General features: G+C 46.0%; 2 protein-coding genes and 1 long non-coding RNA gene across 11 annotated transcripts in view; 1 reads left to right on the top strand and 2 right to left on the bottom strand.

Moving 5' to 3' along the window:
* slc12a2 (solute carrier family 12 member 2) overlaps positions 1-39,291 on the bottom strand; it is a 114,864-nt gene extending 75,573 nt beyond the window's left edge. The window contains exons 1-2 of one of the 2 annotated variants that reach the window (XM_049738637.1): positions 38,308-39,291; positions 462-581 (exon numbers count right to left, since the gene is read on the bottom strand). In XM_049738637.1, the coding sequence (XP_049594594.1) occupies positions 462-581; positions 38,308-38,883 (696 nt within the window). In that variant the 5' untranslated portion in view covers positions 38,884-39,291. The remainder of the gene's footprint in view (positions 1-461; positions 582-38,307) is intronic. The other variant, XM_049738636.2, reaches the window with a different exon arrangement.
* An 8,587-nt stretch (positions 39,292-47,878) lies between these two features.
* Positions 47,879-60,663, top strand: LOC125979898 (uncharacterized). 2 transcript variants are annotated; one of them, XR_007485489.2, is made up of 2 exons: positions 47,879-48,022; positions 54,432-60,663. It is a non-coding gene; the product is annotated as an uncharacterized lncRNA (long non-coding RNA). The 2 variants fall into 2 exon arrangements; XR_007485490.2 differs by having other exon boundaries at positions 47,895-48,022; positions 54,436-60,663.
* Positions 57,565-109,554, bottom strand: slc27a6 (solute carrier family 27 member 6). 7 transcript variants are annotated; one of them, XM_049738676.2, is made up of 11 exons: positions 108,798-109,554; positions 100,195-100,404; positions 99,911-100,069; positions 98,605-99,159; positions 84,406-84,530; positions 74,407-74,601; positions 73,169-73,259; positions 72,890-73,088; positions 72,612-72,709; positions 59,009-59,139; positions 57,565-57,809 (listed from the first exon to the last, which is right to left on the bottom strand). In XM_049738676.2, exons 1-11 carry the CDS (start codon positions 109,282-109,284, stop codon positions 57,807-57,809), a joined length of 2,253 nt encoding a protein of 750 aa, XP_049594633.1. In that variant the 5' UTR covers positions 109,285-109,554; the 3' UTR covers positions 57,565-57,806. The 7 variants fall into 7 exon arrangements, 6 of the variants coding, with proteins under 6 accessions (XP_049594633.1, XP_049594632.1, XP_049594631.1 ...); XM_049738675.2 differs by having other exon boundaries at positions 57,565-57,813; positions 72,890-72,956; positions 108,798-109,551; XM_049738674.2 differs by having other exon boundaries at positions 57,565-57,813; positions 108,798-109,550.
* Between the last annotated feature and the right edge of the window lie 34,625 nt (positions 109,555-144,179).

Below are 144,179 nucleotides of genomic sequence, written 5' to 3'. Positions count from 1 at the left end.
GGCATCATATGTACTTTTCAAAAATAAAAAAAACTTTTTTGTTCCTTTAATTTATTTGCATTTTATTAAAGCTACAAATGTGTCAGATCATTTTGGCGGACCCTGTACATACAGCCACAGTTCTACTGTTTGAACTGACAGTTTGAGTGATGACAACATGTATAATGATGTCACAACATCAATTGTAACAACTGTGAATAGTTGGGGTGTTAACTTAAAGGCATATTCTTCACTAAAATGTTTGTCATGCCTCTATAACAGGGCTCCAGATTACCTAATGGTGGCATTGCGTCACTTTTTTCCCCCTAAAATTGATACTGGTGTATTTTTTTTTCTTTGGCTTTTGACTGACTTTGTTCTTATTGTTCCTATTAATCTATACTAATTTGTGGTTTAATTTGTTGATTAAAATCCTCCCACTCCCCCTGCCTGATATGTATAAGATATGTAAGACAACAAACCAAAACTCCTTTAATCCAGCCAAATTTGACAACTCCTTTAGATTCAGCAGCCTCCTTTGCTGCAGATTCCTCAGCTGGGGTCAGCTCATCACCATTGGCAAACCCATCTTCAAAAGGTTCCTGAAGAAGAAAAAAAGAAGAAACTAAGAAAAAGTGTGAGGGAGAGAAATTGAGAAAGAATTGTTCCTTTGAGTGAGTAACGTAAAATTGGGTCCCTGAGACAACTTCTGTGACCTCAAGATGAAACCTTTTTTATGGCCCTCCCCTTTATTCCCTTTATTCCCATTGCAGTCAAAGATCCAAAGGTATTCTTTGCAGCAAGAGATTGTTCACTGTTGCCATGCAGGTTGATGGTTAAGATGGATGGAATAATTATTTTATAAAATAAATTAAACGTGCGCGCGCACACACACAAACACACACACACACATACAGACATCACACACGCACGCACACACTGGGTGTCTGTGTGTGCGTGTGCGTACAGCATACATACAGTACATATTACATTAATACACCTCTGACTTAAGTGGGATGCCAGTTTTGCCAATTTTGGAAATGGGCAGTTTTATGTGGTTGCTGTATTTGGCTCATGATCACAGACATTCCAGAGACGCAACTGACTCTACACGTGCAATTAAAAAGACTATTTTTACTTTCAAAACATTGTCTATACAGTTAATAATTAAGAATAATAAATTTACCAATTTTCTAATATTCTTTTATGATGCTGATTGTTACTCTGGAACAAGTTATTCCAAGTTATAGTAAATTTTGAAATAAAAGTAGGGCAAGTATGTATATTATATCGATTAAGTATATATACAAGGCCGTGTGGCTCAGTGGTAGAGTGATTGTCTCCCAACTTGAAGGTTGTGGGTTCAGTCCTCACCCCTCAAGTTTCCTTGAGCACTAATTTGCTCCCAGTGCCACCTGGCAGTGCCTTGCATGGCAGCCACTCCCTGGTGGGAGCCACACTTCCCACTGGTGGAATGTCTTTATTTTGTTATATACCAGTTGTAAAATGACAATAAAGGCATTCTTCTTCTTCTATTTACAGTATTTCAGGGTCAATTTGATGTAATGGCAGCTGTCTGCTTATTTTAGCCAGCTCAATTTCCTGTTGTCGTCATGGAAAACTGTACGACATCCTTTTTATATACAGTATTTGCAAGCATCTACGTGTCTATCCACTTGCCAGTGCACATGTTTTACTAATTTAGAAGGATTCTTTTATAGCCACACTTTGTAAACCTAATTAACAAAAAAAAAAAACAGGTTGCACCCTAAAGGGTTTTAAATGGAATAGAGAATTGCAATTACAATATGACACTGCATTGAATCAAATAAATGACACCTAATACAATTTAAAGCGGCAGTCAAATATTAATAGAAGAAGGCAATAATCCTTACAAATTATGATTGACCTGTGTTCAGATAGCATTTACTCACTCATTCTGGTGAATTCACATTTTTCACGAGATTTTCTCTTTGAAGTTCTGTCTCATCACCTCTTGCACCATTGACACAGTCACTTTGTAATTCAGGACTGCTCAAGAACAAAAATCTTATTGTCAGAACCCGTACATGTCATTTTGGCCAAGTCAGCAGGTCTCTTATAGAGTTTCAGTGATAGAAACAATAAACAGGGTGGACAGTCACAGGAGATTTCTGCCATACAATGTGGAGATGAGATTGTGGACATTTGATCATTTCTCTTTGTCTCTGTGGGCTTAAGTAGCTTGCAATATGTGAATGTTTACACAATCCGTTTATTTAAAACAGAGGTGTCAAACTCATTTCTTTCGCGGGCCGCATTGTAGTCATAGCTTCTTTCGGAGGGCCATTATAACTGTCAACCCAAATAAATGTATGAGCACCTCATATTATATACAGTAAAAGCTGCAAAACAAACTGACAAATAACTCGTTTTCAAATCAGATGAGTAAAAACTGGTCAAATATTTAAAAAAAAAGATTATTAAAAGTGAAGACAATTTGCAATTCTAGTAATGACACAAGAATTTGATGCACAATTTGTCTTTGCGGGCCACATAGAATGATGTGGCGGGCCGTATCTGGCCCCCGGGCCTTGACTTTGACACCTGTGATTTAAAAGAAGCAAAAAAAAGTACAGATTTTTCTGCTGTTTTTTTGACATTCCATCCTGTTTTATCGGTCCAATTTCTAATCGCTGCACATTCACTCACTTCTTTTGTACACTTGGACATTGAATTACCGTATTTTCCGCATCATAAGGCACACTTAAAAGCCTTTAATTTTCTCAAAAAATGAAGGTGTGCCTTTAATAATGTGCACCTTTTGTGTGGACGGAATTTCAAAGTCTGTAAAGTTGGTTCATGTGGTTTCCGGAATATACAGACGTAATATGTAGACCCGATGAACCAATCAGAAGACATTACGTTTTACGTAGATCGGGTCAAAAAAACAATCAGAGCTGTACGTAATACGTAGAGTACATACCTCCACCGCCATTGATAAATAAATACTATCGTTTGTGCAAATTTGTAAAGTTGTTTTGTGTGGCGAAAGCCACACAGAGATGTAATATACAGGCATAATATGTAGACCCGATGAACCAATCAGAGGACACTACGTTTTACAAAGATCGGGGCAAAAAAAAAAAAAAACAATCAGAGGACTACGGAACAGAGTAGGTACCTCCGCCGCCAGTGATAAATAAATACTATCGTTTGTGCAAAGCAAACAGCCTTAGGACGCTCTAAAATGAAAAACAAAGAGACATGCTTAGAAGGCACAGTCAGAGCTTTCTGGAAAGCCAGGAACATTGCGGAAGAGCAACGTGACAACGACGAGATAATGACAAGAGCAAACTTGGCATAGTTTAATGGCGAACTTTCCCAACTGTTTGATTTGGATACAGAAGATGAGGATTTTGACGGATTCGCGTATTAATATGTGAGGTCAATACAATACATGATTATATAGTAGAATAAACTACAACCGAACTTACTGTCTTTCTCCCGTGACATTTTTTTGTTTACCGTAAATCATGGCATGCATGGGCGGTGTGACCTATGTGTGGATTAAATACAGAAAAATCCCCAGAATTGAGTCTGCGTCTTTTAAACCGCAGCGTCTTATAGTGCGGAAAATACGGGATACAGTGCCCTATTCCTGTCAACGCAAAATAAGAAAATGTTGAAATGGAGTAAGTTTCTTAAATTGTTTTACAGCATCGGGTTTCAGAGCTTCTCTCCTCTTACACAACTAAACACAATCCTCTTCTCAGCAAAGCTGAATTGCTGTAGTGACGCCTGTTTTTCCATCACATGGTGTGCAGCTCAGAAGAAAATGCTTCCAGCTTTACTGACATGAACAGAGGGCTTATGGGATTTCACAACAATATTTTACTGTGTTTATCTTTTTTTTTTTTTTGCCCTAGGCCTGAAATGTGTGTGGGTGTTTGTGCGTGTGTTTGTGCACGCGTGTGTGAGTCCCTCGGCAGCACTGACTGACAGGGTGGGGGGGGAACACTTTGTAAACAAACAAGCACAGGTTTTTCTTTCAAATCAAAAACATACTTTAGTAAATCGCCCTACTAATCTATACACACTAAACTGCAGCTCATATTTCAGGCTCATATTTTCCAAGTTTGGCAGTTTGTTTGTTAGTTTGTTATTCTAGATTAGAAGTGTCAAACTCATTTTATTTGCGAGCCACATCGTAGTCATAGTTTCTTTTGGAGGGCCATTATGTCAACCTAAATAAATGTATGAACGTCATATTAGTATATACAGTAAAGCAAAGGAGGGGTCACCAACACGGTGCCCGCGGGCACCAGGTCGCCCGTGAGGACCGCATGGGTCGCCCGCAGGACTGTTCTAAAATTAGCTCAAATAGCGGCACTTGTCAGTGAGCTGCATCTATTTATTTTACAGTCAAACCTCGGTTTTCGAACGTCCTGGTTCTCGAACAAATCGGAATTCGAACAAAAACTTCGAGATTTTTTTGCTTTGGTTGTCGAACAAAATTCGGAGGTCGAACCTCGCGAGATGAGCCGGGAGGACCCAAGAAAACCCGACCGCGCGGCCCGGATGCCGACTGACTCCGTTGTTATTGTATTTTCTGTTTTTGCAGGAATGTACTATATCTATCATTTCTTTTTCTATTACAGGCTTCAGAAACATAGAATTTGTATTTCTATCTATTATGTAATTTGTCATTATCTATTCTTGATTGTCTAATTTCCTCAGCTAGTTTTGGTCCAATATTTACAAAAAAAGTTATTAAATTATTAGCAACTTCATTCTTATCATTTATAGTTTTAGCATTATATATAAAATACTGTGGGTAATTAATATGTCTAGATTTATTTCTAATTATGCTATTTAGAATATTCCATATACCTTTTATATTGTGCTTGTTATTTTCTAGTAAGTTATTATAATCGTCTTTCTTGCAATTCCTTAAGATATTAGCTTATTCTTATACTTCTCATATTTTTCTTCTAATTCCTTAGTTCTATGCTTTATGAATTCCCTATATAATGTATTTTTCTTTTTACAGGGATTCCGCAGACCCTTTGACATCCACTGATTCTCATTATACTTGTGTGTTTTACAGTATCGTTTAATTGGGCAATGTTTATCATATAATAACTTAAAAATACTTAGGAATTTATCATACGCTTTGTTAGTATCAATTTCCCTATATATCGGATCCCAATTTTGTTGCAAAAGCTCATTTTTTAGCGCATTCATGGAGTCTTCCGTTTCAACCCTTCTGGAGAAATTGCGTGTGAAGGCGAGGACTATGAATGGGTATTTTAAAAAAAGATTGCGCCAAAAATTTTTGAAATTTGGAACAAAATTCCCCTCCGTGAGTCGTAACCTTATCGTGGTGGAGGGGTTTGTGTGCCCCTATGATCCTAGGACCCATGTTGTCGGGGGCTTCATTCCCCTGGTAGGGTCACCCATGGCAAACGGGTCCTAGGTGAGGGGCCAAACAAAGCACGGCTCACAGAAGCCCCTTATGATGAGTGGTATAAATGGACTTAGTTTTCCTTCGCCCGGACGCGGGTCACCTGGGCCTCCCTCTGGAGCCAGGCCTGGAGGCGGGGCTCGAAGGTGAGCATCTGGTGGCCGGGCCTTCGCCCATGGGGCCCGGCCGGGCATAGCCCGAAAAGGAAACGTGGGTCCCCCTTCCCATGGGCTCACCACCTGTGGTAGGGGCCGAAGGGGTCGGGTGCAATGTGAGCTGGGCGGCAGCCAAAGGCAGGGACCTTGGCGGTCTGATCCCCGGCTGCAGAAGCTGGCTCTTGGGACATGGAATGTCACCTCTCTGGCTGGAAAGGAGCCCGAGCTGGTGTGCGAGGCAGAAAGATTCCGACTAGCCTCTCTCCGCCTTCGGGTGGGGGGACGGGTCCTGACTGTTGTTTGTGTCTATGCACCAAACGGCAGCTCAGAGTACCCACCCTTCTTGGGGTCCCTAGAGGAAGTGCTGGAGAGCGCTCCTTCTGGGGACTCCATCGTTCTACTGGGTGACTTCAATGCTCACGTGGGCGATGACAGTGAGACCTGGAAGGGCGTGATTGGGAGGAACGCCCCCCCCCGATCTGAACCCGAGTGGTGTTCTATTGTTGGACTTCTGTGCTCGACACGGATTTTCAATAATGAACACCATGTTCAAGCATAAGGGTGTCCATGTGTGCACTTGGCACCAGGACACCCTAGGCCGCAGTTCGATGATCGACTTTGTAGTCGTGTCATCGGATTTGCGGCCGCATGTTTTGGACACTCGGGTGAAGAGAGGGGCGGAGCTGTCAACTGATCACCACCTGGTGGTGGGTTGGCTCCGATGGTGGGGGAAGATACCGGTCCGACCTGGCAGACCCAAACGCTCTGTGATGGTCTGCTGGGAACGTCTGGCAGAATCTCCTGTCAGGAAGAGCTACAACTCCCACCTCCGGCAGAGCTTTTCCCACGTCCCGGGGGAGGCGGCGGACATTGAGTCTGAGTGGACCATGTTCCGCGCCTCCATTGTTGAGGCGGCCGACCGGAGCTGTGGCCGTAAGGTCGTTGGTGCCTGTCGTGGCGGCAATCCCCGAACCCGCTGGTGGACACCGGCGGTAAGGGATGCCGTCAAGCTGAAGAAGGAGTCCTATCAGGCCGTTTTGGCCTGCGGGACTCCGGAGGTAGCTGACAGGTACCGGATGGCCAAGCGGAACGCGGCTTCGGCGGTTGCTGAGGCACAAACCCGGGCGTGGGAGGAGTTCGGTGAGGCCATGGAGAATGACTTTCGGACGGCTTCGAGGAAATTCTGGTCCACCATCCGGCGTCTCAGGAGGGGGAAGCAGTGCAACGTCAACACTGTTTACAGTGGGGATGGCGTGCTGCTGACCTCGACTCGGGACGTCGTGAGTCGGTGGGGAGAATACTTCGAAGACCTCCTCAATTCCACCTACACGCCTTCCATTGAGGAAGCAGGGCCTTCAGACTCTGAGGCGGATTCTCCAATCTCTGGGGTCGAAGTCACTGAGGTAGTTAAAAAACTCCTCGGTGGCAGGGCCCCGGGGGTGGATGAGATCCGCCCGGAGTTCTTAAAGGCTCTGGATGTTGTAGGGCTGTCATGGCTGACACGCCTCTACAACGTTGCGTGGACATCGGGGACAGTGCCTCTGGATTGGCAGACTGGGGTGGTGGTTCCCCTCTTTAAGAAGGGGGACCGGAGGGTGTGTTCCAATTACAGGGGAATCACACTCCTCAGCCTCGCTGGTAAGGTCTATTCAGGGGTGCTGGAGAGGAGGGTCCGTCGGGAGGTCGAACCTCGGATTCAGGAGGAGCAGTGTGGCTTTCGTCCTGGCCGTGGAACAGTGGACCAGCTTTACACCCTCGGCAGGATCCTCGAGGGTGCATGGGAGTTCGCCCAAACAGTCCACATGTGTTTTGTGGACTTGGAGAAGGCGTTCGACCGTGTCCCTCGGGAGGTTCTGTGGAGGGTGCTTCGGGAGTACGGGGTGCCGAGCCAACTGATAAGGGCGGTTCGGTCCCTGTATCACCGATGCCAGAGTCTGGTCCGCATTTCCGGCAGTAAGTCGGATTCGTTCCCAGTGAGGGTTGGACTCTGCCAAGGCTGCCCTTTGTCACCGATTCTGTTCATAATTTTTATGGACAGAATTTCTAGGCGCAGCCGAGGCGTTGAGGGGGTCCGGTTTGGGGACCTCAGCATCGCGTCTCTGCTTTTTGCAGATGACGTGGTGCTGTTGGCTTCTTCAGGCCGTGATCTCCAGCTCTCGCTGGAACGGTTCGCAGCCGAGTGTGAAGCGGTCGGGATGAGGGTCAGCACCTCCAAATCCGAGTCCATGGTCCTTGATCGGAAAAGGGTGGAATGCCCTCTCCGGATCGGGGATGAGATCCTGCCCCAAGTGGAGGAGTTCAAGTATCTTGGAGTCTTGTTCACGAGTGAGGGGAGGATGGCGCGTGAGATCGACAGGCGGATCGGTGCAGCGTCGGCAGTAATGCGGACCCTGTACCGGTCCGTTGTGGTGAAGAGAGAGCTGAGCCAAAAGGCAAAGCTCTCAATTTACCGGTCGATTTACGCTCCTACCCTCACCTATGGTCACGAGCTATGGGTCGTGACCGAAAGAACGAGATCTCGGATACAAGCGGCCGAAATGAGTTTTCTCCGCAGGATGTCCGGGCTCTCCCTTAGAGATAGGGTGAGAAGCTCGGTCATCCGGGAGAGACTCGGAGTAGAGTCGCTACTCCTCCACGTTGAGAGGAGCCAGATGAGGTGGCTCGGGCATCTTATCAGGATGCCTCCTGGACGCCTCCCTGAGGAGGTGTTCTGGGCATGTCCCACCGGTAGGAGACCCCGGGGACGACCCAGGACGCGCTGGAGAGACTATGTCTCTCAGCTGGCCTGGGAACGCCTTGGGATCCCCCGGGATGAGCTGGATGAAGTGGCTGGGGAGAGGGAAGTCTGGGAGTCCCTCCTAAAGCTGCTGCCCCCGCGACCCGACCCCGGATAAGCGGAAGAAGATGGATGGATGGATGGAACAAAATTAAAACTACAGGTTGAAAAGGTTCACTTTGGAGTTCAAAAGTTGAAACGGGTTGAATCGGACGAAAATTGTAAAAGTTAGAGCAAATGTTATATTTAGGTCACTTCTGGTTTAATTTAGGGCACTTCTTGTTGAAATACGGTCACTTCCGGTTTATTTGGGGCACTTCCGGTTTAATTTAGTGCACTTCCGGTTTAGCTGAGGTCACTTCCGGCTTATTTGGGGTCACTTCCGGTTTAAATAAGTCACTTCCGGTTTATTTGGGTCACTTCTGGTTTGATTTGGGGCACTTCCAGTTTGGTTTGGGACACTTCCGGTTTCGTTTAGGTCACTTCCGGTTTATTTGCTGCACTTCCGGTTTTAAAAGGTCACTTCCGGTTTATTTGGGGCACTTCCTGTTTGTTTGGAGTCACTTCCGGTTTAGTTGAGGTCAATTCCGGTATATTTGGGCATTTCCGGTTTCATTTAGGTCACTTCCGGTTTATTTGCATCACATACGGTTTAATTTAGGTCACTTACGGTTTATTTGGGTCATTTCCGGTTTGATTCGGGGCACTTTCGGTTTAAATTAAAGTCCAAAGTCCCAAAGTCCCAATGATCATCGTCACACACACATCTGGGTGTGGTGAAATTTGTCCTCTGCATTTAACCCATCCCCATGTGATTTTAATCCATCCCCTGGGGGAGAGGGGAGCAGTGAGCAGCAGCGGTGCCGCGCTCGGGAATCATTTGGTGATCTAACCCCCCAATTCCAACCCTTAATGCTGAGTGCCAAGCAGGGAGGCAATGGGTCCCATTTTTATAGTCTTTGGTATGACCCGGCCGGGGTTTGAACCCACAACCTTCCAGTCTCAGGGCGGACACTCTACTATTAGGCCACTGAGCTGGTCTATTTAAATTAGGCCACTTCCAGTTTATTTGGAGCACTTCCGGTTTTATTTGTCACTTCCAGTTTATTTGGGGTCACTTTCGGTTTAAAAAGGTCACTTCCGGTTTATTTGGGGCACTCCCGGTTTAACTTAAGCCACTTCCGGTGTGATTTGGGGCACTTCCGGTTCACTTTGAGGTCATTTGGAGTCACTTCAGGGTCAATCCAAGATGGCCGACACACTGTGGAAGTGGGGGTGAAAGGGTGAATTGGGTAAGCATAGTGGAAGTGGGGGTGAAGGGGGTGAATATGGTAAGCATAAGGTGAACAAAGTAAATAAAGTTGGAATGGGTTGAACCGGTTGAAAAATTTAGAAATTAGAGGGGAAAAACAAAATTTTTGAAAATTTGGTGTGAATTTCAAAATTGAAAATTTTGAATTTTTGGTTAAGTGTGAAGGTGTGGAATGGGTAGGCAAAAGATGAACAGTTGAAAGTTGGAACGAGTTGAATCGGTTGAAAAATGTAGAAATTAGAAGTGAAAAATTAAATTTTGTGAAATTTTGCGAAATTTTAAACGTAAAAACGTGAAATTTTTTAATTTGACAATTTTGGGAATGTCCCCAATGTCATATGAATGTGCTGAATGATGTGAATTTGAAACTGGAAGGATGTAAATGAGTTGGAATGGGTTAAATCGGTTGAAACATGTAGAAATGAGAAGTGAAAAAGGAAATTTTGTGAAATTTTGCGCAAATTTTAAACATGGAAACGTGAAATTTTTTAATTTGGCAATTTTGGGAATGTCGAGAATCTTTCCAAATGTGATTTGAATGTGCTGAATGATGTCAATTTCAAACTGGAACGACGTAAATGTGAAATGTTGAATGTGCCATTAAGAATGAATGGGGAAAAATTTGCTGGAAATTTGTGAATTTTGTGAAAACAGAACATTTTTGGAAAGAAAAAAATGTAGGCAACAGTGTCATGAATATTTGGAATAAGTTAAAAGTAGAACGGAGTGAATCGGTTGAAGTATGTGGAACTAGTTAAGCGTCAAAAAAGTGGGGGGAATAAAATTGTTGAATAACAATAGTGTGAATGGTGAATGGTGAATAAAGTGAATGGTGTAGAATAATATATGGCCATCGCCTTCACACAATAAAGTGAATGGTGTAGAACAGGGGTGTCAAACTCATTTTTTTCGTGGGCCGCACTGTAGTCATAGCTTCTTTTGGAGGGCCATTATGACTGTCAACCCAAATAAATGTATGAGCACCTCGTATTATATACAGTAAAAGCTACAAAACAAACTGACAAATAACTATATATATATATATATATATATATATATATAGTATATACACATACAATGGAGCCTCGGTGTTCGAATGTCCCGGTTCTGGAACAAATCGGTATTCGAACAAAAAAAATCGAGATTTTTTTGCTTCCGATGTCGGACGAAATTCGGTTGTCAAACCTTGCGAGATGAGCCGAGAGGACCTGCATGCCAACTGACTCCGTTTGTTATTACGTTAGCGTTACTCTGATGATTGCATCAACTCAAATCATGCCTCCAAAGGAAGCAAGTGGGAGCAGTAAAGCCATCCTAAAACACAAAGACGCTCCTAAAGCAATGCGTCTGTGAGCGCCCGGCGCGCTGCGTTTGCGCGATCGGACCAAATTAAGCTCCCTGCGCACTGAGGTCCACTTAAATTTGGGAAAGTCCATTAGGACTTTAAAAATATTTTCAAAATTTTAGCGACCGCTCTGTCACAATAATGCGACCAGTGCGGTGCAGTTGCGCGGTCGGCGGCGCGCTACGGTTGCGCGTTCGGCGGTGCGCTGCAGTTGCGCGATCGGACAAAATTAAGCTCCCTGCGCACTGATGTCCACTTAAATTTTGGAAAGTACATCAGGACTTTAAAAATATTTTCTAAATGTCAGCGATGGCTCTGTCACAATAATGCGTTAATAAGTTCGGTGGTGCGTTGCAGTTGCACGACTGGACAAAAATGCGCAAATGAAAAAATGCTTAAAAAAGGCGGTTTTTTTTCGTGTTTGGAACGGATTTTTTATTTTTCCATTATTAGTAATGGGAAAACATGATTAGAAATTCGAACGATTCACTTCTCGAACACCCTTCTGGAACGGATTGTGGTCAAAAACCGAGGCTACACTGTTTATGTGTGTGTGTGTGTGTGTGTGTGTGTGTGTGTGTGTGTGTGTGTGTGTGTGTGTGTGTGTGTGTGTGTGTGTGTGTGTGTGTGTTTGAGGGGGTAGGGCGTCCATTACTCCTGTGTATGTTGACTATGAATTTATAGTTCAGGAGAAAACCTTGACTTGCAGCAATGAGTATACCTTTAAAGACTTAAACAGTAAAGGAGCTACAAGAATGAAAACACAGGGGAGACTCTCTGAAGCAGTTAATAATCAGTAATACCATATCTGACACATCGAGTAGCCTGTGATGAAAGGCTGCCGTCATATTTTCTCAAGGTTATACTGCAGAAATAGAGCCCCTATTGTATCTTTAGTCAGAATTTGTATTAACTCTTAAAAACGTGTAGCGTAGGAGTAGTGTAGGCCTGGTTTTATGTTTTCATCAGCTCAAACTGACCAGTACAGCCAGCAGCAAATATGCCATATTACTGAAAATGGGCAGCCGTTTTGGATCTCAAACATGTTTTGTATTCCCATTGTAGAGGTTATGGCAAGGTCGCTGTTGGTGTTTCTATTACACTGACATATCTTCATGTCTGTGTGACTCAAAATCTGGAATGGAAATTCCACTGTCAGTTGATGACTGCTCACAGTAATCAATAAGTCGCTACTGTTTGAGTGATCAGCGGCTGGGTGGCTACATTTCATTGAAGGAAAATCAAAATGTATTTAATTTAGTGTTAGTGATTGTGAGCCCGCCGCTCATAGTGTAGGGGTACACACGTTTGACTTGTGTGCAGGCAGCGAGGGATTGATTCCCGCTCAGTGGTGGTGTGCATGTGAGTGCGATTGGTTGTTCGTCTCCATATGTGACCTGCGACTGGCTGGCGATGTCAGCTGGGGTATGCTCCAGCACCCCCCGCAACCCTGAGCAGGATGGGTGGTGTTGAAAATGGATGGATGCTGGTGAACTCAACCAGCACGGTTATGAGGGTTTTGGCATATCACTTTGCACATATTTGAGGACAAGCAACAGCATTGTTCTGACTTATAAACAATCCAGAACCAAAATGATAAAGGAATGATTTTTAGGAGCTTCGTGAAGGGCTTCGCATCCCCTAAATAAACAGTCCGTGTTGCACATGGCTTTCCTGCCTCGTTCGTGACAAGCTGGCTGCCGTGCTTCCCGCGCTTGTCCACAGTGACGCACATTGCTCAGAGGCACGCCCCACGCTATCAGCGTGTATTTAAACGCCCTTCTCCCGTCACTTATGAACCTGCGAAGTAGCGCATTCGCGAAAGGTAAAGCCTGAAGTGGCGAGGGATCTGTCTGTGTGTGCGTGTGTGTATGTGTGCGCGCGTGCGTGCTTGCGCATGTGCTCGTGTGTGCGTCCGTCTGTCCGTATTGAATTTTTGTTTTTCAGGACTCAAAGAAAAAAGGCTGAATTTAGGTTATTTTATTTGAAATTAAAATGTTCAACCTTAAATAAGAGGGCAACACAACTATGAGAAGTCAAATGAACTAAAATAAACAACTTAAATAACTTTTTAAACAAAATGTGCTTAGCCGGGCTAGGAGAATTACTACGTACATAGTATTTCATACCAGTCTCTCAATAATTATTGATTTTTTTTGCCTGTTTCAAATTGGAAAACAATTAAATAGAATGAAAATAAAATTAAAACCAATTAAATTGGATAAAGATTTAAATTAAATGAAACAAAGCTATCAAGCTATCAGAAAAAATACCATTCAAAATATCTGGTAGTAAAACATGTTTTTGTGCTCAACATTTCCTCTTGGATGCTTTTAATTCTGACGCGAATGTAACGGCATGCTATAGCCTCTGTCTATAGCATGCAAAATGACACAGTGAGGGTTTTAAATCAATACTAGGAGTGCAACGGTACGTGGCAAAATATTGAACAGTTCGGTTGCTCTGCTCGCGACCATTACCCCTAATGGACTGCGGGATTTCGGTACTTCATTTTACATGGATGCATTTACAGGGCACCATGTACAATATATCCTTTGTTTGAGTATTTTATATGGGAAAAACGCACCCTCTCCCTGCTCGTTGTTTGCTTCTACAAAGGTCACACACAAACAGGAAGTGAAGGACGCCAGGGGATTTGACTTTTGGCTCGAGAGAGTCCTATTGTCAAAGTGTCTGCCATGCCTGATTACCTTACAGCTGTAGTAGCACAGCACAGTTTCATAAAGACTGTCAGAATACTTTTATACCCCCCTGCTATTGAGTGGATGTGGTTCATCTCCAAAATTCCCATGTGCATTTCATGACTGATGTATCAAAAAAAACACCAACACTCCGTGTGCCCCTTTTACCATAGTACATTAACATAGCAAGACTAATTTTTAAAGTCAGAATGAAGCATTTGAAAGTAATATTTAAATATTTACATGCCACATTTGTTAGCCTGATGTCAGCATATCATATTTCCTGCTTGTTAGTTTAGTTTAGAGTTTATGGCAATATAGTTTCACTAACTTGATGGCAGACAAGATGGTTTTCAAGATGGCGGCGCGTGCACACGCAGCGGCCACTCTCTCTCCCGCCAGTGCGGTGATTTGTTCGTTTAATGAGTGTTCGTCCGAGAGTCTTATGTGTTCGTCTCGTCGTGCGGTGTCGTGCTACAAGTACAGCAGGCAGGTTCTGCTCGACATCAGCAGAAGTGGGTTTTGTGGTGTTCTGGACTTTGAAGCGGCGACATTAAAGACGCTCGGACTGCTACGTCCTGAAACGTCGCCGACCTCGCCCGCTATTCCTCCCTCGGTTGGGAAGCGTCGGAAACGGTGTGCGAGGAGGCAGAAGAGGGGCAAGCGCGGAGGCGTCCGGGCCAGGCTGGCGGCCAACCCAGCTCGCCCGGCAGTGCCTTCCATTCTTCTGGCGAATGTTCGATCGCTGGACAACAACATGGATTACGTTCGCCTGCTGAGGTCTACGAACCGGACGGTGCGGAACTGCTGTGTGCTCGTGTTCACTGAGACCTGGTTGACTGTCAACATTCCGGACTCTGTCGTGCATCTGGAGCGGCTAGCGTGCTATCGGGCGGACCGTGCCATTGTACGAGGGGGAAAGTCGCGAGGAGGTGGAATATGCGTCTACATCCGAGAAGAATGGTGCCGGCACTCTGTGGTGGTATGTAAGCACTGCTCGCCAATAGCGGAGTTTGTGATTATCAAGTGCCGTCCTTTTTACCTGCCGAGGGAATTTACTGCGATTCTGCTAGTCGCGGTATACATCCCGCCTTCCAACATCGAAGGCGAGAGGATCGCGGCGCTTGGTGAACTGTACCAGGCTGTCAGTGAACAACAGACAGCGCACCCTGACGGTTTCACCATCTTCGCTGGAGACTTTAATCATGCCAACCTGAAGTCTGTTTTCCCGAGGCTTCACCAGAATGTTACTTTTTCGACACGTGGAGACAGCTTCCTGGACCTGGTCTATTCTGCGCATAAAGGAGCTTTTAAAGCCACCCCCCTCCCCCATCTTGGGCTTTCTGACCATCTCACCGTTTTGCTTTTGCCCGCATACAGACAATTGGTAAGGGGATCCAGGCCGGTTCGGAAGCGGGTTCGGGTGTGGCCTGTGGGTGCCTCCGATGCCCTTCGTGACTGCTTTGGCACTACTGACTGGGACATGTTTAAGCAGGCGGCCACCTACAACGATCGGACGGACATAGAGGAGTATGCTGACTCTGTTTCCTCTTACGTCGCGAAGTGCATCGATGATGTGACTCGCTCGAAATCCGTCGTCACTCGTGCGAACTGGAAGCCGTGGCTGACAGGGGCTGTCCTCAGACTGCTGAGGGCCAGGGACTAAGCTTTCAGAGCGGGGGATGAGGCTGGCTTGAGGACAGCGAGGGCCGACCTGTCCCGGGGCTTCAAAGAAGCGAAACAGGCGTTCTCTTGCAAGGTCTCCACGCACTTCAAGGACAGCAAGGACGCACGGAGCCTTTGGCAGGGCATTCAGACCATCACGGACTACAAGCCCGCGCCGCGAAGCTGCGAGGGCGACGTCCGTCTGCTGAACAATCTTAACCGCTTCTTTGCTCGCTTCGACGCCCAGAACAGCACTTGCCCGCTGAAGACCACTCCCCCCCCCCCACACACACACACACACACATGCGTAGCCCCTGTGCCTCTCTGCCGACGGAGTGAGGAGGGCGCTTGCCGCTATTGACACCCGTAAGGTGGCGGGCCCTGACAACATCCCGGGTCGTGCGCTGAAGGACTGCGCTGGCGAGCTGTCGGGTGTCTTCACGGCCATCTTTAACGTTTCCCTGCAGCAGGCCATCGTCCCTTCGTGTTTCAAGGCTGCCACCATCGTTCCTGTGCCGAAGAAATCTGCACCGTCCTGCTTCAATGACTACCGCCCCGTGGCACTGACGCCCATCATCATGAAGTGCTTTGAGCGGCTTGTCATGGTGCACATGAAATCTGTTCTCCCCCCCCACCATTGACCCTTTCCAGTTTGCGTACCGTGCCAAAGGGTTCTCTGAGGATGCCATCTGCTCTGCCCTCCACTCGGCCCTCACCCACCTGGAGAGAAAGGACTCTTATGTGAGGTTGCTGTTTGTGGACTTCAGCTCTGCCTTCAACACCATTGTGCCGCAGCGACTCATCTGCAAACTCGACGCGCTGGGCCTCAGTACCTCCCTTTGCGACTGGCTACTGGACTTCCTCTGTCAGAGGCCTCAGGTGGTGCGTGTTGGCGACAAAATCTCCGCCAGCATCACGCTGAGCACGGGGGCCCCTCAGGGCTGCGTGCTCAGTCCACTGCTCTTCACCCTGCTGACGCATGACTGCACTGCGACCTACAGCGACAACCGCATAGTGAAGTTTGCTGACGACACGACTCTGGTGGGTCTCATCACGGGGGGGCGACGAGACTCGGTACAAGTCGGAGGTTGACCTTCTGACCACGTGGTGCAGGGACAACAACCTCCTGCTGAACGTCAACAAGACCAAGGAAATCGTTGTTGACTTCCAGAAGGGTCAAGCAAAACACCAGCCGCTGATCATCGACGGTGCTGTGGTGGAGAGGGTGAGCAGCACCAAGTTCTTGGGGGTGCACATCAGTGAGGACCTCTCCTGGTCGGCAAACACCGCATCACTGGCAAAGAAAGCTCAGCGCCGCCTGTACTTCCTGCGGAAACTCAGGCGTGCATGTGCTCCTCAGACAGTCCTGTCTACATTCTACCGTGGCACTATTGAGAGCGTCCTCTCCTGTTTCATCGCTGTCTGGGGTGGTGGCTGCACTGACCAGAACTTGAAGGCCCTGCAGCGCATAGTGAATACGGCTGGTAAGATTATTGGTGCTTCGCTCCCCTCCCTGAAGGACATTTACACCTCCCATCTTACCCGCAAGGCAACCGCGATTGTGAGTGATGTGAGTCACCCGGCTCACTCTTTGTTTGACCTTCTGCCCTCTGGGAAGAGGTACGGGAGCCTGCGCTCCCGCACCACCAGACTCGCCAACAGCTTCATTGTCCAGGCTGTTAGGACCCTGAACTCGCTAGCCGCTTCTGCGTAGCGTGCTGCACTTTTGCGCTATTTTCTGGAATGTCTGCTGTACGCTCACTTGCTCCTTTTTGCTCCTCTTATTTATTTGTTGTGTTATTTATCATTATTTATTCAGCACGCTGTTGTTTACTTGATTGTCTATTGTGTGCCATGTCTTGTCACCGTGGGATAGCGGGGAACGAAATTTCGGTTTCTTTAGCATGTGAAGAAATTGACAATAAAGCTGACTTTGACTTTGACTTTGACAAGAGATAGACAAGCTTGAAAGGGAACGGCAAACTTTTGATATGCATATTCTAGACCCCTTATACTCACGAAGTTCCCGGGCTTTGACATTTCACCACAATTATTGTATGGGTGTGCACAGTGATTAAGAATCACACACTTTTTGGGAATTTGGGAATTAAAAAAAAAAAATCTCCTTTTATTTTTCTTATTTATCAATCATATCTGTCTCATACCTTGACCCATCATATCTCTATAGCTTGTCCTGTATTTCGTACCCATGATAGTATGGACCACATTTTTCAGATACCAAGTTCTGATAGTATCATGATGCATACATTGTTTTATATTAAAGGCCTAGAGACATCCCTTTTTTTTCCCAATTAGAATGGAATTTGATGTATGAAGAGAATACATTTGCCGCATTGGAAATTAAAAATGGACACCGATTACTAAGAATAAAGCTAAAATTAAATGCCAGTTTATCGATCGGGTTCCGCACGCAGCCACACTGGTGGCGCCATTACTGTGACGTCACAAGTTGCACATCCGGATCTCAACAAACCCAAACAACATGGCAGATGATAGCGACAGCTCCGTTTCTAGCGGCAATATTAGCATCATTTTATCCGATTCAGAAACCTCTTTTGACGCAGAATATGATGAATCTAGCAGTTCACTTGGGCTGAGCTGAGCACGTTTTCTGAATTGTGCCCCTCCCGTCACTCTGGTTAGGTTGGCATAGTAAAAAGTGCTCTTGGGGACTTTAGAGTGCCGAGTTGATCTCGGCACATGAAGAAATGACCACCTGCAACGTTTGGTTTAGGTTTTATAAGCATTTTTAATTTTATTGCTTAAATCGCATTTTCTCGACGAGCTGAGCACGTTTTCTGAATTGTGCCTCTCCCGTCACTGTGGTTAGGTTGGCATAGTAAAAAGTTCTCAGGGGGCTTTAGAGTGCCGAGTTGACCAGTGGGCATGAAGAAAGGAACATCTGCAGCGTTTGGTTTAGGTTTTAGGCGCATTTTTAATTTTATTGCTTAAATCGCATTTTTTCGATGAGGTGAGCACGTTTTCTGAATTGTGCCCCTCCCGTCACGCTTCGACATACTTTTCAAAGTCAAAGTCTCAAAGTCAAAGTCTCCTTTATTGTCAATTCCTCCGCATGTCAAGACACACAAAGAGATCGAAATTACGTTTCTCACTATCCCAGGGTGACAAGACAGAGTTCACAACGCACATACAAGTAAACAACACAGGAAAAATAAAAGAAGATGAACAATGAGAGTGATAGCACGCTAGCCGCTCCTGATGCATAGCAGAGTCCGGAAAGATGACAGTCAACCAGGCCACTGTGAGCACGAGCACACAGCAGGCACGCACTGTCCGGTTCGTGGATCCTATCAGGCGAACGCAACCCATCTTGTCGTCCCGCGAACGAACGTACGCCAGGAGAATGGAAGGCACGGCTGGGCGAGCTGGGTTGGCCGTAAGCCTGGCCCGACGTGTCCGCGCTGGCCCCTGTTCTCTTTTTGTTTACATTCACTGAAGCTAAACGCGTACAACTTGAGACGTCATGAGACGTCACTTCCGGCTGGCGGCTTGGTGCAGTCAAACTCGTCTGCGCGGCAAATTTAAATTATATTTTTCAGAGCAACAGCTTCCTTTTCGTTGTTTCGATCGTCAATTTATATTTATAAGCCTATGGGCTTATAAATATAAATTGTTTTAGTTAGCTTATGAGCTAACTAAAACCGATTTATACATATACCGGTGTCTCTGTGCCTTTAAACTAATGATGGATAGATTTGAATAATATAAAGATTCTAACCATAACATTTTCCTGCAAAATAGTGTGACATTTTTTCAATGATCAGCATAAAAAATTATTTACCTACTGTTATGAAGTACCGTATTTTCTGAACTATAAGCCGCTACTTTTTTGCACAAGCTTATAGTCTGGAAAATATGGTATTAAAAAAGACAAAATTCCAAGATGAGGCAAACTATTGTAGGTACTGTGAAGGTACAGGTTTTCCTCATAAATCCGGCTGGTATGCGTAAAAAATTATCATAATCAAATTACCACAATTTCTGGACTATAAGCCACACTTGATTATAAGACGCACCAGCTAAAAGTAAGAGAAAATCTTGTTTTGTTCATATACGTACATATAAGCCGCACAGGACTATAAACCACAGGTGTTTTAATGTTTATCTTTTGTAAGAGAATATAGACAAAGAGGGTTGTCGGGAAAGTGATGGTTCTTTGGGGACGCACACCTTTCATAAACATAATGTTTATTGACAGAGCTCTGCAAACTCAGCGACGATCATGATAAACCTATTGTGCAGGGAACACTAGCAAACACACATAATAATTAAAATGGGATCACTTACAGGGGTAAAATTGGCAGTGATACAAGCTACACGTAAAGTTCTGGAAAAGACCGGGAAAAAAATACTGCAACAAGATGTCATCAACAATAGCCCAGTGCCCTCTAGTGGTTGTAGGAAACCTCTACAGACAGTACATGCAGCTGCAGTTCTATTTTGTTAAGAGCGAAATCGAAATTGGGGTTTGTGTACAAAAGCTTTTTTTCTCCATTAATGTCCGTCTTGATCTTGTTCTGTCTCCTTTGTGTCAATTGTGTGGCACTATTTGCTTGGCGGATGGACATGCGATCAACACACCATTCTTCTCCTCAGTGACCGTGTGTCTGGTCACATCCCTCCGTCAAGCAAAGCGGTGCTGCACAACCGCGGTCCTCAACCTTTTTACTAGCAAGTGTATACGTGTATTAGACATCACTAAAATCACGAAAAATCTATAGATACGCCGCACCGGACTACAAGCCGCAGTTTTCAAAGCTTGTGCAAAACGTAGCAATTTATAGTTCGGAAAATATGGTAAATTGCATAATCTTGACATTGAACAACATTTTTCCAGCACTTACTCTTACAGTCCTACATGAAAGATTGACCGCTGGCTTTAAAGTCGGTGACATTCAGCACATCAAAAATCAATATTTTTACCCCCACATGAATGGAGATGGATATCCACCCCAGCTCACAAACAACTCCAAAAGTGTGGCACAACACACTGTGCTGTGGCTGCTGTGAAAACCAGTGAGGGTATGTATCCCAAGTAGGTCATGTGAAAACGTTGAAGACGTCAAATAAAGCCAAATAAGAATAATTCCAAGTGAGTCCAGGTTTTTTTGTGGCTTTCTTAAAGAGTCTTAAAAGGCATTGAATCCCTGAATCTAAGAAAGGTCTTCATTGGCTTCAAAGTATCTTAAAGGACACGTATCATGGAAAATTATTTTGCTTTTAAAGTCATTTTCTTGTGTATCAGGAGTATCCAGGTGTGTAGAAAAGTTATACCGTATTGGCCCGAATATAAGACGAGTTTTTTTGCATTGAAATAATACTGAAAAAGTGGGGGTCGTCTTATATTCGGGGTCTTGACATTATACCCATTTTCACTTGTGCGCAGCGGTAAGTTAAAGGTTGCTAGTATCGACTGCGTATGTTGCTGTGATCGTGTTGTCCGATCGCGGTTTGCTTCGTGTGCGCGTCGTTTGATTGACAGCTCCGGCGCGCTCATAATCGACTGAGTATGTTGCTGTGATCGTGTGCGTCTTTGACACAAAGTGAGTATATACGTTTCATTGTTACTATTGTCCACTGTTGTGCCGTTTGTCCGAACGCGGTTTTCTTCGTGTGTGCGCCGTTTGATTGACAGCTCCGGGGCGCTCCTTTGAGTTTGCCTCGCATCGTATGAGTGGCCATTACGCAGCGGCACGGCGACTAACGGTCGCCAGCAAATGTATTTTGTTGTCTCGATCGTTGACTTATGTTTGCTGTGTTGCCGAGTGTATTTCATTTATGGTTATTTATTATTATTTTTTTGCCAATAATTCAGTAAAGCAATCAAAACTGAACCACGTCTTCCCTCCTGTGTTCTGACCGACACCCGGGGGCGAAAAGAGCATAACTATCCGAGCCAACCCCCTATACAGTCCTCAGGCTCCCCAACAATAGCAGTAGCAGTTTGCATTATTTTATTACAATGTTTTTCCTTATTCAGATTTGTTTCAAGACTACAGGATCTTCCGGCGCTGTAGGAGACGGCAGCCTTTCCAGTAGCTCTCTTGTTTTTGACTATTTTTTGACTTTTTTCGACCTTTCGGATTATTTATTTTATTATTTATTTATTATTTTTTGTCTATTTTTCTTTGTTCTTTAACTGGTCAGCTCTTGACTTTTAAGTTTTAAGCTCTTGCTTTCTTTATTTATTCACTGCTTTTCGGAGTTAGTGGACACTTCTTTTTTATCATCATGCGACGCGGAGCCGATTTGCTCACATACTTGAAGGAGGAACTGTTATCGCTGAGAATAATGGGGCAAGCCGGACTACGACACGACATCCCGGTGGAGCTGAGGAGGAAGTACCGGGGCTGCAAAGCCGGTGCTAAGCTGAAAGCTAGGCGGTCGGAGAACCGGAGGAGATATAAACCATCGATTCCTTCCGTAATCATGGGGAATGTGAACTCCCTGTCCAACAAGATCGATGAGCTGACGGCACTGAACAACCAGCGGACCTACAGGGAAAGCAGCGTGCTCATCTTTACGGAGACATGGCTAAACCACCTCGTATCGGATGCTAACGTGGACCTGCAGGGATTCACTATGGTGAGAGCCGACAGAGACGCCAAAGCTAGTGGAAAACGGAAAGGTGGGGGTCTGGTCGTGTATGTGAACCATCGCTGGTGTAACCCGGGACATGTTTCTGTAAAGACTGTGTTGTGCTGCCGGGACCTTGAGCTGCTAGCTGTTAGCTTGCGGCCATACTACCTGCCGAGGGAGTTTAGTCACGTGATTACCATCTGTGTTTACATCCCTCCGAGCGCGGACGCAGCCACTGCCTGTGAGACTATACACACTGTCACAGCCAGGCTAACGACTCAGCACCCCAATGCTTTTGTAATAATTGCTGGAGACTTTAATCATGCAACCTTGGACTCTACTCTGCCCGTTTTCCATCAGGCTGTTGACTGCCCCACAAGAAACAACAGGACAATAGACCTCATGTATGTCAATGTGAGGGATGCGTACAAGGCCACATCGCTCCCCCCACTGGGGAAGTCAGACCACAACCTGATCCACCTACAACCAGAGTACACCCCCCTGGTCAAAAAACAGCCCGTTGCAACCCGCACCATCAGGAAGTGGACCCCGGAGATGGAAAGTGTCCTGAGAGACTGTTTTAACACCACAGACTGGGATGTGCTGATCGATCCGCACCGTGAGGACATAGAGAGGTTGACACACTGCCTGACGGACTACCTGAACTTCTGCATGGATGTGGTCTCTCCTGTTAAGACAGTCCGCTACTACCCGAATAACAAGCCTTGGGTAACACGGGAGGTCAAAGCCGTCCTGAACAGGAAGAAAGCTGCCTTCAGGAGCAGAGACAGGGAGGCCATGAAGGCAGCACAGCAGGAGGTGAAACACTGTGTGAGGGAAGCCAAAGACACCTACAGGACAAAGGTGGAGCAGAAGCTGAAGGAAAACAACATGAGGGCCGTCTGGGAAGGTGTGAGGACTATCACGGGCCACAACACCAAGACCAGGGTCGTTGAAGGGACAATGGAGAGGGCGAACGAGCTGAACAACTTCTTCAATAGGTTTGATCGGCCCTCGACCCCCCCACCTCTACTGCAGCCATCTCTCCTTCCCTCCACAACACACCACCCCCGAAACAACACAGCACCCCCACCCTCCTCCTCCTGCCCCCCCACCCCAGATACCACAGCACCACCACTCTCCTCCTCCAGCCCCCCCACGCCAACACAAGCTCTGCCTTACTTCACAGCAGACCAGGTCAGAGGACAGCTGAGGAAGCTTCGACCCAGGAAAGCACCAGGCCCGGACAAGGTGTGTCCCAGACTACTGAAAACCTGCGCTGCTGAACTGGGGGAACCACTTCATGGGGGAACCACTTCAACGGATCTTCAACCTCAGCCTGCAGCTGGGGATAGTGCCTACACTATGGAAGACATCCTGCATCACGCCGGTTCCTAAAAAGACCCGGCCCAGTGAACTGAATGACTTTCGGCCGGTGGCACTCACTTCACACCTGATGAAGACATTGGAGCGGCTCTTCCTCGGTCTCCTCAGACCTCAAGTGCGACATGCTCAGGACTGCCTGCAGTTTGCATACCAGTCAGATGTTGGAGTGGAGGACGCCATCCTCCACCTACTGCACCGAGTTCACTCCCACCTGGATAAGGGAAGCGCCACAGCGAGGATTCTGTTCCTAGACTTCTCCAGTGCGTTCAACACCATCCAGCCCCCCCTGCTCAGAGACAAACTGGGCAGGATGGGAGTGGACCCATACATGGTGACCTGGATCTCCAGCTACCTCACAGACAGGCCACAGTACGTCAGACTAAAAGACACCATCTCTGACACTGTGGTCAGTAGCACTGGAGCCCCACAGGGCACAGTGCTGGCCCCTGTACTCTTCACCTTGTACACCTCAGACTTCTGTTACAACTCTGAGCTGTGTCACATACAGAAGTACGCGGATGACACAGCCATTGTCGGGTGTATCAGGGACAATAGAGAGGAGGAGTATAGGAGCCTGGTGGGGGATTTCGCCACCTGGTGCCGTGCCAACCAACTGGAGCTCAACATCTCCAAGACCAAGGAGCTGGTCATAGACTTTGGGAGGAACAGGCCTAAGCCTAGGCCCGTACTGTTGGAGGGGGCTGAGGTGGAGGCTGTGGACTCCTACAAGTACCTTGGGGTGTGGCTGGATAAAAAACTGGACTGGTCAACTCACACCAACCACCTTCACAGGAAGACACAGAGCAGGATGTACTTCCTGAGGAGACTACGTTCTTTTAACATCTGCAACAAACTCTTGGAGATGTTCTACCAGTCTGTGGTTGCCAGTGTCCTGTTTTACACCGTGGTGTGCTGGGGCAGCAGCACATCCAAGAAGGACACCTCCAGACTGGACAAACTGGTCAGGCGAGCCGGCTCTCTGATCGGCAAGAAGCTGGACTCACTGGAGACGGTGGCAGAGGCAAGGACACTGAAAAAACTGTTGGACATTATAGACAATGTCAGTCACCCTCTGCACACTGTCATCACTAATCAGAGGAGCCGGATCAGTGGGAGACTGCTCCTCCCCAATTGTAGGACAAGCAGACTGAAGAACTCCTTTGTCCCCCAAGCCACCAAGCTATTCAACTCCTCACTGGGGGGGAGGAGGTGACATGGACATGAACAGGGACATGGAGATGCTTGTAATAACTGTACACATTCACACGTCAATATACAATGTGCAATATTATGGCAACTACTGTGTAGTGTTTTTACCTCCCTCAATTTTCTTGCCTAGTTTATCTTTTTTCCTCTTTTACATTTCATTGCTAACTCTTGCACTGTGTGTATTTCTGCATCTTCTGTATATCTTTATCTCTTGTGTTTTTTCTTGTGTATTTTGTATTTTACTGCTACTGGACACAGAATTTCCCTGAAGGAGTAATCCCAAGGGATTAATAAAGTTGAGTCTAAGTCTAAATCTAAGTTACAGACTTCACTTTAATGGTTAATGCAGTTATTGAAATGTTGTTGTTTTATCACACTAAATTGGTTTATTTACATTTTCAAAAACCAGAAGCCATTCATTTACAAATGTGATTGCACTTTAGTTTACATATTTAAATGTTCAGATGTTAAGATGTGATAGACAGTTTTTGCATGATATGAATGGGGAAAAAAATAACATGCTTTATCTCTTGAATATATTGTTATAATCATTTGTTTCAAATGTTATCATTTTCTGTATAAAAATTAAATTTGGTGTTCAAAAAGTCTTTTTCAAACTTGAGTCTTGAAAAAGAGGGGGTCGTCTTATAATCGGGGCTGTCTTATATTCGGGCCAATATGTTATATCCCTCCAGGTGCTGCAGTAGTTGTATCAGATTAATTGCATCGAAGGTGCTGTATTATTCTTGAGTAACACAATGTGTTTAACGCATTTGTTAGCTTCTCGCAAGCATTAGCTTACTTCGTAGCTTGACTGCAGGGCTTGTTTACAAAATGTTCATAAATATTGTGAGTGGATTTATTTTATTACGTGTCATGTATGGTTGTATGGACAATTCTTCTGTAGTTGAAATCTTTCAATAAATAAAAAGTTTGTGGTGCAAGTAAGCTGCCTCGTTGAAAAAAAGGGAAAAAAAAAAAGTAAACACTACCTTGGCTAAAATGTGTCGACCGGAAAGGGAGGCGCACATATTGCGGCCTGGGGGTGTGAAGTATCTCATTTGCATTTAAAGAGACCGCACCAAAACGGCTTGCTCTGAGCCGCACCTCAGAACAAGTAGAAGAGGGACTTGTGATGGTATCAAAACGAGGAATTCAAACAAAAGCATCATTGTTCCACTTTATATAGACCACAACTAAATGACTAAAACGTAAAACAGTAGAATTTATTACCGTGATATTTGGGCTTTAAATCAGTTAAAATCTTTGAAAATTTTTACAACCAAAGGATTTTAGGATTGTAGTCTCAAAATAAACTAACATTCAAATAATTTACCTAATCACGCTTGTGGTAACATTGTGCAATTGTGATATTGGAACCAACAAATCAGTATTTTTGCTGGTACTCTTAAGAGCAGATGTACATCATTCACGTACTGTAGCAACTTTAGACAGCATGTGATATTGGTAACATTGGCAAGTTGGTCTTTCAAGTGTAGAAGTAGTGTAATAGTCATTTCAGATGGATTTAAAAAATCTTGAATTAACTTGTCTGTCACCACGGTAACAGACTCAAATACCCCCAGGAAATACTGACACTGAAATACTATCAGGACACATCAGTGTCGGACTCAAGGCCAGGGGGCCAGATATGGCACGCCAAATCATTTTATGAGGGCCCGTGAAGACTTGTGCAATGACATTGTGTCAATACAAAAACTGCAAAATGTCTTCACTTTTAGAGATGTTGATAGCAATTTTTATTACCATTCATCTTTTTAAAAAAGTTTTTACTTGTCTCTGATTTCAAAAGTAGGTATTCATCAGTTTGTTGTGTAGCCTTTACTGCAGGGGTCACCAACCTTTCTTAAACCGAGAGCTACTTCCTGGGTAATGAGTTTCCTCCGCAGGTGTCCGAGCTCTCGTTTAGGGTTTGATACATGGTTTATTTAGAGTAGCAACGTGTATGTTGTTAGACTTGAGCAGTTTCCGATTGTCTAGCGAGGTCGTGAAGGCAGCGGGGGGAGCGATCCAGGGCGCTTGCTTGGAGCACACACACATATGTTGAGCTCTTGTTTTGTGAAATAACGAGCCGGTTACCAAACCCACGTCTTGCCTGGTACTTTGGTAACGCTACAATCTAGTTAGATACGTAGATCTGTGGAATAATTGGAGCCGCAACTGACGACGAAGCTGACGTCAGCGGCGCACGTAGGTCCGGAGTCAACAGCTGTTTTTTTTGTTTTTTTTTATTGACACAGAGGATGAATATTCCGATGGATTTAATGATTTGGAGTGACACGGATAGTTTGTTAAAATTGTTGTTTATAATACATTTGTTTGATATATCTAGTCCAGGGGTCGCCAACCTTTCTTAAGCCGAGAACTACTTCCTGGGTACTGATTAAGGCAAAGGGCTACCAGTTTGACACACACTTCTGAAATAGCCAATTTGCTCAATTTGGCTTTCACTATGTGTTATTGTCATTTCCAGTTCACATGTAAGTGTAACTTTAACAGAATAGCAAAAATACAGTCAAACCTTGGCTTTTGACCACAATCCGTTCCAGAAGGCGGTTTGAGAAGCGAATCGGTCGAATTCCGAATCTATTTTTCCCATTACAAATAATGGACATTTTTTTAATCTGTTTCAAGACAAAAAAACCCCGCCTTTTTTAAGCATTTTTTCATTTGCGCATATTTGTCCGACTTCGCGACTGCAGCGCACCGCCGAATGCGCAACCGTAGCGCGTCGCCCACCGCGCAACTGCACCGCGCTGGTCGCATTATTGTGACAGAGCCGTCGCTGAAATTTCGAAAATATTTTTAAAGTCCTGATGTACTTTCCAAAATTTAAGTGGACCTAAGTGCGCAGGGAGCTTAATTTTGTCCGATCGCGCAACTGCAGCACACCGCCGAACGCGCAACAGTAGCACGTCGCCGACGGCGCAACTGGACCGCGCTGGTCGCATTATTGTGACAGACCCGTCGCTAAAATTTTGAAAATATTTTTAAAGTCCTGATGTACTTTCCAAAATTTACCGTATTTTCCGGACTATAAGTCGCTCCGAAGTATAAGTCGCACCAGCCATAAAATGCCCCAAAAAGTGAAAAAAAACATATATAAGTCGCTCCGGAGTATAAGTCGCATTTTGGGGGCAATTTATTCGACAAAATCCCACACCAAAAACAGTCATGAACGAGCAACAACAGGCTAAACGATAGCAACAACAGGCTAAACGATAGGTATGCTAACGTGACAAACTCAAACAAAGAGCTGAGAACGGGCCTGACGCAACATATAGAGTGATTAAGGACAACTATTACATGAATAACATGTTTATAAAACCATCGGTGTCACTCCAATTCATTAAATAGCAACAACAGGCTAAACGATAGGTATGCTAACGTGACAAACACAAACAAAGAGCTGAGAACGGGCCTGACGTAACATATAGAGTGATTAAGGACAACTATTACATGAATAACATGTTTATAAAACCATCGGTGTCACTCCAATTCATTAAATCCATCGATCGTTCTTTGTCAACAATGGGTGCGCACGGCTGAGGGCGCTTGCGCTTCAAAATATTCCACAGGCTCATATAACGATAGATAAACTATATTTTAAATAACTATAATACAAGCCAATAATATTATCAAACCATCCGTGCACTTTAATTCCATTAAATCCATCGATCAAATTCCTCGTCCTTTGTCAACATCGCCGCGCGTGCGCCCTGACGTCAGCCTCGTCTTTATTCCACAGATCTACTATATAACTAGATTGTAGCGTTAACAAAGTACAAGGATAGACGTAGGTTTGGTAAACGGCTCTTTATTAAACAAAACAAACTTCCAAGCGTGTGGCGGCGTGGACTTCCAGAAAGACCGGGCGTGCGTAATGGCCATGTCCGAGCCCCGCGCACCGTTCGCGGACAGCCACTCGGCCGAGCGTCGGCCCCCGACTCAGTAGAGACCGGGCGTGCGTAAAAGCCATAATAGTTTTTCAAACCTTCTATGTCACTCCAAATCCTTAATTCCTTCAAACTCTTTGTCCTCCGTGTCACTTAGAAATGATCACCGCTAATGATGCCGGTAGTCCTTGTGTGGGCACGTTTGTATGTAAACAACCGGCGCGCCGCGCTACTGACGTCACTTGAAATAGTAATCTATTGGTACATCACGGTTCTCCAAACTTTCTTTCTGCTGCTCGATTACTGTTTTCAGCTGCATATTTTACAACTTGAAGTTTGTAACCTGCAAAATATGAGTTTCTTTTTAGTGCCATTTTTCTTAAGCCCACCCAGTTGATGAGTCACGGCCAACGGTAAAATTTAGAGCGCCCTCATCCAGTTTCGTCTGAAAATATAATTTTTTTTGGTTGTTTTATCAAAGTCAAAGTCTGCTTTATCGTCGATATATTTTTTTATATACTAAGACACACAAAGAGATTGAAATTACATTTCCACTATCCCTCGGTGAGATAGTACACATATGCATACAAGCAACACAAAAAAAACCAAGAAGGCACTAACAATGAATAAATAAGAGTATTGAATAAATGATAATTAAACAAATAATAATAAATAATAATAATAAACATAAGAGGAGCAAAAATGGAGCAAGTGTACATACAGCAGACAGTGGACTTGGATATGGTGCTTTAAAGTGTTAATTGCTTTATTTGATGTTTTCTCTATTTTTTATGTTTTGAATATGTTCAAGATAAAGAAATAAAAGCATGTGAAGTGATCAACTATACTAAAAATAACATGGGAAGTGGTCAACTATACTTGTAAGTGATGTCTTAATGATCAAGTAAAAATTTGAAAAAAAAAAACATATATAAGTCGCTCCTGAGTATAAGTCGCCCCCCCACCCAAACTATGAAAAAAAACGCGACTTATAGTCCGGAAATTACGGTAAGTGGACCTCAGTGCGCAGGGAGCTTAATTTGGTCCGATCGCACAACCGCGGCGCGCTGGGTGCTCACTGTTGCATTGCTTTAAGAGCGTCTGTGTTTTAGAATGGCTTTACTGCTCCCATTTGCTTTCTTTGGAGGCATGATTAGGGGTTAATACAATCCTCAAAGTAAACAGTCATTCATGGAATCTCCAAACCATTAACACACATCTTCAACTTGTCACTACAAACTGGTCAATTTCCCAACAATATGAAAAGAGCAAAGGTCATTCCACTGTTCAAAACTGGAGACAAACACCCCTTCACTAATTACAGGCCCATCTCTATTCTCCCACAAAAATCTAAGAAAAAGTTTTCATCAGCAGGCTGGATAATTTTATAGAAAAACATGGTTTACTTACAGACAATATGGATTCCGAGGCAACCGATCTACATCACATGCAGTAATTGAATTAATGGAAGAAATAACTAACTCTATGGATAAAAAGAAATATGCAGTGGGGGTGTTTATCGATTTAAAAAAAGCATTTGATATAATAAACCATGATATATTAATACAAACTAGAACAATATGGGATTAAAGGTACTGCACTACATTGGATCATAAGTTATTTAAAAGACAGGAAGCAATTTATAAAAAATAGAAGATGTACAGTCAAGCTGGTTGAACATTGACCTTCACACTATTGTTATTCCTGTCCGTTTTCACAAAATTCACAAATTTCCGGCAATTTTTTCCCCATTCATTCTTAATGGCAGATTCAACATTTCACATTTATGTTGTTCCAGTTTGAAATTCACATCATTCAACACATTCAAATCACATTGGGGACATTCCCAAACCTGCCAAATTCAAAAATTTCACAAAATTTCATTTTTCATTTCTACATACTTCATTCCGATTCAACTCTTTCCAACTTTCAACTATTCATCTTTTGCCTACCTATTCCACACCTTCCCACTTACCAAAAATTCCACATTTTCACGTTTAAAATTTGCGCAAAATTTCACACAATTTCCTTTTTCACTTATTATTTCTACATTTTTCAACCGATTCAACCCATTCCAAAGCATTTACATCCCTCCACTTTGAACTTCACGTCATTCAGCACATTAAAATCACATTGGGGACATTCCCAAAATTGCCAAATTAAAAAATTTCACGTTTCCACGTTTAAAATTTGCACAAGATTTTGCAAAATTTCATTTATCACTTCTAATTTCTACATTTTTCAACCGATTCAACTTGTTCCAACTTTCAACTGTTCATCTTTTGCTTACCTGACGTCATGATGGCGCCGCGGATGGCCGCCACGTCGAGTCGCTCTCTGTTTCTTTGTCTTACTTTGTGTGTTTTCTGTGTCTTCTGCTGTCCATCCCGGATCACTTTTACCAGAGAAGTGCTGTTAAACATCGGACAGTCTTCTGGTATTTTCTCTCCTGTTCTCTCTGATCCAGACTGTTTGACGGAGATTTTAGCCGGAGCGGCGGTGCTATACAAGCTAGCACGATGAAGACGACATGGAAAACGAGACGGAGCCCTCGTAAAGCTGAGGCAGAGAGGGTTCGGTTCTGCCCTACCATCAATTCATCTGGCGAATGTCTGCTCCCTGGCGAACGAGATGGACGAACTGCTGCTCCTCACTTCAAGGAACACGGACTTCAGCAGATCCGCCGCTCTGGGTTTTGTTGAAACGTGGCTTAACGGATGCACCCGCCACCACACTGTAGAGTTAGCTGGGTTTCGGCTAATGCGTGCAGAACCCAGAATCACAGGGAGGTGGTCTCTGTTTCTACATTAATGAACATTGGTGTACTGATGTCATGGTGTTGAAAGAGTCTTGCAGCCCTCTCCTAAAAACACTTCTCATAAACTGCCGGCCGTTCTATTCACCACGGGAGTTCTCCTCGATCGTCATGGCGGCTGTTTACATTCCACCATACGCACGTGCGAGTGAAGCCACGCAGATGCTGGCTGACCAGGTGACAGACATGGAGAAACTTCTACCAAATTCACTAATCATTGTTCTGGGTGATCTTAACAGGGCGAACCTCACACACGAACTTCCCAGATACAGACAGCACATAACGTGTCCCACCAGAGGCGCACAGACACTGGACCACTGCTACACCGTAATTAAGGATGCATACCACTCTGTGGCTCGTGCAACTTTAGGACTCTCGGACTACTGTCTAGTTCATCTGATCCCAGCCTACAGGCAGAAACTAAGAACTTCTAAGCCTGTGGTGAGGAGTGTGAGGAAGTGGACAGTGGAGTCAAGGCAGGACCCCCAAGCCTGCTTTGACTGCACCGATTGGGGAGTTTTTGAAGCTGCAATTTCAGACTTGCGTGAACTCACTAACACTGTCACATCATACATCAGTTTTTGTGAGGATCTGTGTGTGCAGACTAAGACCTTCTGCATGTACAACAACGACAAACCTTGGTTTACACCGAACCTCAGGAGTAGAGATGCACCGATCCGATATCTGGATCGGATATCGGCCCCGATATCAACAAAATAGATGGATCGTGTATCGGAAAGGGCAGCCGATCTGTGAGAAGATCCTTTCCTTAATCTATTGGGACGCGGGCTACGTCATACGTCAGCAGCACGTGTGCCGCATCCCATGAGAGTTTTCTAAACAAACGCAAACATGGAGCGAACGAAAGAGTCAGCTGTGTGGAGGTACTTTAAACTGAACACGCCAACTAGCTCGACGGCAGTTTGTAATGTCTGCAAAGCTAATGTTGCCAGGGGTGGTGGTAGTACTGCCAGTTATAGTACTACCAATTTAATTAAGCATCTCCAGAAACACCACGCAACGGAGCACCAGGAGTTCCAGCAGTTGAGCAGATCTAAGGGACCGGGAGGTGGACCTACACGGCAGTTAACGTTAGCAGATGCACTGCAAAGACGGGAGAAATTCCCAGGCAATAGCGCAAAAGCTATGAGATTTACTGAGAAAGTGCTGGAATTCATGGTTTTGGATGGACAACCGGAGTGTTGTTCAAAACGAGGGCTTCCGACGTTTACTTGAGCACCTGGAGCCACGGTACAATTTGCCATCGCGCAAGTATAGTCATACATACAGAAATGTATGAGAAAGTGTGCGAACACATGTTTACATTGCTTGATTATTGTATTTGACCAAGTCACTTGTTTATTCTCTTGTCCCGATGCTATATTTTATTTTTCCACATGTAGAGCTCTGTATGTAGCTTGTTAAGTCAACCATAATATCGGATCGGTATCGGGTATCGACCGATACGCAAAGCCACGGCATCGGTATCAGTATCGAAACTGAAAAAGCCGGATCGGTGCATCTCTACTCAGGAGGCTGTGCAAAGTCAAGGAGGAGGCCTACAGGAGCAGCGACCGGGATCTGTTCAAGCAGACCAGCAACACACTGAACCGAGAGGTCAGGAAAGCCAGGAGGTGTTACGGGGAGAGCCTGGAGAGACACCTCCCTGCCAATCCTGATCCCTCAACAGTGTGGAAAGGTCTGCAGAGCATCACGGGCTCCAAGAAACGAATCCCCCGTCCTGTGGAGAACCCAAGGCTTGCAAACCAGCTAAACAGGTTCTACAGCAGGTTTGATCGGGACGCAACGGGACCTCCTGCAGCACAATCAACATACTCACCTCCCCCCACAACCGCTCTGTCCACACCTCCATCACCGTTGTCACCTACTCTCTCTCTTGCAGAGGCCGCGCCCGCGAGTGCGCCAGATGTTCCGGAGACAAAAGATCAGGAAGGCACCGGGCCCGGACGGCGTGTCACCTTCCTGCTTGAAAGCCTGTGCTGAACAGCTGGCACCCAGCTTTGAACGGATCTTCAACCGTTCCCTGGAGCTGTATGAGGTGCCCTCGTGCTTCAAGAGCTCCACCATCATTCCAGTGGCCAAGAAGCCCGCCATCACAGGTTTGAATGACTACAGACCTGTCGCTCTGACATCTGTCACTTTAAGGCTTGTATTAACCCCTAATCATGCCTCCAAAGAAAGCAAGTGGGAGCAGTAAAGCCATCCTAAAACACAAAGACACTCTTAAAGCAATGCGACAATGAGCGCCCGGCGCGCTGCGGTTGCGCGATCGGACCAAATTAAGCTCCCTGCGCACTGAGGTCCATTTAAATTTTGGAAAGTACATCAGGACTTTAAAAATATTTTCTAAATTTTAGCGACGGCTCTGTCACAATAATGCGACCAGCGCGGTGCAGTTGCGCGGTGGGCGACGCACTACGGTTGCACGTTCGGCGGTGCACTGCTGTTGCGCGATCAGACAAATATGTGCAAATGATAAAATGCTTAAAAAAGGTGTGGCTTTTTGTCTTGAAATGTATTAAAAAAATTTCCATTATTTGTAATGGGAAAAATAGATTCGGAATTTGACCGATTCGCTTATTGAACCGCCTTCTGGAACGGATTGTGGTCAAAAACCAAGGTGTGACTGTATTTTTGCTATTATTGTTAAAATCACACATGTGAACTGGAAATGACAATAACAACACATAGTGAAAGCCAAATTGAGCAAATTGGCTATTTCAGAAGTGTGTGTCAAACTGGTAGCCCTTTGCCTTAATCGGTACCGAGGAAGTAGCTTTCGGTTTAAGAAAAGTTGGTGACCCCTGCTCTACACCAACGATTTCTCCTCAGGTGATTCTCCTGTGAAGCTCCTCAAGTATGCAGACCACACCACTCTCATCGGACTGATCGGGGACGGTGATGAGACTGCGTACAGACAGGAGGTGGAGCGGCTGGTCCACTGGTGCAGCCAAAACCACCTGGAGCTGAACCCGCTCAAGACCGTGGAGATGACAGTGGACTTCAGGCGAGACCCTTCACCACTTTCACCCTTCACTATCCGCAGTAATACTATTCTTTCCACAGACACCTTCAAGTTCCTGGGAGCCACAATCTCTCGGGACCTGAAATGGACCGGCCACATAGACTCTTCCGGAGAAGAAGGCCCAGCAGAGGCTGTACTTCCTGAGACAGCTCAAGCAGTTCAACCTGCCGCTGTCTTCTACACTGCCATCATCCAGTCTGTCATCTGCACTTCCATCACTGTCGGGTTTGGATCGGCCTCCAAACAAGACAAGCACAGACTGCAACGGACAATCAGGACTGCAGAAAAGATAATTGGGTTCAACCTTCCATCTATCCAAGACTTGTACCTGTCCAGGACCAGGAAACGTGCAAGTAACATCTCTACAGACCCCTCTCACCCAGGTTGCAGTCTGTTTGAACTACTCCCCTCCGGACGGCGTCATTGAGCTCTGTACGCCAAAACCAGCAGACACAGAGACAGCTTCTTTCCCCAGGCTGTTGCTCTGATAAACTCACACCACTCTTAGAGTCTCGCTGTGCAATAACATCCGGCTCCCCACACCCGTTTTGAATTGTCTACACTATTTGTACTATGTGTCCTCTCTGCATCCATTGCAGCCTGGTCATCCTGGAAGAGGGATCCTCCCATCTGTGGTCTCTTCTCAAGGTTTCTCATTTCCCCTAGTTGGAGTTTTGAGTTTTTCCTTGCCCTCCTGGGAGTTTAAGATCAGGGAATGCCTGTGAATATTTGTCATTTTTCACACATCCTGAGTGTTGTTAGTCACCTAAATGTTGAACAGAGGCTGTGATGTACCGAAATCAAATTCCTTGTTTGGCACGCCCAAACATGGCGAATAAAAATTCTTGAATCTTGAACCTATTCCACACCTTCCCGTTTACCAAAAATTCCACATTTTTCACTTATTATTTCTAAATTTTTCAACCGATTCAACCCATTCCAAAGCATTTACATCCTTCCAGTTTGAAATTCACATCATTCAGCACATTCAAATCACATTGGGGACATTCCCAAAATTGCCAAATTAAAAAATGTTACGTTTTCACGTTTAAAATTTGCCCAGAATTTTGCGAAATTTCACAATATTTCATTTTTCACTTCTAATTTCTACATTTTTCAACCGATTCAACTCATTCCAACTTTATTCACTTTGTTCACCTTATGCTTACCATATTCACCCCCTTCAACCCCACTTCCACTATGCTTACACAATTCAACCCTTGACCCCCACTTCCAGTGTGGTGGCCGTCTTGGATTGACCCTGAAGTGCCCCCAATGAACCCAGAATGAACTGGAAGTGCTCCAAATCAAACCGGAAGTGACCCCCAAATAAACCGGAAGTGACCTCATGTAAACCGGAAGTGGGCCCAAATAAACCGGGAGTGACCTCAGCTAAACCTTTAGAAACCGGAAGTGACCCCAAATAAACCAGAAGTGACCAAAGCTAAACCGGGAGTGCCCTAAATTAAACGGAAGTGACCTTATTTCAACATGAGGTGCCCTAAATGAAACCAGAAGTGACCTAAATTTAACATTTGCTCTAACTTTTACAATTTTTGTCCGATTCAACCCATTTAAACTTTTGAACTCCAAAGTAAACCTCTTGAACCCATAGTTTTTGTTTCGTTCCAAATTTCAAACATTTTTGGCGTAATTTTGTTTTTCAAATTCCCATTCATTCTCTATGGGGATTCAACATTTGCTCTAACTTCTACATTTTTTAACCGATTCAACTTTCAACTGTTCAACTTTTTCCTACCTATTCCAAAACTTTCCACTTACTAAAAATTCTAAATTTTCAATTTTGAAATTCACGCCAAATTCTCCAAAATTTCATTTTTCAACTCTAATTTCTACATTTTTCAACCGATTCAACCCATTCCAACTTTCAACTGTTCATAACCTTCCTACCTATTCCACAACGTCCCACTTACCAGAAATTAAAAATTTTCAATTTTGAAATTCACCACAATTCCCCAAAATTTCGTTTTACACTTCCATTTTCTACATTTCTCAAGTAATTCAACTCATTTCAACATCATTCGGCAGCATTCCCCAAGACGTTATTCAAAGTCTTCGCCTTCACACGCAATTTCTCCAGAAATTGCATTTTCTAGTTGTTACTACTGTCCACTTTTGTGCCGTTTGTATGATGCAGTTGTTCCACATTTCTTTTTGTCTCACTGAATGTGGCTTTCATGCATTGCTCTTGTTTGAAGCACGTGTGCTTTCAGCTCCCACTCATCAGTTATGAAATGCGCAGTTAGAGTAACAAATGACTCAGTGGCTACAGACGTCCACACATCACATGTAACGGCGACTCGGTCTGCATTCAACAGCGATTATGTTATTTCTGCTTTAGTCTGCTTGTAGAGTGCCGGGACAGCCATGTCGTTGAATCGGTGAATTGCGAATTGTTCTCAAATCTTCCACGGCCGAATCGCGATTAATCTAAGAATCGGAAATTTCCCCCACCTCTATTATTTAATATAGCAGAACCGTTACGCGCAGTTGATTATGTAATGTGTGCTAGTGTTGTGTGACGTCAGAAGTTGAGCGTTGACTTACGTGCTGTATTTCTGTCTGTTGCAGAACCACACAAACACACACACTCTTAATACAAGCAAGATTAATTAATACATTAATAATTAATTAATTGATTAATTTAGCGGCTCGGTGGCGCACTGGGTAGCACGTCCGCCTCACAGTTAGGAGGGTGCGGGTTCGATTCCACCTCCGGCCCTCCCTGTGCGGAGTTTGCATGTTCTCCCCGAGCCCGCGTGGGTTTTCTCCGGGCACTCCGGTTTCCTCCCACATCCCCAAAACATGCTTGGTAGGCCGATTGATCACTCCAAATTGTCCCTAGGTGTGAGTGCGAGTGCGAATGGTTGTTTGTCTGTGTGCCCTGCGATTGGCTGGCAACCGGTTCAGGGTGTCCCCCGCCTACTGCCCGATGCCAGCTGGGATAGGCTCCAGCACGCCCGCGACCCCCGTGGGGACTAAGCGGTTCAGAAAATGGATGGATAATTGATTAATTGATTAATTAATTAATTAATTAACATACAGTTTTACTTCGTGTTTCGTTTATCGCGGCTTCAGTACATGGCTGATTTTTTTTCCAAATTAAAAAAAACATTTAAAAGTCAAAATAAAACTTCTAAATTGAGGAAACGTGTCTAACCTTTAGGACAATGTAGTATTGCTCCAAATGTTCGTTTACATTCCTTTAGAAGTCCATTTTCGCGTGTTAGCACGATCGTGAATTAGCATCTTTCCGCTAACTCGTTAGCCTGCCCAGTACTTATTGTTGGTGACCGTACTTCATGGATTTCACTTATCGCGGCTGGTTTTTGGAACAAATTATCCACGATAAACGAGGGATTACTGTATATCGTATGGAATTGTATGCTTTTATCTGAATTTCACCATCAGCGCCATCCAAGAGTCAATCATCATTATGTAGGGTAATCACGATTAACTTGCTATGAACACAGCAACATTGCTTATTTTACCACATGAAAACGATGTAATTCTTTCAATTAGATAATAAAAATTTAATTTCATTCTGTCCATATTAAATATCCCAAAATCAACATCATTTTATCGATATTGCTATCAACAACAATACGGTCTGCTTTTCCAATATTGTGCATTATATGTAGGTTATAAGTTGTAACAATTAACTAAGCATACATTGAGCCCACTTCTTTTTCCACTTACATAATAATGTATTAAGATTTCTTGTGGTACGTGTTAAATATCACATTAATGTAGACATTCCTCTATTTTAACATTAAAATGGTCAACTATCACGTCACGCATCCAGAAGTAGAGCATATTGGTTAAAACCCAGAAGGGCGATTCGATTAACAGACGCTGGGCATCGTGTTAATTGTTGCGTTCTGTAATCAGAAAGCCCATGTGCTGTCTTACCTTGTCCAGTTCGTCGTGTAACTCTGACAGGGTGGGTCTGATAAGCTTCTCCCCCAACGGTGCGGCTGTATGGCGGTAGAAATCGATGTTGGGCACGGCATCGATGGTATTATGGCCAAAGGTCCTCAGGTAATAGGTGTTCGTGTGGGTGTCATAGTGATAGTGATGCTGGCCGCCGCCAGTGGATGAATGTAAACTAGTCTCGCTCATCACAGTGTCCCCATTCTGCATCCCGTCGACAGGCGCTGCCTCTGGAGAAACCGGACTCCCAGCCCCGCTTGGGTCTATAAAGTTCACCACCCGAAAGCGTCCTTTAGCTTCCTCGCCGCTTGTCCCTGGGTATTCGGGAGGAGCATCAACAGTGGCCTTGTAGCCGGATGGGACAGTGTTGGAAGCTTCAGAACTCGGCGACTCATCTACGGCTGCGGCAGCAGCCTCAGCCACAAGATCCACCTGGAAACGACTCTGACTAGGCGTCGGACCAGGCGGCTTCTGCCCCGCGTCAGGGGCTAAAAAATCATTCTCCACCGGGGCGTTCTCTCCTGGAGCAGGAGCTGTGGTTGATGGCGCAGACATGGCACACTAAACGCAAACTAACGGAAACCCGTAGATGAGAAAGCACGTTAGGCCCACAAACCAATCGAGAGCAAGTTGGTCCACGACAAGCAGCACTGTGCCGTTCTCTGAACTCTTTAGCGAAACGCGCTTGGAAAGCCGTATGGACCGCGGGAACAACAGACAATTCCACGTTTGTGCGAAACAAGATGGAAACTTTTAAGCCACCTAATGACTTGTTCTTCCGCAACCGTAAATATCAAAAGGCTGTAATTTTCCTTGTCTCCCACCAAACTTCAGTCCGTCGAGCTAGCGTCTTCCTGTAATTCAAGGCAGGATGCTGTTGGCGACCTTGCCGCAACTCCTCCTAGCTTCCTAGCGGCTCCCTCGCCAGTAATATACACACTGCGGACGGTCGGCATCACTGAAGGAAGGGTGGGCTCCTGTGACGCGTGACCTCGCGAGACGTGAACGTTCACGTCTCGTTTTACAGGCCCGCAAGGGTGGGGGTGGGGTACTACGTGAGCGCCACAATGGAAACAGACACGTTTTAATTTATTTCTACTAGTGACGCATTAGTATGACCCATAAAATGCATTCCTCATTTTACTGTTTATTTAGTTTCTGTTTTGTATAGTTAAGTGTTTTATCCTGGAGAAAAATATGATTAGAAAAAAGCGTCAGGACAATTGCAGTGCAATCTTTTACTTTTTTTTTTCTTTATTTGTTTTAATAGATAGGGGGAATTAGAAATGCTGCCAAACAATGAAAGCAGAAACTGACAGAGCACTTTGCAACTCATATGGAAAATTGTCAAGCCTTTATTGAGCGCTTAGCGGAATTTGATTTTGGCTCCTCATTACACTATGTGTATATGTTTGAATTGTTAGAAAAAGGGAATACATTTCTCACACTTTGTCAGGAATGTCCAGTCACATGGTTCTCTTTTGCCTCAAGCAGGCTCTAATTGGCATGTACAACACAAGACAATACAATGCATATAATTATTTATATAAGACTTTCACAACAGCTTTAGCCATAACGAAGCGTTTTGCAAAAACATGTAACATAAAATACAACAGAACACATCACATAAATTTGAAAGGTAAACAATCTGCTGTCGTGTCCATTGACAAATAGAGGGATTAAGAGAGGATGGTTCAGTTCTCTTGTCCCATTTAGATCCACTTCACAGTTCAAGTTACACATCATCGGCTCCAACCAACGAATAATATTCATAGTAGCATCAACTGAGTTGTATTTCAGAAGCTCTTGGTTTCAGCACACAGTACGATCAGGAAGCCGCTTGTGAAATATTGTATGCAGAAATAGGAAATTTCCTTACAAGAGCATGGTACTATATGGCATAAAAAGACCTGCACAACACCCTTAATCAGAAAGAGGATAGGTTTGCAATCTGCACAAATGGAATACATTCCCAGCGCTCATTTAAGCACACGAAATGAACATTAGTAAAGTACAATACAACTTTATATAGCATATTTTACAACAGGTGCATCTGCAACAAAGCGCTTCACATATAGCAATGGGACTACCACAAAAACTGTGAAATTAGTCAATTGAAACACAAATTGATAAACAGTTACTGAACAATGACGCCCGGACGCGGGTCACCGGGGCCCCCCTCTGGAGCCAGGCCTGGAGTGGGGCTCGAAGGAGAGCGTCTGGTGGCCGGGCCTTCGCCCATGGGGCCCGGCCGGGCACAGCCCAAAAAGGAAACGTGGGTCCCCCTTTCCATGGGCTCACCACCTGTGGGAGGGAACAAAGGGGTCGTGTGCATTGTGAGCTGGGCGGCGGCCAAAGGCAGGGACCTTGGCGGTCCGATCCGCGGTTGCAGAAGCTGGCTCTTGGGACATGGAATGTCACCTATCTGGCTGGAAAGGAGCCCGAACTGGTGTGAGAGGCAGAAAAGTTCAGACTAGACATAGTCGGACTTGCCTCCACATACAGTTTGGGTTCCGGTACTAGCCCTCTCGAGAGGACTCTCTTCCACTCTGGAGTTGCCCACGGTGAGAGGCGTCGAGCAGGTGTGGGTATACTTATTGCCCCCCAGCTCGGCGCCTACACATTGGGGTTCACCCCGGTGAACAAGAGGGTAGCCTCCCTCCGCCTTCGGGTGGGGGGACGGGTCCTGACTGTTGTTTGTGTCTATGCACCAAACAGCAGCTCAGAGTACCCACCCTTCTTGGGGTCCCTGGAGGAATTGCTGGAGAGTGCTCCTTCTGGGGACTCCATTGTTCTACTGGGTGACTTCAATGCTCACGTGGGCAATGACAGTGAGACCTGGAAGGGCGTGACTGGGAGGAACGGCCCCCCGATCTGAACCCGAGCGGTGTTCTATTATTGGACTTCTGTGCTCGACACGGATTTTCTATGATGAACACCATGTTCAAACATAAGGGTGTCCATGTGTGCACTTGGCACCAGGACACCCTAGGCCGCAGTTCGATGATCAACTTTGTAGTTGTGTCATCGGATTTGCAGCCGCATGTTTTGGACACTCGGGCGAAGAGAGAGGCGGAGCTGTCAACTGATCACCACCTGGTGGTGGGTTGGCTCCGATAGTAGGGGAAGATGCCGGTCCGACCTGGCAGACCCAAACACTCTGTGAGGGTCTGCTGGGAACGTCTGGCAGAATCCTCTGTCAGGAAGAGCTTCAACTCCCACCTCCGGCAGGGCTTTTCCCACGTCCTGGGGGAGGCGGGGGACATTGAGTCCGAGTGGACCATGTTCCGCGCCTCCATTGTTGAGGCGGCCGACCGGAGCTGTGGCCGTAAGGTCGTTGGTGCCTGTCGTGGCGGCAATCCCCTGAACAGTGACGCCCGGACGCGGGTCACCGGGGCCCCCCTCTGGAGGGTGGACACCGGCGGTAAGGGATGCCGTTAAGCTGAAGAAGGAGTCCTATCGGGCCGTTTTGGCCTGCGGATCTCCGGAGGCAGCTGACAGGTACCGGATGGCCAAGCGGAACACGCCTTCGGCGGTTGCTGAGGCAAAAACCCGAGCGTGGGAGGAGTTTGGCGAGGCCATGGAGAATGACTTCCGGACGGCTTCGAGGAAATTCTGGTCCACCATCCAGCGTCTCAGGAGGGGGAAGCAGTTCAACGTCAATACTGTCTACAGTGGGGATGACGTGCTGCTGACCTCGACTCGGGACGTCGTGAGTCGGTGGGGAGAATACTTCGAAGACCTCCTCAATTCCACCTACACGCCTTCCATTGAGGAAGCAGGGCCTGGAGACTCTGAGGCGGACTCTCCAATCTCTGTGGTCGAAGTCACTGAGGTAGTTAAAAAACTCCTCGGTGGCAAGGCCCCGGGGGTGGATGAGATCCGCCCGGAGTTCTTAAAGGCTCTGGATGTTGTGGGGCTGTCTTGGCTGACACGCCTCTACAACATTGCGTGGACATCAGGGACAGTGTCTCTGGATTGGCATACTGGGGTGGTGGTTCCCCTCTTGAAGACGGGGGACCGGAGGGTGTGTTCCAATTACAGGGGAAACACACTCCTCAGCCTCCCTGGTAAGGTCTATTCAGGGGTGCTGGAGTGGAGGGTCCGTCGGGTGGTCGAACCTCGGATTTGGGAGGAGTAGTGTGGCTTTCGTCCTGGCCGTGGAACAGTGGACCAGCTCTACACCCTCGGCAGGATCCTCGAGGGTGCATGGGAGTTTGCCCAACCAGTCCGTCCACATGTGTTATGTGGACTTGGAGAAGGTGTTCGACCGTGTCCCTCGGGAGGTTCTGTGGAGGGTGCTTCGGGAGTACGGGGTGCCGAGCCAACTGATAAGGGCGGTTCGGTCCCTGTATCACCGATGACGGATTCGTTCCCAGTGAGGGTTGGACTCCGCCAAGGCTGCCCTTTGTCACCGATTCTGTTCATAATTTTTATGGACAGAATTTCTAGGCGCAGCCGAGGCGTTGAGGGGGTCCGGTTTGGGGACCTCAGCATCGCGTCTCTGCTTTTTGCAGACGGCGTGGTGCTGTTGGCTTCTTCGGGCCGTGATCTCCAGCTCTCATTGGAGCGGTTCGCAGCCGAGTGTGAGCGGTCGGGATGAGGGTCAGCACCTCCAAATCCGAGTCCATGGTCCTCGGTCGGAAAAGAGTGGAATGGCCTCTCCGGATCGGGGATGAGATCCTGCCCCAAGTGGAGGAGTTCAAGTATCTTGGGGTCTTGTTCACGAGTGAGGGGAGGATGGAGCGTGAGATCGACAGGCGGATCGGTGCAGCGTCGGCAGTAATGCGGACTCTTTCCCGGTCCGTCGTGGTAAAGAGAGAGCTGAGCCAAAAGGCAAAACTCTCAATTTATCGGTCGATTTACGCTCCTACCCTCACCTATGGTCACGAGCTATGGGTCGTGACCGAAAGAACGAGATCCCGGATACAAGCGGCCGAAATGAGTTTTCTCCGCAGGATGTCCGGGCTCTTCCTTAGAGATAGGGTGAGAAGCTCAGTCATCCAGGAGAGACTCGGAGAGTGCTACTCCTCCACGTTGAGAGGAGCCAGATGAGGTGGCGCGGGCATCTTATCAGGATGCCTCCTGGACGCCTCCCTGGGGAGGTGTTCTGGGCATGTCCCACTGGTAGGAGACCCTGGGGACGACCCAGGACGCGCTGGAGAGACTATGTCTCTCAGCTGGCCTGGGAACGCCGGGATGAGCTGGATGAAGTGGCTGGGGAGAGGGAAGTCTGTGAGTCCCTCCTAAAGCTGCTGCCCCTGCCACCCGACCCCGGATAAGCGGAAGAAGATGGATGGATGGATGGATGGATGGATGGATGGATGGATGGATGGATGGATGGATGGATGGATGGATGGATGGATGGATGGATGGATGGATGGATGGATGGATGGATGGATGGATGGATGGATGGATGAACAGTGACGGTTAAAATCAGTCAAAGAATAAAAATGGGTCTTCAAACATGTTTCTAAAATGAACAATCATTCTTTTATCATCCCATCCACAATCAGGTTTTCACAGACCAAAATTCTCATATATTCAGAACAATGCCCATGACACATAATCAAGAAGGAACAGGTTCAATTGCGAAGAAACTTTGATGAGCTTAATTTACTAGATAATTTTTTTTTTTTTTTGCAATGGCTTTAGTTTTGCGGACTATTACATCATCTATTTAAATCCCATGCACTGCCAGCTAACAGCCAATCAAAGGGATCAGTTGTCACAAATGGCCAACACCATTTAGCATACTACAATGCTCATTCATTTAACTCATATCGAAGAAGAATATAGTCTCTTTATTTTTCACATTTCTAAATGGTGCTTTTTGTTTAGGTTTAATCTTGCTTGTATTAAGAGTGTGTGTGAGTGTATGTGTGCGCGTGTGTGTGTGTGCGTGTGTGTGTGTGCGCATGCGTGTGTGTGTGCGTGCGTGCGTGTGTTTGTGTGTGTGTGTGCGTGCGTGCGTGCGTGCGTGCGTGCGTGTGTGTGTGTGTGTGTGCGCAAGATTACTATATGTATGCGTTTTATTACATGAAAACATGACTGTGGATGGTATGTTACTGTATGTTTAAAAAAAAAAAATATCTAGTTAATTTGTCAGCAATGTATTATTCATTACAAATATTTATCTTTGATCAACTATCTATGCCAGTATTGTGTAGTGACAAACCATTAGATGTCAATCAATTCAGCCATTATCTCTGCCATTTATTCTTATGAGGGTCGTCAGTGTGCTGACTTTGGAGTGGTGTGGTATCTATGAACAAATAATCATTCACACTTACAGACAATTTAGAGTCTCCAATGAATCTACCAAGCATATTTGGGAATACAGGAGAAAATACCAACTTCATACAGCAAGACCGGAGGCCTGATTCAAACCTACGATCTCTGCACTGTGAGGCAGATGTGCTAACCAGTCAACTATCGTGCCATTCATTAGATGGCAGAAGGTACAATAAACCGAGGTACATCTTGACTTATTATGTACGTAGTGACAGTTATTTCTTTCTTTTTCTTGGACAACATGGTAACATTTATCAAATGATAAACAGTTGGCAAAGTACTAGTGTACTTGTTTCCAAAAACAAGTACACATTTACTCGTACCGTATTATTTTACTGTACCCACTCAACTCTGATCAGATCATGTAGCATTTTGTATACAGTAGGCCCTACCCCTTAGATATAAGGCACATCCATCTCTTTAAATAGTGACAAAATGAACTAAACACAGACAGTAGTATAAAGCAAAGCACAAAAATATACAGTATTATATAAGAATTTATTATTACTGCAAAATCACTTGAGCCTCAGAAGTTTGTCCGTGGGTCATGCTATTACCTTGAAGAAAGTCAACTGTGCTCATATGTTGAAAGGCATAGTTAACTTGCACTCAATGAAAGTCACAGTACCCTGTTAACCAAAAGGTCACAGATATGGTCAAAACAAACGAGTGTGGTGATAGTACATAAACTGCATACACCACCATGTGATGTAGCACTTTGCTGCGAAGTTTTTCATAATCCATTATTCTTCTAATGACATCATTTCAAAATATTCAGTTTTGAACAAGCTGTGATTGCCATTGCTCAAATGTGGATGTTTCTATTTCAGTGTCCCAGTTATGTCAGCTGATTTAAGATGAAAAACAGAGTACAGCCTGGACAGATCACCCATAAATCACTGGTCTTCTCGCTCTACACACACGGCAAAAATTCACATTGTATTCACAAGTTATTTTTTTGGACTGGGACTGAAACTGAAAAAAAAAGCACAGAAAGAACAGGCAACCTGAGCTATACAGTTTGGTGAGTCTTTGCTTTGGTTGCTTTTGAGCTGTTTTTATAATAGTCTGATGGTTATTGCTTTTTTTTTCTGTGCGGTTATAAAATTCAACAGAATATCATTGCGGTAAAAACACTATGGTTTATTTGCGATTTAAGTCCACCTATAAATGAAGTTTTACCAACTGGTTCATCAACTACTACTATTGGGGTATCTTGAGTTTGTTGCCGCTCAAATCGATGTTTCAAAAATAAAAATAAAATAAAATAGTCTCTTGTTTATTCAAATTCAATTGAATATCATTGCAGCAAAAACACTATGCTTTATTTACGATTTAAGTCCCCCTATAAACAAACTTTTACTGATTGGTTCATCACCTACTACTATTGGGCCTATCTGGAGTTTGTTGATGCTCAAATCTATGTTTCAAAAATAGAAATCAAATAAACCAGTTCTACCCGTTAAAGGTTTACTTTAAACATACTCAAGAAATTCCCAGTGTATGTGACAAAATAACATCTCAATGCAGACTCAACCAAAGGTCATAGAGCACACTCACAGTTCCTTCTGGGAGCATTTCATGACACTGTGGGGGCTCACTTGAATATTTCAACTTGCTGGCCACAGAAATAACTCATGGAGCATTGGCACACTTCTCATGTTACAGTGAAGTGTCTCTACTTCAATGGCACACTTCGGCAGACATATAGAATCTGTGCCATGAAAAGACAGGAAATAAAACAGCAGGATACAATGGACAGCTTTCTGGTATTGATTAGTGGTATTTGTACTGCTTATTCTATTCCTATCCTAGTTGAAGTGAGGGGTGGGGCATGCTGAACTGGTTTCCAATCAATCACAGAGCACATTAAGCCCTTTAGACTGATTACTTAATGTAGACGAATTGTCTTCAAATATGGGAGGAAAACGGAAGAAACAAAAGAAGAAAACTACAGCACAGGAAACTGTTGCCAATTTCTCACAGAAAGGTCAGAGTCAAGTTTCAAACCCTATACAAAGAGTTAACTTTAACTGTAAGAGATATGGACTGAGCATGTGACCTATGCTCTATCAAAATTTTATGAAAGCCCTTTTACACGTAAGGAATAAGAGATCCGGACGTTTGCCTCGAGAAATCCCTCGCAATTGTTTCCTTATGAATTTCAATGGAGGATTCTTGCTATGTACTGTAAAATCTACAGCGCTCTGACTGAAATACTATACAGGCATTGCAAACCACAGGGAGCACAAAGTGCCACTGCCATATTGTAGTACTTGGGCACTTTAAACAGAGTTTTTGCCACTGACTAACTGAGCAGGCTCATACATATTTTTTCAAAGTCAAAGTCAAAGTCAGCTTTATTGTCAATTTCTCCACATGCCAAAGACACACAAAGAAACCGAAATTTCGTTCCCCCCTATCCCACGGTGACAAGACATGGCTCACAACAGACAAACAAGTAAACAAGTATAACAAAAGTGTGCTGAATAAATAATGAATAAATAACACAACAATAAATAAATAAATAAGAGGAGCAGAAAAAAAAAGGAGCAAGTGCGCATACAGCAGACATTCCCGAAAATAGCGCAACAGTGCCGCACGCTACGCAGAAGTGGGTAGCGAGTTCAGGGCCCTAACAGCCTGGAGAAAGAAGCTGTTGGCGAGTCTGGTGGTGCGGGAGCGCAGGCTCCTGTACCTCTTCCCAGAGGGCAGAAGGTCAAACAAAGAGTGAGCCGGGTGACTCACATCTCTGGCAATCGAGGCTGCCTTGCGGGCGAGATGGGAGGTGTAAATGTCTTTCAGGGAGGGGAGCGAAGCACCAATAATCTTACCAGCCGTATTCACTATGCGCTGCAGGGCCTTCAAGTTCTGTTCAGTGCAGTTACCACCCCAGACAGCGATGCAACTGGTGAGGACGCTCTCAATGGTGCCACGGTAGAATGTAGACAGGACTGCCTGAGGAGCACTGGGAAAAGAAAACAAACAAGAAGGTGAAGGCAAAGCAAGAGGGTTGCCATCACAGACAAAATGCAGGTGAAAACATTTTGTGCATTCACTACAATTGGTCTGTAAGGTCTATATTACACAACAAGTAAAGTGATGCAGCAAGAGAAATGATGAGGACAAACAATGAGATTACGATCCAAGCGTAATGAATCGGACAGTACAGCCAAGTGCGGGGCGACACAGACTTTATTGTGAAGGGGAAAGGGATCGGTGGAGGGCTGGACTCGTCGGGCGTGGATGGCTGTATGGCCAGCCAGGGAAAGGAGTACTTGACAGACTGCAGACAGGAGGACTCTGAGGAGGACAACTGCTGACTGAGAAAAGGTCGGACAAGACAGGCAGATCAGGAACCAAATCGCAAGGAATCGGGGAGTCAAGCTTACTAGGACTGGTGCGTACAAAGACATCACAAGACAAGCTGACAAAGGGTGTTGCGCTGGCTGCGCTAATATAGTGCTCCCAATGAGCCAGTGCCAGGTGATGGTGATTTCAGTGATAGGGGGGCGTGGTCGAGTGGCCGGTGGTGCCTGCGCTTGACACCATGAGGGGATTGTGAGTATGAGTAAGTGTAAGTAAGGATGTGCGTGTGTGTGTGTGTGTGCGCGTGTGTGCGTGTGCATGTGTGTGTGTGTGTGTGTGTGTGCAGATGTAGCAAATTTCCTCAAGGCACAGCACCAACTTTGTGATAAGCAGGTCAAAAGGCTAAGAACACATACAACTGTTGGCAGAGGGGAGCAACTTACACACCCAGAAAACATTGTAACAAACACTGAGGATTAATTAATTTTGTGGAATACAAACCACAAACAAACTCACCAAATTGTCTCAAATGACAAAGTATTAGAAATGTAAGTTTAAGTCTGACAACTGACCCGTTCTCCCTTTTCACAAACAGACAATAGCTGTATTTACACCAAATATTTGTGGTAAAAATAAAAAGGGCTAATGGCAAAATATATCAACTGGTAACATATGGAGTCTGCCTGACAAATACACACATCATTTTTGCTTGAAGCATTTATTTTTTCAATGTGAATTCAATACAATATGGAAACGTTAAAACATATAATGCACACATTTATCATTGAACATTTCACAGAGGAACTTGGACACTTGTGGATTTATGTAGGCTTATAGGCCACAAGTGGTTTCTGACCATTGTATTTGTTTAAGCATACTGTTTTTTCTTTTAGATTATGGATGTTTCTCGGTCTAGATCAGTGGTTCTTAACCTGGGTTTGATCGAACCCTAGGGGTTCGGTGAGTCGGTCTCAGGGGTTCGGCAGAGCCTCCACTGTGGAGGTCCGAACACACCTGATTCATCATGTAAATTTGTTGTGAGTTCATGCATTGTGTTGGTGTTGTTCTTTGAACAAGGTGATGTTCATGCGCAGCTCATTTTGTGCACCGGCAAAAAAAACATCGATGTCTTGAATTTGAAAAAATGACTTTTATCTTTCACTAAAGAGGGGTTCGGTGAATGCGCATATGAAACTGGTGGGGTTCGGTACCTCCAACAAGGTTAAGAACCACTGGTCTAGATTGAAAAGGTTATTGATTATGTTGTATCCTATGTTGTCTGATATAGGGAGGGATTTGTGTCAAACTTATTCACACAAACACATCCGCGGTCTTCACATGTGTTTTTCAGATGCACAAATGTACTTGTAATTTTCACGTGTTTTTCAGATCCATGAATATATGTGTCCATCCATCCATCTTCTTCCGCTTATCCGGGGTCGGGTCGCGGGGGCAGCAGCTTTAGGAGGGACTCCCAGACTTCCCTCTCCCCAGCCACTTCATCCACCTCATCCCGGGGGATCCCAAGGCGTTCCCAGGCTAGCTGAGAGACATAGTCTCTCCAGCGCGTCCTGGGTCGTCCCCGGGGTCTCCTACCGGTGGGACATGCCCGGAACACCTCCCCAGGGAGGCGTCCAGGAGGCATCCTGATAAGATGCCCGAGCCACCTCATCTGGCTCCTCTCAACGTGGAGGAGTAGCGACTCTACTCCGAGTCTCTCCCGGATGACCGAGCTTCTCACCCTATCTCTAAGGGAGAGCCCGGACATCCTGCGGAGAAAACTCATTTCGGCCGCTTGTATCCGAGATCTCGTTTCTTCGGTCACGACCCATAGCTCGTGACCATAGGTGAGGGTAGGAGCGTAAATCGACCGGTAAATTGAGAGCTTTGCCTTTTGGCTCAGCTCTCTCTTCACCACAACGGACCGGTACAGGGTCCGCATTACTGCCAACGCTGCACCGATCCGCCTGTCGATCTCACGCTCCATCCTCCCCTCACTCGTGAACAAGACTCCAAGATACTTGAACTCCTCCACTTGGGGCAGGATCTCATCCCCGATCCGGAGAGGGCATTCCACCCTTTTCCGATCAAGGACCATGGACTCGGATTTGGAGGTGCTGACCCTCATCCCGACCGCTTCAGACTCGGCTGCGAACCGTTCCAGCGAGAGCTGGAGATCACGGCCTGAAGAAGCCAACAGCACCACGTCATCTGCAAAAAGCAGAGACGCGATGCTGAGGTCCCCAAACCGGACCCCCTCAACGCCTCGGCTGCGCCTAGAAATTCTGTCCATAAAAATTATGAACAGAATCGGTGACAAAGGGCAGCCTTGGCGGAGTCCAACCCTCACTGGGAACGAATCCGACTTACTGCCGGAAATGCGGACCAGACTCTGGCATTGGTGATACAGGGACCGAACCGCCCTTATCAGTTGGCTCGGCACCCCGTACTCCCGAAGCACCCTCCACAGAACCTCCCGAGGGACACGGTCGAACGCCTTCTCCAAGTCCACAAAACACATGTGGACTGGTTGGGCGAACTCCCATGCACCCTCGAGGATCCTGCCGAGGGTGTAGAGCTGGTCCACTGTTCCACGGCCAGGACGAAAGCCACACTGCTCCTCCTGAATCCGAGGTTCGACCTCCCGACGGACCCTCCTCTCCAGGCTGAGGAGTGTGATTCCCCTGTAATTGGAACACACCCTCCGGTCCCCCTTCTTAAAGAGGGGAACCACCACCCCAGTCTGCAAATCCAGAGGCACTGTCCCCGATGTCCACGCAACGTTGTGTCAGCGATGACAGCCCTACAACATCCAGAGCCTTTAAGAACGCCTTGCCACCGAGGAGTTTTTTAACTACCTCAGTGACTTCGACCCCAGAGATTGGAGAATCCACCTCAGAGTCTCCAGGCCCTGCTTCCTCAATGGAAGGCGTGTAGGTGGAATTGAGGAGGTCTTCGAAGTATTCTCCCCACCGACTCACGACGTCCCGAGTCGAGGTCAGCAGCACGCCATCCCCACTGTAAACAGTGTTGACGTTGCACTGCTTCCCCCTCCTGAGACGCCGGATGGTGGACCAGAATTTCCTCGAAGCCGTCCGAAAGTCATTCTCCATGGCCTCACCAAACTCCTCCCACGCCCGGGTTTTTGCCTCAGCAACCGCCGAAGCCGCGTTCCGCTTGGCCATCCGGTACCTGTCAGCTGCCTCCGGAGTCCCGCAGGCCAAAACGGCCCGATAGGACTCCTTCTTCAGCTTGACGGCATCCCTTACCGCCGGTGTCCACCAGCGGGTTCGGGGATTGCCGCCACGACAGGCACCAACGACCTTACGGCCACAGCTCCGGTCGGCCGCCTCAACAATGGAGGCGCAGAACATGGTCCACTCAGACTCAATGTCCCCCGCCTCCCCCGGGACGTGGGAAAAGCTCTGCCGGAGGTGGGAGTTGAAGCTCTTCCTGACAGGAGATTCTGCCAGACGTTCCCAGCAGACCCTCACAGAGCGTTTGGGTCTGCCAGGTCGGACCGGCATCTTCCCCCACCATCGGAGCCAACCCACCACCAGGTGGTGATCAGTTTACAGCTCCGCCCCTCTCTTCACCTGAGTGTCCAAAACATGCGGCCGCAAATCCGATGACACGACTACAAAGTCGATCATCGAACTGCGGCCTAGGGTGTCCTGGTGCCAAGTGCACAGATGGACACCCTTATGTTTGAACATGGTGTTCATTATTGAAAATCCGTGTCGAGCACAGAAGTCCAACAATAGAACACCGCTCGGATTCAGATCAGGGGGGCCGTTCCTCCCAATCACGCCCTTCCAGGTCTCACTGTCATTGCCCACGTGAGCATTGAAGTCACCCAGTAGAACGATGGAGTCCCCAGAAGGAGCGCTCTCCAGCACTTCCTCCAGGGACCCCAAGAAGGGTGGGTACTCTGAGCTGCCGTTTGGTGCATAGACACAAACAACAGTCAGGACCCGTCCCCCCACCCGAAGGCGGAGGGAGGCTACCCTCTCGTTCACCGGGGTGAACCCCAATGTGCAGGCGCCCAGCCGGGGGGCAATAAGTATACCCACACCTGCTCGACGCCTCTCACCGTGGGCAACTCCAGAGTGGAGGAGAGTCCAGCCCCTCTCGAGAGGGCTTGTACCGGAACCCAAACTGTGCGTGGAGGCTAGTCCGACTATATCTAGTCGGAATCTTTCTGCCTCGCACACCAGCTCGGGCTCCTTTCCAGCCAGAGAGGTGACATTCCATGTCCCAAGAGCCAGCTTCTGCAGCCGGGGATCACACCGCCAAGGTCCCTGCCTTTGACTGCCGCCCAGCTCACATTGCACCCGACCCCTTCGCCCCCCCCCCCCCCCCCCCCCCACACACAGGTGGTGAGCCCATGGGAAGGGGGACCCACGTTTCCATTTCGGGCTATGCCCGGCCGGGCCCCATGGGCGAAGGCCCGGCCACCAGATGCTCGCCTTCGAGCCCCGCCTCCAGGCCTGGCTCCAGAGGGAGGCCCCGGTGACCCGCGTCCGGGCGAGGGAAAACAAAGTCCATTTATGTTTTTCATCATAAGGGGCTTGGGTGAGCCGTGCTTTGTCTGACCCCTCACCTAGGACCCGTTTGCCATGGGTGACCCTACCAGGGGCATGAAGCCCCCGACAACATGGCTCCTAGGATCATAGGGGCACGCAAACCCCTCCACCACGATAAGGTGACGACTCGCGGAGGGGTGAATATATGTGTGATTTTCACAAATGTTTGTTATTGTTATGTGCGGGAGGAGGGGCGAGGCACACCGGTGGTCAAGAACGCGGATCTCTCACAGGAGGCAGAGCTGGTGAAGCAGAGGGGCAAGGTACCCAGTCAGGATCCGACAAGGACAAGGGAGTGAATCTCTCCCAGGGATCACGCGCTGAGGTGCAGGAGATAGGCTCCAGGAGGCGTAGACTGGATGTGAGGGGCGGCTGGGTTGGGCCGGTCCTGACTGTGGCGTACCTGATACCTTTGTGAGCCTGACATGTACGTACATGCTGAGGTGCCGACTGGAAGGGCAGGATGGATGGGAAGACTTGTGGCTCTCCCTGCGGCCTTGGGAGCCTGAATCACCATCATCCTCCAAGCTGACGTTTAGCGGTGCAGGGCAAATTAGTTATATTGCTATTCCTCCAAAATAAACTAATGGAATAGAAAATAATTGTTTTCATTTCCCTGATCAAAAATCCACTAATTGAGCTTGTTAGTGAAAAATGGATCGTCATGGCCTTTGTCTCTTTTTAATCGCCTTTGAAACATCAAGCATTAAGTGAGGATTTGTGGTCAGGCGAGAGTTGCTATCCAGCCTGTTTTAGATGCATGCCTACTGTTGGATTTTGTCCACAATTTAGGGAGCACGCTATCTGTGCCTCACGGCAAAAGCCATTACCAATCACCTGTTATCCAATTTACTCACTACGTGCTCGTTTGATTTCTTCAGATTTAGGAAAATGCTAAGATACTGAAGCAGAAATTAGACTTACACAGGTTGGTTGAGTTCAATCACAATTCTTGTTCAGAAAGCTCTGTTTTCAGGAACGTACAATACAGCGTTGGGCCTTTCAAGACCAGAAAGTCTCCATTCAGAAAAGGCAATGTTCAAGGTTCCTTGATCAGCTTATATTCAGTTGCACATTGTGGGCTGAGCTTGATGGGTGATGAGTCTTTGGGGTGGGGCAAGTTCGCCATGGGAGTGGGTGCTGGTTATGGGCGATTCGGTGTGTGTGGGGTCTGTTGTCTTCTATCCCGTCTTTTGGCCTTGGCGATCATCTTTGGCCGAGTCCTTGGCTGGTTCCCTCTGGCACCTGCTGGTTTTATCTCCACGTGACCTTCCTGTGAACATTCTTCTCCAATCTTGGACATACACTGTCGTACCTCATTCTTTCAATTTTGTCATTTTGTACGAAATTGTTAGCTTTTGGCTGTGACATCATTAATCTATTGCTGTTCCCTGACTATGTAAAGTTTGTTCTTTTGATACTTCATGTCTTTGCTTACGTCATTATATTCTTAGTTTAATCATGCTTCCAACCGTATCTTTTCTTTGTTAGGCAAAATATTTCCCTCTGTGCAGAGCGTTCAGTAGTAATCAAAAACTGGCGTCTAACATTAGTCAAAACATAAGATACAATCAAGTAGTGAATGGTCAAGACGACTCTGGCCGTGTCCATGATTTAGAGAAAAACATCAGGCATGCATTACACAGTTCCTTAAGGGTCATTAAGCTATTTAGGCAATATATCAAAAGACATTTGTTATTTCAAAGTGCTCAGAAATATATATCAGATCATAAAGTTTATAAAAACCTTTCTCATTACCACTTATCAAAAATGTCTAGTTATGTCTTCTTTATTGATTTGGTGTGTAGGTATAATTATATGCTTAAAATGTTTCTTTTATTGATTTAATATGTGAATATACTTGTCTGCTTATGTACTTTATTCAATGAGGTTTGAGCACATCTGTTTTTGTAGCTAGGCAGGACTTTCACCCCATTCACCCGATGACACCCGATGACTTGAGCATTTGAATAAGGTGAGTAGGGACACACCTCAAACAGGCTGGATAGGGGCAGTTGGTGTGTTTCATCAGGTGATCAAGGAACTCAGCCAATCTTCATTCATCCATCCTGTTCTGGTGGAGGTACCCTTGGCTCCTTGAGTTGCATTTATCATGAAAAAGCTCTAAAACTTTACTCTGGGAGAGACAAACAGGAGAGGCGTAGCATTCCCAACAGCATTCAGTGTCTTACATTGCTCCATGACATTTGTTTCACTAAAACCCACCACTATCATTTCATAAAAAAAACAACCTTTCTTCACAATTCAGGCTAATCTTTAGCTTTTAGCATTGTCACATAATTTTATAAATTCATAATTCAACAATATTTGGGATATAAGTTTTTTCCACATTTTCATTTGTCTCGTTAAGTATTTATCACTTTCAATTAGTTTTTTGTGATAAAATAACAAGTGTTTTATTAAACCAATAGGAATGCGTGCAAACTGGAACGTTACAAAATGTGTGCAATAGAAAGTAAACAATGTATAGCCTCTCCCCAAATGATTCATCAAAACAAATGGCAGTATTCATCTGATTTTAAATTTCTCTTTTTTAAATTTTATATTCATCATATTCTTTGTAAGTAGAGGGAGACTAAGAAGGTATGAATTTCACTGCTCCATGCTACAGTTACACACACAGAAAACATTGTAACAAACACTGAGGATTAATTAATTTTCTGGAATACAAACCACAAACAAACTCACCAAACTGTCTCAAATGACAAAGTATTGGAAATGTAAGTTTAAGTCTGACAACTGACCCGGCCTCCCTTTTCACAAACAGACAATAGCCGTATTTACACTAAATATTTGTGGTAAAAATAAAAAGGGCTAATGGCAAAATATCTATATCAACTGGTAACATATGGAGTCTGCCTGAAAAATACACACATCATTTTTGCTTCAAGCATTTATTTTTTCAATGTGAATTCAATACAATATGGAAATGTTAAAAAATATAATGCACACATTTATCATTGAACATTTCACAGTGGAACTCGGACACTTGTGGATTTATGTAGGCTTATAGGCCACAAGTGGTTTCTGACCATTGTATTTGTTTAAGCATACTGTATTCTCTTTTAGACTATGGATGTTTCTCGGTCTAGATTGAAAAGGTCCATTCTATTGATTATGTTGTATCCTAAATTGTCTGATATAGGGAGGGATTTGTGTCAAACTTATTCACACAAACACATCTGCGGTCTTCACGTGTTTTCCAGATCCACAAATGTACTTGTAATTGTCACGTGTTTTTCAGATCCATGAATATATGTGTGATTTTCACAAATGTTTGTTATTGTTATGTGTGGGAGGAGGGGCGAGGCACACCGGTGGTCAAGAACGCGGATCTCTCACAGGAGGCAGAGCTGGTGAAGCAGAGGGGCAAGGTACACAGTCAGGATCCGACAAGGACGAGGGAGTGAATCTCTCCCAGGGATCACGCGCTGAGGTGCAGGAGACAGGCTCCGGGCGGCGCAGACTGGATGGGAGGGGCGGCTGAGTTGGGCCGGTCCTGACTGTGGCGTGCCTTTGTGTGTCCTGATGCCTTTGTGAGCCTGACATGTACATGTTGAGGCGCCGACTGGAAGGGCAGGATGGATGGGAAGGCTTGTGGCTCTCCCTGCGGCCTTGGGAGCCTGAATCACCATCATCGTCCGAGCTGACGTTTAGCGGTGCAGGGTATATTAGTTATTTTGCTATTCCTCCAAAAATAAACTAATGGGATAGGATTGAATTGTTTTCATTTCCCTGATCAAAAATCCACTAATTGAGCTTGTTAGTGAAAAATGGATCGTCATGGCCTTTGTCTCTTTTTAATCCCCTTTGAAACATCCATTAAAAGTGGGGATTTGTGGTCAGGCCTGCCCAAGTCGAGAGTTGCTATCCAGCCTGTTTTAGATGCATGCCTACAACAACACCCGATGACCTAAGCATTTGAATAAGGTGAGTAGGGACACACCTCAAACAGGCTGGATAGGGGCAGTTGGTGTGTTTCATCAGGGGATCAAGGAACTCAGCCAATCTTCATTCATCCATCCTGTTCTGGTAGAGGTACCCTTGGCTCCTTGAGTTGCATTTATCATGAAAAAGCTCTAAAATTTTACTCTGGGAGAGACAAAAACGAGAGGCGTAGCATTCCCAACAGCATTCAGTGTCTTACATTGCTCCATGACATTTGTTTCACTAAAACCCACCATTACCATTTCATAAAAAAACAACCTTTCTTCACAATTCAGGCTAATCTTAGCTTTTAGCATTGTCACATAATTTTATAAATTCATAGTTCAACAATATTTGGGATATAAGTTTTTTCCACATTTTTATTTGTCTCATTAAGCATTTATCACTTTCAATTTGTTTTTTGCAATAAAATAACAAGCGTTTAATTCATTTTCATTAGATTTTATTAAACCAATAGGAATGCGTGCAAACTGGAACATTACAAAATGTGTGCAATAGGAAGTGAACAATGTATAGCCCCCTCCCCAAATGCTTCATCAAAATAAATCGCAGTATTCATCTGATTTTAAATTTCTCTTTTTTAAATTTTATACTCATCATATTCTGTGTAAGTAGAGGGAGACTAAGAAGGTAAGAATTTCACTGCTCCATGCTACAGTTTTGTTTTTACTGTGCATATGACCGATAAATACCTTGAATTTGTATTTCCTGAAAACAGGGTCTTTTAACACCTGAAATAACCTGCTGAAGATCTCTTACCAGGCTTTACCGAGGATCTTTTACCAGTCTTTACCAGGGTTATTTTCTTTTTATGCTTTAGTGTGCTAGAAGGGGAAGTATTGAGGAAAGGCACGCTGTACTAGAGGCTGATCAGGCAGAGGAGTATGTTCAGCACTAAGCTTCTGTCTGACCATCTTCACAAACTGTCTCAAAAACCTTGTCATGCTCGCCATGGCTTTACAGCCAATATGCACTGTAAAGTGGATATGGTCATGATTACAGTCACCTTGTTAGTCTGACTCACGAGATTGAATGTGTAAGTTTTTAGATGCTATCAGTACTTTAATTAAATACTCTCTCTGTTTTAATATTTTATTTTTTAGTAGAGTTTAGTATTTTACATAAATCTCAGACATTACTCTCACATGTACTATAGCTTGAGTTCCCCACAGAGGATACTCTGGTAGACAATTTTTGTTAAAGGAACATAACTGTTCTGCTGATAATCCAAAACATAAAGAGGATCTGATATTGTTGAGGGATTATATCCATTCTGAACCAGCTGGAACTTCTGATGTTTAAAGGTGCTCGTCATTTCCATCACTACCTGAGGAGACACATAAAACAATAATCAGTGTAATTCCAATGAATAGCACGCAGCGCGGTGTGCAAAATGGTATATGATTCCGAACACGCAGTGAGAGTAGATTTTAGGGCAGGGTAGGCTGATTGAGCACTCCAAATTGCCCCTAGGTGTGAGTGCGAATGTGGATGGTTGTTTGTCTTTGTGTGCCCTGCGATCGGCTGGCAACCGGTTCAGGGTGTCCCATGCCTACTGCCCGATGACTGCTGGGATAGGCTCCAGCACGCCCGCGACCCCCCGTGGGGACAAGCGGTATAGAAAATGGATGGATGGATAGTATAGCGGAACCGTTATGCGCAGTTAGTTATGTAATGTGTGCCGTCTACTAGTGTTGTGTGACGTCGGAAGTTGAGCGGTGACTTACGTGCTGTATTTCTGTCTGTTGCAGAACCACACACACACACACACACACACACACACACACACACACACACACACACACACACACACACACACACACACCCTTCACACGCTTCATACAAGAATCACATTCACACACCCAAAGACTCATACTTCGCGGGCCACATAAAATGATGTGGCGGGCCGTATCTGGCCCCCCGGGCCTTGAGTTTGACACCTGTGCCCTATACAGTCCTCAGGCTCCCCAACAATAGCGGTAGCAGTTTGCATTATTTTATTGCAATGTTTTTCCTCGTTCGGATTTGTTTCAAGACTACAGTTAGTTAGACTTCATTTTGATGGTTAATGCAGTTATTGCAATTTTGTTGTTTTATCACATTTCAAAAACCAGAAGCCATTCATTTACAAATGTGATTGCACTTTAGTTTACATACTTAAATGTTCAGATATTGAGATGTGATAGACAGTTTTTGCATGATTTGAATGAGGAAAAAATAACAGGCTTTTTCTCTCAAATATATTGTTATAATCATTTGTTTCAAATGTTATTTTCTGTATAAAAATTAAATTTGGTGTTCAAAAATCTTTTTTCAAACTTGAGTCTTGAAAAAGAGGGGGTCGTCTTATAATCAGGGTCGTCTTATATTCGGGCCAATATGGTATTTACTAAATGTATATTTATATGTAGCACAGTAAAAACAGTGAAGAAGAAAACAAATAAGTGACAGCATGGAAAACAGCAACTATTTCACAGGGGTACCTTTGATGGTGTTACAATGCAAGTTACTCGGTTCCTTACCTGAAGTCTTAAGAAGACGGGTCGAGCATACGTGGGTAGCTCCATCACCACATGTTTAAAAAGTGTGTTCCCGTCAAACATGAAGCCTGGTTTTACAATCATGGCAGCCATTCCAGCTCTTCCCTCATGCCCTATAAACACAGTATAAATACATTGAAAAATACAAACATTGCACATTTTGAATTTTTAAATAGATGAATAACTTATATGCCGTATTTATTCAAATTATCGCCCATATTCAAATAATCGCCTAGTGTGTGTTAGCGATGACATAAATAAAAAACATTGATACCTCTAGTTATCGCCCATGCTGCTAAAAATTACCCCCAAAACTTACGTTTTCCTCTGCGACCGCATGTCGACGTCATTGCGCAAGTTTAAATATTGTAATGTCCTGTATTCTTTGCTGTTGTTTCAGGACGTGTGAGGCCGAGGCCGGGGCCAGGAGTGAGAAGTGACGTCATGCTGGTGGGTTGTGTGGGCTGCTTAGCTTGGCAATCAGTTGGTGTGTGGAGCGCATGGGCGCGAGTTGTGGCCACCAGCAACTCCTGTTTGAACGTGTTTTTCTGTTGCCTTTTTTGTTATTATAAAAGCGGCGATCAAACCGTCTGAACATCCTTAACGCACTGAGGGGCGTTACAATATGACGGATTTGACAGCACGTCGAATGTCCCTTTTAAATTGTTTTTCTCCAAAAACTATGATACAATTACACTCGTCACTCCGCTACAATATCCTCACACAATTACGTTATCGGGGAGTGCGCTCGAACAACATGATCGCGATAACATGACGTGCGCAACATGTGATGTGCGACGGTAACATGTCGCATCGATGGAGCATCATGTGATGCACCCAGGTGTTGTTAGTTTTTTTGTTTTTGTTTTTTTTGTTTGTTTATTTCGAACATTAAAGAAATACAAGGGAAAAAAGTAAAAAAATACAGATAACTTCATTGTACAATAGAAAATAAAAAAAGAAAAAAATTATATTGCAATATAATTTTCCCTTTCTCGTAAATTCATGTTTGTTCAAAACGGAGTAGAAGGAAGCCTAAGCTTATCTAACTCTATCCCTTGTAGGTGTTTCTCTTTAATTCTGTCCAGATTTGACCATAGTCAAATATATTTAAAGAAAAAAAATAAAGAAAATTGTTAAAATAAATACAAAAGCAACTCAAACAACTTCACAGCATACTACGGTATCTCATCAATATTTTGTCCTTATACATTTTTTTAAACTTAGGTAAGGTACTACAGTTCTTTAATTCTTCACTGCTGGTGTTCCATAATTCCACACCTTTAACTGTGTCACGCCTTAGCCCCAGCTGTTCCACTAAGTGTCGGTTGTCTTGGTTTCTGTCTGTGTGCTTGCCCCTCCCTTCCTGTGTGCCCATGATGAGTTTGATTATTCCCACCTGCCTCTTGTTACCTGTCGTGTATATAAGTCCTGTGTGCCCCTCACTCCCCGTTGGATCATTGTTGTGTGTTCATGTCATAATGTCGTTTTGGTTCCTGTGCCTGTCATTGGTAATGTCACCCTGTCTTTTTGTTTCACGTCTTTTTTGGTCAGTCTCGTTGTTAGGTTTTGTTAAGTCATGTCAGTTGCCGAGTCTGTTAGTTTGCGTTCTTCAATAAACCCTGGTCCAAGCTGCACTTGGTTGTCCTGCTCCATTTCCATCCGATCCGTGACAAACTGTTATACAATGTAACTTTAAGTTTGTTCTCACCAAATCTCTTTTAAACACAAGTGTTCCTCTTAAATAATAGGTACTTTCCCTCCACTCAAACAACCTCTGGATACTGTTTGGCAATCCATCCATCCATCCATTTTCTGAACCGCTTAGTCCCCACGGGGGTCGCGGGCGTGCTGGAGCCTATCATCGGGCAGTAGGCGGGGGACACCCTGAACCGGTTGCCAGCCAATCGCAGGGCACACAGAGACAGACAACCATTCACACTCACACTCACACCTAGGGACAATTTGGAGTCTTCAATCGGCCTACCAAGCATGTTTTTGGAATGTGGGAGGAAACCCACGCGGGCCCGGGGAGAACATGCAAACTCCACACATGGAGGGCCGGAGGTGGAATCGAACCCGCAACCTCCTAACTGTGAGGCGGACGTGCTACCCACTGCGCCACCGAGCCGAGCTGTTTGGCAATTGATTATTTTTTATTTTGTACATGAGTTAGATGGTTTTAAAGTCGACTAGGTCGTTGTATTTCAGTGAGTTCAGTTTAATAAAGAGAGGGTTTGATGGTTCTCTGTAATCAGCATTATTTACAAGTCGTATTGCTTTTTTTTGAAGAATGAAGATTGGATCTGTGTTTGTTTTGTATGTATTGCCCCACGCCTCCACACAGTAAATAATGTATGGGAGTATGAAGGAGCAGTACAAGGAATATAATGACGACTGATTTATAAGGTCTTTTACTTTATATAATGCTGCTAATGATTTTGAAATTTTTGATTTGATATACGGCGGCTCGGTGGCGCACTGGGTAGCACGTCCGCCTCACAGTTAGGAGGGTGCGGGTTCGATTCCACCTCCGGCCCTCCCTGTGTGGAGTTTGCATGTTCTCCCTGGGCCCGCGTGGGTTTTCTCCGGGCACTCCGGTTTCCTCCCACATTCCAAAAACATGCTTGGTAGGCCGATTGAAGACTCCAAATTGTCCCTAGGTGTGAGTGCGAGTGCGATTGGTTGTCTGTCTCTGTGTGCCCTGCGATTGGCTGGCAACCAGTTCAGGGTGTCCCCCGCCTACTGCCCGATGACTGCTGGGATAGGCTCCAGCACGCCCGCGACCCCCGTGGGGACTAAGCGGTTCAGAAAATGGATGGATGGATTTGATATACATTATATGTGGTTTCCATCTTAATTTATTATCTATAAGCACTCCTATATATTATATCCATCCATCCATCCATCCATCTTCTTCCGCTTATCCGGGGTCGGGTCGCGGGGGCAGCAGCTTTAGGAGGGACTCCCAGACTTCCCTCTCCCCAGCCACTTCATCCAGCTCATCCCGGGGGATCCCAAGGCGTTCCCAGGCCAGCTGAGAGACATAGTCTCTCCTGCGCGTCCTGGGTCGTCCCCGGGGTCTCCTACCGGTGGGACATGCCCGGAACACCTCCCCAGGGAGGCGTCCAGGAGGCATCCTGATAAGATGCCCGAGCCACCTCATCTGGCTCCTCTCAACGTGGAGGAGTAGCGACTCTACTCCGAGTCTCTCCCGGATGACCGAGCTTCTCACCCTATCTCTAAGGGAGAGCCCGGACATCCTGCGGAGAAAACTCATTTCGGCCGCTTGTATCCGAGATCTCGTTCTTTCGGTCATGACCCATAGCTCGTGACCATAGGTGAGGGTAGGAGCGTAAATCGACCGGTAAATTGAGAGCTTTGCCTTTTGGCTCAGCTCTCTCTTCACCACAACGGACCGGTACAGGGTCCGCATTACTGCCGACGCTGCACCGATCCGCCTGTCGATCTCACGCTCCATCCTCCCCTCACTCGTGAACAAGACTCCAAGATACTTGAACTCCTCCACTTGGGGCAGGATCTCATCCCCGATCCGGAGAGGGCATTCCACCCTTTTCCGATCGAGGACCATGGACTCGGATTTGGAGGTGCTGACCCTCATCCCGACCGCTTCACACTCGGCTGCGAACCGTTCCAGCGAGAGCTGGAGATCACGGCCTGAAGAAGCCAACAGCACCACGTCATCTGCAAAAAGCAGGGACGCGATGCTGAGGTCCCCAAACCGGACCCCCTCAACGCCTCGGCTGCGCCTAGAAATTCTGTCCATTAAAATTATGAACAGAATCGGTGACAAAGGGCAGCCTTGGCGGAGTCCAACCCTCACTGGGAACGAATCCGACTTACTGCCGGAAATGCGGACCAGACTCTGGCATCGGTGATACAGGGACCGAACCGCCCTTATCAGTTGGCTCGGCACCCCGTACTCCCGAAGCACCCTCCACAGAACCTCCCGAGGGACACGGTCGAACGCCTTCTCCAAGTCCACAAAACACATGTGGACTGGTTGGGCGAACTCCCATGCACCCTCGAGGATCCTGCCGAGGGTGTAGAGCTGGTCTACTGTTCCACGGCCAGGACGAAAGCCACACTGCTCCTCCTGAATCCGAGGTTCGACCTCCCGACGGACCCTCCTCTCCAGCACCCCTGAATAGACCTTACCAGGGAGGCTGAGGAGTGTGATTCCCCTGTAATTGGAACACACCCTCCGGTCCCCCTTCTTAAAGAGGGGAACCACCACCCCAGTCTGCAAATCCAGAGGCACTGTCCCCGATGTCCACGCAACGTTGTGTCAGCGATGACAGCCCTACAACATCCAGAGCCTTTAAGAACGCCTTGCCACCGAGGAGTTTTTTAACTACCTCAGTGACTTCGACCCCAGAGATTGGAGAATCCACCTCAGAGTCTCCAGGCCCTGCTTCCTCAATGGAAGGCGTGTAGGTGGAATTGAGGAGGTCTTCGAAGTATTCTCCCCACCGACTCACGACGTCCCGAGTCGAGGTCAGCAGCACGCCATCCCCACTGTAAACAGTGTTGACGTTGCACTGCTTCCCCCTCCTGAGACGCCGGATGGTGGACCAGAATTTCCTCGAAGCCGTGCGAAAGTCATTCTCCATGGCCTCACCGAACTCCTCCCACGCCCGGGTTTTTGCCTCAGCAACCGCCGAAGCCGCGTTCCGCTTGGCCATCCGGTACCTGTCAGCTGCCTCCGGAGTCCCGCAGGCCAAAACGGCCCGATAGGACTCCTTCTTCAGCTTGACGGCATCCCTTACCGCCGGTGTCCACCAGCGGGTTCGGGGATTGCCGCCACGACAGGCACCAACGACCTTACGGCCACAGCTCCGGTCGGCCGCCTCAACAATGGAGGCGCGGAACATGGTCCACTCAGACTCAATGTCCCCCGCCTCCCCCAGGACGTGGGAAAAGCTCTGCCGGAGGTGGGAGTTGAAACTCTTCCTGACAGGAGATTCTGCCAGACGTTCCCAGCAGACCCTCACAGAGCGTTTGGGTCTGCCAGGTCGGACCGGCATCTTCCCCCACCATCGGAGCCAACCCACCACCAGGTGGTGATCAGTTGACAGCTCCGCCCCTCTCTTCACCCGAGTGTTCAAAACATGCGGCCGCAAATCCGATGACACGACTACAAAGTCGATCATCGAACTGCGGCCTAGGGTGTCCTGGTGCCAAGTGCACACATGGACACCCTTATGCTTGAACATGGTGTTCATTATTGAAAATCCATGTCGAGCACAGAAGTCCAACAATAGAACACCGCTCGGGTTCAGATCGGGGGGGCCGTTCCTCCCAATCACGCCCTTCCAGGTCTCACTGTCATTGCCCACGTGAGCATTGAAGTCACCCAGTAGAACGATGGAGTCCCCAGAAGGAGCGCTCTCCAGCACTTCCTCCAGGGACCCCAAGAAGGGTGGGTACTCTGAGCTGCTGTTTGGTGCATAGACACAAACAACAGTCAGGACCCGTCCCCCCACCCGAAGGCGGAGGGAGGCTACCCTCTCGTTCACCGGGGTGAACCCCAATGTGCAGGCGCCCAGCCGGGGGGCAATAAGTATACCCACACCTGCTCGACGCCTCTCACCGTGGGCAACTCCAGAGTGGAAGAGAGTCCAGCCCCTCTCGAGAGGGCTTGTACCGGAACCCAAACTGTGCGTGGAGGCTAGTCCGACTATATCTAGTCGGAATTTTTCTGCCTCGCACACCAGCTCGGGCTCCTTTCCAGCCAGAGAGGTGACATTCCATGTCCCAAGAGCCAGCTTCTGCAGCCGGGGATCAGACCGCCAAGGTCCCTGCCTTTGGCTGCCGCCCAGCACACATTGCACCCGACCCCTTTGGCCCCTCCCACAGGTGGTGAGCCCATGGGAAGGGGGACCCACGTTTCCTTTTCGGGCTATGCCCGGCCGGGCCCCATGGGCGAAGGCCCGGCCACCAGACGCTCGCCTTCGAGCCCCGCCTCCAGGCCTGGCTCCAGAGGGAGGCCCAGGTGACCCGCGTCCGGGCGAAGGAAAACTAAGTCCATTTATACCACTCATCATAAGGGGCTTCTGTGAGCCGTGCTTTGTCTGGCCCCTCACCTAGGACCCGTTTGCCATGGGTGACCCTACCAGGGGCATGAAGCCCCCGACAACATGGCTCCTAGGATCATATATATATATATACACGGCTGACTAGCTCAATCAGTAAGTCACAATCAGAGACCCGGGTTCGATTCCCGGCAGGGGCACAAGACCCTTAATGATACCGCCTACCTCAGACGTAATGAGAGTACAAGAAACGAAAGACATGCCGGCTAAGACGTCGCCCGGACAAACAAGCTCTGCGTCAGGTGCTGGGGAACCAGAGCACCCTGATGAAAAATGGGCTACTGGAACAAGACACAAATGGGCGAGATGCGAGAATAAGGGTCCGTTGGAATGCTACTACTCCAGCAACCCGAGCGAGAGGGGTTACATGCGGAGAATGCGGGAACAATGGCAACTTCGATACCCACAGTCAACACTATCGGCCAAGCAACTAGTAGCTCAATGTTCCAATATCCATAAACGGCACCTGCTATCACAGCTCGAGATTGATGAGATACAACACAAAAGCCATAGCGAAGGTCAACCAGAGCACCAGGTCAGAGACGAGTTAAATCCATGTACAAGTCCAGAGGTTGGGTACGAAACCCCAATAAGCACAATCAAGCTGAACGAGGCAGCAACTGACCTGAAGAACAAGATCACGGTGAGAATGAATGCTTTGGAACCTAGATACACACTGCAGAGGCTAAGTGAAGTACCCTCAGAAAGTCTCCTAGAAGATGTGAATGCAGCACTGACAACAATTCCTACGGCTACCATCACTGAAACCAATGAGCTGATATACACCTCAGCAGCAGTGATCCTAGAAATGCTTGGCTACAAGAAGAATGACCATATGCGACCACAACAGTGCCCACCATGGAAGAGAAGGCTGGAGGCCAAAATCAAGATAGCACGGAGAGAAGTGAGCCAAATGACTGAGGCCCAGAAAGGTGCAATGAAAAAGCAAGTTCCCAAGAAATACAGCCATATGCCCATACCTGAAGCACTCGAAACTGCCAAACAAAGACTCCAAGCCTTGGCCAGCCGCCTAAAGAGGTACACAAGAGAGAATGAAGCCAGACGAATAAACAGGTTGTTCACAACACAACCAGCGAAAGTGTACGCTCAGTGGCAGGGGAATAATAGCAGAGCAGACCCACCAAGGCTGGAAACTGAACAGTACTGGAAGGATATATGGGAGCGGGAGGCATCACATAAGAAGGATGCACAGTGGCTGGTGGCTCTGAGAAAGGACCACAGCAAGCTCCCTGAACAGAACCCAGTAAACATCACAGTGGCAGACATCCAGAGAAGAGTCTCAGGAATGAAAAACTGGACAGCACCAGGCCCTGACATGATCCACAGCTACTGGCTCAAGAAACTTACAACTCTCCATGAGCGCCTGGCAGCACAAATGAACCAGCTGCTAAGGGATGGGACTCACCCTGAATGGCTCACCCAAGGGCGAACGATCCTGATCCAGAAGGATCCTTCAAAGGGTACAGTCCCATCCAACTACCGGCCAATCACCTGCCTCTCCACAACATGGAAGCTGATGTCGGGCATAATATCAGATAAGATCAGCGGGCACATGGATCAATACATGAGCACTGCTCAGAAAGGGATTGGTAAAAATACCAGAGGAGCAAAACATCAACTCCTGGTGGATAGAACAGTCACCCAAGACTGCAGAACCAGACGTACTAACCTGAGCACTGCCTGGATTGATTACAAGAAAGCATATGACTCAATGCCACATACTTGGATCACTGAATGCTTGAGGCTGTACAACATCAATGGGACTCTGAGAACCTTCATCGCCAACTTGATGAAACAGTGGAAAACCACACTTGAAGCCAATGGCAAGCCGCTTGCACACGTGACCATCAAATGTGGTATATACCAAGGATACGCTCTGTCCCCAATGGTGTTCTGTATAGGACTGAACCCCCTCAGCCAAATAATCAACAAGACGGGCTATGGATACCAACTCAGGAACGGGGCCACCATCAGCCACCTCCTCTACATGGATGACATAAAGCTGTACGCTAAGAACGAGCGGGACATTGACTCCCTGATCCACACTACCAGGATCTACAGCTCTGACATCGGAATGTCATTCGGACTTGAGAAATGTGGCCGCATGGTGACTAAAAGAGGAAAGGTAATCCACACAGAGGGGGTCTCACTCCCAGAAGGAACAATAGCAGACATCGAGGACAGCTACAAATACCTTGGAATTCCACAGGCAAATGGCAACCTTGACAAGGAAACAAGGAAAGCAGCCACAGCCAAATACCTCCATCAAGTAAGGCAAGTCCTAAGAAGTCAGCTCAACGGCAAGAACAAGTCCCTAGCCATTAACAGCGATGCCCTACCAGTAATCAGACACCCTGCAGGAATCATACGGTGGCCAAAGGAAGATATACAGACCACAGATATCAAGACACGGAAGCTCCTAACCATGCATGGAGGGTTCCATCCCAAGTCCAGCACCCTGAGACTGTACACTAGCCGTAAAGAAGGAGGCCGAGGACTAGCGAGCGTGAGAGCCACTATTCAAGATGAAACATCCAAGATCCATAAGTACATCAGGGATAAGGCCCCAACGGATCACGTGCTCAGTGAATGTCTCAGACAATGGGCATCAAAGGAAGATGAGGTGCTGGAGGGACCATCATGGGAGGACAAGCCCCTACATGGGATGTACCACCGAAACATAGCTGAAGTGGCTGATATCCAGAAATCCTACCTACCAATGGCTAGAAAGAGCTGGTCTGAAGGACAGCACAGAGGCACTGATCCTGGCTGCACAAGAACAGGCCTTGAGCACCAGAGCAATAGAGGCCCAAATCTACCACACCAGACAAGACCCCAGGTGTAGATTGTGCAAAGAAGGTCCTGAGACAATCCAGCACATAACTGCAGGGTGTAAGATGCTGGCAGGTAAAGCATACATGGAGCGCCATAACCAAGTAGCTGGAATAGTGTACAGGAACATCTGTGCAGAGTATGGACTGGAAGTCCCAAGATCCAAGTGGGAAACACCTCCAAAGGTGGTAGAGAATGACCAAGCCAAGATCCTCTGGGACTTCCAGATCCAGACAGACAGAATGGTAATGGCGAACCAACCGGACATTGTGGTGGTGGACAAAGAGCAGAGGAAAACCGTTGTGGTTGACATAGCCATCCCAAATGATGGTAACATTAGGAACAAGGAACATGAGAAACTTGAGAAATATCAAGGGCTCAGAGAGAGCTGGAGAAGGCCTGGAGAGTGAAGACTTCAGTGGTACCTGTGGTCATTGGAGCACTAGGGGCAGTAACCCCCAAACTGGAGGAGTGGCTGAAACAGATCCCAGGAAAAACATCTGACATCTCAGTCCAGAAAAGTGCAGCACTAGGAACAGCAAAGATACTGCATAGAACCCTCAAGCTCCCAGGCCTCTGGTAGAGGACCCGAGCTTGAAGGGAAAAAGAGACCACCCACGGGGGTGAGGAAAAGTTTTTATATATATGTATGTATGTATGTATGTATGTATGTATGTATGTGTGTATATATATATATATATATATCCATCCATCCATCCATTTTCTGAACCGCTTAGTCCCCACGGGGGTCGCGGGCGTGCTGGAGCCTATCCCAGCCGTCATCGGGCAGTAGGCGGGGGACACCCTGAACTGGTTGCCAGCCAATCGCAGGGCACACAGAGACAGACAACCACCGCACTCACACTCACACCTAGGGACAATTTGGAGTCTTCAATCGGCCTACCAAGCATGTTTTTGGAATGTGGGAGGGGAAAGCGCCTGGAGAAAACCCACGCGGGCCCGGGGAGAACATGCAAACTCCACACAGGGAGGGCCGGAGGTGGAATCGAACTCGCACCCTCCTAACTGTGAGGCGGACGTGCTACCCAGTGCGCCACCGAGCCGCCTATATATATATATATATATATATATATATATATATATATATATATATATATATATATATATATATATATATATATATACACACACAGTATACATAGTATATATATATATATATATATATATATATAGAGAGAGAGAGAGAGAGAGAGAGAGAGAGAGAGAGAGAGAGAGAGAGAGAGAGAGAGAGAGAGAGAGAGAGAGAGAGCGAGCGAGCGAGCGAGCACTGTTTAATTTAATGGTGGTGTCTCATTCTGAACACTGGGTGGCAGTAAGTAATAAGGTACTGCATATTACGTCGACCAGTGATATAGCATGACAGTAAGTAATACCTCAATAAAGTCCTCCTCACGGGCCCAAATATGAACAACAGTTTGCTCGGGGTATTGCTGGGGTTTAGGAGGGAGCCAGTGGCAGTAACGCAATAATGGCCTGGATGACGACCTCATTGAGTACATGTGTTTGGAAATCGCCCATCAACATCCGTGGCCACATATGGGCTTCGAAGAGCTGCTGCAGAGGGAGAGATGGAGTACGGCAGGCATAGAGGCTGTTTGTTGAGAGGAATTTCTATGTTGACGATGGCCTTCTGTCTGTCCCTTCAGAAGAGGAAGCCATCACTCTTATTCATATCAATGCTGCATATTACTTAGAGATGACATGCCAGCGAGTTGAATATTGGCACTTATACAGTATGTTTAAATGGAACTAAAATTAAGGCCACTAAAAGAATCTTGAATAATGATTTATCCCTTAGCATTGCTGTTTTGTGAGTTTGAGCCCAACATTTTAAGATATGATCATATCTGCAGGCTCGGCGAACACTTGGAAATGGTAAGAGGGTAAGGGCTTTTTTGGTGTGAGATTTACAACACTGAATTCATTAATCCATCGAAATCTTCATCTTCTGTGTAAACAACGCCGCTCCTGACTCCAGAAGTACATGCGGCATTGATGTCAGACTCATCGTCAATTGCGGTTCCAATTATTCCACAGGCCCATATATAAAGTACAAGACTATCTCAGAAAATTAGAATATTGTAATAAAGTTCATTATTTTCTGTAATGCAATTAAAAAAAAAAAAGTCATTCATTCTGGATTCATTACAATTTAATATTGCTGATTATGGCATACAGCTCAAGAAAACTCAATTATCCTATCTCAAAATATTAGAAGATCATGAAAAAATAAACTAGTAGGGCACAGGTGTCAAACTCAAGGCCCGGGGGCCAGATACGGCCCGCTACATCATTTTATGTGGCCCGCGGAGAGACAAATTGTGCATCAAATTTGTGTGTCATTACTACAGTTGCAAATTGTCTTCTCTTGTAATATATATATTTTTAAATATTTGACTAGTTTTTACTCGTCTGATTTGAAAACGAGTTGTTTGTTTTGTAGTTTTTATTGTATATAATATGAGGTGCTCATACATTTATTTGGGTTGACAGTCATAATGGCCCTCCGAAAGAACTACAATGCGGCCCGCAAAAAAAGATGACTTTGACATCTACTAAGTAGGGTATTCAACTAATCACTTGAATTGTCTAATTAACTCGAAACACCTGCAAGGGTTTCCTGAGCCTTGAAAAACACACAGCTTGGTTCAGTAAACTAAATCACAAGTATGGGGAAGACTGCTGATCTGACTGCTGTCCAGAGGACCATCATTGACACCCTCCATCAGGAGGGTAAGACACAAAAAGAAATTTCTCAAAGAGCAAGCTGTTCACAGAGTGCAGTTTCAAAGCACATCCACAAAAGGTCTGTTGGAAGGGGGAAATGTGGCAGGAAATGCTGCACAACCAAGAGAGATGACCGCAGCCTTAACAGCATTGTGAAGAAGAGTCGCTTCCAGAATTTGGGGGAGCTTCAAAGACAGTGGACTGAAGCTGGAGTTCAAGTATCAAAAGTCACTGTTCACAGACGTGTCCAGGAAATGGGCTACAATAGCCATATTCCCATGGTCAAGCCACTTCTGAACTCAAGAAAACGGAAGAAGCGTCTGACTTGGGCTATGGAAAAGAAGCACTGGACAGTTGCAGAGTGGTCCAAAGTCCTCTTTTCAGACGAAAGCAAGTTTTGTATTTCATTTGGAAGTCAAGGGGCCAGAGTCTGAAGAAAAGGCTGGAGAAAAGTAAAATCCAAGTTGCTTGAAATCCAGTGTGAAGTTCCCACAGTCAGCAATGGTTTGGGGAGCCATGTCAGCTGCTGGTGTTGGTCCACTGTGTTTCATCAAGTCCAGAGTAAATGCAGAATTTAGAGCACTACATGCTTCCATCTACTGAAAAGCTCTATAATGATGATTTCATTTTCCAGCATGATCTAGCACCTGCCCACAGTGCCAAAACCACCAGTAAATGGTGTACTGACCATGGCATTACTGTCCTTGATTGGCCTGACCTGAACCCCATAGAGAACTTGTGGGGTATTGTGAAGAAGAAGCTGAAAGGCACCAGACCCAACAATGCAAATGAGCTAAAGGCTACTATTGAAGGATCCTGGGCATCCATAACACCACAATGCCCAAGGCTGATTGCCTCAATGGTATGCCGCATTGAAGCAGTAATCCGTGCAAAAGGATTCCCAACCAAGTACTGAGTGCATCAATGGACATTTTCAAATGTTTGATTTTGTTTTGCTGTTATAAATCTTTTTTCTTTACTTGGTCTGAGGAAATATTGTAATATTTTGAGATAGGATATTTGAGTTTTCTTAAGCTGTAAGCCATAATCAGCAATATTAAAATAATAAAGGTCTTGCAATATTTCAGTTGATTTGTAATGAATCCAGAATGCATGACATTTTTGTTTATTTAATTGCATTACAGAAAATAAAGAACTTTATCACAATATTAAAATTTTCTGAGACAGTTCTGTATATTCCGGAGCGACATTTATTCTGAAAAATACGGTATGCATAAATAGCTCCGGTTCCTTCTCACATTCCAAAGACATGAATGGTAGGCCGATTGAGCACTCCAAATTGTTCATAGGTGTGAGTGTGGATGAGGGTGTACCCTGCCTACTCATCAATGACTGTTGGGATAGGCTCTAGTATGCCTGCCACCCTCATGAGGATAAGAGGTTGGGATTTTGTGTGTGTGTGTGTATGTGCATGTGTATGTTTATGTGTGTGTGTGTGTGTGTGTGTGTGTGTGTGTGTGTGTGTGTGTGTGTGTGTGTGTGTGTGTGTGTGTGTGTGTGTGCGTGCGTGTGTCTCACACACACATTCACACCGTAATATGCGGGAATCGAACTCACAGTGTCAGCACACAAGCCAGGCAAGTGTACCTCTTCACCATCAGCGACTCCCCGGTTGGGAAATTAAAATATATGCATAAACGTACAATTTCCAATGTAAAAGGAAGTTATATTATTTTATTATCAGTGTTTTTCCCAGCAAATATCAGCACCAAGGTATGAAAAAATCTCTGTTGGACTGACCCTTACATCATTCTTTGTAAATTCATTGTAAATACCTTTTTAGGAATGTGGTAGGGGCTGACATTGAGACATTTTAGGTAATTGCTCTATAAAGAAACATACTATACCTGGTATTTCCACACCATACACATTGACTTCTTGGATAAAATCAACTGACCCAAGGCTTTCTGCCACCTCTGTTGTTGCTACATTTTCACCTTTCCACCTGAATCCAGGAAAACAAAATTAGCCAAAGTTAACAACACTGCAATTAAAACAAAATTATTTTAATTCTCACTATTCTATACAAATACCCAATTGTAACTAAGTGGAAAAAACATTTGGAAAAACAGTTGCATACCCTGCCTTTGACTTGATGATTCAATGAAATCATATACAATTGTACCTGTAGGTATCTCCAACTCTGTCTTTGAAAGAGATGAAACCATCACTATCTTCAGCCATCAGGTCACCTGTGTTAAAGTAGGCATCTCCCTTGACAAACACGTTCCTTATCAACTTCTTTTCAGTCAGCTGCTTGCTTCCGGCGTACCCAAAGAAAGGGGTTACGGCACTTACTTTAGATAGCAAAAGCCCTGTCTCACCTGAGAAATGGCAGTAAAGTTCAGATCATTACTAAGGCACTTTAGATGAAAACTACTTCAGTGAGTGGAAAAAATCTTACCTTTTTTTACTCGCTGACAGAAACCATACTGATCTTTCATTGGCTCATCTTTCATCATGTCATACTTTACCAGATCATATTTGAGCAGGAGCTACACAACAAAGTTATATTTCATTAGACAGTAAAATTCAGTAAAAAATCCAGTCTCAATATCTGTGGGTCTGATCATTTGAATCAGGTGTGTTGGAGGAGGGAGACATCTAAAACATGCAGAACAGTAGCCCTCGAGGACTGGGTTTGGATACAATTGCTGAATAACATAATTGCATGAAGGTTTTCAAGGGTTTTCTAATCATGCAATAGCCTTCTAACACAATCATCAAACACAATGGACTATTAGAACACTGGAGGGATGGTTGCTGAAAATGGGCCTTTATACACCTATGTAATAGATATTGCATTTAAAACCAGATGTTTGCAGCTAGAATAGTAATTTACCACATGTATAGAGTGTATTCCTCATTAGTTTAATCTTATTGAAATTGAAAAAAAATAATGATTTTATTTTAAAATAAGGACATTTCTAAGTGACCCCAAACTTTTGAATGGTAGTGTATGTCTAAAAGTAAGAACATTTGGGTTATCGTCTTCCTTTTGACATTTGAAAATATCATTAGCTTGGTCTTTTCAGCACTACTAACAAGGTTGAGTTAACACTATGCTTTCTGTATTTTCAGGCACAAAATAAGTCAAAGTCAAGGTTGCAGCCACAATTGGTTATACCATGTACGTATTACAGTCACATGCTGCCAATGCTCTGAGGGCCATCTTTTATTCTGAAGTTGGTAGTTGCCGGCATGCTACCGTAATGCTAAGTATGAAGAATTGTTGCGGCGATTTACAGGCTTGACTTTCATCTGGGTGAGTGAAATTGCGATGTGAAAACAATGAATATAGATTACAGTCTGTGTTATGTGATTGCCTATGTGACCTTCCTGTTCCCACTGTGTCTTCGTCCTCATTTTGGTCTCTCTTCTCTTGAAACATCCAGGATTGGTAACAAATGATAGGAAGTTGCCAGTACTAATATCTGTCTTTAAAATGAATAGCGGACCAGCAAGACACACTCGCCACTTCCATAATTATATGTGTTTGTAAGGCGCTTTAAGGGAAGAGGTTGTGAAAGGGCAATATACTGCATGTAAAGATGTATTTTATGGTTTTCAGGCGGCACTGTGGAGCACTGGTTAGCATGTCCGCCTCACAAGTCAGAGGGTGTGGGTTCGACTTCAGCTCACCCTGTAGATGAAGTTGGAACGCCCCACTGTGCCAATCTTGCCCATGTAATTCATGAAACACAGATTTCCCTCAGTGGAGCCATACACCTCGCACATTTTTATGTTTCCAAAGCGTCTATGGAACTCCTGCCAGACATCCTGACGCAGCCCATTCCCGACTCCCATCCGCACCGAGTGGACCTTGTCGATCTCTGTCTGAGGGGGATAAAAGTTACATTACAAGAGTGAGAATATAAAAACAAATGCTAATGTTTTAATTTTTACAAGGGGCCACATGAAAAACCTGAGTTGTGTCAGAGGGCCACACCTATGATAACTTAAACCTGCTCAATTTTCTTCCATTGTAAAATGCACTAAATTATTTATTTTAAATAGCTGGTACTGGTAATTAGAAGAATACAATTATTCTGTTTATATTTATATTAAGCTATGTGAAATTGTGGTGTATAGGTCAAATAAAAAAACAGTCATTCATCAGTACAATTTATTCTTAACTTCTTTAACTTTTCCTCAAATGACAAAGCCGCTGCATCTCTGGGTGTGAAGTTTGAACATAAGTCCTTGTTGGGCTTGCAGTTTTGCTAGTAATGCATCAGCCTCTGTTGCGCGCTGTTTATCAGACATGTATTTTTTCTCATGCTTGGTCGTGTAGTGACGACTCAAATTATATTCTTTAAACACAGCGACCTGTGTACCACAAATCAGGCACACGGCTTTACCTTTCATTTCTGTAAAGAAATACTTGGCAGTCCATGTCTTGTTGAAAACACGGCACTCCTTGTCAACTTTTCTTTTCTGAGGGTCAGCACACATTTCGAGGGCAGCATTACTTCGCACTGTTCACCTTCACGCACAGCTCACATACACGTACGCTACACGGAAGTGCGACGCCTTTCAAAATAAAAGCAAAACAGTTGTATTGCACGCACGACACTGTTTTTTTTTTTTTTTTTTTAATTAAGTTGTAATCAAATATAATTTACGATTGGCCTCATGCGGGCCGGACAGGGACGCACAAAGGGCCGATGTGGCCCGCGGGCCGTATTTTGCCCAGGTCTGGCCTAGGCAAATGACGAAGGCCAAAAAACGGATCAACAAAATTTGGTCAATTGTGTGTGCGTGCGTTTTTATAGATAAAAGATATTTTGTCGGCGTCTAACCTTTTTGACGGTCGTTGGTCAATTGTAAGTTCAGTGAAACTTCTACTTACAAACTTCATTTGTTCCGTGATCGGGTTTATAGATCAAAAAGTTCATAAGTAGGAGCGTTTTCTCTCCATAAGAATTAATGTAAAATGTAAAATTAATGTTTAAGTGTTAATAACACCATTGCTGCCAGCTCAGTTTCCTTATGAAACTACTTTGACCAATAAATTCAATTTACAGCCAAAATGGGAGTGCAAGTGTCTTACAAGTGATAGTTAATCATTTTAATCAATATTGTAAATAGCAGAAAAATACTATTAAAAAATACGATTGTTTCACATACCAGTTGCCAATCGATTAGTCAAGGTTTGCATACGCAGTAATAAGCACTCCCTGCGTGAGTATGTCCTTTGATGGGTGTAATTCATGTGTGCAAATGGTTGCTTTTCTAATTACTGATATTCAGATGACTACAAACGAGCACAGTGCCATCGCCAAGCATTCACCCACTCAACAAAATACCAGAAGAATTGTAGACAAAGAGGACTTTCAGTCTTGCATGAACAAGGAGCTCCGCCATGAAATGACGTGTACGTGCATATGTATCTGTGGGAGGAGCAAACAAAGGCAACAAAAGACGTTTTTCTTTGGTTCGCAGAGCATAGTGTGATTCACGACTCAATGATTTTGGACAAGAAAACTGTCATAGACGATATTCCATAACCTCCACAAAATACAAACCGGATTTGATTGAAGTTGGGGAATTGTGTAAAATGTAAATAAAAACAAAATACAATGATTTGAAAATCCTTGTCAACCTATATTCAATTGAATACACAACAAAGACAACATATTTAATGCTCAAACTCATAAACTTTATTTTATATTTCAAATAATAATTAACTTAGAATTTCATGGCTGCAACACGTGCAGCAGAAGTTGGGAAAGGGCATGTTTACCACTTCTTTACATCATCCTTTTAATAACACGCAATAAACGTTTTGGAAGAGAAGAGACTAATTCTCTTCGCTTCTCATGTGGAATTCTTTCCCATTGTTGCTTAATGAACCGCTTCAGTTGTTCAACCGTCGGGGTCTTCCCTGTCGTATGTTACGTTTCATAATGCGCCACACATTTTCAATGGGAGACAGGTCTGGACTGCAAGCGGGCCAGGGGAGAACCTGGACTCTTTTACTTCGAAGCCACGCTGTTGTAACACGTGCAGAATGTGGCTTGGCATTATCTTGCTGAAATAAGCAGCGGCGTCCATGCAAAAGACGTCGCTTGGACGGCAGCAAACGTTGCTCCAAAATCTGTATGTACTTTTCAGCATTTATGTTGCCTTCACAGAAATGTAAGTCACCTATGCCATGGGAACTAATGCACCCCCATACCATCACAGATGTTTGCTTTTGAACTTTGCGTTGATAACAGTCTGCATGGTCCGCTTCCTCTTTGGTCCGGAGGACCCAACGTCCAGTGTTTCCAAAAAACAATTTCAAAATTGGACTCATCAGACCACAAAACACTTTTTCATTGTGCATCAGTCCATTTTACATGAGCTCGGGCCCAGAGAACCCGGCAGTGTTTCTGGATGTTGTTCATAAACGGCTTTGGCTTTGCATGGTAGAGTTTTAATCCGCACTTACTGATGTAGTGATGAACTGTATTTACTGACAGTGGTTTTCTGAAGTTTTCCTGAGCCCATTTTGTGATATCCTTTACACATTCATGTCAGTTTTTAAGGCAGTGCCGTCTGAGGGATCGAAGGTCACGGTCATTCAGTCTTGGTTACGTGGCGCTTACGTGCAGTGATTTCACCAGATTCTCTGACCTTTTGATGATATTATGGACCGTAGATGTTGAAAACTCTAAATTCCTTGCAATTTTGCTTTGAGAAATGCTGTTCTTAAATTGTTCAACTATTTTCTCACGCAGATGTGGACAAAGTGGTGAACCTCGCTCCATCCTTGCTTGTGAATGACTGAGCATGTTTGGGGAGACTCCTTTTATACCCAATCATGGTACCCAATTAGCCTGATCACATGTGGGATGTTCCCAATAGGTGTTTGATGAGCTTTTCTCAGCTTTCTCTGTCTTTTTTGCCTCCTTTCCCAACCTATACTGGAAGTGTTGCAGCCATGAAATTTGAAGGTAATTATTATTTGGCAAAAAACAATTAAGTTTATCAGTTTGAACATTATGTTCTCTTTCTAGTGTATTCAATTGAATAGGGTTTGAGATGAATTTTCAAATCGTTGTATTTTGGATTTATTTACATTTTACACAATTTCCTAACTTCAACTGAATCCGGTTTGTAATTGATGCAAAATTTGACCAAACAATCTCAATCCTTGGAAATAAACCATTCATTGATCATTGAGAAACTAAAAAAGGTGTGCTTTTTGCTTAATAGAGTGCTGACACTGAAAATGGATCGTGACCTATTTGGGTCAGGTACATTTGCTAGTTTTTATTAAATATTCAACCCTAAACCATCGTTCGTCTTGGGGGACACATTCAAGACCCGCCCAGTTGAAGTAAAAATCTCAAATATACGTACGTTGAGACCTTAACAGTATACTGCATGTATGATAGTGTCTGTGTGTGAAATATGTACTTTGTAGAAGTGGGGCGTAGTTGTGTGGCATGTGCCTGGGCGTCAACAGTGGCCGACAGAGGTTCCTGTGTGAGTGTGTCCTTTCAAATTGGTTCAAAACTGAGAAGAGCCATAGTTTCTTGTTTGGACTACAACCATTGTCATCGGAAAGTGTGAGTGCAGTATGCTGCTCTTGACTCACACACATCTACTGTATGTTAGCACCGTATTTTCCGGACTAAAAGTCGCAGTTTTTTCATAGTTTGGCCATGGGTGCGACTCAGGAGCGACTTATATGTGAAATGATTAAAATCATTAACACATTATTACTTGATCATTAACACATTACTTACTTATCACGTCACGTTATCTTCACCCTAAACTGCATGAGGGCGCTCTCGGCCTGTGGAATAATTGGAACTGCAACTGATGATGAGTCTGACATCAGCGCCGCTTACACTTCCGGAGTCAGCTGAGTTGTTTATAAGTGACACGTGTCACGATCCGTCTCTGTTCGTTTCCTTATTTTAATGTTGCCATGGTTTCTGTTCGCGTCGCCCCGCCCCTCCTGTGTCAGCTCACAATCTATGTGATTGCCGTCACCTGCCTCTCGTTACCTGTCTTATGTTTAAGTACTGTCTGCGTGTCACTCCACGTCGGATTGTTCTCGTCTCATGTCTTCTTGTTTCTTTTGGTTCCTGTCTTTTCCAGTTCTGTTCAGTTATTCACGTCCCTAGTCGAGCATCTATAGTTTGTCTTTTGAGTTCTTTCAATAAACCCTGGTCCAAGCTGTACGTATTTGGTCGCTCAGCTCCATTCACTTCATGACAACACAAAGGACGAAGATTTCGATGGATTTAATGATTTGGAATGACACGGATGGTTCGATAAACTTGTTATTTATGCTATAGTTATTTGATATACAGTTTATATATAGTTATATAGGCCTGTGGAATAATTGGAACTGCAACTGATGATGAGTCGGACGTCAACGCAGCATCTACTTCCGGAGTCAGCGGAGTTGTTTACAAGTGACACAGAGGACGAAGATTTCGATGGATTTAATGATTTGGAGTGACACGGATGGTTCGATAAACTTGTTATTTATGTTATAGTTGTTGAATAACTGTTAATATGTTACGTCGATGGGACACTGGTTAGCACGTCCACCTCACAGTTAGGAGGGTGCGGGTTTGATTCCACCTCCGGCCCTCCCTGCGTGGAGTTTGCATGTTCTTCCAGTGCCCGTGTGAGTTTTCTCCGGACACTCCAGTTTCCTCCCACATCGCAAAAACATGCTTGGTAGGCCGATTGAGGACTCCAAATTGCCCCTAGGTGTGAGTGCGAGTGCGGATGGTTGTTCTTCTCTGTGTGCGATTGGCTGGCAACCGGTCCAGGGTGTCCCCCCTCGACTGCCCGATGACTGCTGGGCTTGGCTCCAGCACGCCCGTGACCCCCGTGGGGACAAGCAGTATAGAAAATGGATGGACGGATGGACGGACGGACGGACGGACGGACGGATGGATGGATGGATGGATGGATGGATGGATGGATGGATGGATGGATGGATGGATGGATGGATGGATGGACGTTACGTCAGGCACGTTCTTAGTCCCCTGTTTTTGTTTATGTAATGTTAGCATACCGTATCGTTTAGCCTGTTGTTGCCTATTCATGTCTGTTCTTGGTGTTGGATTTTGTTAAATAAAGTTCTCCCAAAAATGCGACTTGTACTCCGGTGCGACTTATATATGGTTTTTTTTCATCTTTATTATGCATTTTATGGCTGGTGTGACTTGTACTCCGGAGTGACTTATCGTCCGGAAAATACGGTAATCCACTTGAGTCCATTCATGATTTTGAAGACTGACTGAATCGCTAACAAACAAAAAAGCTAATAAACATAAAGTGAGACACGGTACGAGATTCCGGTGGTAAGATATTCGATACTCAACTTCATTACATTGCAAAGACAAGATAATTATTGTTCAAACTAATTAACTTATTTCGTGCAAATATTGTCTCATTTTGGAAAAAAAAGCTGGGACAGGGCAAAAAAAAGAAGGCTTAAGAAAAAAAAAAGCTGATTTTTAACATGAATTGGTATAAAATAAGCAGCCGCAAAAGGCTCAATAGTTCTCAAGAGAGGATGGGTCAAGGACTGCATGAGCAAAATAGTCCAACAGTTTAAAAAAAAAATTCCCAGCAAGGAATTTAGGGTTTTCGTCACAGTCCAGAATATCGATTCCCCAAGCAGCATGAGCAATACACTGTAGTTCGTCGCTACATCTATAAATGCAAAGTAAAACTCTATTATGCAAAAAGAAAGCACACATCAACTACACTCAGAAACGCTGGTCTGGGATGGAAATCATCTGAGGTGGACTGAAGAAATGTGTTTTCAAATTTCCAAATATTATTGGGAAATAATGCGTTTTCCAGGCCAAAGAGGGAATTGGCCACTGCCGTGAATGCAAAGCTCAACAGCTAGCATCTCTGGTAGTATTGGAGTGTGGCGGCGGTACGGGATACCGTCAAGCTGAAGAAGTCCGATTGGGCCTTCTGGGCCTGTGGGAATTCGGACGATACTGACAGATACCAGATGGCCAAGTGGGATGCGGCTTTGGCGATTGCTGAGGCAAAAACACAGGCATGGGATGAGTTCGGTGAGGCCATGGAATATCACTTCCAAATGACTTGGAGGAAATTCTGGTCCACTGTCTGACGTCTCAGGAGAGAGAAGCAGTGCACTATACTGTGTATAGTGGAGACGGGGTGCTGCTGACCTCGACTCGGGACATTGTAAATCGGTGAGAAAATACTCCTCAAAAGACTTTGTCAATTACACCGACACGCCTTCCATTTTGAAAGCAGAGCCTTGGGACTCTGAGGTGGGCTCTATCATCTCTGGGGTTGAAGTCACAGAGGTGGTTAAAAAGCTCCTCGGTGGCAAGGTGGTGGATGAGATCCGCCCGGAGTTCTTAAAGGCTCTGGATGTTGTGGGACTGTCCTTGCTGACACACCTGTACAACATTGTGTGGACATTGGGGACCATGCCTCTGGATTAACAGACCGGGGTGGTGGTTTAAGAAGACCCTTTTTAAGAAAGAGGAGAGCGTGTTCCAACTACAGAAAAATCACACTCCTTGCTCTCAGGTCTATTCAGGGGTGCTGGAGAGGAGGGTCTGTCGGGAATTCGACTCTCGGTTTCAGGCGGAACACTAGTTTTCATCCTGGCTGTGGAAGAGTGATTACCGTATTTTCTGGACTATAGGGCACACCTAAAAACCTAAAATCGTCTCAAAAACGCGATTGTTTACACTTTGCTGAGGCTCATGGGAGTCTGCGAGCTGAGGCTCATGGGAGTTTGCGGGTGGCTAATGCTATAGTGATACGCACTAGGCTATTTTACGTCAAAATAGGCTGCTCTGTTAATGTTTAGAGTAAATTTACGGATCGATATGGAAGGGAAACATAGGTAAGCAGTACCAATGCGTTAGATCGAACTTTAGTCAGTTCCGATCATTTTATAGGAGATCGTTTGAGAAACGCAATTGTTTAGACTTTGCTGAGGCTCATGGTAAGCAGTACCAATGCGTTAGATCGTACTTTAGTCAGTTCTGATCATTTTGTAGGTGATAGTTTGAGAAACGCGATTGTTTACAGAGGGCTCATTGGTTATTGGCTAGTGGATGCATACCGCAACCCTAGTCAACCTCAGTTTGTTGCAGTATAGCTTCTATTTTATGCGCCTTTTACTCCGGTTGGCCCTATATATGAAATAATTTCTAAAATAACAAAATTCAATGAGTGTGCGCCTTTTGGTGCGAAAAATACGGTAGCTATATACCCATGGCAGGATTCTCAAGGGTGCATGAGAGTTCACTCAACTAGTCCACATGTGTTTTGTGGACTAAGAGAAGGCGTTCGACCGTGTCCCTCAGGAAGTTCTGTGGAGGGTGCTTCGGAGGAGAACGGGGTACCGAACCCACTGATAAGACCTGGTCGGTTCCTTTATCACCGATGTCAGAGTTGGTCCACATTTCCCGCAGTAAGTCATATTCATTTCCGGTGAGGGTTGGACTTTGCCAAGGCTACCCTTTGTCACCGATTAAGTTAATAACTTTTACGGACTGAATTTCTAGGTGCAGCCTAGGCGTTAAAGGGGTCTGGGTTTGCAGCCTCAGGATCGCATCTATACTTTTTGCAAATGATGTGGTGCGGTTGGTTTCTTCAAACTGTGATCATCAAGGCTCATTGGAGTGGTTTGCAGCTGAGTGCGAGGTGGTCGGGATGAAAATCAGCACCTCTAAATCTGAGACCATGGTCCTCGGTCAGAAAAGGATGGGATGCTCTCTCCGGGTTGGTGATGAGGTCCTGCCCCAAGTGGAGGACTTCAAGTATCTTGGGGTCTCGCTCATGAGCGAGGGCAGGATGGAACGTGAGATGGACAGGCGGATTGGTGAAGCGTCTGCTGTAATGTGGACTCTGTACTGGTCTGTCGTGATGAAGAAGGAGCTGAGCTGTCAGGCAAAGCTCTTGATTTACCAGTCGATCTACGTTCCAGCCCTCACTTATGGTCACTAGCTATGGGTCATGACAGAAAGAACAAGATCCGGATACAAGCAGCCAAAATGACCTTTGGCCTCTTTGGGGACGCATTTGGTTCACACACCAGACAGACATTGGTCACAATACTGTATGTAATGTACTGGGTGCTTACACACCAAAGAAAATCTAAAAAAAACACAAATTGAGCATTAAAGGGCTAGAGACACCGGTATATGTATAAATCGGTTTTAGTTAGCTTATGGGCTTATAAATATAAATTGACGCTCGAAACAACGAAAAGGAAGCTGTTGCTCTGAAAAATATAATTTAAATTTGCCGCACAGACGAGCTTGACTGCACCGAGCCGCCAGCCGGAAGTGACGTCTCATGACGTCTCAAGTTGTACGCGTTTAGCTTCAGTGAATGTAAACAAAAAGAGAAGAGGGGCCAGCGCGGAGACGTCGGGCCAGGTTTGCGGCCAACCCAGCTCGCCTAGCCGTGCCTTCCGTTATCCTGGCGTACGTTCGTTCGCGGGACGACAAGATGGGTTGAGTTCGCCTGATAGGATCCACGAACCGGACAGTGCGTGCCTGCTGTGTGCTCGTGTTCACAGTGGCCTGGTTGACTGTCATCTTTCCGGACTCTGCTGTGCATCGGGAGCGGCTAGCGTGCTATCACTCTTATTGTTCATCTTCTTGTTTTAATTTTCCTGTGTTGTTTACTTGTATGTGCGTTGTGAACTCTGTCTTGTCACCCTGGGATAGTGAGAAACGTAATTTCGATCTCTTTGTGTCTTGACATGCAGAGGAATTGACAATAAAGGAGACTTTGAGACTTTGACTTTGAAAAGTATGTCGAAGCGTGACGGGAGGGGCACAATTCAGAAAACGTGCTCAGCTCGTTGAAAAAATGCGATTTAAGAAATAAAATTAAAAATGCGCCTAAAACCTAAACCAAACGCTGCAGATGTTCATTTCTCCATGCGCAGTGGTCAACTCGGCACTCTACTCTTTTTACTATGCCAACCTAACCACAGTGACGGGAGAGGCACAATTCAGAAAACGTGCTCAGCTCGTCGAGAAAATGCGATTTAAGCAATCAAATTAAAAATGCTTATAAAACCTAAACCAAAGGTTGCAGGTGGTTATGTCTTCATGTGCCGAGATCAACTCGGCACTCTAAAGCCCCCAAGAGCACTTTTTACTATGCCAACCTAACCAGAGTGACGGGAGGGGCACAATTCAGAAAATGTGCTCAGCTCAGCCCAAGTGAACTGCTAGATTCATCATATTCTGCGTCAAAAGAGGTTTCTGAATCGGATAAAATGATGCTAATATTGCCGCTAGAAACGGAGCTGTCGCTATCATCTGCCATGTTGTTTGGGTTTGTTGACATCCAGATGTACAACTTGTGACGTCACAGTAATGGCGCCGCCAGTTTGGTTTCGTGCGGGACCCGATCGATAAACTGGCGTTTCATTTCAGCTTTATTCTTAGTAATCGGTGTCCATTTTTAATTTCCAATGCGGCAAATGTGTTCACTTTATACATTCTATCAAATTCCGTTCTAATTGGAAAAAAAAAAAAGGGATGTCTCTAGCCCTTTAAGACCTGCAGTGTCAACCTAGTCCAAAAATGCACACGCCCCTAAAATCGACAATACCAATCTACAACACACACAGTTAAATAACACACACACTGGTACCTTTGGCTGGTTGCAGAGGTATCTGCACAGTTCACCAATATACTGGAAAACTGTTGCATTATGCTTTCGACAGTCAGTCCAGAATTGTGAGACTGAGAACTTCTTCTTTAGAATGCATGTTGCACCTGTGAAGAATCAATAAAATTAAATTCAATATGACAAAAACATCAAGTTGTTATACAGTAGGATGCCTCTATATCACAGTTCAAGCAATGTGACCCCAAATACTCGCAGCTTGGAAAACATAAAAAAAACTTCCCCCCTGATATTGCAATGTCAGAAACCAGGGTTGCATTGGGTGTTCAAGGTCACAGATGACCAAGGCCATTTTCCATACTAGAATGAATGGCTCATTCAATCAAATCATATCTGAACAGCTCAATGACAAACGTTTCTTAATTTGTCACAATTCTAAATGTTGCTTCTTACTTTGTTTCCACTTTTATTAAGGCTGTGAGTGCAAGATTGATATATGAGTGCATTTTATTTTATGAAAAAAATGACAGTAGATGGACGTGCGTTTGTTTGCGCATGCGTGTGCGTGTATGTGTGCTTGTGTGTGTGTGTGTGTGTGTGTGTGCGTGCGTGTGTGTTACAAACTAATTCTAAGTTGGGGTGTAAAACAAATAAAAATAAAAGCCAATGTTTACAAAGCCTTTTCAAATCAAATTTAATATAATACATGTCACGCCTTAGCCCCAGCTGTTCCACTAAGTGTCGGTTTCTTGGTTTCTGTCTGTGTCCTCGCCCCTCCCTTCCTGTGTGCCCATGGAGAGTTTGATTATTCCCACCTGTCTCTTGTTACCTGTCGTGTATATAAGTCCTGTCTGCCCCTCACTCCCGGTTGGATCATTGTTGTGTGTTCATGTCATGATGTCTTTTTGGTTCCTGTTCCTGTCATTTGTAATGTCACCCTGTCTTTTTGTTTCACGTCATTTTGGTCAGTCTCGTTGTTAGGTTTTGTTAAGTCATGTCAGTTGCCGAGTCTGTTAGTTTGCCTTTTTTGAGTTCACCAATAAACCCTGATCCAAGCTGCACTTGGTCGTCCTGCTCCATGCTCCACCCGACCGTGACAATACACTTCTAAAGCAAGATTTAATGAAATGTGAAGCTGAAAAGCTTCACTGTTTGCTCATTTTGAATTTGATGGCTGCAACATATTTTAAAAAAGGGTCATTTTTATCACTGTTACCTTGTTACCTTGCCTTTTAACAACTCAAAAAGCATTTGCAAACTAATAAAACAAATGGATGCAGAAAAGCAAACACTTTCTCTGAAATCTTTTTTAAGAAAGGGAAGTCTGAGATGGTAGTGATGCTAACATTGAAGCAACCAGCATTCTCTTTTGCTAATTGCAGCTAGTTTCAGGAGTTTAGTAAACTTGGCTGACTGAAATGAGCAACTGATTACTTGGTACAACTCATTTTGCAATAGTAGTTTTGAATAAGTAGGGTGGTATTGAGTCAAGACAGCTTGTTGACGGTTTCAACTGCTGCACCGTTCTACAAAGTTTTGATCAATCCCATCAAATTCTGACATTGAGTAAGGTGTAGTTTAAACAAACAACTACATCTGTCAACAGTGACAGCACAGAATTTAAGCAATCCAAATATTAAACATACCATACAGTTTCTTTTGCCTGGACTGACTCCGGCTGCTTGTACCCTGTGCCCAAATTTCTTATCGATTAACAATGAGAGGGCAACAACCTGTTCAATGTTTATCAGATCAGTTGGGACATTGACCTCTACCATAAGTACATTGAACCTTTCTTAGAAGAGGGTACTGTTTATGTAGACAAGTAATGGTTTTGAAGAAACATGATGTAAACTTTTCTTGATTAAACTATTGTAACTATTCTTTATTTTTTGGCTTTTGGCTCAACCTAACTTTGTTGTTATGGTTCTATTAGTGTCTCCTTTATGTATGTATAAATAGTATATATACAGTCATATGCAAAGGTTTGGGCACCCCTGATCATTTATTTTCATGATTTTCCTTCATACCGTAAATTTCTAACTATAAGCCGCTACTTTTTTCTCAAATTTTGAACCCTGCGGCTTTTAGTCCGGTGCAGCTTATATAGTTTTTTTCCCGTGATTTTTTTCATGACTAATACACTTATACATTCATAAAAAGGCTGTGGACCGCTGTTGTGCTGTTATGTTAATAGAAGTTGTGCATCCCTAAATAATCATCTCTTTCCAGACAATCATCTTTGCGTATATTGTCTTATAAATGGTAATTAAACAACCTTACACGATCATCCGGCGACTTTACATGCATTTTTTCTAACAGCCATCAAGGGGAGCTCGAGCCGAAAAGGTAAGAGTGAGAGAGGTGGAATATATGCGTCGAGGAAGACAACAGAGGCGCGTTGTGCACGAAGAAAGTTATCGTAAACAGAGCTCAATTATGGAAGACATTGGAAGGCGTGAGTATGACGCAGCTTTCAAGTTAAAAGCCATTGAGCTGGCTGATAAAGAAGGGAACAGAGCAGTTGCACGTAAACTTGTTGTTATCGTCATTGCTGTTTACATTCCACCAGACGCTGACGTAAGCACGGCACTCTCTCTCCTGCTGAGAGCTGTGAGTGAACAACAACGGGCTCACCCTGATGGCTTCCACATTGTAGCGGGGGATTTTAACAAGGCCAACTTAAAGACTGTACTGCCGAATTTCCACCAGCACGTAAAGTGTGCTTCACGGGGTGAGAACACCCTGGACCATGTCTACACCAACATCAAACATGCATACAGAGTTATCCCCCTCCCCCACCTCGGGCAATCAGACCATCTGTCCCTCCTGCTCTTCCCTGCCTACACCCCCCTCAGACGCAAACTCAGACCCACCTTAAGGACCATCACCTCCTGGCCTGAGGATGCACTCCACAAACTCAAAGACTGTTTTCAACGGACAGACTGGGACCTGTTCGACCACCAGGAGCTGGGGACACACACAGACACAGTTCTGGGCTACATCCAGTTCTGCGCCAGCAATGTGACTGTGACCAAAACCATCCGTGTATTCCCTAACCAGAAACCCTGGATGTGCAGCCAGGTCCGCTCTCTCCTCAGAGCCCGCGACACCGCCTTCAGGTCAGGAGACAGAGCTCTGTACAGCGCTGCCAGAGCTGAGCTGAGGAGAGGAGTCAAACGGGCGAAAGCGGACCACAGACAACGCATCGAGTCCCACCTGTCCAGCAACAACGGCCGCAAGGTGTGGCAGGGCATCCAGGAGATCACCAACTTCAGGGGCAGTGCCGCTCAAGTCGAAGACCAAGGCGCACAGCTGGCAGAGGAGCTAAACAGCTTCTTTGCTCGGTTTGGAACATCCCAGCAGCACTCCCCTGTCCCTGCCCTGCCCCCTCCCCCACCCAGCTCTGACATCACTCCACTCACTATTCAGGAGCACAAGGTCAGAAAAGTGCTCCTTACAGTGAATCCCAGAAAGGCCGCAGGCCCGGATGGGCTCCCCGGCAAGGTGCTGAGGGCATGCGCTGAGGAGCTCGCCCCCACCTTCACCACGATCTTCAACCGCTCCCTGGCCCTAGCAACCGTCCCGCCCTGCCTGAAAACCTCAACCATCATCCCAGTGCCGAAGAAGTCGGCCATCTCTAGCCTGAATGATTACCGACCAGTGGCCCTCACTCCGGTGATCATGAAGTGCTTTGAGAGGCTGGTTCTTCAGCACATCAAGGATTATCTTCCCCCACACCTCGACCCCCACCAGTTTGCATACCGGACCAACAGATCCACAGAGGACGCCATCGCCGTAGCCCTCCATTGTGCGGTGAACCACCTGGAGCAGCAGCAGAGCTATGTCCGGATGCTCTTTGTGGATTACAGTTCGGCATTCAACACCATCCTCCCGGACAGACTCACCACAAAGCTGGACACTCTCGGACTCCCCTCTCTCACATGTGCCTGGATTAATGACTTTCTGACCAACCGACTCCAGGCTGTGAGAGTTGGCTCCCGCCTCTCCTCCACCCGTACGCTGAGCATCGGCTCCCCACAGGGCTGTGTGTTGAGCCCCCTCCTCTTCTGCCTCTACACTCATGATTGCAGACCGGCTCACAACCACAACCGGATTGTCAAGTTCGCCGACGATACCACTGTGGTCGGTCTCATCTCCAATGGCGATGAGGTAGCCTACAGAGAGGAGGTCCTGGAGCTGGTCGACTGGTGCTCTGAGAACAATCTCGCTCTGAACACCAAGAAGACCAACGAGCTCATCATAGACTTCAGAAGACACAGCCCTGAGCCAACTCCCCTCTTCATCAACGGCGAGCAGGTGGAGAGGGTCCACAGCACCAAGTACCTGGGCGTCCACATCTCTGACCGGATCTCCTGGTCAGAGAACATCACCACCATCGTCAAGAAGGCTCAGCAGCGGTTACACTTCCTGAGAGTCCTCAGGAGGTACAACCTCAACACCGACCTGTTGCTGACCTTCTACCGATCTTCCATCGAGAGTCTACTGACCTACTGCATCGTAGTATGGTTCGGCAGCTCCACCGCCGCTGACAGGGAGAAGCTGCAGAGAGTGGTGAAGGCAGCCCAGAGGATCATCGGCCGCCCTCTCCCCTCCCTTACGAACATCTACACTACCCGCTGCCTCAGCAGGGCTAAGGCCATCTCAGCGGACAGCTCCCACCCTGGCTCCGCCCTGTTTGACCTGTTGCCCTCTGGAAGACGCTACAGGCAAATGAAGACCAGGACAAACAGACTCAAAAACAGTTTCTTTCCCCAAGCCATAGCCGCCCTCAACTCCAGCCGACACTGATGACACTTTCCTCCTGCACTACTACTGCACTTTGTCCACACTACTGTTTCTGATTATTCATCTACTTTTCTACTAGTCGATTACTTGACTATGTTACTCGTATCTACCTCATGCACTGGATGGAGGTCTCCAATTTCATTGTACTATGTAGAATGACAATAAAGGTTTTCTGATTTCTGATTCTGATTTCTGAACTTGGAATAAATTAATCGAAGTAGCCCTCCGACTTGAATGGGAGGCTTGGATGACCAGCGGCGAGAAATCGTTTACAAAAACTGGACACATACGAAGAGCAACTTTCACACAAGTCTGCCAGTGGATCCTGACAGCGTGGAGCAGTGTGAAAAAATCCACCATCACCAACGGGTTTCGAAAAGCCGGTCTGCTGCGTGACGGAGAGGAGAGCACAAGCTCAGGAGTGAATTTGCCTCAGTACGAGAGTGACGATGAAAGCGACAACGAAAGAGAGAATGAGAGTGTTGCGACGTACATCTGGCGCTCTTCCAATCGGACACTGAGGAGGAAGACTTTGTTAGTATCAGTGGACAGGAGGAAGACAAAGACTCAGTGACTTTGTTGACTGGTATGTTTTTTTACCCGCCGAGTTAGTGCTGTTACTTTCGTTTTTACAACAAAATGTTAATGTTATTAAAACTTTTGCCCAGCTAGTGCTGTTACTTCCGTGTTTATAACGAAATGTTAATGCTATTAAAACTTTAGCCCAGCTAGTGCTATTACTTCCGTGTTTACAACGGAATGTTAATGTGATTAAAACTTTAAAAAAGCTTTCTGTGTACTGTCGTTCTTTGTAAATAACTCGTGCGCACGTGCAGCTTATAGTCCGGTGCGGCTTATATAAGTATAAAACAAAAACAAAAAAAATCATGAATTTTAGCTGGTGCGGGTTATAGTCCAGTGAAGCTTATAGCCCGAAATTTACGCTAAATCATTGGTTGTTCGGATCAGTAATTTCAGTTAAATATATGACATAGCAGACAAACACAGTGATATTTGAGAAGTGAAATGAAGTTTATAGGATTTACAGAAAGAGTGCTTGAACAGGTAGGCAGGTGCATAAATTTAGGCAGCCCAACAGAAAAATGACATCAATATTTAGTAGATCCTCTAAACCAGGGGTGGGCAATTAATTTTTACAAGGGGCCACATGAAAAACCTGAGTTGAGTCAGAGGGCCACACCTACGGTAACTTAAACCTGCTCAATTTTCTTCCATTGTAAAATGCACTAAATTATTTATTTTAAATAGCTGGTACTGGTAATTTGAAGAATACAATTATTCTGTTTATATTTATATTAAGCTATGTGAAATTGTGGTGTATAGGTCAAATAAAAAAATAATTAATCTACAATTTATTCTTAACTTCTTTAACTTCACATGTGCTCCTCAGGCAGTCCTGTCTACATTCTACCGTGGCACCATTGAGAGCGTCCTCACGAGTTGCATCGGTGTCTGGGGTGTTAACTGCACTGAACAGAACTTGAAGGCCCTGCAGCGCATAGTGAATACAGCTGGTAAGATTATTGGTGCTTCGCTCCCCTCCCTGAAGGACATTTACACCTCCCATCTCGCCCGCAAGGCAACCTCGATTGCGAGTGATGTGAGTCACCCGGCTCACTCTTTGTTTGACCTTCTGCCCTCTGGGAAGAGGTACAGGAGCCTGCGCTCCCGCACCACCAGACTCGCCAACAGCTTCTTTCTCCAGGCTGTTGGGACCCTGAACTCACTACACCCTTCTGCGTAGCGTGCGGCACTGTTGCGCTATTTTCTGGACTGTCTGCTGTACGCTCACTTGCTCCTTTTTGCTCCTCTTATTTATTTATTGTTGTGTTATTTATTCATTATTTATTCAGCACGTTGTTGTTTACTTGATTGTCTATTGTGGCCATGTCTTGTCACCGTGGGATAGGGGGGAACGTAATTTCGGTTTCTTTGTGTGTCTTTGGCATGTGGAGAAATTGACAATAAAGCTGACTTTGACTTTGACTTTACTTTTCCTCAAATGACAAACCATGTCTCGTTGAAAACACGGCACTCCTTGTCAACTTTTCTTTTCTGAGGGTCTGCACACATTTTGAGGCCAGCATTACTTCACACTGTTCAGCTTCATGCACAGCTCACATACATGTACGTTACACGGAAGTGCGACGCCTTTCAAAATAAAAGCAGAACAGTTGTATTGCCCGCACGACACAGATTTATTTTTTAAATTAAGTTGTAATCAAATATAATTTACGATTGGCCTCATGCAGGCCGGACAGAGATGCACAAAGGGGCGGATGTGGCCCGCAGGACGTATTTTGCCCAGGCCTGCTCTTAACGCTTCCTATAAAGTTAAAGCTAAAGTCTCAATGATCGTCGTCACACACACACACACATCTGGGTGTGGTGAAACTTGTCCTCTGCATTTAACCCATCACCGTGTGATTTCGATCCATCCCCTGGGGGAGAGGGGAGCAGTGAGCAGCAGCGGTGCCGCGCTCTGGAATCATTTGGTGATCCAACCCCCCCAATTCCAACCCTTAATGCTGAGTGCCAAGCAGGGAGGCAATGGGTCCGATTTTTAGAGTCTTTGGTATGACCCGGCCGAGGTTTGAACCCACAACCTTCCAGTCTCAGGGCGGACACTCTCCCACTAGGCCACAGAGCTTCCAATGGCCGTCTGGATCCTGGTTGAAGGTATTTCTTTACAAACATCTCCAGCTACAGGTATTTAAGGTGCCCAGTTGCAAGTTGTTCTCCTCTTTATATTTTCTCTGAAGAGTGGCAACATGGGAGCCTCAAAACAACTGACAAATGACCTGAAAACAAAGATTGTTCAACATCATAGTTTAGGGGAATGATAAAAAAAGCTAGCTCAGAGATTTCAGCTGTCAGTTTGCACTGTGAGGAACATAGTGAGGAAATGGAAGACCACAGGCACAGTTCTAGTTAAGCCCGGAGTGGCAGGCCAAGAAAAATCTCAGATAAGCAGAGGCGAAGGATGGTGAGAACAGTCAAAGTCAACCCACAGAGCAGCTCCAAAGACCTACAACATGATCTTCATTCAAATGGTGACACTGTATCGTTGAACTATTCAGTGCATTTTGTACAAGGAGATGTTGTATGGGAGAACAATACGGCAGAAGCCTTTTCTGCGCACATGCCACAAACAGAGTCGCTTGAGGTATCCTAAAGCACATTTGGACAAGCCAGCTTCATTTTGGAATAAGGTGATGTGGACTGATGAAACAAAAATTTAGTTATTTTGACATAACAAGGGGCGGTATCATCATCATCGGTTTAAAGTCCGTTTTCCAGGCACCGCTGGGTTGGACTGGGTTCTTGATATGGCTTTCTTCCACCGGGAACGGTCCATGGCCATCTCGTGGTTGATGACGAGTGCCTTCATGTCGGCTGACACGGTCGTCTGCCAGGTCTTTTTAGGTCGGCCACTGGGTCTTGTTCCCTCTACGTTATACGAAATAACTTTCTTCACCCAGTCGTTCTCGTCCTTCCTCACTACATGTCCGTACCATCGCAGTCTGCCTCTCCTCACCACATCCACTATGGCCTCCACTCCCATCTTCTTTCTCAGCTCTGCACTGTTTTTTTTCTCCCTCATTGACACACCACACATCCATCTGATCATCCTCATTTCTGCTCTGTTTAGTTTTTCTTCGTGTTCTGTTTTCAGGGCCCATGCCTCACTTCCGTATATCATACTACTTCTGACGCAGGCTGAGTACACTTGGCCTCTCATCCTCAGGGATGGGGCCTCAGATGTTAAGAAGGGCAAGAGTTCCCTGAATTTCTTCCACCCGCTTCTCACCCTTGTGGTCACTGCTTGGTCCACCATCAGCGTTAAGCATGTCTCCAAGGTAGCAGAAGCTGTCCACCACCTCGTACATCTCCCCATCTACTATGAGCCCCTCTTGCTCAGCTGGGTCTGCTTGGGCGACTTCTCCCCTGCACCGCTTGCATTTGAAGGTCTCACTTGCCGCTAGTAGGCTGCCTTTTACTCCGCTGCATCTCCGGTGTACCCATCTCTGACAACCCTTGCACCTAGAGTTGGCTTGCACCCCCTTCCCGCAAACTCCACATGGCCATGCTCCTGACTGTGGTACCACTCCCAGGACAGCACCACCGACCAAGACCTTTGATTTTGCCGCATTCACCTTCATTCCTTTCACTTCCAGACAGGTCTTCCAGGCTGCTAGCTTCCTACCTAGGTCTTCTCGACTGTGAGCCATCAATACCTGGTCATCCGCGTAGAGCAGCTCCCATGGTAGTCCACCCCTCACTTCCCTCGATACCACATCCATCACGAAGGCAAACAATAATGGGCTGAGCACCGATCCCTGGTGCACCCCTACCCTTACTTCAAACCCATTACTGTCGCCAACTCCTGTTCTAACAGCTGTGCATGCTCTGCAGTAGAGAGTCATCACAGCCTTAACCAGTCCCTCTTTCACGCCCGACTTCCTTAGGGCCCATCTCACCACCTCCCTTGGCACCCTGTCGAATGCTTTTTCCAGGTCAACAAAAGCGAAGTACAACCTCTTCCTCTTCTCCTGGTGTTTCTCCTGCATCTGTCGGATGACAAAAATTGCGTCTGTTGTACCTTTACCAGGCATGAAGCCATACTGCATCTTGTCCACCTCTACCCGTGACCTCACCCTCCTTTCCAACACCCTCTCTAACAACTTCATTCCATGCTCCAGCAGCTTTATGGCCCTGTATGACCCGCATGCAAGTGGGTCCCCCTTCCGTTTGAATAGCGGCACCAGGACGCTTCTTGTCCAGTCCTCCGGAATGTGTCCCTCAGCGATGACACTGTTACACAGGTCAGTCATCCACTGCACACCGACATCTCCCGCTGCCTTTAGCATCTCTGCCACCACTCCAGATGGTCCAGCTGCCTTTCCATCCTTCATGGCCTTCATGGCTTTCCCCACTTCTGTTCGCGTGATCAGGCCACATTCACCCTCCACTTCATCGCATCCCACCTCTCCATCCCAGTCATTCTCCACATTTAGCAGCTTCTCCATGTACCTTCGCCATACTTCCTTCACTCCTCTGTTGTCTGTCACGATGTTGCCATCCTCATCCTTTACTCAGTTTGCACCGGTCACATCACGCCTCTCCTTAACCATTTGCTTTGCTATCTTGAAGAAGCTCTTTCGTCCTCTCTCACTCTCCAATTCACTTGCAAACTCTTTCCTCTTGGTCTCTTGGTGTGGAGGTGATCATTCAGATCACCTCCACACTGCTGTCCGTGACGCCCTCCTTGCCTCTAGATACCGCGCTCGGTCTGCCTCCCTTTTAGATTTCTTCCATACTTTATGGCACCTCCTCTTCTCATTCACCACTCTTTCGACGCTGTCATTCCACCACCATGTCTCTCTTTGTCTTGCTTTACCCTTTGACCATCCGCACACCTCCTCTGTAGCTTCAAGCAGAGCCTTCTTCATTGCCTGCCACTTGCCATCCACACCACCCGACTCCATCATCTCCTCCACTTCTTCTGCTATATGCTCAATCTTCTCCCTAAACTCGTTTTTACTCCCTGCATTATGTAGCTTCCACACCTTCAACTTGGGAGGATGCTTCTTAGCCCCCACCTTCTTGATTCGCAGAGTTAGGTCTCCGATGACTAAGCGATGCTGAGACACACACTCTTCTCCGGGGATTGCCTTGGCATCCCTGACCAGGACGCGGTCCTCCTTTCTGACCATGATGTAATCTATTGTGCTCTTGTAGCCACCCGAACTGTATGTTACTAATTTGGCTTCGTCCTTGAAAAGCGTGTTGCACAGCACCAGCTCCAGTGCGTCGCCGAACTCTAGGATCCTCTCTCCTTCTGCGTTCCGCATGCCGTACCCCTGTCCCCCATGTACCCGCTCAAAGCCATCTGACTCCCTCCCCACGTGTCCATTCAGATCACCTCCCAGAATTATGACCTCATTCTGGGGGATCCCTGACAGCATCATGATGGCCTTGTCCCAGAACGCATCCTTCTCGTCCTGACTTCTGCCAACTTGAGGGGCATAGATTGAAATTATGTTTGTCAGGCGATTCCCAACGATCAACTTCACAAAGATGATCCGCTCATTTACCCTGCTAATGCTTAGCACTTGATCTATCCACTTTTCAGCGATAAGTACTCCAACACCACCAGTCCCTTCATTGCAGCCTTGCCAGAAGAACTTGTACCTTCTGCCGATTGCACCCAGCATCCTTGCACTTCCACACTTCCATCTCGACTCCTGGACACAGCAGACATCCACCCTTCTCCGGTATGTATGCAGGAAGAAGAACACAGCATTCCATGACACTTGCTACCCACTGTCAAATTTGGTGGTGGTTCCATCATGCTGTGGGGCTGTGTGGCCAGTGCAGGTACTAGCAATCTTGTTAAAGTTGAAGGTCGCATGGATTCAGCAAATACTTGCAAACAATGTTCATGAATCGGTGACAAAGTTGAAGTTCCGCAGGGGCTGGATACCTCAACAGGACAACGACTGCTCAAATTCTACTAAGGAATTCATCCAGAAGAACAAGTACAATGTTCTGGAACGGCCATCTCAGTCCCCAGACCTAAATATTATTGAAAATCTGTGGTGTGCTTTAAAGCGGTCTGTCCATGCTCGGAAACCATCAAACCTGACTGAACTGGCGATATTTTGTCAAGAAGAATGGTCAAAAATACCTTCAACCAGAATCCAGACTCTCATTGGAAGCTATAGAAAGTGTTTAGAGCAGGGATCACCAACACGGTGCCCGCGGCCACCAGGTCGCCCGTGAGGACCGCATGAGTCGCCCGCAGGGCGGTTCTAAAATTTGCTGAAATAGTGGCACTTGTCAGTGAGCTGCATCTATTTATTTGACAGTCAAACCTCAGTTTTCGAAAGCCCCAGTCCTCGAACAAATCGGAATTCGACCAAAAAAAATCTAGATTTTTTTTGCTTCGGTTGTCGAACAAAATTTGGAGGTCGAACCTCGCGAGATGAGCCAGGTGGACCCGAGAAAACCCGACCGCGCGGCCCGGATGCCGACTGACTCCGTTGTTATTGTATTTTCGTTACTTTGAGGATTGTATTAACCCCTAATCATGCCTCCAAAGAAAGCAAGTGGGAGCAGTAAAGCCATGCTAAAACAAAAAGACGCTCTTAAAGCAATAATGAGCGCCCGGTTTGCTGCGGTTGCGCGATCGGACCAAATTAAGCTCCCTGCACACTGAGGTCCACTTAAATTAGAAAAAAGTACATCAGGACTTTAAAAATATGTTCTAAATCTTAGCAACGGCTCTGTCACAATAATGCGACCAGCGCGGTGCCGTTGCGTGGTCGGCGACGTCCTACGGTTGCGCGTTCGGCGGTGTGCTGCGGTTGCGCGATCGGACAAAATTAAGCTCCCTGCGCACTGAGGTCCACTTAAATTTTGGAAAGTACATTAGGACTTTAAAAATATTTTCTAAATTTCAGCGATGGCTCTGTCACAATAATGCGACCAGCGCGGTGCAGTTGTGCGGTGGGCGACGCGCTACGGTTGCGTGTTTGGCGGTGCGCTGCAGTTGCGCAATCGAACAAATATGCGCTAATGAAAAAATGCTTAAAAAAGGCATCTTTTTTGTCTTGAAACGGATTTTTAAAAAATTCCATTATTTGTAACGGGAAAAATAGATTCGGAATTTGACCGATTTGCTTTTCGAACCGCCTTCTGGAACAGATTGTGGTCAAAAACCAAGGTTTGACTGTAGTTTTGCTATTCTTGTTAAAATCACACTTATATGTGAACTGGAAATGACAATAATAACACATAGTGAAAGCCAAATTGAGCAAATTGGCTATTTTAGAAGTGTGTGTCAAACTGGTAGCCCTTTGCCTTAATCAGTACCCAGGAAGTAGCTCTCGGTTTAAGAAAGGTTGGTGACCCCTGGTTTAGAGGCTGTTATTTCTGCAAATGCAGGATCTACTAAATATTTATGTCATTTATGTCATTCATTTATGGCAACTTCGATACCCACAGTCAACACTATCGGCCAAGCAACTAGTAGCTCAATGTTCCAATATCCATAAACGGCACCTGCTATCACAGCTCGAGATTGATGAGATACAACACAAATGCCATAGCGAAGGTCAACCAGAGCACCAGGTCAGAGACGAGTTAAATCCATGTACAAGTCCAGAGGTTGGGTACGAAACCCCAATAAGCACAATTAAGCTGAACGAGGCAGCAACTGACCTGAAGAAGGAAAAGTTTTTTATTATATATATACATATATAGAGTAATCCCTCGCTACATCGCGGTTCGTTTATCGCGGTTTCACTACATCGCAGATTTTTTTTCCAAATTAAAAAAAACATTTTAAAGTCACAAAACTTGCCCACACGCCAGCAGAAGGCAAGGAGTGCTCACACAATTGCAGTGTGTACACTTGTACCTTTTTATAAAAACATTGTTATAATAATAAGAGTTCTAAAACCATTTACAGTGTTTTACCTTGTTATAGAAAAACTGTTATAATAATAAAAGAGTTCTAAATGTCACGTTCAGGGGTGGAGTATGGAGCAGGCCGACCAAGTGCAGCTTGGACCAGGGTTTATTGAGGGAAAAGGGAAGTGGAACGAGGCATCGAGGGAAACAGACGAGAACTGGCAAACTAATAACATGACAGACTGACCGACAGGGATGGCAAACAGAAACAGATTAGAAACAGACAGGAACCACAAGGACAGCAAACGTGACGACATCGACGATCCGACAGGGAGTGAGGGGCAGACAGGACTTATATACATGACAGGTAACGAGAGGCAGGTGGGAATAATCACACTGATCATGGGCACACAGGAGGGGAGGGGCGAGCACACAGACACACGAACAAAACTATGACACGATCGGGGACGAGTCGTGACAGAACCCCCCCACAAGGGACGGCTCCCGACGTCCCCAAAAAAAAAACTAGGGGAACTGAACCGCACTCGGGCGGCGACTTGGGGGACAGAACCGCACTCGGGCGGCGACTTGGGGGACAGAACCGCACTCGGGCGGCGACTTGGGAGACAGAACCGCACTCGGGCGGCGACTTGGGGAACCGAACCGCACTCGGACGGTGACTTGGGGAACCGAACCGCACTCGGGCGGCGACTTGGGGAACCAAACCGCACTCGGGCGGCGACTTGGGGAACCGAACCGCACTCGGGCGGCGACTTGGGGAACCGAACCGCACTCGGGGGGCGACTTGGGGGACAGAACCGCACTCGGGCGGCAACTTGGGGGACAGAACCGCACTCGGGCGGCGACTTGGGAGACAGAACCGCACTCGGACGGCGACTTGGGGAACCGAACCGCACTCGGGCGGCGACTTGGGGAACCAAACCGCACTCAGACGGCGACTTGGGGAGTCCGTACCGTAACTGGCGGCAACTCTGGAAGTCTGTACCGCAATCGGCGGCAACTCTGGAAGGCGTGGCTGTGCGCAGCAGCAAGAGCCATCACGTGCCGCAGCAGTGGGAGTGGAGCCAGGGACGATCACTGGTTTGGCGCAGCTAGCTTGATGTCTGCTGACGTCCGCGGGTCCTGCGAAGCTGGGGTGGAGCCCTATGGCAGCCGTGAGTCTGATGACGCCAGGAGGCACTCCGATGGCGGCAGCGGGTCCAGCATCGCGGCAGCGGAGTCCCATCGCGGCCGCAAAGCCGCTGGCGCCAAAAGCACTCTGATGGCGGCCGCGGGTCCGGCGTCGCCGGAACAAAGTCCGATGGTGGCCACGGGTCCGGCGTTGCGGCAGCAGAGTCCCAAAGCTGCCGCAAAGCCCATGGCGCTGGAACATGCACGGACTGGCGGTTGTGGATTGGGCATCGCAGCAGGATCTGATGGAGGAGGGGGGTCCAAGCGCTGGTCGTTGTAGTGGTCGGATCGATCTGTCACGTTCAGGGGTGGAGTATGGAGCAGGACGACCAAGTGCAGCTTGGACCAGGGTTTATTGAGGGAAAAGGAAAGTGGAACGAGGCATCGAGGGAAACAGACGAGAACTGGCAAACTAATAACATGACAGACTGACCGACAGGGATGGCAAACAGAAACAGACTCGAAACAGACAGGAACCACAAGGACAGCAAACGTGACGACATCGACGATCCGACAGGGAGTGAGGGGCAGACAGGACTTATATACATGACAGGTAACGAGAGGCAGGTGGGAATAATCACACTGATCATGGGCACACAGGAGGGGAGGGGCGAGCACACAGACACACGAACAAAACTATGACACGATCGGGGATGAGTCGTGACACTAAAAACATATTTACAGGATGTACACTTCTATCATGTTATAAAAAAATATTATAATAACCGCACCCGCCATCATACCTAGGGGCAATTTGGAGTGCTCAATTGGCCTGCCAAGCATGTTTTCAGGATGTGGGAGGAAATTGGAGTACCCAGAGAAAACTCACGCGGGCACAGGGAGAACATGCAAACTCCACACAGGGAGGTGGACTCAAACCCGCATCCTCCTAACGGTGAGGCAGACGTGCACCACTGTGCCGCCCTCTATCTATGAATATGCATATGTTTTAATTTACTATATTATATGTAAAGTGCTTAGTTACAGCTGCAGCTGTTGTGAAATGCACTTGGTTGCTATCAAATCCATGACATATGAATTAATCTTTCCATTGTCAAATCAAGAGTATTTTTGTGACAGGTCTACTCACCAAGAGCAATGGTTCCTCCTATACCGAGCAGTGAAGCTGCACTGTGGTAAAGCGGCAGAGGTATATATATCACATCATTTTCAGTCACACCAAATGCCCAGAATCCTCCAGCTGCCTTCAAGCTTTGGAGGTGAGTGATTACTGCTGCCTTAGGAAGCCCTGGAATGAATGAATGAATGAATGAATGAATGAATGAATGAATGAATGAATGAATGAATGAATGAATGAATGAATGAATGACCTTCCCCTCTGTTCTATGATCTCACATTTCAGTAGATACTCACCAGTAGTTCCAGAGGTGAAGATGTAGAGGGTAGGGGATTTAAGAGAGGTTGTGGCACGTAAACTTGCTGGTACAGGTTTGTCAGTGGCAGCTTCTATGTGATCCATCACCGACTCCACATTTGTGTCCCCACAATGGCTCTTCATTGTCCACACCTGAATGTTGTCCTCCAGTAGATCGCTTATGATACCATGAACACACTCTACTAAATCTGAGAGAAGGAAACAACCATGTCACAATTTATTAAACCATTAGTACAGTTGAACCTTGGTTCACAAATTAATTTGATTTGTGAACTGAAGTAATTTTCTTGTTAAAATTAATTGAAATGAAATTACTCTATGCCAGCCCAAGAACTAAATCAATTGTATACAGGATGGTAGGGGCGCAAAGCCAACGATCCCGGACATAGGTGAATTTTTTAGAGTCATATTTAGGGCTAATTAACAGCTACATTAAACTCGCAAAAAACAGGATGCTCACAGTATGTGATAGAAAGCACCACTGAGTGTTCTGTATGGACTCTGTGACGGATCATGGACTCACGTAGTATGCTTACCAGTAATAAAGAAAATTTTGTTTGTAAACTAATTTTTCGATGAATAGAGGCACTCAAAAACCAAGGTTTTGCTGTAGACTATTTTATGTTTGCCTTTCTATACTTAGAATTAATTTCAATTTTAACCCATCCATTGCCTTCCATAAACTTCCTGTTCCTTCACTGAAGTTAACAGCTACAGCATCAGTGACTCTTACAATAAAATGTGTGTGAGCATAAAGATAAATTGGGTTTATTTGAAAGGTGTAAAAATTAATCGATTAATCGACTACAAATCAATTATCAAATTAATCACCTTGTATTTTAATAGAGTCAGTGTTTAGAGAATCTTTTCAATTAAAGATTGTCCAAATCTCCTGATTTTAGGCTCTTAAAAGTAAACATTTTCTGCTCTTTCAAGTCCTTCAGGAAGCCAGACAGATTTATCTCTTGTGTTTAATCAAAATAAGACATTTGCAAACATCTGCTTTCAATTTGGAAAACAATGACCATCAATCTGTTTTGTGGGACATTGCTTAACTTTTATTTAGGTGTTTTTAATCACTGAAAAATATCAAATAAACAAAAATAAATGGTTAATAAACAGTAATTGTCCAAAAATGATTTTTAATTCACTTTCATGCAAATACAATTGTATCTGATTTTTTGATTACTAATAGATGGAATAATCCTTAGAATAATTTATTCTAAAACTATTCAAGTGACAGCACAGTGTATGTTTTACATAAATATTAGTATGATTACTTACTTTTACTTATACATATTACCACGTAATATACTTTCAATGGTTTAGCCTGGAGCAGTTTTGAATTAGCATTATAGTTTACAATTATGCTAATCATTAATCAGTATTAGTATCATCAGTATTTATGGCTCCTCTGAGAGTAAAAAGCTTTGCACCTGGAATCTGTTTGAGCATGTGGTAAGTTAGTAGCGCAACAACATAAGCAATAGTATCAACACCAAAGAGAACAATGCCAGGTGTTATTGAAAAAATTATTTGAAGATCATGAGGGTGATACAATTAACAGTGTCAGTATCGGATGGAACTGGAGCAGGACGACCAAGTGCAGCTTGCTCCCCTCTCCCCCAGGGGATGGATCAAAATCACACAGGGATGGGTTAAATGCAGAAACAAATTTCACCACACCCAGATGTGTGTGTGACAATCATTGGGACTTTAACTTTTAGCTTGGACCAGGGTTTATTGAAGAACGCAAACTAACAGACTCGGCAACTGACATGACTTAACAAAACCTAACAACGTGACTGACCAAAAAGACGTGAAACAAAAAGACAGGGTGACATTACCAATGACAGGAACAGGAACCAAAAAGACATCATGACATGAACACACAACAATGATCCAACAGGGGAGTGACACGCAGACAGGACTTAAATACGAGACAGGTAATGAGAGGCAGGTGAGAATGATCACACTGATCATGGGCACACAGGAGGGGAGGGGCGAGCACGCAGACAAAACTATGACAATATGGACATGATCGGGGACGAGTCGTGACAGAACCCCCCCACAAGGGACGGCTCCCGACGTCCCAAAAATCAAACCCCCACGGAGCGCGGGGGGGGGGGGGAAGCGCACCAGTCCAGATGACCCCCACTTGTCTGTTACAAAGTTTGAACCGCGCTCGGCGGCGACTGGGGAAACAACCGCACTCGGCGGCACACACTGGGGACCTAAACCGCACTCGGGCGGCACACACTGGGGACCAAACCGCACTCGGGCGGCCACTTGGGGAACCGAACCGCACTCGGGCGGCCACTTAAGGAACCGAACCGCACTCGGGCGGTCACTTGGGGAACCTAACCGCACTCGGGCGGCAACTTCGGGAACCTGAACCGCACTCGGGCGGGTACTTGGGGAACCTGAACCGCACTCTGGCGGGTACTTGGGGAACCTGAACCACACTCTGGCGGGTACTTGGGGTACCTGAACCGCACTCAGGCGGCAACATGAACCGCGCTCGGGCGGCAATCCGGACATGAACCGCACTCGGGCAGCAACCCGAACATGAAGGGCACTCGGGCGGCAACCCGAACATGAACCGCACTCGGGCGGCAACCCTAACATGAACCGCACTCGGGCGGCAACCCTAACATGAACCGCACTCGGGCGGCTACCCTAACATGAACCGCACTCGGGCGGCAACCCTAACATGAACCGCACTCGGGCGGCAACCCTAACATGAACCGCACTCGGGCGGCAACCCTAACATGAACCGCACTAGGGCGGCAACCCTAACATGAACCGCACTCGGGCGGCAACCCTAACATGAACCGCACTCGGGCGGCAACCCTAACATGAACCGCACTCGGGCGGCAACCCTAACATGAACCGCACTCGGGCGGCAACCCTAACATGAACCGCACTCGGGCGGCAACTCTAACATAAACGCAATCTGTGGCAACTCTAACATGAACCGCAATCTGCGGCAACTCTGGAAGTCTGTACCGCAATCGGCGGCAACTCTGGAAGTCTGTACCGCAATCGGCGTCAAACTCCGGAAGTCTGTACCGCAATCGGCGGCAACTCTGGAAGTTCGTACCGCAACCGGCGGCATTTGGCAGGCGGGGGCTGTGCGCAGCGGCGAGAGCCATCACGCGCCGCAGCAGTGGGAGCGGAGCCAGGGACGATCGCGGGTCCGGCGCAGCTGGCTTGGATGTCTGCTGACGTCCGCGGGTCCTGCAACGCTGGGGTGGAGCCCGAGGGCGGCCGTGAGTCTGATGACGCCGGGAGGCACTCCAATGGCGGCCGCGGGTCCGGCGTCGCGGCAGCAGCGTCCGATCGCGGCCGCAAAGCCGCTGGCGCCAGAAGCACTCCGATGGCGGCCGAGGGTCCGGTGTCGCCGGAACAAAGTCCGATGGCGGCCACAGGTCCGGCGTTGCGGCAGCAGAGTCCCAACGCTGCCGCGAAGCCCATGGCGCTGGAACATGCACGGATTGGCGGTCGTGGATTGGGCATCGCAGCAGGATCTGATGGAGGAGGGGGGTCCAAGCGCTGGTTGTTGTAGTGGTCGGATCATTCTGTCAGGATCGGATGGAAATGGAGCAGGACGACCAAGTGCAGCTTGGACCAGGGTTTATTGAAGAACGCAAACTAACAGACTCGGCAACTGACATTAACAAAACCTAACAACGTGACTGACCAAAAAGACGTGAAACAAAAAGACAGGGTGACATTACCAATGACAGGAACAGGAACCAAAAATACATCATGACATGAACACACAACAATGATCCGACAGGGGAGTGACACGCAGACAGGACTTAAATACGAGACAGGTAATGAGAGGCAGGTGAGATTGATCACACTGATCATGGGCACACAGGAGGGGAGGGGCGAGCACACAGACAAAACTATGACAATATGGACATGATCGGGGACGAGTCGTGACAAACAGTGGCATAAGCAGTTATCTGCTTGTATATATTTTCCCCATGTCAATGTCTAAGATCATCAGACAAATCCAAACATTACAGTAAGTTAATTTAATGATGATTTATTTTACCAAAAAGAGTTTTTTAAAAAACAAAGCTGCCTGGCCATGTGTGAAAAAGCATTTTTTTCCCAAAACCACCCTCAGCGACAACAACTGAAATTAAGTGTTTTTTATAAGTGGCAATGGTTTGTTCACACCTCTGTGGAGATATTTTGGTGCAATGTTAACTTCCAATCGATATGTAGACATATAGTGACAAAATTGGAAACTTTTTTTATAACAAGGTAGAAGTGTACATACTGTAAATATGTTTTTAGAACTCTTTTATTATTATAACAATTGTTCTATAACAAGGTACAACACTGTAAATATGTTTTTAGAACTCTTTACAGTGTTATAAATTATTATAACTTTTTTTTATAAAAAGGTACAAGTGTACGCACTGCAATTGTGTGGGCACTCCTTGCCTTCTGCTGGTGTGTGGGCAAGTTTTATTTTGACTTTAATTTTTTTTTTTATTTGGAAAAGAAATCCGCCATGTAGTGAAACCGTGATAAACAAACCGCGATGTAGCGAGGGATTACTGTATTACATAACCCCAGTCGGGATCTCACACATTTAAGGACAGCGGTTATTTTTAAGAGAGATGGCGTCCCACTGGCTTGTAGCATATTGACAGCGTACACTGTTATCCCAACTCTGGAAATGCTTAATGTGTTGCGATACACAAGGTCTATGTATTAATTCCGCAAAACTGGTGAGTTTTCAAGCTGATATTTTTTTTTCAGAACTCAACTTCATAGTAGTGTACTATTTTGGATTGTTGTCCAGCTGTAGAACCGAAGTACACTTCAGTTTGAGTTCAGCAAGCTGTTCTCAACATCACACCCCAAAAACCTGATCCAGGTTGTACTTTGCAGCCTACGGCCAACGAGAGATAATCCTGTGTGCAGTGACGCCTTCCCCTTGCCTTTCCATAACACTGCACGGAAATGCAGCAAACCAAACAAACATGCTGGTAAGTGGAGCCTTTAACCTTGGTTCCACTGACGTTATCTACCCTGCTCCACTCTACTCCGCTCTACTCTACTCGGCTCAGCACGCAAAAACAGTGCATCTCCACAGCCGCTGCCACTACCCGGGAGCCCCTCCTCACCTCGTTAGTGATGTCATGTTACAGTAAAATTGAGTATTTGAACTTTCAATCATTGCTAGAGAGTTCAGGTTTGACAGTTCAGTAGAGAAAAAATCTATCTTTTAAACTACTTTATATTCGGCATCAGTCTTTGCATTTGAAAAACTGAAACAACATTCCAATGGAGAAGTCTTCACATGGCCCGGTCAACTGCATGATCCCTGCTATTCAAATGCCCTGCCTTTGGAAAGGGGTTGAGGAGAGAGACTTCTTAACCAGCATCATGCTTGTTTAGTTGAGCAATGATCTTTTCCTGTCACATGGTTTCACCATGGTAATTCTATTAACTGAAGAACCTAGAATTCATCCAGTGAAATTAGGACAGAAGAATATTATTTTAATATAATTATTTAGCTACAAACCGGGTTCGGTTGAAGTTGGGAAATTGTGTAAAATGTAAATAAAAACAAAATACAATGATTTGAAAATCGTTTTCAACCTATATTCATTTAAATACACAACAAAAACACATTTAATGCTCAAACTCAAAAACTTTATTTAATTTTTCAAATAATAATAAACTTAGAATTTCATGGCTGCAACACGTGCAGTAGAAATTGGGAAAGGGCATGTTTACCACTTCGTTACATCACCTTTCCTTTTAATAACACTCAATAAACGTTTTGGAAGAGAGGAGACTAATTCTCTTAGCTTCTCATGTGGAATTCTTTCCCATTCTTGCTTGATGAACCGCTTCAGTTGTTCAACAGTCCGGGGTCTTCCCTGTCGTATTTTACGCGACATAATGCGCCACAAATTTCCAATGGGAGACAGGTCTGAACTGCAAGTGGGCCAGGGGAGAACCTGGACTCTTTTACTTCGAAGCCACGCTGTTGTAAAGCGTGCAGAATGTGGCTTGGCATTATCTTGCTGAAATAAGCAGCGGCGTCCATGAAAAAGACATCGCTTGGATGGCAGCATATGTTGCTCCAAAATCTGTATGTACTTTCCAGCATTTATGTTGCCTTCACAGAAATGTAAGTCATCTATACCATGGGAACTAATGCACCCCCATACCATGACAGATGCTGGCTTTAGAACTTTGCGTTGATAACAGTCCGGATGGTCCGCTTCCTCTTTGGTCCGGAGGACACGACGTCCAGTGTTTCCAAAAACAATTTGACAAGTGGATTCATCAGACCACAAAACACTTGGCGGCGTTTCTGGATGTTGTTCATAAACGGCTTTTGCTTTGCATGGTAGAGTTTTAACCCGGACTTACTGATGTAGTGATGAACTGTATTTACTGACAGTGGTTTTCTCAAGTTTTCCTGAGCCCATTTGGTGATATCCTTTACACACTCATGTCGGTTTTTAAGGCAGTGCCGTCTGAGGGATCGAAGGTCACGGTCATTCAGTCTTGGTTTCCGGCCGTGGCGCTTACGAGCAGTGATTTCACCAGATTCTCTGTACCTTTTGATATTATGGACCGTAGATGTTGAAATCCCTAAATTCCTTGCAATTTTGCTTTGAGAAATGTTCTTAAACTGTTCAACTATTTTCTCACGCTGTTGTAGACAAAGTGGTGAACCTCGCCCCATCCTTGCTTGTGAATGACTGAGCATGTTTAGGGAGGCTCTTTTTATACCCAATCATGGTACCCACATGTTCCCAATTAGCCTGATCACGTGGGATGTTCCAAATAGGTGTTTGATGAGCTGTTCTCAGCTTTCTTAGTATTTTTTGCCACCTTTCCCATTTTCTACTGCACGTGTTGCAGCCATGAAATTCTAAGTTAATTATTATTTGAAAAATTAAATAAAGTTGATCAATTTGAACATTAAATATGTTGTCTTTGTAGTGTATTCAATTGAATATGGGTTGAGAAGGATTTTCAAATCATTGTATTTGGTTTTTATTTACATTTTACACAATTTCCCAACTTAAACCGAATCCGGTTTGTATAAACAAAACATGTAAAAAAAAAAATATTTGTGTGTGTGTGTGTTAGATAAATTGTATATATATGTTATCATGCGTTCCCTAATGAGTACTTATTAATAAAGTTATTGCACAGAATGCTTGTTGTTTCGCCTTGCAGACGTCCACCAGTCTACAACAAGTCAAACGATGCTGTCTGGAGCTTCCTGACCTTCTACACCTCTGGAATCCAAGAAAGTTGTTGATAGCTCAATCTATTTTGTTGATGTCTGCACATGTCATTTTGTCTTTGCACTCTTTTCACATGACTTCTTTGTTTCACATAGCATTTTGTCCTTGCACTCTTTTCATTTCTCATGGCATCCTGTCTGCGACTTCTAGTTTTTTCACATAGAATCTCGTTTCTTCTCTCATGAGAAAAAGCCCACGCTTTCCCCCCCACCTATCAGGGCTAGTCTCACATTGTAGGTAGGGCATTCTAAATAAAAAGAGTGAGGAGTGTAAACAGACCTTTAGTGTATTCGGATTGCTGTAAGTCTGGATGCACTCCTCGCGAGAAAAGACTCAATATTCTGCCTCACTGGTTTTGTCTGCTGATCCTTTTGCTGATTTTGAACCTAACAGTGTGTGTGTATTTTCAGCATTAGAGCGGACTTGACTGTTACAAAAATGTCTTTGTCTTTGTCTGTTATTTATCCTTTTTGAAATTTTGGCACTTGTTTTCTTGCACTCGTATGCGCTGCTGTGACAAGCAAATTTCCTCACTGTGGGATGAATAAAGTTCTATCATCATCATCAATTCATTTGTAGAACAAACCTACACACTCAGCGTCTACAATGGCCTAATCAACGCCTGGCTGATGCCAAATCTCACTTTTTCTTGATTTTCAAAACGTTCCTAACCAAACTTTACCCACAATTTGTTACATGATATAGACCTGCTCGCTTAACCTGACCAACTGGGCTAGGTAATAAATTAAATGATCATAGATAGTTTGGATACATGTCATCTTATAAGAGCTGCTGTCGGAATGTTGACAGAAATTTTTCACGTTCCTTAAATGCCTCTAATCAGCACGTGTTTAAAAATCCAAGTTGATGATGTATTTTTTTGAAATTAATTAATAAATTTATTGAATCAATCAATCAATCAATCAATCAATCAATCAATCCATCAATCAAATCACCTGAACCTGACAGACAACCCGTCTACTTAAGAAGTATTTTTGTTGGCCAACGGAGGGCACGCTGGCTCCATAACAATCTGTGCTCCTCAGTTAAACTACTAAGATAACCTAATGGGGAAATGTAGCAAAAAGAAAAATAAAGTCAATCTAGCATCATAAGATATTACATTTTCTTATTGTTTTTGCCTCATTTAAAGACGCCTGAAATTACACAATTTCTACACATACGGCATTTCAACATTATGTCCTGCATTATTGATATTATTGAACTCTTTATAAATGTTCAGTTTTGTGTGTACTGATGAAAGACGATACAATTACCTGCGCCAACTATTACAGCTTTGGCTCCACAGGAGTTGATGCAATGCAACAACGATCTAGATTTAATGTTTGTATTCAGGAAAGCAACAGGACAGCCGACCTTTGCCAATCCGAACCAAACGCAGACGAAGTCGGGCTCGTTGTTCATGAGCATGGCAACGCAGTCGCCTTTGGTTATCTTGAGTTTCTGGAGGAAAACATTTGCCAGCCTGTTGCTGCGCTCCTCAATATCCTTGTAGGTGTGGACGCTCCCTTCATAAATGATAAAAGGCTTGTCGGGGATACGATGCGCCTGTTGAATGAACCTGTCCAGGACTGTACAGACTCTAGAAGTCAGCCTGAACAACTCCAGTTTCGCACCAAACCGGATTAGACTCAAAAGAAAGAAAAAATCTTTCCAAAAGTAGGGGAAAAAAAGGGTCTGCAAAACATGAGCAGAAAACATACCCACGACTAGAGCTGAGACCCAGGCAAAATAAAGCATCATTTCTGTGGTGGATTCGAAGAGCGAGCTGCGAAGTACACTAATAACACGCACCACCTACATGCTCAACGAGATAAACATTAACCGAGAGTGACGTAAAACAAATAGCGTTAACGTATCGCATTCACACAGGCCGGCATACCGGAAACGTTCTCTTCTAAATAAAATAAATCACGTGAAAGCGTCCCGTTCAGAAGAATAATCCACGGATTATTGTGATATAAATACTGTTCATTAAATACGGACACCGACGCTTTCCTGTTTATATCAATTTCTACTGCCCTAAGCATCCTGGGTAATGTAGTATCCATAGGAGTTGGGCTGAGCGGCCCCTTGATTATCGTAAGATTCAAGTCATTTGTTAGGTCTCTATTTCATTTCATTTCATATCACAAGTTTAATAGTTCAATATATGAAAACAACCGTTTTGTTTTTTTTCGGGTTTTTTTTTTTTTTGGGGGGGGGGGGGGTTGCTCAAGTAACTTACCCCCCATTGTACAGTGGACATTTCTTAGGTAACACTTCTTTATAGTGAATAAGGAACCATTTGACAAATACACCAAATCACTACGTGGAAAGCTATGATAACAGTATGACATTTATTGTTCATGCAAAAATAAACTTACCATTAATCAATAATCACCCATTCCCTTTGTCGTTTGCAGTCTTATAAAGTTAAAGTAATTTTTTTAAGTGATGAAATTGGACTAAAACACTTAGATGGCGGGCCGAAGGCGATTAAAGTGAACTTGATTGATCTGCATCGAGGGAGTACACGATTTTTTGTGTGTGATATCTAGTTATCATATTAAGTCAAAAACAATTTGTTGGGAGCTAATTTTTGGTAATCCTTTTTCACAATCTTACATTTTAATGAAATGTTTTCTCATGCATATCGTTGGACACCTCTAGCTGATTAATCAATGACAATTCGCATACGGGGATTAAGGACCCACCCCCCAAAATGTAAACAAGAAGGAACTGCATGCTGTCTGCATTGCATCGGAAGACAGTAAATACAATTCTAATAAAACTTTCAAGACTATGATTGTTGAGATGAGTTGCAAGAGGCACCCTCTCTGCCTGGGTGTGTCTCAGCCACACTGAAGGAGGCAGGCTGTTGAGAGCACCAGGTGGGGTTAATTAAGAGGGAGAGTGTTGGAGCTCACGGTAACCTGCTATGATTTGGACAAGGCAGCATTTCCAAAGGGCAGGACTGCAGCGGAAAGCTTGGTAAACGAAACAAAAGAAGGAGCCGGTGAGCCTTTGGACATTTGAATATGGGGCTACAGCTCACCCCCTCCGTGAGTCGTCACCTTATCGTGGTGGAGGGGTTTGCGTGCCCTTATGATCCTAGGAGCCATGTTGTCGGGGGCTTCATGCCCCTGGTAGGGTCACCCATGGCAAACGGGTCCTAGGTGAGGGGCCAGACAAAGCACGGCTCACAGAAGCCCCTTATGACGATTGAAATAAATGGACTTCGTTTTCCCTCGCCCGGACGCGGGTCACCGGGGCCTCCCTCTGGAGCCAGGCCTGGAGGCGGGGCTCGAAGGCGAGCGTCTGGTGGCCGGGCCTTCGCCCATGGGGCCCGGCCGGGCATAGCCCGAAAAGGAAACGTGGGTCCCCCTTCCCATGGGCTCACCACCTGTGGGAGGGGCCAAAGGGGTCGGGTGCAATGTGTGCTGGGCGGCAGCCAAAGGCAGGGACCTTGGCGGTCTGATCCCCGGCTGCAGAAGCTGGCTCTTGGGACATGGAATGTCACCTCTCTGGCTGGAAAGGAGCCCGAGCTGGTGTGCGAGGCAGAAAAATTCCGACTAGATATAGTCGGACTAGCCTCCACGCACAGTTTGGGTTCCGGTACAAGCCCTCTCGAGAGGGGCTGGACTCTCTTCCACTCTGGAGTTGCCCACGGTGAGAGGCGTCGAGCAGGTGTGGGTATACTTATTGCCCCCCGGCTGGGCGCCTGCACATTGGGGTTCACCCCGGTGAACGAGAGGGTAGCCTCCCTCCGCCTTCGGGTGGGGGGACGGGTCCTGACTGTTGTTTGTGTCTATGCACCAAACAGCAGCTCAGAGTACCCACCCTTCTTGGGGTCCCTGGAGGAAGTGCTGGAGAGCGCTCCTTCTGGGGACTCCATCGTTCTACTGGGTGACTTCAATGCTCACGTGGGCAATGACAGTGAGACCTGGAAGGGCGTGATTGGGAGGAACGGCCCCCCCGATCTGAACCCGAGCGGTGTTCTATTGTTGGACTTCTGTGCTCGACATGGATTTTCAATAATGAACACCATGTTCAAGCATAAGGATGTCCATGTGTGCACTTGGCACCAGGACACCCTAGGCCGCAGTTCGATGATCGACTTTGTAGTCGTGTCATCGGATTTGCGGCCGCATGTTTTGGACACTCGGGTGAAGAGAGGGGCGGAGCTGTCAACTGATCACCACCTGGTGGTGGGTTGGCTCCGATGGTGGGGGAAGATGCCGGTCCGACCTGGCAGACCCAAACGCTCTGTGAGGGTCTGCTGGGAACGTCTGGCAGAATCTCCTGTCAGGAAGAGTTTCAACTCCCACCTCCGGCAGAGCTTTTCCCACGTCCCGGGGGAGGCGGGGGACATTGAGTCTGAGTGGACCATGTTCCGCGCCTCCATTGTTGAGGCGGCCGACCGGAGCTGTGGCCGTAAGGTCGTTGGTGCCTGTCGTGGCGGCAATCCCCGAACCCGCTGGTGGACACCGGCGGTAAGGGATGCCGTCAAGCTGAAGAAGGAGTCCTATCGGGCCGTTTTGGCCTGCGGGACTCCGGAGGCAGCTGACAGGTACCGGATGGCCAAGCGGAACGCGGCTTCGGCGGTTGCTGAGGCAAAAACCCGGGCGTGGGAGGAGTTCGGTGAGGCCATGGAGAATGACTTTCGGACGGCTTCGAGGAAATTCTGGTCCACCATCCGGCGTCTCAGGAGGGGGAAGCAGTGCAACGTCAACACTGTTTACAGTGGGGGTGGCGTGCTGCTGACCTCGACTCGGGACGTCGTGAGTCGGTGGGGAGAATACTTCGAAGACCTCCTCAATTCCACCTACACGCCTTCCATTGAGGAAGCAGGGCCTGGAGACTCTGAGGCGGATTCTCCAATCTCTGGGGTCGAAGTCACTGAGGTAGTTAAAAAACTCCTCGGTGGCAAGGCCCCGGGGGTGGATGAGATCCGCCCAGAGTTCCTAAAGGCTCTGGATGTTGTGGGGCTGTCATGGCTGACACGCCTCTACAACGTTGCGTGGACATCGGGGACAGTGCCTCTGGATTGGCAGACTGGGGTGGTGGTTCCCCTCTTTAAGAAGGGGGACCGGAGGGTGTGTTCCAATTACAGGGGAATCACACTCCTCAGCCTCCCTGGTAAGGTCTATTCAGGGGTGCTGGAGAGGAGGGTCCGTCGGGAGGTCGAACCTCGGATTCAGGAGGAGCAGTGTGGCTTTCGTCCTGGCCGTGGAACAGTGGACCAGCTCTACACCCTCGGCAGGATCCTCGAGGGTGCATGGGAGTTCGCCCAACCAGTCCACATGTGTTTTGTGGACTTGGAGAAGGCGTTCGACCGTGTCCCTCGGGAGGTTCTGTGGAGGGTGCTTCGGGAGTACGGGGTGCCGAGCCAACTGATAAGGGCGGTTCGGTCCCTGTATCACCGATGCCAGAGTCTGGTCCGCATTTCCGGCAGTAAGTCGGATTCGTTCCCAGTGAGGGTTGGACTCCGCCAAGGCTGCCCTTTGTCACCGATTCTGTTCATAATTTTTATGGACAGAATTTCTAGGCGCAGCCGAGGCGTTGAGGGGGTCCGGTTTGGAGACCTCAGCATCGCGTCCCTGCTTTTTGCAGATGACGTGGTGCTGTTGGCTTCTTCAGGCCGTGATCTCCAGCTCTCGCTGGAACGGTTCGCAGCCGAGTGTGAAGCGGTCGGGATGAGGGTCAGCACCTCCAAATCCGAGTCCATGGTCCTCGATCGGAAAAGGGTGGAATGCCCTCTCCGGATCGGGGATGAGATCCTGCCCCAAGTGGAGGAGTTCAAGTATCTTGGAGTCTTGTTCACGAGTGAGGGGAGGATGGAGCGTGAGATCGACAGGCGGATCGGTGCAGCGTCGGCAGTAATGCGGACCCTGTACCGGTCCGTTGTGGTGAAGAGAGAGCTGAGCCAAAAGGCAAAGCTCTCAATTTACCGGTCGATTTACGCTCCTACCCTCACCTATGGTCACGAGCTATGGGTCGTGACCGAAAGAACGAGATCTCGGATACAAGCGGCCGAAATGAGTTTTCTCCGCAGGATGTCCGGGCTCTCCCTTAGAGATAGGGTGAGAAGCTCGGTCATCCGGGAGAGACTCGGAGTAGAGTCGCTACTCCTCCACGTTGAGAGGAGCCAGATGAGGTGGCTCGGGCATCTTATCAGGATGCCTCCTGGACGCCTCCCTGGGGAGGTGTTCCGGGCATGTCCCGCCGGTAGGAGACCCCGGGGACGACCCAGGACGCGCTGGTCTCTCAGCTGGCCTGGGAACGCCTTGGGATCCCCCGGGATGAGCTGGATGAAGTGGCTGGGGAGAGGGAAGTCTGGGAGTCCCTCCTAAAGCTGCTGCCCCCGCGACCCGACCCCGGATAAGCGGAAGAAGATGGATGGATGGATGGATGGATGGATGGATGGATGGATGGATGGATGGATGGATGGATGGATGGATGGATGGATGGATGGATGGATGGATGGATGGATGGATGGCTACAGCTCACATCTGCGTGGCTTTGGAAATTAATATGTAAAAGTGATATGGGTTATGGTTATGCTAAACATTATAGTGAAATTGTGGTAAATTATGTGGTGTATTTTAAAAAGTAAAAGCTAAAAAAGAAATCGGGAAAAATGTTTGCGTGTACTTACCAGGGTTGAAAGCTGTTTGGCTAAGTCATCCTGACTTAGTATTTAAAAATTAAGTATTTGATTTTGGGTTATATTGCTTAATTATGGTTTAGAGTTTGACCATCTATTTGTGTTTATTTTAAGGTTTTTCACCTGTGTTGGCTGTGTTGGCTGTGTTTGGCTGAAGATAATCAAAAATAAAACAAAGACAAGGAAGAAAAACCAGTCATGATCACTGAGTGAAGTCCAGTTCAAGTCCTTTTGTCCAAGCGCCTTTCAAGTGGGGAGCTGCAGTTTAACCCCACTAAGTGTGGGCCACTTGACAATGATCCAACTTGTGTAGTGTTTTCATTCAATTTTACTAAGATCGTTGTAAAGCCACCCCCCTCCCCCATCTGGGGCTTTCTGACCATCTCACCGTTTTGCTTTTGGCCGCATACAGACAATTGGTGAAGGCATCCAGGCCGGTTCGGAGGCGGGTTCGGGTGTGGCCTGAGGGTGCCTCCGATGCACTTCGTGACTGCTTTGACACCACTGACTGGGACTTGTTTAAGCAGGCAGCCACCTACAACGATCGGACGGACATAGAGGAGTATACTGACTCTGTTACCTCTTACATCACGAAGTGCATCGATGATGTGACTTGCTTGAAATCCGTCGTCACTCGAGCGAACTGGAAGCCGTGGCTGACAGGGGCTGTCCTCAGACTGCTGAGGGCCAGGGACAAGGCTTTCAGAGCGGGGGATGAGGCTGGCTTGAGGACAGCGAGGGCCGACCTGTCCCGAGGCATCAAAGAAGCGAAGAAAGCGTTCTCGTACAAGGTCTCCACCCACTTCAAGGACAGCAAGGACGCACGTAGCCTTTGGCGGGGCATTCAGACCATCACGGACTACAAGCCCGCGCCGAGGAGCTGTGAGGGCGACGTCCGTCTGCTGAACGATCTGAACCGCTTCTTTGCTTGCTTCGACGCCCAGAACAGCACTTGCCCGCTGAAGAACACTCCCCCCCCCCCCCCCCCCCACACGAGCAGCCCCTGCGCCTCTCTGCCGACGGAGTGAGGAGGGCGCTTGCCGCTATTGACACCCGTAAGACGGCGGGCCCTGACAACATCCCGGGTCGAGCGCTGAAGGACTGCGCTGGGGAGCACATTAAATCCGTTCTCCCCCCCCCGCCATTGACCCTTTCCAGTTCACGTACCGTGCCAAGCGGTCCTCTGAGGATGCCATCTGCTCTGCCCTCCACTCGGCCCTCACACACCTGGAGAGAAAGGACTCTTATGTGAGGTTGCTGTTTGTGGACTTCAGCTCTGCCTTCAACACCATTGTGCCGCAGCGACTCATCTGCAAACTCGACGAGCTGGGCCTCAGTACCTCCCTCTGCAACTGGCTACTGGACTTCCTCTGTCAGAGGCCTCAGGTGGTGCGTGTTGGCGACAAAATTTCCGCCAGCATCACGCTGAGCACGGGGGCCCCCCAGGGCTGCGTGCTCAATCCATTGCTCTTCACCCTGCTGACGCATGATTGCACTGCGACCTACAGCGACAACCGCATAGTGAAGTTTGCTGACGACACAACTCTGGTGGGTCTCATCACGAAGGGCGACGAGACTCGGTACAGGTCGGAAGTTGACCTTCTGACCACGTGGTGCAGGGACAACAACCTCCTGCTGAACGTCAACAAGACCAAGGAAATCGTTGTTGACTTCCGGAAGGGTCACACAAAACACCTGCCGCTGATCATCGATGGTGCTGTGGTGGAGAGGGTGAGCTGCACCAAGTTCCTGGGGGTGCACATCAGTGAGGACCTCTCCTGGTCCGCAAACACCGCGTCACTGGCAAAGAAAGCTCAGCGCCGCCTGTACTTCCTGCGGAAGCTCAGGCGTGCATGTGCTCCTCAGGCAGTCCTGTCTACATTCTACCGTGGCACCGTTGAGAGCGTCCTCACCAGTTGCATCGCTGTCTGGGGTGGTAACTGCACTGAACAGAACTTGAAGGCCCTGCAGCGCATAGTGAATACGGCTGGTAAGATTATTGGTGCTTCGCTCCCCTCCCTGAAGGACATTTACACTTCCCATCTCGCCCGCAAGGCAACCTCGATTGCGAGAGATGTGAGTCACCCGGCTCACTCTTTGTTTGACCTTCTGCCCTCTGGGAAGAGGTACAGGAGCCTGCGCTCCCGCACCACCAGACTCGCCAACAGCTTCTTTCACCAGGCTGTTAGGACCCTGAACTCGCTACCCCCTTCTGCGTAGCGTGTGGCACTGTTGTGCTATTTTCTGGAATGTCTGCTGTACGCGCACTTGCTCCTTTTTGCTCCTTTTTTTTTATTATCCATCCATCCATCCATTTTCTGAACCGCTTAGTCCCCACGGGGGTCGCGGGCGTGCTGGAGCCTATCCCAGCCGTCATCGGGCAGTAGGCGGGGGACACCCTGAACTGGTTGCCAGCCAATCGCAGGGCACACAGAGACAGACAACCAATCGCACTCACACTCACACCTAGGGACAATTTGGAGTCTTCAATCGGCCTACCAAGCATGTTTTTGGAATGTGGGAGGAAACCGGAGTGCCCGGAGAAAACCCACGCGGGCCCGGGGAGAACATGCAAACTCCACACAGGGAGGGCCGGAGGTGGAATCGAACCCGCACCCTCCTAACTGTGAGGCGGACGTGCTACCCAGTGCGCCACCGAGCCGCCTCTTTATTTATTATTTGTTTGTTTATTTATTTATTGTGTTATTTATTCATTATTTATTAATTTCGGTTTCTTTGTGTGTATTTGGCATGTGGAGAAATTGACAATAAAGCTGACTTTGACTTTGAATTTCCTCTTGTATTTCGCAAACGGTATTCAGCCATACTGACGTTACCGAGTTTGCTTGCAATTAACGTTAACGTGATATTAACGTTAGTGCTTGTAACGTTACTATGTGGCGTATTATTTATTTAGGTATTTACAGTGGGAAAAATTGAAGATGGGGTGCAGCATGCATGTGTGCCATTCATATAAAGAGCCCACTAAAATAATTCAATTTTCAGAGACAAGTTGGGTCAAATTTATTAATTGTACATTGCAGTGGGCTAATTTAGGTGTCCCAGAGAGTGCAATAGCACAATTTGCTGTTAAAACATTCAACTTAACAGTTAACAGCCCGATTCCAGATGTGCTAGCTAATACAGGTTACTACAGAGAATGCTACGTGCAATTTGCAAACACACGGAACATAGAGGCTGCCCGCAAGAGGAAGGAAAAATGACAAAGACCGCAAAAGGTTCGTATCAAATTAGATTAGATTAGATTCAAATTTGTTGTCAATGTATAGCACAAGTACAGTACAGCGAAATTAACTGACATCCAACCAGAAGTGGTAAAAACCAGTAAAGTGCAGAGTAAAAAGTAATACTGAGCAGTGCAATCAGGTAAATATGAGGTGAGTTATACTATGCGGGATAATATACATGAGGGATGATATGACTAGTGTTAGGTTACGGATTCTAGTTATTGATCTGACTCCAAATTGCGATCAACACTTAACACATAAATTGCTATGTCCTAATCCACACACTGGCGCACCTAACAATTTTGCGAGTTCGTTTCCCTGTCTGGGCCTATCCACAACACTTCAACGAAAACAAGTTCATGCAGTTTGCCTCCACATTCTTCGCCACCCACCAATCCACACGAGCACTCCAATACTAGGTATTATATTAATATAATTATAAGTTTAACACTTAAAAATATGTTTGCAAACTGCCGAAAGCACATTTCCCTTTACTAGTAAAGTATTTATAATAAGGTGCAGTAGAACAAATATTTGCAGGCGGTACTAGAATGCTAATTATAAATATAGGGTTATAAATATGCAACATAGTGTCAGTATAACCAGATATGAACAGATATGTACAAGCGGAGTAAGAGTGATGAATAAATATATAGGATAGGAATGCAGCAATTATATGCAGATATGGACAGTATATGCAGGTAATACAGGTGTTGTTGTGGTGGGGTTGTTGTGCTGCAGGGTTCAGAATGACAAGATTTCAGGGGGGTGACAGGGATGTTGTGCTGCGGAGTTCAGGGCGATGACGGCAGAGGGGAAAAAGCTTTTCCTCAGTCTACTCGTCTTGACTCGATGAGTCCGGTATCGCTTCCTAGAAAAAAGAAGAGTAAACAGTCTGTGGTTGGGATGATAGGAGTCTTTGATGACGCACTTTACTTTAAACATATGACACATGATTACTGTATTTTATTTTACTGGACTGGCTGTGAAATTTGCCCTGCTTTTTCTCTTAAGGAGAAAGCTATGAATATGGGTGTGAGTGATGTGTATTAATCCTGTAACACGGACACAGCATCTTAATCCTGTAACATGGGCACAGCATGTATGAGTCAAGGTCAGCTCTAGTCTGGTATAGACAGGAATCAACAGAATCAACATTTGTAATTTTGAAGGAATGGGGTCGAAATACAAAAAGTCCTGCCTAGCTACAAAAACAGATATGCTCAAACCTCATTGAATAAAGTACATAAGCAGACAAGTGTATTCACATATGAAAGAAATAAAAGAAACATTTTAAGCATATAATTATATCTACACACCAAATCAATAAAGAAGACATAACTAGACATTTTTGATAAGTGGTAATGAGAAAGGTTTTTATAACTTTATGATCTGATATACGTATATTTCTGAGCACTTTGAAATAACAAATGTTTTTTGATATATTGCCTAAATAGCTTAATGACACTTAAGGAACTGTTTAATGCATGCCTGATGATTTTCTAAATCACGGACACTGCCAAAATCGTCTAAAAATGTTCAGTACTGATTGTATCTTGTGTTTTGACTAATGCTAGATGCCAGTTTTCGATTACTACTCAACGTTCTGGACAGAGGGAAATATTTTGCCTAACAAAGAAAATATATGGTTGAAAGCATGATTAAACTAAGAATATGATGACGTAAGCAAGTACATGGAGATCAAAAGAACAAACAAACAAAAACATGGTAAGTGGTGAGTAAGAACTTTGCATAGTCAGGGAACATTAATAAATACATAGATGATGTCACAGCCAAAAGCTCACATAATTCCGTACAAAATGACAAAATTGAAAGAATGATGAATGGATGAGGTTGAACAGTCTATGTGCAAGAATGGAGGAGAATGTTTACAGGAAGGTCACTTGGAGATAAAACCAAAATCCAACAATTTCAAAGTGCTCAGAAATACATATTAGATCATAAAGTTATAAAAACCTTTGTCATTACCACCTATCAAAATGTGTTATGTCTTATTTACTGATTTGGTGTGTAGGTATAATGTTGGATTTTGTCCACAATTTAGGGAGCGCGTTATCTGCGCCTCACAGCAAAAGCCATTGCCAATCACCTGTTATCCAATTTACTCACTGCGTGCTCGTTTGATTTCTTCAGATTTAGGAAAATGCTAAGACACTGAAGCACAAATTAGACTTACACAGGTTGGTTGAGTTCAATCACAATTCTTGTTCAGACAGCTCTGTTTTCAGGAAAGTACAATACAGCGCTGGGCCCTTCAAGAGCGGAAAGTCTCCATTCAGAAAAGGCAATGTTCAAGGTTCTTTGATCAGCTTATATTAAGTTGCGCATTGTGGGCCGAGATTGATGGGTGATGAGTCTTTGGGGTGGGGCAAGTTCGCCATGGGAGTGGGTGCTGGTTATGGGCGATTCGGTGTGTGTGGGGGCTGTTGTCTTCCATCCCGTCTTTCGGCCTTGGCGATCATCTTAGGCCGAGTCCTTGGCTGGCTCCCTCTGGCACCTGCTGGTTTTATCTCCACGTGACCTTCCTGTGAACATTCTTCTCCAATCTTGGACATACACTGTCGTACCTCATTCTTTCTTTGTTATGCAAAATATTTCCCTCTGTGCAGAGCGTTCAGTAGTAATCAAAAACTGGCGTCTAGCATTAGTCAAAACATAAGATACAATCAAGTAGTGAACGGTCAAGACGACTCTGGCCGTGTCAATGATTTAGAGAAAAACATCAGGCATGCATTGCACAGTTCCTTAAGGGTCATTAAGCTATTTAGGCAATATATCAAAAGACATTTGTTATTTCAAAGTGCTCAGAAATATATATCAGATCATAAAGTTATAAAAACCTTTCTCATCACCACTTATCAAAAATGTCTAGTTATGTCTTCTTTATTGATTTGGTGTGTAGGTATAATTATATGCTTAAAATGTTTCTTTTATTGATTTAATATGTGAATATACTTGTCTGCTTATGTACTTTATTCAATGAGGTTTCAGCATATCTGTTTTTGTAGCTTGGCAGGACTTTTTGTATTTCGACCCCATTTCTTCACCCGCACAACACAAGATTCAAGATTCAAGAGTTTTTTATTCGCCATGTTTGAGCGTGCCAAACAAGGAATTTGACTTCGGTAAATCACAGCCTCTGTTCAACATTTAGGTGACTAACAACAACACTCAGGACATGTGAAGAACGAAAGAAATTCTCAAACACCCCCTGATCTTAAACTGATCTTAAACTCCCAAGAGGGCAAGGAAAAACTCAAAACTCCAGCTAGGGGAAATGAGAAACCTTGAGAAGGGACCACAGATGGGAGGGTCCCCCTTCGAGGATGACCAGGCTGCAATGGATGCAGAGAGGACACATAGTACAAACAGTGTAGACAAAAAAGGTGTGGAAAGCGGGATGTTATTGCACAGTAATGACTCTGAGACTCTAAGAGTGGTGTGAGTTCATCAGAGCGACAGCCTGGGGGAAGAAGCTGTCTCTGTGTCTGCTGGTTTTATTGTACAGAGCTCTATAACGGCGTCCGGAGGGGAGTAGTTCAAACAGGCTGCAACCTGGGTGAGAAGGGTCTGTTGAGATGTTACTTGCACGTTTCCTGGTCCTGGACAGGTACAAGTCTTGGATAGATGGGAGGTTGATTCCAATTATCTTTTCTGCAGTCCTTATTGTCCGTTGCAGTCTGTGCTTGTCTTGTTTGGAGGCCGATCCAAACCAGACAGTGATGGAGGTGCAGAGGACAGACTGGATGATGGCAGTGTAGAAGGTCTTCAGCAGCTCCCGCGGCAGGTTGAACTTCTTGAGCTGTCTCAGGAAGTACAGCCTTTGCTGGGCCTTCTTCCGGACAGAGTCTATGTGGCCGGTCCATTTCAGGTCCCGAGAGATTGTGGTTCCCAGGAACTTGAAGGTGTCTGATGAGAGAATAGTATTACTGCGGATTGTGAGGGGTGAAAGTGATGAAGGGCCTCGCCTGAAGTCCACTGTCATCTCCACGGTCTTGAGCGGGTTCAGATCCAGGTGGTTTTGGCTGCACCAGTGGACCAGCCGCTCCACCGCCTGTCTGTACGCAGTCTCATCACCGTTCTGGATCAGTCCGATGAGAGTGGTGTCGTCTGCATACTTCAGGAGCTTCACGGAAGAGTCACTTGCGGAGAAATCGTTGGTGTAGAGGGAGAAGAGCAGTGGCGAGAGGACGCATCCCTGAGGGGCTCCAGTGTTGGTGGTCAGGGTGTCAGATGTGATGCTCCCCAGCCTCACACGCTGTCTCCTGTTGGTCAGGAAGCTGGTGATCCACTGACAGGTGGTGGCAGGCACCGCGAGCTGGATGAGCTTCTGTTGGAGGATATCAGGAGCGATGGTGTTGAACGCCGAGCTGAAGTCCACAAACAGGATCCTGGCGTACTTTCCTGGGGTGTCCAGGTGTTGCAGGATGTAGTGCAGTCCCATGTTGACCGCATCATCCACCGATCTGTTTGCCCGGTAGGCAAACTGGAGGGGGTCCAGCAGGGGGCCCGTGACATCCTTCAGGTCGTTCAGTACTAACCTCTCGAAAGATTTCATGACCACAGATGTCAGTGCAACAGGTCTATAGTCATTCAGACCTGTGATGGCGGGCTTCTTGGCCACTGGAACGATGGTGGAGCTCTTGAAGCACGAGGGCACCTCACACAGCTCCAGGGAACGGTTGAAGATCCGTGCAAAGGTGGGCGCCAGCTGCTCAGCGCAGACTTTCAAGCAGAAAGGTGACACGCCGTCTGGGCCCGGTGCCTTCCTGATCTTTTGTCTCCGGAACATCTGGCGCACTTCCTCCTCGCGAATCTGGAGTGCGGGCGCGGCCTCTGCAAGAGAGAGAGTCGGTGACCACGGTGATGGAGGTGTGGACAGAGCAGTTGTGGGGGGAGGTGAGTATGTGGATTGTGTGGATTGTGCTGCAGGAGGTCCCGTTGTGTGGGAGGACCGATCAAACCTGCAGTAGAACATGTTTAGCTGGTCAGCGAGCCTTGGGCTCTCCACAGGACGGGGGGTTCGTTTCTTGAAGCCCGTGATGCTCTGCAGGCCTTTCCACACTGTTGAGGGATCAGGATTGGCAGAGAGGTGTCTCTCCAGGCTCTCCCCATAACACCTCCTGGCTTTCCTGACCTCTAGGTTCAGTGTGTTTCTGGTCTGCTTGAACAGGTCCCGGTCGCCGCTCCCGTAGGCCTCCTCCTTGACTTTGCGCAGCCTCCTAAGGTTCGGTGTAAACCAAGGTTTGTCGTTGTTGTACGTGCAGAAGGTCTTAGTCTGCACACACAGATCCTCACAAAAACTGATGTATGATGTGACAGTGTCAGTGAGTTCATGCAAGTCTGAATTTGCAGCTTCAAAAACACTCCAATCGGTGCAGTCAAAGCAGGCTTGGAGGTCCTGCCTTGACTCCACTGTCCACTTCCTGACAGTCCTCACCACAGGCTTAGAAGTTTTTAGTTTCTGCCTGTAGGCAGGGATCAGATGAACTAGACAGTGGTCCAAGAGTCCTAAAGCTGCACGAGCCACAGAGTGGTATGCATCCTTAATTACGGTGTAGCAGTGGTCCAGTGTCTGTGCCCCTCTGATGGGACACGACCCCGACGTGGGTTTTAGTCCAGTTGAGCAGGTTTTGACCACTTTCAGGTGAGGCTTGCTGCCTTGGGTCGGAGGTCATTTTTTGAATGTGCATGTATGATCAGTTAGCCGCTGCGTTTTTTCCCGGCATTTTTTGAATGTGTCTGTGTGATTGTTTAGCCGCTGCGTTTTCTCCCGGCATTTTTTGAATGTGTGTGTAATCATATGGCCATTGTGAAACTCCCGGCAGACGTGATTTTGGCTTTTGTTGTTTGTTATTTTTTGATATTTTTTCCCTCTCTTGTTGCCTCTGTGCAGGCACGGCACTGGCTCCGGAGTCGGCCTGGTGAGATTGGAGGGGGGCTGTGTGTTGTGTCTCGCCTGTGCCTTTCTGTCTTTCATTGTCACCATTGCTGCTGGATCGTGAGGGGGAGAGGAGAGCGATTGTTGTACTTTGCTTGTGAAAGGACTGCTGGAGGTTGCTCCTCCAGTGTCTCACCTGTGCCTTCCTGTCTTCCATTGTCTCCACTGAGACTGGACTGTGGAAGGGGGAGTGTGGTGTTGTGGTAATTTGCTTGTGAAAAGGCTGTAAGAGCGTGGTGTTGCACCTAGACTGTTCTGTTCCATTGTCTCCACGGATGTTGGAATGTGGGTGGGGTGATTGATATTGTAATTTGATTGTGCGGAAGACTGATGGAGGTGCGGGGGTCTGGACTCTGCGGGTAGCTATTTGCTGGGTTGGCGCGGGTGGGGTACGACGGCATTGATTGTCCCAGTACTGGCCAGGCTGGGATGAATCAGTATGGAAGTGCTGGGCCCCCCTCTTGCTTCCCTTGTTGTGGCTGCGCGCAGAGTGGAGTCGTACCCACGCCACGTGTGTGCTGAGGGCGTGGAAGCAAGTGAGATTAAGACAGGATGATGGAAGAATGAATGAGGACAGGCAGGGAATGCATGTACGACATGGGATGTGCACGACTGTAACTGAAGCCTGGTGGACTTCAATGTCTGCCTGCTCACGGCCATAATGAAGTTATACATGTTGTGGGACAGGGGTTGAGCTGTGATGGTGAATGAATGCCTTTGTGTCTGTTAGTTTGTACGTGTGTGTGCGCGCATATGAATGGCTTATGTAGGTTGATGTGGAGGTGACGTGATCACAATTGAGGATAAAATTCCTCTCGCCAGTAAGTATAGTACAAATTGGGATAAATAGGATTTGATGATTACTCAGGGGCACCATTGACAACAAATGGTTCAATGGAGAAGGCCCGTTACCTGTGGTTGGATAAGACAGGACCATCTAGTCCAGCCGGGATGGGTATGATAATGTGTTCGGGACACCTTGCTGGTCCCGTTCGCTCAACAACAACAACTCTATTGACACATTACATGAATGTGTCAAAAGGGGGGCGGAGTAGAATAATTTAGTCTACTGTAAGATTCAATGTTTTGTCAAATGTAATTTTTCTGGAGTCTTAACAGGACATGTAAGAATTCAACACACAGTGATGAGAGGAGCAGAAGAAACATCTCAAAAGACTATTGCAAAGGTTGCAGAAAAGGTGCTGTTTTTGCTGTTTTTCCGGACATGCTGCTGCTCCTTCGGTAGCGGATCCAGATGGGGGTAAGCGCTCACACACACATCTCAGAACAATTGTCCAGTTTTATGGTTCCAGATTTGTTCAGCAAACTACTGCGGATACGGAAGCAAAGCCCGGGGTCCAGATACCCCCATCGGTCTGGCTGAAGGTCCTGAAAAGGAGGTGGACGGAGCCAAGGTGGACTGGAAGTGGTGGAGCGCATCTCACATGCTGTCTGGCTGGCCGGCAAAGGAGATTACGTGGTATCATCTGTCCCAGTGCGCCCCAGTGAAGGGTTCCTGCAAGGAACCAGATCCGCCGTCGACAGCGTCCCCGCCCCCAGTTCAAACAGAGGCAGAATAATCCTCTTCCCCATTGGTGGCCAGGTAGTATACCCTGAGCCACTGAAGACAACGACTGCGCGGTAGACATTTCCAGGTTCTCCCCGGACGGAGCAGAGCTGCAAAGGGGGTGAGAATTGTGCTCACCAGTGGGCGTGCCAAGCCCCCAACGGCTGAACAATCACGAGCAATTTTTGTCTTGAACTTGAAGGAATGGGGTCGAAATACAAAAAGTCCTGCCTAGCTACAAAAACAGATATGCTCAAACCTCAATGAATAAAGTACATAAGCAGACAAGTATATTCACACATTAAATCAATAAAAGAAACATTTTAAGCATGTAATTATACCTGCGTACCAAACCAATAAAGACATAACTAGACATTTTTATATATGGTGATAACATTTTTATAACTTCATGATCTGATATGTATTTCTGTGCACTTTGAAATAACAAATGTTTGTTGATACTATATTGCCTGAATAGCATAACGACCCTTAAGGAACTGTTTAAAGCATGCCTGATGTTATTCTAATTCACGGACATGGCCCAAGGTGTCTAAGAATGTTTTGTACTTGATTATATCTCATGTTTTGATTAATGCTTGATGTGACGTCGTATTTTTCCTAATGCTAGATGCCAGCCTTGGATTACTATTGAATGTTCTGGACAGAAAGAAAATGTTTTGAGTAACATAACTAAACTAAGAACTAAGAATGTGACAAACAAACAAATGCATGGTAAGTGGTGAGTAAGAACTTTGCATAGTCAGGGAACATTAACGAATTGATGATGTCACACACAAAACTTCACATAAGTCCGTACAAAATGACAAAAGTGGAAGGATGATGAATGGACGAGGTGCGACAGTGTATGTGCAAGAATGGAGGAGAATATTTACAGGAAGGTCACTTGGAGATAAAACCAGCAGGTGCCAGAGGGAGACAGCCAAGAACCCGGCCAAAGATGATCGCCAAGGCCGAAAGACGAAAAGGAAAACAACAGCCCCCGCACACATCGAATCGCCCATAATCAGCACCCAACCCCACGGAACCAGCTCAAGTCAAGTCAAGTTTATTTGTATAGCCCTAAATCACAAACAGTCTCAAAGGGCTTCACATAGCCAAAATTGACAATTATTCTCAAAGCATCCCCTGATCATAAGCTCCCAAAAGGGCAAGGAAAAACTCAAAAAAACCCTGCCAGGGGAAAATGAGAAACCTTGAGAAGGGACCACAGATGGAAGGATCCCCCTTTCAGGATCACCAGGTTGTAATGGATGCAGAGAGTGCACAAGTAATACATAATATGAAAATCAATGGAAAAAAATGGATGTCGGAGGTGCCCTCGATTGTCCTGGCAGTGTCCTCAAGGGGGCCGAGCCGCAGCTCCCCCATCCCGAACTGGTCCCCGAGAATCCAGCCAGCCGCTATAAGCTTTTGAGCCACCTAACCCCCTCCCCAGCCAGGGAGGAGGTGGGCAGAGAGAACAGAACAAACTCCGGCCAAATCGGCCATCACAAGTTAGTTAAAGGCCATCTCATAGAAATGTGTCTTTAAACGTGTCTTAAATGTTTCTACTGAGGTAGTAGTTCTAATATCCATTGGTAGGGCATTCCAAAGCTCTGGAGCCCGAATAGAGAATGCTCTAGACCCTGCAGACATTTTCTTGGCTCTCGGTATAACTAAAAGACTAGCGTTTTGCGAGCGAAGGTTACGAGACGGAACATAAGGAACGACTAGGTCGACGAGATATGAAGGCGCTAAGCCATGCGGTGCTTTATAGGTTAGTAGAAGAACCTTGAAGTCACATCTTAAATGGACCGGGAGCCAATGTAATTCGGCTAATATTGGGGTAATGTGAGCAAATTTTCTTGAGCGTGAGAGCAGCCTCGCAGCGGCATTTTGCACTAAGTGTAGACTTTTAATACTGGATTTAGGAAGACCAGAGAATAATACATTACAGTAGTCCAGGCGCGACGTGACGAACGCATGTATAATAGTTTCCGCATCCCCGGTCGAGAGGATAGGACGAATCTTAGCAATATTACGAAGGTGAAAAAACGCAATCCTGGTTATATTCTTAATGTGTTTTTGAAAGGAGAGCGTTTGGTCAAATATTACCCCGAGATTAGTTACCGTATCACTCTGAGTGATAGTACGGTTATCTATAGTTATAGTGGTTTCCTTAAATAAATGTTGATAACGAGTAGGACCAATTATCAACATCTCAGTTTTATCCGGGTTAAGACGAAGGAAGTTGAGAGACATCCATTGCTTAATCTCTGCAAGGCACGCCTCGAGATTACAGCAGTCCTGTGGATCTGTCATCGATAACGGCATATATAATTGGGTGTCATCCGCGTAGCATTGAAAACTAATATTATATTTACGTATTATGTCCCCAAGCGGAATCATATAAATATTAAATAAAATCGGTCCGAGTACCGATCCCTGTGGGACACCACACGTAACATTATAAAGCTCAGAGGACATATTACCATGGACCACTCGGTGCGTCCTGCCTGATAGATGGGAATTGAACCAGCTTAGTGCTGACCCTGAGATACCAACACAACTTTTAAGACGGCCTAATAAAATATCGAAGTCTACAGTGTCAAAGGCAGCACTAAGATCAAGTAGTAACAATACAGACGACGTATTTGAATCCATAGCTATGAGGAGATCATTAGTCACTTTAGCAAGTGCTGTCTCTGTAGAATGATTAGCTCTAAAACCAGACTGAAAAGAGTCATATCGATTATTAGCGACCATGTAATCAATAAGCTGCTGTGCTACTACTTTTTCAAGAAGTTTTGCTATGAATGGGAGGTTTGAAACTGGCCTATAATTACTGAGACAGTCCGGGTCAAGATTTGCTCGCTTAAGTAGTGGTTTAATAATAGCGGTTTCAAAGGCTATTGGCACTATCCCAGAGGAAACAGACAGATTGATTATATTTAAGACGGACGGTCCTAAAATTGGAAATAATTCTTTAAGTAGTTTGGCTGGAAGCGGGTCGAGTAAACATGTTGTTTGTTTAGCCGTTGTTGGATTTTGTCCACAATTTAGGGAGCGCGTTATCTGCGCCTCACGGCAAAAGCCTTTGCCAATCACCTGTTATCCAATTTACTCACTGCGTGCTCGTTTGATTTCTTCAGATTTAGGAAAATGCAAAGACACTGAAGCAGAAATTAGACTTAGACAGATTGGTTGAGTTCAATCACAATTCTTGTTCAAAAAGCTCTGTTTTCAGGAAAGTACAATACAGCGCTGGGCCCTTCAAGAGCGGAAAGTCTCCATTCAGAAAAGGCAAAGTCCAAGGTTGTTAGATCAGTTTTATATTCAGTAGCACATTGTGGGCTGGGATTGATGGGCGATGAGTCTTCGGGGTGGGGCAAGTTTGAAGGAGAGTCTGCTTCCATGGGAGTGGTGCTGGTTATGGGCGATTCGGTGTGTTGGTGGGGGGCTGTTGGTGTGTGTGTGTGTGTGTGTGTGTGGAGGGGGCTGTTGTCTTCCATCCCGTCTCTCGGCCTTGGCGATCATCTTTGGCCGAGTTCTCGGGTGGCTCCTTCTGGCACCCACTGGTTTTATCTCCACGTGACCTTCCTGTGAACATTCTTCTCCAATCTTGGACATACACTGTCGTACCGCATTCAACCGTATCTTTTCTTTGTTAGACAAACTATTTCCCTCTGTGCAGAGCGTTCAGTAGTAATCAAAAACTGGCGTCTAGCATTAGTCAAAACATAAGATACAATCAAGTACTGAACGGTCAAGACGACTCTGGCCGTGTCCATGATTCAGAGAAAAAACATCAGGCATGCATTCCACAGTTCCTTAAGGGTCATTAAGCTATTTAGGCAATATATCAAAAGTCATTTGTTATTTCAAAGTCCTCAGAAATATATATATCAGATCATAAAGTTATAAAAACCTTTCTCATCACCACTTATCAAAAATGTCTAGTTATGTCTTCTTTATTGATTTGGTGTGTAGGTATAATTATATGCTTCAAATGTTTCTTTTATTTATTTAATATGTGAATATACTTGTCTGCTTATGTACTTTATTCAATGAGGTTTGAGCATATCTGTTTTTGTAGCGAGGCAGGACTTTTTGTATTTCGACCTCATTCCTTCACCGTACTAACCAATTTTGTAAGCATTTCAAGGGACACGCTTTTAAAATTTGAGAGGGTTATTGCATGGTCCCCAGCGCTAGTAACCGGCGGAGCGATTGGCATGGTATTCTTGATCTCGTCCCTAATGGACTCAATCTTTTGAGCAAAAAATTTCATAAACTCGTCAGCTGAGTGGAAGGAGCTATCGGGGGTCGGCTGGCGCAGAGTTAGCTTTGCCACTGTATCAAATAAGTATTTAGGATTGTTAACAAGTTTTTGCTAAAATAAGCGCATCTTTATATTTCAGGAGGCTGTCCTTCCATGCCTGATGAAAAACCTCAAGTTTGGTTAAACGCCATCTGCGCTCATGCTTTCTACATAATTGTTTAAACGTACGTGTTTCATCTGTGAACCACGGAGTTGGTCATCTACGGCGAGTTTTCAGACGTAGCGGTGCCACAGAGTCGATGGCTTTTAATAATGTCGCATTGAATTCATTTGTAAGATTATCGATAGAGCCACTGTACGCAGGAAACATGGCGGTTGCCGGCGACAGTAACTCAGATAGCGCAGTTGCAGTCATGGAGTTAAAATTACGGCTGCTATAATTCTGATTGCTCTCTTGTCTTTGACAAGGAACTAAAATTTCAAATTTTATTAAAAAATGATCAGACAGAACAGTAGTGTATGGCAGTACTGTTATATTTGAGGTTGCTAGTCCCCGGGATAATACCAGATCTAAGGTATTTCCATTCTTATGCGTTGCTGCCTGTACAGCTTGCGTAAAACCAAACGTATCGATTAAAGTTTGAAATGCAGAAGTCAGTGGTTCTGACGGTGAATTCATGTGGATGTTGAAATCACCCATGATAACTATATTATCTGCATTTGTCACTAGATCAGCCACAACTTCTGAAAATTCATCCAGGAAGCCAGAGTAAGCCCCGGGTGGGCGGTAAATAACAACAAGATAGAATGACGGTAACGCAGTGGATCGCACAATGAGAACTTCAAATGTTTTAAATACGTGAATTGAGCGAGGCCTAAATCTAAGCTCAGAATTTGAGATGAGGGCGACACCCCCACCCTTTTTTCGAGGACGAGCCACATGCGAGCTCACAAAATTTGGAGGCGAGGCCTCGTTAAGTGGCAGCAGTTCATTAGGTTTTAACCAGGTCTCGCAAAGACCAAAAACGTTTAGATTATGTTCCGTGATAAGGTCATTAACGAGAACTGCTTTCGTATGAAGTGATCTAATATTCATAAAACCGAATTTAAGTGTAATTGGTTTATCAGGGTGCGTATCTATCGAAGGATTTTTAAACGGGATGCGAGTAAAATTGTGTTCTCTAGGCCTAATATCACCTCTCAAAAGTTTATTAGGGCGGTGGGATGAAACGACCGTGGGAATTGGATGATAAGTATCTGTTACACATGTGAAGTTATCGAAAACAGGCACCGTTTCATCAGCAAGACCGGTCGGGACGGAGTGATTGGATTTGTTTACTACCCCAGTAGAAAGTGTGATTATGTGTACTGCAGCACTATTTAAACTGTCGCGCTCTAGTCTACACGAGGAGCTATGTGTATGCTGAAAGTCTAGCCTAGCGCTAGTTAACTTTAACTTAACAGACTCCAAACCCATCCTCACAGGTGGTCTAATCACCTGTGCCCTGGCCTGCTCTAAAGTGACCTGTCATGAGTGGCTCAAACAGTAATCTATATTCCTAGAAAGAGTGAAGGCGCCTTCACGGTTAGGGTGAAGGCCGTCCTTCCTCAGCAGGTCGGGGCGGCCCCAGAAGGAGGACCAGTTATCTATAAAATACAGTCCCTGCTTTTTACAGAACCCAGCCATCCATCGATTAAGGGAGACTAATCTACTAAACCTCTCATCAGTGCCTCTCCCAGGCAGGGGGACAGAGACAAATACTCGATGCCGACTCATCTTTCTGGCAAGATCACAAGTCCTCGCTATGTTTTTCTTTGTGATCTCTGATTGTCTCATCCTAACATCATTGGAGCCGACGTGTATCACTATGTCCGAGTAGCTAGTGTTGTTGGAACTACGCTGCTCTCACCGAATCAGCACCCACTCCCATGCTCTCACCGAATCAGCACCCACTCCCATGTGCAACTGAATATAAGCTGACCAAAGAACCTTGAACGTTGCCTTTTCTGAATGGAGACTTTCTGCTCTTGAGCATGGTCGCACGAAAGGCCCAGCGCTGTATTGTACTTTCCTGAAAACAGAGCTTTCTTAACAAGAATTGTGATTGAACTCAACCAGCCTGTGTAAGTCTAAATTTTGTTTCGGTGTCTCAGTCTTTTCCTTAAATTGGAAAAGAAAACAAACACGCAGGGAGTAAATTGTATAACAGGTGATTGGCTCTGGCTTTTGCCGTGAGGCACGGATAGTGCGCTTCCTAAATTGTGAACCAAATCCAACATGTACATAAGTTGTATTGCTTTGTTTTAAACAACCAATGATCCCTGTGAAGTGTGGTTATTTCTGTAACCTGATATAGAAGTCTGTATTTGGTTATTCCATAGATGCCAAAATTAAATCGATCAATTATGAAATATTGAACCCTAAACCATGCAGCTGTAATTGGATGGGATTGTAATGTTGTATTGCTTCGTTTGAAATGCTACGGGCAGACACGTACATAAATTGTGCGCCATCGTAAAAAAAAACAAGACGAAGAAGAAGTCGAAGTAAAAGTGTCCGCAGCAATTACACTGCTCAGTCGACGCACGTTGCTTTTAAAAGAAATTTAAAAAAAGACACTAAGGACAGCTACTATGAGGTGAGTCTTCGAGGTTTTTCAGTAAGACCTGTTGTTTTGTCCTGCAAAGTTTGTCCATTTGATTATCAATCGATTTCAAGCTTGGACTTAAAGGCCCAGGGACACCGGTATATGTATAAATCGGTTTTAGTTAGCTTATGGGCTTATAAATATAAATTGACGATCGAAACAACGAAAAGGAAGCTGTTGCTCTGAAAAATATAATTTAAATTTGCCGCGCAGACGAGTTTGATTGCACCGAGCAGCCAGCCGGAAGTGACGTCTCAAGTTGTACGCGTTTAGCTTTAGTGAATGTAAACAAAAAGAGAAGAGGGGCCAGCGCGGAGACGTCTGGCCAGGCTTGCGGCCAACCCAGCTCGCCCAGCCGTGCCTTCCATTCTCCTGGCGTACGTTCGTTCGCGGGACGACAAGATGGGTTGCGTTTGCCTGAGAGGATCCACGAACTGGACAGTGCGTGCCTGCTGTGTGCTCGTGTTCACAGTGGCCTGGTTGATTTGTAATCTTTCCGGACTCTGCTGTGCATCGGGAGCGGCTAGCGTGCTATCACTCTTATTGTTCATTGATGTTGACTTCTTGTTTTATTTTTCCTGTGTTGTTTACTTGTATGTGCGTTGTGAACTCTGTCTTGTCACCCTGGGATAGTGAGAAACGTAATTTCGATCTCTTTGTGTGTCTTGACATGCGGAGGAATTGACAATAAAGGAGACTTTGACTTTGAGACTTTGACTTTGAAAAGTATGTCGAAGCGTGACGGGAGGGGCACATCTCAGAAAACGTGCTCAGCTCGTCGAAAAAATGCGATTTAAGCAATAAAATTGAAAATGCTTATAAAACCTAAACCAAACGTTGCAGGTGGTCATTTCTTCATGTGCCGAGATCAACTCGGCACTCTAAAGCCCCCAAGAGCACTTTTTACTATGCCAACCTAACCAGAGTGACGGGAGGGGCACAATTCAGAAAACGTGCTCAGCTCAGCTCAAGTGAACTGCTAGATTCATCATATTCTGCGTCAAAAGAGGTTTCTGAATCGGATAAAATGATGCTAATATTGCCGCTAGAAACGGAGCTGTCGCTATCATCTGCCATGTTGTTTGGTTTTGTTGAGATCCGGATGTACAACTTGTGACGTCACAGTAATGGCGCCACCAGTGTGGCTGCGTGCGGAACCCGATCGATAAACTGGCATTTAATTTTAGCTTTATTCTTAGTAATCGGTGTCCATTTTTAATTTCCAATGCGGCAAATGTGTTCTCTTTATACATTCTATCAAATTCCGTTCTAATTGAAAAAAAAGAGGGATGTCTCTAGGCCTTTAACCCTTTGATGCGCAACATATGCACCCCCTCTCTAATGCGCAACATGGGTCTAAAAAGACCCGCATTCATTTCCAATGGTATTTCATGCTGGCTGAGTTTTTATTTCTTCTAGCCATCCATCCATCCATCCATCCATCCATCCATCCATCCATCCATCCATCCATCCATCCATCCATCCATCCATCTTCTTCCGCTTATCCGGGGTCGGGTCGCGGGGGCAGCAGCTTCAGGAGGGACTCCCAGACTTTGCTCTCCCCAGCCACTTCATCCAGCTCATCCCGGGGGATCTCAAGGCGTTCCCAGGCCAGCTGAGAGACATAGTCTCTTCAGCGCGTCCTGGGTCGTCCCCGGGGTCTCCTACCGGTGGAACATGCCCGGAACACCTCCCCAAGGAGGCGTCCAGGAGGCATCCTGATGAGATGCCCGAGCCACCTCATCTGGCTCCTCTCAACGTGGAGGAGTAGCGACTCTACTCCGAGTCTCTCCCAGATGACCGAGCTTCTCACCCTATCTCTAAGGGAGAGACCAGACATCCCGCGGAGAAAACTCATTTCGGCCGCTTGTATCCGGGATCTCGTTCTTTTGGTCACGACCCATAGCTCGTGACCATAGGTGAGGGTAGGAGCGTAAATTGACCGGTAAGAGCTTTGCCTTTTCGCTGTCATGCTGTCCTGTTTTGTGGGTTGTCTTGTCTTGTCATGTCACTTCCTGTTTTATTGTTGACTTCCCTGATCCCCAACTGCGTACATCTGTGTCGTTGGCCCTGATTGTCTGCACCTGTGTCCTCCTGTGTGTGTATATAGCCTGCGTCTTCCCTTTGTCTGTTGCCAGTGCGTCTTGACCTTGTGATGAACACCAGCGATCACGAACTCACAGAAATTCCCCTCGAGATCCTAGAAAGAAGATACCTTTTGCCCAGCTCTGTGATTTGTTTAGTTAGGTTTTTGCCAGAGTATTTTTCCCTCAGTTTGAGGCGCCTTTTGTTTGCTTTCTCCAGCCCGTTTTTCCCCTCGTTTTGAGCCGCTTTATTTTTTGCCTTGTGTCCCTCATCTTGAGGCGCCTTTTGTTTTTTGTGCTGCCTTCCGTTGGAGAAAACACCTTTGGTTGGAACTCTGCATCCGAGTCCTCTCCCTGCTCCAAGCCTGACATTGGCTCAGCTCTCTCTTAACCACGACGGACCGGTACAGAGTCCGCATTACTGCCGACGCTGCACCGATCCGCTTGTCGATCTCGCGCTCCATCCTCCCCTCACTCGTGAACAAGACCCCAAGATACTTAAACTCCTCCACTTGGGGCAGGATCTCATCCCCGATCCGGAGAGGGCATTCCACCCTTTTCCGATCGAGGACCATGGACTCGGATTAGGAGGTGCTGACCCTCATCCCGACCGCTTCACACTCGGCTGCGAACCGCTCCAGTGAGACCTGGAGATAACGGCCTGAAGAAGCCAACAGCACCACGCCGTCTGCAAAAAGCAGAGACGCAATGCTGAGGTCCCCAAATCGGACCCCTTCAACGCCTCGGCTGAACGCCTAGAAATTCTGTCCATACAAATTATGAAAAGAATCGGTGACAAAGGGCAGCCTTGGCGGAGTCCAACCCTCACTGGGAACAAATCCGACTTACTGCCGGAAATGCGGACCAAACTCTGGCGACGGTGATACAGGGACCGAACCGCCCTTACCAGCTGGCTCGGCACCCCATACTCCCGAAGCACCCTCCACAGAACCTCCCGAGGGACACAATCGAACGCCTTCTCCAAGTCCACAAAACACATGTGGACTGGTTGGGCGAACTCCCATGCACCCTCAAGGATCCTGCTGAGGGTGTAGATCTGGTCCACTGTTCCACGGCCAGGACGAAAGCCACCCTGCTCCTCCTGAATCCGAGGTTCGACCTCCCGACGGACCCTCCTCTCCAGCACCCCTGAATAGACCTTACCAGGGAGGCTGAGTAGTGTGATTCCCCTGTAATTGGAACACACCCTCCGGTCCCCCTTCTTAAAGAGGGGAACCACCACCCCAGTCAGCCAATCCAGAGGCACTGTACCCGATGTCCACGCAATGTTGTAGAGGCGTGTCAGCCATGACAGCCCCACAACATCCAGAGCACTTAAGAACTCCGGGCGGATCTCATCCACCCCCGGGGCCTTGCCACTGAGGAGTTTTGTAACTACCTCAGTGACTTCGACCCCAGAGATTGGAGAGTCCGCCTAAGATTCCCCAGGCCCTACTTCCACAATGGAAGGCGTGTAGGTGGAATTGAGGAGGTCTTCGAAGTATTCTCCCCACCGACTCACGACGTCCCGAGTCGAGGTCAGCAGCACGCCATCCCCACTGTAAACAGAGTTGACGTTGCACTGCTTCCCCCTCCTGAGGCGCCGGATGGTGGACCAGAATTTCCTCGAAGCCGTCCGGAAGTCATTCTCCATGGCCTCGCCAAACTCCTCCCACGCCCGGGTTTTTGCCTCAGCAACCGCCAAAGCCGCGTTCTGCTTGGCCATCCGGTACCTGTCAGCTGCCTCCGGAGTCCCGCAGGCCAATACAGCCCGATAGGACTCCTTCTTCAGCTTGACGGCATCCCTTACCGCCGGGGATTGCCGCCACGACAGGCACCAACGACCTTACAGCCACAGCTCCGGTCGGCCGCCTCAACAATGGAGGCGCGGAACATGGTCCACTCGGACTCAATGTCCCCCGCCTCCCCCGGGACGTGGGAAAAGCTCTGCCGGAGGTGGGAGTTGAAGCTCTTCCTGACAGGGGATTCTGCCAGACATTCCCAGCAGACCCTCACAGAGCGTTTGGGTCTGCCAGGTCGGACCGGAATCTTCCTCCACCATCGGAGCCAACCCACCACCAGGTGGTGATCAGTTGACAGCTCTGCCCCTCTCTTCGCCCGAGTGTCCAAAACATGTGGCCGCGAATCCGATGACACAACTACAAAGTCGATCATCCAACTGCGGCCTAGGGTGTCCTCGTGCCAAGTGCACACATGGACACCCTTATGTTTGAACATGGTGTTCATTATAGAAAATCCGTGTCGAGCACAGAAGTCCAATAATAGAACACTGCTCGGGTTCAGATCGGGGGGGCCGTTCCTCCCAATCACGCCCTTCCAGGTCTCACTGTCATTGCCCACGTGAGCATTGAAGTCACCCAGTAGAACGATGGAGTCCCCAGCAGGAGCGCTCTCCATCACTTCCTCCAGGGACCCCAAGAAGGGTGGGTACTCTGAGCTGCCGTTTAGTGCATAGACACAAACAACAGTCAGGACCCGTCACCCCACCCGAAGGCGGAGGGAGGCTACCCTCTCGTTCACCGGGGTGAACCCCAATGTGCAGGCGCCCAGCCGGGGGGGCAATAAGTATACCCACACCTGCTCGACGCCTCAGAGTGGAAGAGAGTCTAGAGAGGGCTTGTACCGGAACCCAAACTGTGCGTGTGTCTAGTCGGAACTTTTCTGCCTCGCACACCAGCTCGGGCTCCTTTCCAGCCAGAGAGGTGACATTCCATGTCCCAAGAGCCAGCTTCTGCAGCCGGGGATCAGACCGCCAAGGTCCCTGTCTTTGGCTGCTGCCCAGCTTACACTGCACCCGACCCCTTTGGCCCCTCCCACAGGTGGTGAGCCCATGGGAAGGGGGACTCACGTTTCCTTTTCGGGCTGTGCCCGGCCGGGCCCCATGGGTGAAGGCCTGGCCACCAGACGCTCGCCTTCGAGCCCCACCTCCAGGCCTGGCTCCAGAGGGGGGCCCCGGTGACCCGCGTCCAGGCGAGGGAAAACGCAATCCATTTATGTTATTCATCATAAGGGGCTTGTGAGCCGTGCTTTGTCTGGCCCCTCACCTAGGACCCGTTTGCCATGGGTGACCCTACCAGGGGCATGAAGCCCCAGAAAACATGGCTCCTAGGATCATAGGGGCACGCAAACCCCTCTACCACGATAAGGTGACGACTCACGGAGGGGTAATTTGTACACCATCCAACTCATGTACAAAATAAAAAATAATGAATTGCCAAACAGTATCGAGAGGTTGTTTGAGTGGAGGGAAAGTACCTATTATTTAAGAGGAACACTTATGTTTAAAAGAGATTTGGTGAGAACAAACTTAAAGTTACATTGTATAACAGTTAAAGGTGTGGAATTATGGAACACCAGCAGTGAAGAACTAAAGAACTGTAGTACCTTACCTAAGTTTAAAAAAATGTATAAGGACAAAATATTGACAGGATACCATAATATGCTGTGAAGTTGTTTAAGTTGCTTTTGTATTTATTTAAAGAAAATATATTTATTTTTAATATATTTGACTATGGTCAAATCTTGACAGAATCAAAGGGAAACATATGTAGTTACAAGGGGTAGAGTCAGATAAGCTTAGGCTTCCTTCTACTCCCTTTTGAACAAATATGAATTTACTATAAAGGGAAAATTATAATGCAATATCATTTTTTTATTTTTTTTAATGTTCTATTGTACTATGGAGTTATAATTTTCTGTATTTTTTTACTTTTTTTCTTGTATTTCTTTTAATGTTCAAAAAAATAAACAAACAAACAAACAACTTGTTGAACAAGCAATTTTATCAGTACTATTTTAAAATAACGTGACTGGATGTACAACAGCCAAATTAATTTGCACCACATTCAAAGGCACAGACAGAATGCCATAATTCTTTTTTCAAACAGGGCAAAGTTTATCATTGGAGAATGGTTCATTTGAATCTTGCAGCTAACATTTGCTTCATTCTTCAACAGCTAGGAAGTGAGTGCGAAATGCCCTTGACAGGGAAATGTAAGTTTTTTTTGTAGGCATTAGTCATTTAAAAAGAGATCATAGCTGCAGTAATTTAAGTGAGTATTTTATTCTATTTCTCTATATTCTCAGAGTTTCTGAAGGTCATCATTGAGCCCCTTCTGGCAATCCCTGGGCTGAGGAGCCTCAACTCTCGTTCAGAATGTGACGTGGAGAGTGGATGGTGCCCATGTCTGATCTGGAGACCTTTGACATGATGTCCAAGGAAATAAATGACAAACAGAATGCAAGACTGAATGACAGAATGCTTAAGCTTGGAATTGGTTAGTCAAAATTTTGGATGTTGTGATCCCCACTTCGCTCTTGATACCTTACAAGTGGAACCTGTAGGGTTCCATTTGGTTTAATTGCTGTGCTGTCAAAGTTACTGACTTTTCAGTTACTTTTTTGCTTGATTTACAAGAAAAAAAGTCCTCAATTCAATTTTGTCCACTCTTAATTCCACTCTTCTGAGACACTGTTCATAATTCCTTGTATACAGATTGCAAATCAGTCTTGTGTTAGGAGGCCGCTGATTTGAAGACCTGCATGTTTCCAAGACCATGAACAGGTATGATTAGTTTGACATCTGTACTGTAGATTAAAAAAAGACAACAGTGTGAAGGCTTACAATGTGGTGGCTGCGCTCAATGTTTAAACAAAATTTCTGTTGTAGACTCTACACAAATGACAATAACAACGTTCAATATGCATGCTCGTGTGACTCGTGCTGAGGGCCCTCAGGAAGACTGCTCTGTTAGCGCTGGTAAATTAAAAAAAAACTCTGTCTGCTCGTTCCTGTGCGATTGCTTCATGTTTGAAATGTGCGACTGACATGAGATGCATCAAGGAAAAATTATTTTATAGGTAGTCGTGGTTTCTTTCCTCATATTCATATTTCTTTTACAGAGTAATCCCAAGGTCTACAATGGGTGGTGCCTGATGTACATCGAGTTAATCATTGTAGAAGCTGTTGGCGACACGCACAGAGGCCACGGATGATGAAACAAGGACTGCAATGTCTTTAAAATTAAAACGGGCTCCAGCACTGAGTAGCAAAGGGGGCTATCAAAAGCCACTCGGCCGAGCACCGGCCCCCGACTTCCATCCACCGAGGTGAAAGAGAGATCCGTAGAGTAGGACCAGGCGTGCGTAAAAGCCATAATAGTTTTTCAAACCTTCTGTGTCACTCCAAATCATTAAATTCTTCAAACTCTTCGTCCTCCGTGTGACTTACAAACAAAGCCGCTCATGATGCCAATAGTACTTGGGGCCCTTCATCATCTTCGTCATCCCGTGATCGAATCTTTGTCCTTTATGTAAACAACCGCTGCGCTGCGCCACTTGAAATTCAAATTACAGTAATCCCTTGCTACATTGCGGTTCCACTTTTTTTTTTTATTTTGAAAATTTTTGAAAAATTTCACATATAAGTCGCCCCCCACCCAAACTATGAAAAAAACTGCGACTTATAGTCCGAAAAATATGGTAGTTTTGTTCTATTAAATAGCCCCCATTTTTTAGTACTTTTTTTACATTTTTAAACATATGATTTAAAAACATTGCACATTTATATTTGTGATAGTTGGATAATGTTTGAATTTTTTTTAAATTTAGGTTCAATTAGCGTTTTGGTTCATTTTAACATCAAAAGGTGTATTTATATCTGCAGGTAACATAAGTATGACTGTTACTGAAACCTATTGTCACGTTCAGGGGTGGAGCATGGAGCAGGACGAACAAGTGCAGCTTGGACCAGGGTTTATTGAGGGAAAAGGGAAGTGGAACGAGGCATCGAGGGAAACAGACGAGAACTGGCAAACTAATAACATGACAGGGATGGCAAACAGAAACAGACTCGAAACAGACAGGAACCACAAGGACAGCAAACGTGACGACATCGACGATCCAACAGGGAGTGAGGGGCAGACAGGACTTATATACACGACAGGTAATGAGAGGCAAGTGGGAATAATCACACTGATCATGGGCACACAGGAGGGGAGGGGCGAGCACACAGACACACGAACAAAACTATGACACGATCGGGGGCGAGTCGTGACAGAACCCCCCCACAAGGGACGGCTCCCGACGTCCCAAAAAACAAACAACTAGGGGAACCGAACCGCACTCGGGCGGCAACTAGGGCAACCGAACCGCACTCGGGCGGCGACTTGGGGAACCGAACCGCGCTCGGGCGGCGACTTGGGGAACCGAACCGCGCTCGGGCGGCGACTTGGGGAACAGAACCGCGCTCGGGCGGCGACTTGGGGAACAGAACCGCGCTCGGGCGGCGACTTGGGGGACAGAAGCGCACACGGGCGGCGACTTGGGGGACAGAACCGCACTCGGGCGGCGACTTGGGGGACAGAACCGCACTCGGCCGGAGACCTGGGGGACAGAACCGCACTCGGGCGGAGACTTGGGGGACAGAACTGCACTCGGACGGCGACTAGGGGAACCGAACCGCACTCGGACGGCGACTAGGGGAACCGAACCGCACTCGGGTGGCGACTAGGGGAACCGAACCGCACTAGGGCGGCGACTAGGGGAACCAAACCGCACTCGGGCGGCGACTTGAGGGAACCGAACCGCACTTGGGCAAACGGAGAGTCAGAACCGCATGCAGTGGCAATAGTCACACGCGCCGCAGCAGTGGGAGTGGAGCCAGGGACGGTCGCTGGTTTGGCACAGCTGGCTCAAAGTCCGGCGTTGCTGGCAAGAAGTCCGACAACGGCCATGGGTCCAGTGACGGCGGGGTGAGGCCTGATGGTGGCCGCGAGTCTGATGGCGGCCGCGGGTCCGGCGTCGCCGGAGCGAAGTCTGATGGTGGCCACGGAGCAGATGGCGCCGGGAGGAACTCCAATGGCGGCCGCGGGTCCAGTGTCGCGGGAGCGAGGTCGACGGCGGCTGTGGAGCCCATGGCGCTGGAACCTGCTCGGACGTGGATCAGGCGTCGCAGCGGGAGCTGGTGGTGGTGGTGGTGGTGGTGGTGGGGGGGGGGGGTCCAAGCGCTGGTCGCTGTGATGGTCGGATCGTTCTGTCACGTTCAGGGGTGGAGTATGGAGCAGGACGACCAAGTGCAGCTTGGAGCAGGACGACCAAGTGCAGCTTGGACCAGGGTTTATTGAGGGAAAAGGGAAGTGGAACGAGGCACCGAGGGAAACAGACGAGAACTGGCAAACTAATAACATGACAGACTGACTGACAGGAATGGCAAACAGAAACAGACTCGAAACAGACAGGAACCACAAGGACAGCAAACGTGACGACATCGACGATCCGACAGGGAGTGAGGGGCAGACAGGACTTATATACACGACAGGTAACGAGAGGCAGGTGGGAATAATAACACTGATCATGGGCACACAGGAGGGGAGGGGCGAGCACACAGATACTACACACGAACAAAACTATGACACGATCGGGGACGAGTCGTGACACCTATTTCTGTATTCAAAAATTTATATTTTCACACCCTGGACCATCACTAATCAAATGCATTTTCACAACATCCTGTAACTACACAAAAGTAAGGATCACAGGTTAAATGTATTGAAGAGAACCTCAATGTTGAATAGACGTCGAGATGTTCAAATGATCACTAGCTATTAGCGCGATTTGCGCTAATCACACTAATAGCTATTAGCCATCATTCGAAGTCTACTCAATAAACGTCAAAAAAAAAACTTTCACATATAAACGTCTAATAGACGTCTATGCCGTAGACGTCTATAGTATAGACGTCTATATTTATTACACTTTTAGACCATTTTTAGACGTGTTTTAGCCGAGACGTCTGGTTAGCATATAGACGTCTAATAGACGTCTATTAGACGTCAAAATGCTTGCAGGGATAGCTATCATGAAAGGTTATTGACAGCTTTTTATGTGGTAGCACGAATTTGCCATTGCGACCTGCATTTTGCTGTATCAAAGTAAGTGTCATGAAAATGGGGAAAACCCTACATGGAAGCGCGATGTGTTGTTTTGGGTTATTTTACAAATAGACCGCTGCTTTGAGTTTACAGGGAGCCAGCCTCTTTATTCACTGTACATAGTCGGCCTTATAGCGGTAAAAGACGTGAGTTTCAATGTCGGAGTTAAAACTAGGCTTGCAGTTTCCGAATGCCATACCTGCGTGATGGCTGTTGTCAAAATTTGCTTTAACGATTGAAGTGCAAAAAAAAAAAAAAAAAAAAGGCTTACAGTACCCGGTCTCCCATCCAAGTACTAACGAGGCCCGACTCTGCTTAGCTTCCGAGATCGGGTGTTCTCAGGGTAGTATGGCCGTACGCCGTGGTAAAGTTCGAAGTTTTGCATTTTATTTTATATTAAAATATTTTCTACTTGTGTGCCGGCGTTGTTACACTAATGCAGGCATGTCAAAAGTCCGGCCCGCGGGCCAAATCCTGCCCCTGGTCATATTTCATAGGGGCCACAGCTTCGGTCTTATAATGTATTATTCATGCCCCGCCTGCACTGTCAAACTGAATTAATAATAATAATAATAATAATAAATAAATCATGAAACTTGAATTACCAAAAGGTAGCAGCACCAGCCCTCTCCGCTCATTTCTGCCATGGCGACTGCAACGAAAACGAGGAAAGTTGACATTGAGGGCCGCCGCTTTCAAGAGAAATGGGAATTACAATACTTCTTCACTGAAAATCAAGGCAATTGTGTTTGTCTAATTCGTAAAGAGACTGTTGCCTTGTTTAAGGATTTCAACCTAAAGAGACACCATCAGACTAAACATGCTAACACATACGACAAGCTAACAGGGAGTGACCGCGCTGATAAAGTGAAGCAGCTCCAAGCTGAACTGGCATCACAACAGCGAGTTGTGATTAGCGCTAATCGCGCGAATATGCACGGTGAATGAAGAGACTCACAACGTGGGGCTGTGAGTCAAAAGTAAATCAAAAGTAAAAATTACTTAATATTAAATATTACGAAGTGGCCAAGTTAATACTGTTGAAGTTATGAACCTGTAGACGTGACACAAGCTATTACTTTCTGAAAAATATTTTAAATGACAAGAGCAAAATTCACTTGTTTTAAGTTTTAATAATAACAGACAACTTTGCATTACTTATAACTCCTGTTTAAAATGTTCATGAGGCAAAAATAATTTTAAACTCTTGTAAATTAAATTATTTCATACAGTTTGTTCAATGTTATTTGACTCTTCAGATATGAATGAAAGGCAGAATTTGTGTTTTTAAAGTTGTTCACATCTGCCTGAGTGGCTTGTATTTGGTTATTTTGTCATTTAAAAATTAGAGACAATTGGGACAATGAAATTTGTTTCATGACAGTATGTATTTGCATGAAATTTCTGTAGTTAAAAATGGCCACTTCACTTTATCAAATCTGGCCCTCCTTGCAAAAAGTTTGGACACCCCTGCACTAATGAGTCCGGCGCGCCGTGGTGGCGCGATCGGACCGAAATAAGCTTCCTGCGCACGGAGATCCACTCAAATTTTGGAAGGTACATCAGGACTTTTAAAATATTTTTTACATTTCAGCGACGGCTCAGTCACAAAAATGTGACAGGTGTCTTTCTAATGGCGGTAGGCATCTAATGTTTAAAGTCCTTTGCTGCCACCTACTGTATGTGTCTGGAGGAGAAATTATTCGCCTCTTTTTACCACGACTCGGTCTCGCGGCCTACAGACAGGCCCTTCTCACTGTCGCGGCGTGTACATATGTATTTTCATTTTTTTCCCAGGGCGACGTGCTGACAGTCGGGCACATTTGACCGACGTCGGATCAGTTTATCTATAGGCCTACGAAAACACACACTTGACATATATGTATATAATACAATATGCATGTTTTGTTTTAAAAAATAGTGTGATGATTTTTTTTTCAGTGAAGAGGATCCACCACAACAACCTGTAAACTGAGAAATCCACTGAAAGGAGAAGTTCTTATTCTCTTTCCTCTTCGGAACAATGCAAAAATAAATTTCAGTTGTTTTTACATTTTTTCATATCATAAAGATCTTATTATTTTAGTTACCAATGGCTGTATTTTGATATTGTTACTTGAGTAAAATATTTGGTCACTCTATCCATCTCTGTGTTAGTTACGGTAAGTCCTGCAGAATGACAAAATGTTTCTAAACCAGAAAAGACTAAGCTGCATTCCGGTAATGCGGGATGACTAAACAGTCAT

This window comes from Syngnathus scovelli, chromosome 13 (assembly GCF_024217435.2).
Source record: "Syngnathus scovelli strain Florida chromosome 13, RoL_Ssco_1.2, whole genome shotgun sequence".
In the NCBI taxonomy this organism is placed as follows: domain Eukaryota; kingdom Metazoa; phylum Chordata; class Actinopteri; order Syngnathiformes; family Syngnathidae; genus Syngnathus; species Syngnathus scovelli.
This window is presented reverse-complemented; position numbering and strand designations above follow the sequence as displayed.

Coding starts and splice junctions, on each gene's coding strand:
- slc27a6 (XM_049738674.2), bottom strand. CDS start 109,284: ATGATGCTTTATTTTGCCTGGGTCTCAGCTCTAGTCGTGGGTATGTTT. Junction 59,140..72,611: donor GTATGGTGTGGAAATACCAG/GTATAGTATGTT, acceptor CTGTGTTTATAG/GGCATGAGGGAAGAGCTGGA. Junction 57,814..59,008: donor CCGTCTTCTTAAGACTTCAG/GTAAGGAACCGA, acceptor GTGTCTCCTCAG/GTAGTGATGGAAATGACGAG.